Genomic DNA, 144,179 nt, shown 5'->3' on the forward strand with positions numbered 1-144,179 from the left:
GAATGCCCCTCACAGTCACACTGTGGAAGAATAAAACAACAGACATTTTCTATATGGAGAGTATCACTGTGAGATTATGGTTGAAAACCAACCTTTTCCAGATGAGGTGGGCGCCTGTTGCTTCATTTCTCTTTGGTTGACTTTCTGATGGGCTGATTTTTGAGTTACATTGTTATTGTAAGACAAGATCAGTTGTCAGCGGCCCACTGGAGAGTTCAGGGATCAAGTTTTGTAGGCTGTTTTTGAAAGATGAGGCCACAGCATCCATCTCAATGACCAAGCTGCTACTTAGGATTGCCAAATTAAAGATTTTTAGTGAAGCTGTTCTTTTATGAGATGCCTGGGTTTAGGATAAGGTAGACATAATAAGGTGTAGGGGAGAACAGGATTGGTTGTCACACCGGTTGGTTTGCACATTCATTATATCTCCCCACCAGAGGGCACTGTCTCTCAAATTGGGGGTATGGACATTTCCAGAATTAGGATCAGAGCTCACCTACATAGTCTTCTCTGGAGTAAGACAGCTGAACTTGAGGTGGGAGGACTTTTTGTGTTTTTCATGTCAAATTGTAAATATTCAGCTCCTCAGTATTTTTCTTCTAGGCTTTTAAACGATGGGTTTAAAACAAAACAAGTGTTACCCTTACAAAGTGTGAGGGGAAAGCTATTGTTCAGATTTGTATTAGTTGGCTAACTAATTGTTAGATGGCTGTTAGCCTTGATGCTAGCAAAAAATTCCAGTTGGGGTTGGTCGTCACAGTCTCTTTGGGGTTGGACGTCACATGTAACAACCAACCCCTATGTTGGCAAAATCATGCATGGTGAAATGAGTTGGAGTGTGCAGACCCTAAATTTGCCATCACTGTAACTCAGACAGTGACTGCATGTAGCCTAGTTGAGTAGGCCATTATTGTTAGGCCTGTTTCTTTAGTTCTTTATGTTGTTACGGCTTGAGCAAAGGACTAGGACCCAATTGCAGAGTACAGGGAAAAAGTATTTATTAAGCGAAAACCAAGGTTCAACAAAAAGCGCCTTGCGGGTAAAAACAACTGAGAAAAAGTACAAAACTAGGAGTAACACAAAATCACCCAAAAGGGGAAAAAGGTTCTATCAAAAACTCACAAACAAAAACTAGGAATCAATCCTCTGGAAACAACTCGAGATAAGTAAACAGAAAAGCATGGCTTGAATCTCCTCAGGAGCAAGGCTACAACGGGACATGGAGCATGCGGCTAGAGGAATAATCTGGCACTGGAGGAGTATTTGGTGGTGGCTTAAGAAGCCAGTGCTGATGAGCAGATCAGGGACAGGTGTGCCTGATGAGCCTCACTGCTGAGGAGACCGGCCCGTCCCTACCCATGCAACCTGCAGGCAGAGAGAGAGAGGGTTAGGGCAAATCACACAACAAATCAGGACCATAACATATGTTGTTATATAGGCTGGCCTAAAGATGTGTTTCCTGTTCATGCTCCTTGCTCATTTTATGTTAAAATGCATTAAGTTATGTAGGCACTTGTCAGTGCAATTAAACTTTCAAATTCAGTTCTGCCTTCTTGCCTTTTTTAAAAGATTTTTCCCATTGAAATACCATTGTGACAACCAGAGTCTGACAGAGTCTATTACAATTGAGATTATGCAAATTAGGCAATGGCATCATTTAGCAACTTGTAGCAACTTAGGACAGCCAATAGCTACTTTTCTCACTGAGGAGTTGGCAACACTGGAGGAAATGTGACTCTTAAAATACAGTATCTCACACCCCAAGAAGAGAGGGCAGGATAATCTTTAAAACCATTAAGAAGTTGGACCTTTGTTGCCTTTTGTTGGAAGGCAGGAATCAGGCCCCAGCTGTTACTGAGCGTTACATGTGACGGCTCCTCCTCATGACAAAACTTCAACACCAAAACGCCTTATTCCCTGTTAATATCCTGGTTTTAATGACCAGGTCCAACGTAATGACGTGTGGTTGACAGCTTAGACAGCAGCATCACATAATAGATATGCATCTCTGACAGTAACGGGCACTTTTCCTGCAATTATGTGTGGCGTGTTACAAGTCAGGAGCATTATTATTTCTTGATACATGCATGCTAATTAGCTCACTAATTACAATGAAACTAACTCCCCTGGTATCTAAATTTGGCCTGAATGCCAAGACATTTAACACTCAACAGTACTGAAGCACTTCTGCACTGGGAGTTTCAAAGTACAGCACCTAGCTCCACATAAAAAGAGAGCAGCACCTGAGGAGTCAACTTTCTGTTTCTGTTTCAGCTAACACTCTATTTTTCTGTCTCCTCAAAAAGAAGGAACCATTTCTTCTTCTTTTTTTTAAATCCCTGACAGTTTTCTGGTAATTCTGCTTCCAGCGAGCAGATTTGCTCATGGCATGCCGCAAGGAAGCTCAGAGATAAACGCCAAGTCCATGTTCCTGTAATTTGCGCCTATTAATGCACTCTGCTGCAGGAGTTCACTACAATTTGCTCCCCTTTCAATCAATGAACAAACCACACAGCTTCAGCCCAGGATCCAGCGCTGATGCACTGGCAACCCGGCAGCGGTGTTCAGGTTGGGTGCGGCTGAGGTGGTATGTAAATGTGGAGCTTCAAACAGATCAGTCTGTGGGGCAATCTGCTACTTCAAAGCTGCAGTTCAGGTAAGAATCTGAAGGCTTGGATGTCAACGCTCAGACGTGGCTTCTAATGCAGAATGAGCTTGAATGGTAGAAATAGCCCAAAGAAAGAGAAGAGTGAAGGTTCAAACTGTTCTTAAAGAGCCTGGAGCCATGAGGGGGGTGAATGAGAATTAAAGTCGATTGACTCTAACAATGAACCATCGATCGGCCAAGCTGCTTAACGCCAGGAGGACGGACTCCAGGGGAAAGTTTGATACTGAACTGAATGAAAGAGTTTCCTAAAGTAAGGTTTGATATTCAAAAGATATTAATATCACAAAGGACTCCACAAGCAGCCTAAATTTAACTGTTACTTGCACTAAATGTTCATGGACTTAATCCAAGCCAAGAAGCCAGAAACCTAGGTGTTTTATTTGATTCTGATTTTAATTTTAAACCACATGTTCGTTTTATCACCAAAACAGCCTTTTATCATTTAAAGAACATTTCTAGAGTGAGGCCGTTTCTCTCTCTGAGCAACACAGAGAGACTAATACACGCTTTGATAACCAACAGGCTGGACTAGTGAATCAGAAGAGCCGGCTTGCATCAAGAGAGAGCCGGCTCACAGTTTTTTCCTTTCGCTGCTTAGCTCTCTCAGAGCTCAGCCCCAGCTCTGCTCACAGCAGAACTTTGTTTTGATTGGTCAGCATGGCGGCCATGCGGCCAATCATATGTGAGGATATAGAATTCAGGTGATGGAGGGGAGGCTGTGTATCCTGGCTTCATCTGTTCCTTCAGAGAGAGTCTTCTTGAAGTCCGGGCAAATACTCACTGAGAGGAGAAATCAGATCAGCCCATCAGAGCTGAGGAATCTGATTTTTCTCAATGCCAACCTGAGGACATTAATAATGTTTGCTTGAGTTTGGTTCTGGTTTGGTTCTGGTTCAAGTCTGGTTCGGTTCGGTTCTGGTACGGTTCTGGTTTGGTTCTGGTATGGTTCGGTTCTGGTATGGTTCGGTTCCGTTTCGTTCTGGTTCAGTTCTGGTTTGGTTCTGGTTCAAGTTTGGTTCGGTTCTGGTTCGGTTCTGGTTCGGTTCCGGTTCGGTTCTTGTTCAGTTCAGGTACGGTTCTGGTTCGGTTCTGGTTTGTGTCTGGTTCGGTTCTGGTTCGGTTCGGTTCTGGTTCAGTTCTGGTTCGGTTCTGGTTCGGTTCTGGTTCGGTTCTGGTTTGGTTCTGGTTCTGGTTCTGTTTGCATGAGTTTGGTTCTGGTTCTGGTTGAGTTTGGTTCTGGTTCTGTATGCTTAAGTTTAGTTCTGGTTCTAAACCTAACCCTAATCCTAACCCTAAACCTAATCCTAACCCTAACCCTAATCACAACCCTAAACCTAATCACGACCCTAACCCTAACCCTAATCACAACCCTAACCCTAACCCAAACCCTAATCCTAACCCAAACCCTAATCCTAACCCTAAACCTAATCCTAACCCTAACCCTAATCCTAACCCTAAACCTAATCATGACCCTAACCCAAACCCTAACCCTAACCCTAATCACAACCCTAACCCTAATCACAACCCTAACCCTAACCCTAATCACAACCCTAACCCTAATCACAACCCTAACCCTAACCCAAACCCCAATCCTAACCCAAACCCTAATCCTAACCCTAATCCTAACCCTAACCCTAACCCTAATCACAACCCTAAACCTAACCCTAACCCTAATCCTAACCCAAACCCTAATCCTAACCCAAACCCTAATCCTAACCCTAATCCTAACCCTAATCCTAACCCCAATCACAACCCTAACCCTAACCCAAACCCTAATCCTAACCCTAATACTAACCCTAACCCTAATCACAACCCTAACCCTAATCCTAACCCTAATCCTAATCACAACCCTAACCCTAATCCTAATCCTAACCCCAATCACAACCCTAACCCTAACCCAAACCCTAATCCTAACCCAAACCCTAATCCTAACCCTAAACCTAATCCTAACCCTAACCCTAATCCTAACCCTAAACCTAATCATGACCCTAACCCAAACCCTAACCCTAACCCTAATCACAACCCTAACCCTAATCACAACCCTAACCCTAACCCTAATCACAACCCTAACCCTAATCACAACCCTAACCCTAACCCAAACCCCAATCCTAACCCAAACCCTAATCCTAACCCTAATCCTAACCCTAACCCTAACCCTAATCACAACCCTAAACCTAACCCTAACCCTAATCCTAACCCAAACCCTAATCCTAACCCAAACCCTAATCCTAACCCTAATCCTAACCCTAATCCTAACCCCAATCACAACCCTAACCCTAACCCAAACCCTAATCCTAACCCTAATACTAACCCTAACCCTAATCACAACCCTAACCCTAATCCTAACCCTAATCCTAATCACAACCCTAACCCTAATCCTAATCCTAACCCCAATCACAACCTTAATACTAACCCAAACCCCAATCCAAACCCAAACCCTAATCCTAACCCTAATCCTAATCACAACCCTAACCCTAATCACAACCCTAACCCTAACCCAAACCCCAATCCTAACCCAAACCCTAATCCTTACCCTAACCCTAATCACAACCCTAACCCTAATCACAACCCTAACCCTAACCCAAACCCTAATCCTAACCCAAACCCTAATCCTAACCCTAATACTAACCCTAACCCTAATCACAACCCTAACCCTAACCCAAACCCCAATCCTAACCCAAACCCCAATCCTAACCCTAACCCAAACCCTAATCCTAACCCAAAGCCTAATCCTAACCCTAATCCTAACCCCAATCACAACCCTAACCCTAATCCTAACCCTAATCCTAACCCTAACCCTAATCCTAACCCAAACCCTAATCCTAACCCAAACCCTAATCCTAACCCTAATCCTAACCCCAATCACAACCCTAACCCTTATCCTAACCCTAACCCTAACCCAAACCCCAATCCTAACCCAAACCCTAATCCTAACCCTAACCCTAATCCTAACCCAAACCCTAATCCTAACCCAAACCCTAATCCTAACCCTAATCCTAACCCTAATCACAACCCTAACCCTAACCCCAACCCTAATCGCAACCCTAACCCTAACCCTAATCCTAACCCTAACCCTAATCACAACCCTAACCCTAATCACAACCCTAACCCTAACCCTAATCCTAACCCCAACCCTAATCACAACCCTTACCCCAATCACAACCCTAACCCCAATCCTAACCCTAACCCTAATCACAACCCTTACCCCAATCACAACCCTAACCCTAATCCTAACCCTAACCCTAATCACAACCTTTACCCTAATCACAACCCTAACCCTAATCACAACCTTAACCCTAATCACAACCCTAACCCTAATCACAACCCTAACCCTAACCCTAATCCTAACCCTAACCCTAATCACAACCCTTACCCCAATCACAACCCTAACCCTAACCCTAATCCTAACCCTAACCCTAATCACAACCCTAACCCTAACCCTAATCACAACCCTAACCCTAATCACAACCCTAACCCTAACCCTAATCACAACCCTAACCCTAATCACAACCCTAACCCTAGGATCAGGGTGAGAATGATTTTGTAACAGAATAAATGCACACAATTGGGCAATTATAAGTCTTATCATAAAAACACTTTTAAATGAATTTGTCACAGTTATCACCTGCCACATCTGCTCAGCCTCTCAGCCCACTACATTTCCACTCCCCTTCGTTTACCTGAACCACACTCTCCTCATTAAGCCAACACAAATCACCTGTTTCTCATTACCTGCTGCCAGTATTTAAGTCCCAGTCTCAGCCCACTCAGTGCCAGATTGTTCTCACTGCAAATGCAAGACTCTCCAGCACTTATCCTCGGACTGATCTCCCGGTTTCGACCCTGCCTGTCCCCGACCTTCCTTCCTCGTTTCTGCCCTGGTAACTACCTCAGCCTTCTGTCCCCGACCAAGAGATTTGCCTGCTCCTCGTCTGTTTCCAGCCTGATCCTCCACACAGCGAAACCAGCATCTCAACAGACATTGTGTGACCGGGTTAGTAAAGACCTGCAAAGACTTGTTACCTGCTGTTTCCTCCGGGCTCCAGTGTGCTGCTTTTGGGTTCACCCTCACACCCGTAACAGAATTTTTATGAAGAATTTTAAAAAAGTGCTTTTAAAGTAGTAGTAATTATAAATCACTGAATGGTGGATTGCTATCTCTGTGTAGGAATGAGTCTTTTCACCAACTGAAGGTGTTCAAGCATCTCAGGGTCTTGTTCTTGTGTGAGGGTAGAATGCAGCGTGTGATCGACAGGTAGATTGGTGCTGTGGCAGCTGTAATGCGGGCGTTGTACCAGATCGCCGTGGTAAGGAGGGAGCTGAGCTGGAGGACAAAGCCTTTAATTTACCAGTCAATCCACGTTCCAACCCTCACCTGTGGACGTGAGCGATGGGTAATGACTGAGAGAATGAGGTCAGAACGGATACAAGCGGCGGAAATGAGTTTCCTCTGAAGGGTGGCTGGACTCAGCCTTAGAGACAGGGTCAGGAGCTCGGACATGAGGAGGGAACTTGATGTAAAGATGTTGCTTTGGCTAGAGTTGGTTGAGGGCATTTGATTAGGACTCCTCTCTTTTGAGATGTTCCAGGTATATCCAATTGGGAAGAGGATCCCCAGGAGGAGCTGGGTAACGTCTGGGTGAATCTGCTTAGACTGCTGCCACCGCGCCCTGACCCCGGATACATGGAAGAAAATTGAATGATAAATCAATAATAAAAATCATTTGCAGACTCCAGCCTCTCAATTATGAGGACAAAATGTTCTCTCGTGAAAATACTTTGAGTTTTGTAATTTTCAAAGACGTCAAAGGAGAAAGGACTGAAAGGATTTAATGATGTAGAACATTTTTAAAGATTTTTGTTTGCACTCTGAGAGCAGACGAGGGGAGAAAATTTAAAGTTTTATAACTTGGCTCGATCCAGTAATGTTGAAATATTTATTAGGAATAACCCCTTGAGATGTATCACCTTGTTTTCGAGGGGGTCCTACAAGACAAACATATAATACACACTAGTAACCAATGCACATTTAAAATGAAAAAAACAAAAACAAGTAAATGAGGTTCGACTGCATTACATTACAAAAAAAAAGAAAATAATGTACACATGTAGACATGTAGATAGAAAGATCACAGTGAGAAAAAATAGTATCTATATACATATCCATCAATTATCTTGACCGCTTATCCCGTTGGGGGTCACTGGGGCCCTATCCTTGGCTCTAGGCTCTAGGTTCCAGGCTCCAGGCTCTAGGCTCCAGGCCCTATCCTTGGCTCCAGGCTCCAGGCTCCAGGCTCTAGGCTTTAGGCTCTAGGCTCCAGGCCCTATCCTTGACAGGTCGCCAACCTGTCACAGTGCTAACACAGAGATACAGACAACCATTCACGCACACACTCACACCTACGGGCAATTTAGAGTCACCAATTAACCTGGTGAGCATTTGTTGGACTGTGGGAGGAAGCCGGAGTACCTGGAGAGAACCCACGCATGCAAACTACACCAAGAAAGGTACCTGCCCGGCCGAGGATTCGAACCAGGAACCTTCTTCTGTGAGGCAACGGCGCTACCCACTGCACCACCGTGCAGCCCTCTATATGCACACATATATGCACACATATATGCACACATATATGCACACATATATGCACACATATATGCACACAGATATGCACACAGATATGCACACAGATATGCACACAGATATGCACACAGATATGCACACAGATATGCACACAGATATGCACACAGGAGATCTTGTTCACAATAGTGCATACTGGAGAGTGGATCAACCACTCATGAAAACAGTCTATATTAAGTGGTCAATAGAAAGTGGTCTGGTCAACAGTCATAGTAGTAAGAGTGATATGATGTATGATTGAATCAATTGGTATCATGAAAGGGTTTAAGTATGTTATTATGGACAGGTGCAGCTTGTTCTGTAATAGGATGACAGGACATTTTTAAACAGAGGAAAGTATGATATGGACCGAATATTTGCAGGGAGGATGTTCCAATCTGAGGGAGCTTTGAATGAAGGCTTTCTGATTCTGAGCTGTGGACTTGGAGACAGCAGGAACAGAGAAAAAGAGCTGTGTTGTGTGTCTGAGTTGGTAATTTGAAGAGAATGGGATCATGAACTGTTTTAAATAACCAGGGTAATCAAAGTGTATGCATTTATAAATGAACTGTAACCAATGCTGTTGTCTTCTTGTTGGGAGAGAGGGTAAGTCGAGCTCACCGTACATCATACAGTGATGGGTTGTGAATGGACAGCCAAGTATGAATCTGCAGAGTCTGTTATAAATTACATTCAGAGGTAGAAGATTTGATATACAATGGCTGCATAGTCCATGATGGACCAGGTGGACCTATAATCAGTGTGTTTTTATTTATCTGGCTAACATTGCAGCCCACCTCTCAGCTAAGGATGAATACTTGTTAAATATTTTATTAGCAGCCAACAAGAAGGCTGTGACATGAAAATGGTTGCAACCCAATCCCCCAACAGAGACTGAGTGGATAGAAATTGTGTCTACTATTGAAAATATGGAGAGAATGACTCACCCACTAAACTTAAAGGTGACATATCACGCTTTTTTCATCAATATATATTGGTCTAAGAGGTCCCCAAAACATGTCTTTAAAGTTTATGCTCAAAAAAACACTTTGAAATCCGATTTTGGTCTGCCTGAAAAACCCTCTTCTTCAGTCCTCCTCAGAACAGTCTGTTTTCCCTCTGACCACGCCCCCTCAGGAAGTGGATGTGGTCTCGGCTCTCCAGCACGTTGATCTAATGTTTACATGTTGGCTGAATATACACGGCTGCTCAGAGATCACGTTACTTCAACCCTCTGAATCTGATCCAGAATCTGATCATGACGGAGAGGCGCCAGTAGCAGGACCTTTCTGAACCATTGGTCACAGATTTAGTGTTTCTTGTTGTTTTATTTGTCAGTATGTCGACGTGTGTCTTGGTACACAGCTACGAACATGTAGCTATGTAGCTATGCTAACTAGCGCTAGCACTTATCCATGACAAATAAAAATCATCCACTAGATCTTCAAATCTGCAGACGTGGGGAGTAAAACCGACCTCTACCAGAAAGGCAGCAGGACCTTTCTGAAGGATTGGTCACAGATTTAGTGTTTCTTGTTGTTTTATTTGTCAGTATGTCGACGTGTGTCTTGGTACACAGCTACAGCTATGAACATGTAGCTATGTAGCTATGCTAACTAGCGCTAGCACTTATCCATGACAAATAAAAATCATCCACTAGATCTTCAAATCTGCAGACGTGTGGAGTAAAACCGACCTTTGTGTTTATTAAGACAGCCTACAACTAGCATGCCTCCCTCCTAAGCTCCTTGTTAGCACACACATGTGCAGGGAATGAAAAACAGAGGAGGGGTTGAGTTGTGTTTTATACAGTCTATGGGCTGAACAAGCTCCGAGCTCTGACTCCGTTACAGACCGGATCTTGTTGTTACGTAACAAAAACACTGAAGTCTGAAACGGCTCGTTTCAGCACACATTTACAGAAAGGTGGAGAAATCAGAACAGGGGCAGAATGGATTCTTTTCATTCTCGGGGGGTTTGTAGACATGCCAGGGAAACATATTTCAGGTAGAGAACCATTAAAAAGTCCATTTTGCATGATGTGTCACCTTTAAGAACACAAAAATGTTTGCATTACTGGGAAAACGGACTGTGTATGTAGCATTGAAGGATTAATAAGCCATTACTTATGACTGTATTTCCACTATTTTATAACACATGGATGTATAGATGACCTGCTGTGTTGTCTACCTATGCCTGTTTACATAAATAAAGTATATATTAAAAAAAAATCAGTGTGTTTTTACTCCTCCTTTGAGACATGGTGTGAAATTTGTCATGTTTAAGTGGACTGAGTTCCCTCCATGAGACAGAAACCAGTCAGATGGCGCTAAAGCCAGCTGACTTTCCAGCAAGGCAGCAGTGCACAAAGATTCAACCAGCTGCTCCCTAGCTGCGGCTATTTCTCATTTGTTTTCTGCACATTTACACCTTTCAAACCTCAGCGCTCCTGTCTGCCTCTCATTGTTCACTTTTTCATTGGAGCTTGAAACCCTCTGTGGTGTTTTTTTTCTTCTTTTTTTTAAAAGCTGTACTGAACACGGCAACAGCTGCAGCAGCTATCAAAGCTCTGCTCTGAATTTAGACACACATCTGCTTAATAATCCAAGCTCTGCCTCTGAAGTATTACATGATGATGTTATATTTCATTTAATGTTAGATTATCATATTATGATTTAATATTATAGTCAATTATCAAGACAGACATGACATCTGATAGGACAAATTATCTATTAATGCAGATGTATGAATTTGTGTTATTAAAAATGCATTATGAATAAGACAAATTATTAAAAAATAGTCATTTAAATAAATTATGAAACCTTTTCTTCTTGCTTTAGGTCACATTTTATATTAAAGGTGACACATCATGCAAAATGGACTTTTTAATGGTTCTCTACATGAAATATGTTTCCCTGGCATGTCTGCAAAACCCCCGAGAATGAAAAGAATCCATTCTGCCCCTGTTCTGATTTCTCCACCTTTCTGTAAATGTGTGCTGAAATGAGCCGTTTCAGTTTTCAGTGTTTTTCATACGTCACAACGCCACCCGGTCTGTAACAGGAAGTCAGAGCTCGGAGCTTGTTCAGCCCATAGACTGTATAAAATACAACTCAACCCCTCCTCTGTTTTTCATTCCCTGCACACGTGTGTGCTAACAAGGAGCTTAGGAGGGAGGCATGCTAGTTGTAGGCTGGCTTAATAAACACAAAGGTCGGTTTTACTCCCCACGTCTGCAGATGTGAAGATCTAGTGGATGATTTTTATTTGTCATGGAAAAGTGCTAGCGCTAGTTAGCATAGCAACATAGCTACATGTCTTAGCTGTAGCTGTAGCTGTAGCTGTGTACCAAGACACACGTCGACATACTAACAAATAAAACAACAAGAAACACTAAATCTGTGACCAATCCTTCAGAAAGGTCCTGCTGCCTTTCTGGTAGAGGTCGGTTTTACTCCCCACGTCTGCAGATTTGAAGATCTAGTGGATGATTTTTATTTCTCATGGAAAAGTGCTAGCGCTAATTAGCATAGCCACATAGCTACATGTTTGTAGCTGTGTACCAAGACACACGTCGACATACTGATAAATAAAACAACAAGAAACACTAAATCTGTGACCAATGGTTCAGAAAGGTCCTGCTGCAGGCGCCTCTCCGTCAGGATCAGATTCTGGATCAGATTCAGAGGGTTGAAGTAACGCGGGTCTGTGAGCAGCCGTGTATATTCAGCCAACATGTAAACATTAGATCAACATGCCCGAGAGCCGAGGGGATATCCACTTCCTGAGGGGGCGTGGTCAGAGAGCTCATTCACATTTAAAGGCACAGACCATAGACTGTATAAAATATGGACGTAGTATCTGCAGCAGCCATATTGGAAATGCAGAACTCAACCAGGTAGAGTGTGACGTAGTGTGAGCCTCCTAGCCAATAGCTATGTGTTCCCGACCAGGAGTCACGTCAGTCACGTCAGTCATGTCCTTATTTGGGCAAAACTGGTAATCTTAATATCTTCTGAACCGTCGCGTTAAAAAAAAAATTCACCCCCCGTACAGTGTGTGCCGATAGAGAGATTAGCTTCATAGGGCCAAGCCGTTTTTTGAACCAGGCTGTAAACATGTTTATTAATGCTGCAAACATCGTCTTTTTCTCATTCATGTCCATGTGGTTTCCGGTGTTTATGCAGCCAGCCTCAAGCGGATTTTCGATGTATTGCCGTTTATAGCACTTCCGCATGGGCTTCATAGTTTGAGACCGGAGGTTGCCGCTTGGCACAGACACAGAAAACAGCCTGTTCTGAGCAGGGCTGAAAAAGAGGGATTTACAGGCAGACCAAAATCTGATTTCAAAGTGTTTTTTTGAGCATAAACTTTAAAGACATTTTTTGGGGACCTCCTAGACCAATATATATTGATGAAAAAGAGCATAATATGTCACCTTTAATGCAGATGTATTCATTGGTATTATTAAAAATGCATTATAAATAAGACAAATTAACGTAAAATAGTTTTTTAAATAAATAATAAAACGTTTTCTTCTTGCTTTAGGTCACATTTTGTTTTAATGTTACCTTATAAAAATGCTAGTTGCTGTATTATTGGTGGAAAATTGCATGAACGAATTTGCATCCCTGGAAGTGAAGTGAAATTATTTAATTTATTGAATTAGTTAATTAGTTGGCTTTAGTTAATTTTGAGGGTTTGAACGCGATCGCAATTAACAACCGACCTCACGTGCCCTGAGTTACATTTTGGATTATAATCCTGCAGAATACTCGGGATAACATCTGCACAAATCCTCTTAGCGTCCTCTAATTGAATTCAACCATTCAGTATAACGCGTAGCACCACCGAGGCTCAGACCATCTGCGACCTGCTGGCTCACCGTCACCATCACATCTGACTCTTTCTTTCTTTTTTTTTAATTTAAAAAAAAATAAAAAATGATTTTTGATGATAATAATCGTCGACTTGACATTTCAGAGACAGCAGCTGGGAGCGATCAGCGGGGATATCACTCCACCATTAGCCTGCTCATCCTGCTCTCATCCCTCCCCCTCCGTCCTCGACGTCACCGCATCAAATATGCTCAGCTCCGGCTGGAAACGCTCCACTCGCGCTCTGAGCGGCTGCCTGAGCGCATCCCTGATCCACATGAAGCGTGTCCCGGCGACGCACATGAAGCCGGACTGATAGTGAAGACAGCCGGGGACGGATCCTCCTTGACAGTCTGTGTTTTGTCTCCCTCTTTGATTTACGCATGTCTTCTTCAGAGGAAAGTGGACTTCTTTTTTTTAACTTTTTTTTTCTGGTTGTCAATTTGAACTGAAGTAAACCAAGGTAAGACCATTTAAGTGGCGTTAAAAGTTCCATTATTGTGCGACAGAGGATATTTTTCCATTCATCAAGAAAAGATGAGAAGGATGTAAATGAGTCTTTAAAGTTCCAATCCCCTCGTTGAGGTCTTAAAGCCGTTCCAGGTCTGTCAGTGTGTCGGTGCGCGTCTTGTTCTCCACCCTGCCCTCTGCATACCCATTTATCTCCGCTTTGTTGCCCCGGCCTCAGACCCCGGACACAGACACCTCTTTGTCCAGGAGCGCTCAGTCATGCATGGTTGTGCGTATAGTCTTGGCTTAGGAAGTTTGTATCCTGACCACAGGCGCGCAATCTGACGCACAAACTTTCAGCAGAAGAGAACAATCAGAAGCCACATTATTCTGTTGGCGCATGTGACGCGTAAAAACTGCTGTACGCACGGAATGTTGGCACAAGATGTTCATCCCTGTATTCTTCAGCGCTGCCAGTCTCAGATTTCTCAGAGGGGGGGGGGGGGTTAATCAGGACAATTTGTGGTTGAGTGAGCCCCCCTTGGTGCTGAGGGGGGAAACGGGCGTAGCTATTGTGTGTGTTGGTCACTGAGGAGAGTCTGGAGGCGTGATGGACAGGAGGGGGAGAGTTAAAGCGCTTATTGTCAGGTGCCTTTTTGTGAATGTGATGTGCAATAAGCTTCTAAACCTCTGACTGATTTGAGGCAGACTGTTGGAGGGGAACATTGGAGGCAACATGCTCAGTGCTCTCTTATGTTGCTGTGTCACCAAATCTGTCATTTCAAGACTCACAAACTTCAGTTTTACAGCAGCAATCAGACATTTCAGTGACAGCAGATAAGTAGATGGAGATAACAAATTACACCTAATGACAGCTAATCAAATACAAGTTTACAGGATCAGGGGCTCATTTATAAAAGAGTGCGTAAAATTCTGATTTATAAAACCACCTGGAGATATGTGCACATATTTCAGCCTCGTATTCTGTCCTTTTAACGCCCACATTCAACCATATACCGTCAATGCAAAGAGCTTTATGAATGAAATTGCATAGGAATGGTTGGTCAGGTCATGTTTTTAAATGAGAACTGGTTCTCAAACATTCTACCTGGTAAAATAAAGGTCTAATAATAAAAGAATGAGCCAGAAGGTCAAAGATTCTCACAGTGAATCATGGCAACAACAGAGAGGAGAAAATATAGTCTCTGACACACAAACCGTGGTCCTCGTGAATGAAGCAGAGGTCAGAGAGCACTTATTGTTTGTTTCTTACTGCAGGAGAGACACAATACAAATAAATATAAAAATATTAAGTGGCTGCACTCAGTGGCGGAGCCAGGGAAAATTGATTGGCCACCCCTTTGGGCCACCTTGAAATTCTTAAACATGATTAGCCATTTGCCATGTCAGAGGCATTACTTATATTGAAATCAGCTATTGTGTTGTTGTGTTTCAACAAGCTGCAGAGAAACTAGTTTCTTTGCATTTGAATATTATTTTTGTTGATGCTTTGACTTTGGACAATCATCCTCATTTTGAGTCCTTAAAGAGATTTAAATGTTGATACTCTGTACAGTTACATTTTTAATGTCAACGTTAGACATCTACAAAAATGTAATATTTTTTAAATTATTTTTATAAAATAAGTTAAAGTAGATGTGATTATTGGAAGTAACCCTCTTAGGTTTGGGGTAAGCTCTTAAGTTTGTTTTCCACACCTGGCCACCCCTTCAACAGTCAGTGCCCCAGTTTGGCCACCCAAGTCAAAACTGTCTGGCTCCGCCACTGCCTGCACGTCGCTGCAGCATTCATGTATCCGTCACCAGTACCAGAGCATCCATCATTCATCACAACGCACGGTCTCACTGCAGAGTTTCATGTCTACAGAACACACACTTTGTATTTCACATTACAGAGAGCTCACGTCCTTCAGAGATCTCCTCTCTCTGATATTAACTGACAGAAGTTTGATCTGTGAATATAAGTTTGAATGTGTTTCATCACGGGCAGCTTGGCCTGCGCTGAGACTGATTGAGATGTTATGTAGGATAGTAAGAGAGCCGGTCATGGCTTCACTCCCACACTTTTCTCATTAACACAGTGAACACGTGCAGGTGAGGAAGATGTGATGAGTGTGTGAGGCAGCCGGGGCCGTGTCTCTGTGCTCCGTGTGCTCCGTATGATGACACTCAGTGGGCCTGATCTACTAAGATCCCAAATAAGGAGCGCTAATTTGCGTGTGCAAATAATAATTTTGCATGTGTTATTTCTGGGCGTGTTGCGGGTGATCTACTAAGACTGCGTGCGCAAGTGATAACAAGTGCAAAAGTGGTGCGGACCGCCCTATTTTACGAGGATTTTGCGTGTGCTATCGGCTGTCACCATGGAGAGTTTGAGAGAACAGAGTGGCCTTAAGCGATAAATGAAGTTTGAAGACATGGAGTTGGAGGTTTTAGTGGAGGAGGGAAATAAACACATCGGTGAACTCCAGCAGAGACATCTCAGCGTTAGAAACGCGATTTGGGAGGCCATCTGTGAAAAGGTGAATGATGTGAGAATAAACAGAAGATCTGCCAATGAAATAAACACATCTACTCTTCTCCAAAACGCAATCAGTGTTTTGATGGAGTTTAGAGAGCGATTTGATGAGGCTAAGTCTGCCACTCTTGCTCTAGAAGAGTTATGCATCACTTGGATGAAGACAGTCGCCTCACTGTCCCAGGGAGCAACTTTCGGGTGAACGTTTTCAATGCCTGATATCACCATCCTGCAACTGTCCCAAAGATTCACCAGCTTAAATGGAACTGGGAACATGTTTGAGGCAATTCACCCCAACACACTGCTGCAAGCACGAGATGAGGAGTTACGCAGAGCTGCCTGGCGCAGCTCAGTGAGCGCTCATTCTCCAAATTAAAACTAACTAAAAACCCCTTGATGAGCACGATGGGACAGGAGAGACTGAGTGGACATGTCATGTTATTTATTGAGAATGACAGATCACAGAAAATGGACATACAGTGTGGACAAGTCCGCGGAGCTTAAGGCTCGTCCAAACAGTGGTGAGTAGGCTGAGTACTTCATGTTGTTTTTTTGATTGTATGTGAAGATGTGGGCCGCTGTGCCAATTTTAATACACTGTATATCTGTTGATACAGTGACCTACTGTGCTCTCATTATATGAAAAAGTTAAAGTGGGTGTCAGAATGATGCGGTCGCTATCCGTGGTGCTGAACTGCTTTGAAATTGTGTTATTTTATTATTATTATTTTGTTCTCTTGGTTTGATTGACTAAAACATGTAGTAATGCTTGTAAGCCCAGCTTTTGCGCTCATGTTGTGAAGCGATGGTATGATGAGCGTTACAGTGACCGCAGCCAAGTGTGCGTAACGCTGTGCCAGTTTGCACCTGCCTTTAAAACGTGCTAAATATAGACGCAAATACAGCGCGCGCTATCTGCTTCAGGGTTTGATAGATCACATTTGCATCTCCTTCTGATGATCTACATGTATTCTGCATATTCCATTATCTTGACCGCTTATTCCGTTTGGGGTCAAGGGGGGCTGGAGCCTATCCCAGCTGGCTGCGGGCTGAAGGCAGGGTACACCCTGGACAGGTCGCCAACCTATCACAGGGCTAACACAGAGAGACAGACAACCATTCATGCACACACTCACACCCAAGGGCAATTTAGAGTGATCAATCAACCTGAGCATGTTTTTGGATTGTGGGAGGAAGCCGGAGAACCCGGAGAGAACCCACGCATGCACGGGGAATACATGCAAACTCCACACAGAGAGGCACCCGCCCGGCCGGGGATTCGAACCAGGAACCTTCTAGCTGTGAGGCACCAGCACCACCGTGCAGCCCTATTCTGCATATTCATGAAGGCAAACAAGCTAAATGATTTGCGAGTGCTATTTTGCTCATTTGACAGATGCAATCCTCAGTGCACCTGGTTAGTACGTCAGCTTTACAAGTTTGCACGTGTTTTTCTACACGCAAACCTTTAGTAGATCGGGCCCTGAGTGACTCCGCACAGAAACATTGAAAACATGACTGTCACTTTGCTCCGTGGCTGGTTTACGTCTTCTGATGTTACCTTGGTTTCACCTCCAGACGAACACGTTTATACGGTCCGTGTGTTTCCTCCACACTTTGGAGAAATGTGACGGTGAGACAAAGCTGATTGAATATTTGATGAACTTTAAGACAAGCTTTTATCTTTTAATGACAGCTTGTTGGAAACGGCTCACCACAGACACACATATTCAAATATATGCAGATTTTAGTGATGATGGTGACATGGTTCTGTTAAAGCTGGGGTTGGCAGTCTCGGAAAACTAGCATGAATTTGAATGTAGCATTCTAACCCCTCCTGGTGACACGATATCAGGAGAAAAGTTATAACACATATATAATACTGTAACAGCTCTACTGTTTGTTAAACCTGTTCAGTGTAGATGCTCTTAATTCCTACAGTGTTGACAGTCAGTGAAGGCATCAGGAGAGGTGCGAGTGGGAGAGAGGAGAGACAAGAGGAGAAGTTCTTCATTCATTCAAACATTGATTGTTGTTTTGTTGGTTGGTGTGATCACGGCCGACAGTGACCGGTTATTAAAACTCAACGTGTTCACGAATCGGCTCGTCATCCCTACAGAGTCCGGACGGACGCTACAGCACATCTACATTTCTGTAGGACTTAGTAAATGTCATTCATTCTTCTGCTTGTCAGAGCCCCCGTGGCGAGAGCTTTTTAGACTCTGATCCGGACTACAGTCCTGAGCTAAGCACCTCATCGGGTCAGAGGGGACAGGCCCGAGGTCGAGTGAGAGGGGTAGTCAGTAGAGCCAGGGGAAGCAGAGGCAGGAGACGGGGACGGAGAGTGCACGCCGGGGAAATGTACGCTCTGCAGGAGGCAGAACAGCAGGACGGAATTTGAATGGTTTAAAATTTTGGCACCCAAAAAACGGTGATTTGATGATGGTTGGTGTTTTCCCAGGTTCACTCCGGCTGTAGATAGCAGCTTTTCTTCGCTCTTTTTTAAGAACACATCATGTATTGATTACCATCAGGACATAAAGATCATTTTAACCAGTATAACAAAAAGTGGATCTAAATCTGATTACCAACCCCAGCTTTAATATGTTGTTATTCAATTAAATTAAATAAGTGAAAGGCATTAAAATGTAACCTGACTTCAGTTCTCCCTCTCACCAACTGTGTCGCCAATTTCCCCCTGCCTCTGAAATGAGCGTGCGCATGGGTCAGAGTTTGCTTACCGAGGTATTGGCATTTCAGATGAGGGAATTTGGTCAGAGTGATTTAGCTTTCTGGACCAAACTGTTGTTTCTTCAGGAGAGAGCTCCAGCCTTTCAGCCAGACTCCAACCACAACATTTCAGTCAAAGACATCAGTAAGTGAAAAGGAGAATATTAAGGTCTTGTGAGGATGCAAATCCTGAGACTTCTTTCTTTCTTTCTTTCTTTCTTTCTTTCTTTCTTTCTTTCTTTCTTTCTTTCTTTCTTCTTGAGTGGATTTAATGCTCAGGGGGACAAGTGAGGGATTACTCCTGTTATTAGGTGTATCAAAGGGTCAGTTTAAAGGCTTTAAGGGATTAATCCAGTGATAGCTCTGGCTGAACTGGAAGAATTGTGTTTTGTTTTAACTCCTCGGCTCCTGGGTCGTGTTGGTTTCAAGCTCATATAGCTTCTCCAGCTGACTGATAACAGTGAGAGTGAAGTATGGTGTGATAACATCAAGGAGAGTGCGGCAGAATGGGGAGGTTGTATTTGACAGAGTTGGAACTCTGCTCAACCGTACTCATGCTTGCTCACGGTGAAGTTAACCTAATTATGACTCTAAATGAACCGAGTGTTTTGATTGGATGATTGGCTTTAGTGAAGATTTACCATGTGATGATTTAACTAGTTTAGATCACTGTCCAGTTACATAAAACGTCATCTGCAGTGTTTTGCAGAACGTTGACTTTCTAGACTATTAACGATCCTGTAAGAGACTTTCAGCATGTGGTGACTTTGGCGCCCCCCTGTGGACAGAGCAGCCTGTTTCATCTCTGTATTGTTTTTGTTTGGTGCATGTGTAAGTATTATTTTTACAGTCCAATGACTCACTTATTCAGTCGAGGCAGATGTGTGTCTAACATGAGTCTGGTCCTGCTGGAGGTTTCTGCCTGTTAAAAGGAAGTTTGTCCTTGCCACTGTAACTTGCTGAATACTGTGAGGTGCAATGCCCATGGTGGATTAAGTTGGGAGTCTTACCCTGTTCATAATTTGACATAGAGTGGTCTAGACCAGGGGTTCCCAAAGTGTGGGTTGGGACCCCCTGAGGGGTCGTGAGACACAAATGGGGGGGCCGTGAGATGTCTTCCAGAATGTTTGTTTTTTTAAAATTTATCTATAAATAGTACATTTTACCCATTATAGTAAAAATATCAACAAAAATAGCAGCTAACCTTGAAATAAAATCTTGAAAATTTAGCATGTGATGATTTTTCTGCCTTTCTTTGTTGCCAGATGTCTCCTAAGTTTAGGGTTAGTGAACAGTTAATTGTCTAAAGCATCAGTAGCAGTAGGTTAATTCATAACAGCACAGGAGACACAGACACATGCTCATATAGGTAGGGGGATTTTCTGCAGACCAGCTAAATGAAGCCACATGAAATCACTTTGAGGGACAGTGGGGGTCCCGAGTCTTTGGCACCTTTATTTTGGGGGTCATGGGCTGAAAAGTTTGGGAACCCCTGGTCTAGACTTCCTTTGTTTGTAAAAAGCGTCTTGAGATAACGTTTGTTGTGATTTCAATCAATCAATCAATCAATCAATCAATCAATCTTTATTTGTATAGCGCCAAATCACAACAAACGTTATCTCAAGACGCTTTTACAAACACAGGAGGTCTGGACCACTTTATGTTCTATTATTAACAGAGACCCAACTTCAAGACAGGGTAAGACTCAGTCTGACCCCACCTTAATCCACCATGACCATTGCACATCGCAGTATTTAGCTAGTTACAGTGGCGAGGAAAAACTTCCTTTTAACAGGCAGAAACCTCAGGCAGAACCAGACTCATGTTAGACAGCCATCATGCCTCGACCGAGTTGGGTCTGGAAAGACAGATAGAGGGGAGTAAGAGAGAGAAGTGATAGTGATGAGACGAGTAGTAGAAGCTGTTGCCGCTGGAGTCCAGATCGTACGCAGCAGGAGGACGTCTACGGCAGCTCAGAGGAATCTACGAGACAAGGGAGCTCAGGGACTCCAGAAAGGTCTATGGTTAGTAACTTTAATGAGACAGGCAGAGTTAAAGTAAGTGATGAGGGGGTTGGGGGGAAGGGGGTGAGCTAGGATACCAGTGTGTCAGTGTGCCAGTTCCCCCGGCAGTCTAGGCCTATAGCAGCTTGACAAAAGCTGGTCCAAGCCTGATCCAGCTCTAACTATAAGCTTTGTCAAAAAGGAAAGTTTTAAGCCTACTCTTAAAAGTGGCGAGGGTGTCTGCCTCCCGGACCCTGACTGGTAGATGATTCCAAAGGAGAGGGGCCTGATAACTGAAGGTTCTACCTCCCATACTACTTTTAGAGATTTTAGGTACAACTAGCAAGCCTGCATGTTGGGAGCGTAGAGTTCTAGAGGGGTAATAGGGCACTATGAGCTCTTTAAGATACGCAGGTGCCTGATTTTTAAGGGCTTTGTAGGTTAAAAGGAGGATTTTAAATTCTATTCTACATTTTGGCGCCATACAAACAAAGATTGATTGATTGATTGATTATTGAGAATCTCTGCTGTGGAAAACAAACAAAAAGACGTGCAGTGAGTGGAGATATTTCAAGCATTAATGAAGCAATAAAGAAATAATTATCTTCTCAATGATGGTCTCATTTGCAGCTGTAGCTCATAAAGGCATAACCATAAAATAAATGTTCTCACATGAGCGTTAACTTAATTAAGGAAAACTCTCCACTGAAAACAACCACATGGGATTCAAACAGTTCTCACACTGGGTCTGATTCCAGGATTTTATGACCCCCGACAAAATGAGCGAACACCACTCTGCCACCAAATCCTAAATTTGTGTTTTTAAACTACCTGCTGAGAGTGTTATTCCCCCCTCAGCATGAAAAAAAAGCCTCTGGGAGCACTGCAGCACTTTTACTGGATGCTAATGATTTCCATTAAGCCCCCAGAACCGCCACAGTGACCTGCACTTTGACAGAGAAACATGGACTCTGAGGACTGTGGGTGAGCAAAAACAACCTAACCGACTGCCTCGCTGGACAAAACAATCTCATTACAAGAACAGGATGAAAGAGGAGCTTCCATCATGCTGGTGTTGGAAGCAAAACACTGAGCTTATGAATGAAGAATAGGGACAGAGAGGAGAAAGAGGCAATCAAAGCTTTTACAGCAGAGGAGACTGAGATGAGGAGATCTCTGCTTTATGAGAGGATGGAGTCAGACTTTTATATATCTTTACATTCACAAAGTGGTTTTATTATCTTCTTTGTCTTACTCTACACATCTCAAAACACCAACATGACACTATACATATCCCTTAAAGGGATAGTTCTGCTATTTTAAAGTGAGGTAGCATAAGAGTCCAAAGAGGTTCCTTAGGTCTGACACCGTATACTATAGCAAGACAGTTCTTTTAACTAGACCTGAGTTTTTTCTTTGTTACCTTGACAAGTTTCGTCAACAAACTTCCTGCAGACTTCTTCAGAAGAGTCACGTGATGTTGCTGTGAGGTTGTCTGTCAGCTGATTTACAGAGGCTTGGTCGTCACACCATCACATGACTTTTCTGAAGAAGGCTGCAGGACGTTTGAAGCCGAAACACGTCAAGGTAACATAGAAAACCACGGGGCGCTGGTCAGGGGCGGAGCTAGACTCTCAGAGCAAAGGGGGCGGAGCATCCTCAAGGGGCCATTCTGATAGTCAAATTCTCAACCGTAAAACAGCTGATATATTTTCTCCCCGACTTATCAATAAAAAAACACAAATTCTCACTTATTGATCCACAAACCCTAATCATAACCCTAACCCTAATCATAACCCCAAACCTAACCCTAATCATAACCCTAACCCTAATCATAACCCCAACCCTAACCCTAATCATAACCCTAACCCTAATCATAACCCCAAACCTAACCCTAATCATAACCCTAACCCTAATCATAACCCCAACCCTAACCCTAATCATAACCCTAACCCTAATCATAACCCCAAACCTAACCCTAATCATAACCTTAACCCTAACCCACACCCTTATCATAACCCCAACCCCAATCATAACCTTAACCCTAATCATAACCCCAAACCTAACCCAAATCATAACCCTAACCCAAACCCTAACCTTTTATGAGTTTACAGAAGAAGAACAAGACTCAGCAGACCACTTCTGTGCTAAGTTACCTGATGGTGCAGGTGTCAATCAATCTTTATTTATACAGCGCCAAATCACAACAAACGTTATCTGAACACTCCTTCCAAACAGAGCAGGTCTAGACCGTACTCTATGTTCTATTATTAACAAAGACCCAACATCAAGACAGGATCAGATCCAGTCCCATCTTACAGACAGGACTCAGTCTGATCTCATCTTAAACCACCATGAGCAGAGCACTTTGCAGCATTTAGGAAGTCACAGTGGCAAGGACAAACTTCCTTTAACAGGCAGAAACCTCCAGCAGGACTAGACTCATGTTAGACACACATCTGCTGAGATCTTGTTAGGGTTGGACAGAGGGATAGAGGGAGATGAAGAGAGAGAGAGAGAGAGAGAGAGAGAGATAGTAATGAGACAGATAGTAGAAGTTGGAGCAGCTGGAGTCTGGCACGTCCACAGCAGCAGGCCGTCTACAGCAGAGATCCAGAGGAACCTACGAGACAAGGGAGCTCAGGGACTCAAGAAAGGTCTGTGGTTAGTAAATTGAATAGGACAGGAAGAGTTAAGGGCAGTGATGGGGCCAGAAACAGGCAGAAACCTCCAGCATGACCAAGCAGGATCTGCTGAGACAGAGCTGGGGATGGAAAGAGGGATAGAGGAGATGAAGAGAGCTCTCATAGCAGCTGGAGTCTGGAACATCCACAGCAGCAGGCCGTCTATTTCAGCGACTCAGAGAAACCTACGGGACAAGGGAGCTCAGGGACTCCAGAAAGGTCTATGGTTAGGTGTGTGAACTGTGAGCCCATAGAGGCAGAGAGCTCCTGCTGTCAGGAGTAGGACTTGGTAACAACAGTTCACTAGGACGTATCTTAATCAGATGACACAAGCGGCTCTGCAGTCTGCATCCCTCACTGTTTTACCCTTCTTTCTCAATTTCCAGTAGTTACTAAAACAGAAAAATCGAATAGAAGTGTGGCTTCAAAGAAAGTTTTCAGCTCTCATTGTTTTTTGTTGCTTAGTGACGCAACACACAGTGTGCACAATATGTTTACTTTATCAAAGTACTCAGCGTGCAGAAGGGGAAGACTGAGCTTCAATAACAAACTCTGCAGGCGTCACTGTTTTCGCCCAATTATGTTAGGCAGTGGTTGCTCACAATGATGTCATACCCAGGTGCAAAAATATCAAAATTCACAATACATCAGTGACTCGCACATCACAGACCCAATTAGCTGATCGGTGCAGAGTTTTGTGGACACAGGGGGTGAGCCGATGGTCATCCCCTGTGGGTAATACACTCACATTTGTCAAGCACCTCCTGTAACCCCTGTCAAAACAACCGGAATAGCCCTTTAAATTGTAAGATAGGTAGAAGAAAATGATCTTAAATTCCTGATGTACCTCAAGGGTAGCAAAAACCTGCAAAGAAACTCCAGCCTAAAGGCTGATTTATACTTCTGCGTCTCCCCTACGCAGCAGGGGCTGACGCGGACATGAGCCCCACATACTTGTGCGTCGGTGTGTCCGTGTCGCGCAGCAATTCTCCGCCGAAACGCCTGAGGGCAGTGTGGTCTCTCTGATAGCCGGCCGCCTGCTTCCGGTCCCACTACGATCTCTGTTTACTTTTCCACAGCGATTCAGAGCGTGTTATGTTAATCTACAGCTGATACATGTTGCTGTTTATCATACAGACATGATTACATGAAGAATAGAGAGGAGGAGATGAAATACACGGCGGATGTGCGGCCGATTTCCGGGATCCCGGAAGTGCTGTAAATGCGGGAAAGACAAAGCCGCCGAGCGGACCAATCACAGAGCTCTAGGTCCGCGTCTGCTCTACGGGGAGTTACATTTTGGAGGAGGTGCACGTCAGATACATGCGTAGGCCTCGGCGTATGTACGGGAGCTATGCGGACCCCCGGCGTAGGGTACGCCGTCGATTCAACGCAGAAGTATAAATCAGCCTTAAGTAGATTCTCTGCCTTAGACCCTTTAGAAACACAGGATAAGTCAAATCCTTTCAGTTACAGCCGGGTTAGAGACAGATGAAATGTGAAATCATTAAATTTCCTCTCTTTCCAGGTTCACAGCAAGGTCAGGGTTATTAGATTTGAACTGAAGATGGAGAATAATTTGTAAAATTGGTTAGAAACTCACAGAATATCATTTATGACATCCACAAAGCGTCTGATCCAGAATAATTTTTTTGGGACCGTCCACATCCTTGAGTGTGCACGCAAATCATATTTCATGGTGTCATTGGTCCTTCATTCGCCTGAAATGACTGATGCATGAGCGTCAACCGGAGGCAGCAAATCAGTTTGGACATTTTCACTGATGTGAAGCTCAGAACGTGCATCATTTCAGAAATAATTAGACCCACTCACCTCAGATTGTACAAACACCCAAAAGACCACCAGGACCATGAGGACACATCCACGTCTCTATAAATAAGTAATTGAATCTGCAGAGTTGGCTTCACATTAAAGGGCTCTCTGGATCCATGCAGCCCCAGTTCCTTCAATTAGCCACCCGTGTGCCCTGTTTCAGCCCTTTCATGTTTTATTCACACTGTTATTCCTCTCATTCAGATGGAAAAAGCAGCAGTAAGCCTATTGTGGTGTTTTACCAACTGTGAGGCTTATCACGGCGAGTGATGCTGAGATTTACTCCATAAGATGGCTTGGAGTAATTTCTGATACCGTGATTCATAAAAAAAGAGGCTGAGGAAATGTAGTTTAAAAATGTAAGGCGAAATCATCAGCTAACCCAAGATGGGCGATATGTTTCATATCATGAAGTTTTGCTATTACCCTCACTGACTCGAGAACAACCAACCGTGATTACACACAGATGTAATCAGGTGTAATTAGGCAGATTCAAACTCTCAACAGCTGCACTGATCCAACACAAATCTCCATCCTCTTTGCTAATTTCAGTGGTAGATTCCTTCACAGCTGTCTATTTGATGTTGACTGTGGGGGAATATCCACTTGATAACACTCGTGCACCTCAGGAGCAGCTGCTACACATAAACACGGCGCTCACGTCTCAGGGCTCATTTTGCTGTCCACCTGTTGACAGCAGTCATTTTTTCATTTCTCAGGATATGACGGCGTTTAATGGACCTGAAACTAATCGAGACAGAGACGGTGTTTACCAGGACTGCAGACAAACGATTAAGGGGAAGGGATGGGCCGTGTGAACAGTTCTTTTAGGGTTCCTGAATATCAATCAATCAATCAATCAATCTTTATTTATACAGCACCAAATCACAACGAATGTTATCTGAAGACTCTTTCCAAACAGAGCAGGTCTAGACCGTACTCTATGTTCTATTATGAACAAAGACCCAACATCAAGACAGGATAAGATCCAGTCCCATCTTACAGACAGGACTCAGTCTGATCTCATCTTAATCCACCATGAGCAGAGCACTTTGCAGCATTCAGCAAGTTACAGTGGCAAGGACAAACTTCCTTTAACAGGCAGAAACCTCCAGCAGGACCAGACTCATGTTAGACACACATCTGCTGAGACCGTGTTGGAGAGAGGGATAGAGGGAGATGAAGAGAGAGAGAGAGAGAAAGTAATGAGACAGATAGTAGAAGTTGTAGCAGCTGGAGTCTGGCACGTCCATAGCAGCAGGCCGTCTACAGCAGAGATCCAGAGGAACCTACGAGACAAGGGAGCTCAGGGACTCAAGAAAGGTCTGTGGTTGGTAAATTCAATGGGACAGGAAGAGTTAAGGGCAGTGATGGGGGCAGAAACAGGCAGAAACCTCCAGCAGGACCAAACTCATGTTAGACACACATCTGCTGAGACAGAGCTGGGGATGGAAAGAGGGATAGAGGAGATGAAGAGAGCTCTCATAGCAGCTGAAGTCTGGAACGTCCACAGCAGCAGGCCGTCTATTTCAGCGACTCAGAGAAACATACGGGACAAGGGAGCTCAGGGAGCAGAGTACTTTGCAGCATTTAGCAAGTTACAGTGGCAAGGACAAACTTCCTTTAACAGGCAGAAACCTCCAGCAGGACCAGACTCATGTTAGACACACATCTGCTCAGACCGTGTTGGGGTTGGAGAGAGGGATAGAGGAGATTAAGAGGGAGAGAGATGATAGTTGTGAGACAGATAGTAGTAGTTATAGCAGCTGGAGTCTTGCAGGTCCAGAAAGAAACCTACGAGACAAGGGAGCTCAGGGACTCCAGAAAGGTCTATTGGGCTTATTGGTGCCAGCTCAGTCTCAAAGTACAAAAAGTGTATCTAAATCTGACTTCCAACCCCAGATTTAAGTTAAATAGATGCTCACATATCAGACATAGATTAAAACATTGCTACAAGTTGCTAATTTATTAAAAGCCACAGTGGTAAAAAGGAAGAGCTGTCAGGGAGCCCAAAGAGCCAGCTGTCATTGCTGAGCTCTGGATCACTTTTGCCAATTTAGCCATCTGGGAGATTATCTAAGTGACACGTGCCACTCAAAAGCACAATGGTGTCATATTCTATCACTACAGCAGCAGCAGCAGGAAGACGAGAGCAGGAAGTTGTCACTGTGGCGGCTTAAGTACAGTGTGCCAAAATGGATTAAATTGAATGGGCTCAAAAAAGAGTGGCACGTTCATTTTGGACCTTAATCACATCAGCAGTAACGCTGATAGCCCTTGTTTTTTTTAGAAATTCAGAGCACAAAAGTGTTGATGACTCATCCTGTACTCAAGTGTCTAATCTGTAACCTGCAATTCATACAACCTGCATGTGCGCCACGGGTTTGTTCCATCCCACAGTGCTCGCCCTGCTACAGGAAGCGTGTTTGAATCGCAGTTCAGCGAGCACCTGGTCAAGTATAGAGATAACTACATACAAACAACAGGTTACAGAGCCTTTCTGTGGTTGAATTACTGCTCTTTGATAGTATTCTGTTACTTTTGTGCTTCTGTCAACGCTGAGTATGCTGCATAATAAAGTTTCGGGGTTTTTTTAGGTTTAGATGAGTTTAATATTAAAGCTGCTGTGAGGAACTTTTAGCTTGTATTGATTCTGGCGCCCCCTTGTGGACAAAGTGATACCTCTTATCTCTTGTCCTGTACATGCAAAATCAATCAATCATTCAATCAATCAATCAATCTTTATTTGTATAGCGCCAAATCACAACAAACGTTATCTCAAGACGCTTTCACAAACATAGGAGGTCTAGACCACTCTATGTCAAATTATGAACAGAGACCCAACTTCAAGACAGGGTAAGACTCAGTCTGACCCCACCTTAATCCATCATGAGCATTGCACATAGCAGTATTTAGCTAGTTACAGTGGCGAGGAAAAACTTCCTTTAACAGGCAGAAACCTCGAGCAGGACCAGACTCATGTTAGACAGCCATCATGCCTCGACCGAGTTGGGTCTGGAAAGACAGATAGAGGGGAGTAAGAGAGAGAAGTGATAGTGATGAGACGAGTAGTAGAAGCTGTTGCCGCTGGAGTCCAGCACGTCCGTATCAGCTGGAGTCCAGATCGTCCGCAGCAGGAGGACGTCTACGGCAGCTCAGAGGAATCTACGAGACAAGGGAGCTCAGGGACTCCAGAAAGGTCTATGGTTAGTAACTTTAATGGGACAGGCAGAGTTAAATTAAGTGATGAGGGGGTTGGGGGGAAGGGGGTGAGCTAGGATCCCAGTGTGTCAGTGTGCCAGTTCCCCCGGCAGTCTAGGCCTATAGCAGCATGACAAAAGCTGGTCCAAGCCTGATCCAGCTCTAACTATAAGCTTTATCAAAAAGGAAAGTTTTAAGTCTACTCTTAGACGATGATTCCAAAGGAGAGGGGCCTGATAACTGAAGGTTCTACCTCCCATACTACTTTTAGAGATTTTAGGTACAACTAGCAAGCCTGCATGTTGGGAATCACAGCCCTCTTCTTGTTTCAGCATTGTTCTTCTTCTTTATCTCTTTTACCTCCAGTCTCCTCTGAAAGAAAAACCACTTCCCTCTACTCTTCTCATCCCTCTCTACACCTACATGCAACGAGTATGAAAGCTCCCTCTCTGAGGCTGTTCAAAGCAGTCTTTTGGGAAATTTAGATGAGGACGTCTGAGGGAAAGCATGCACTCGAGCATCATGAAGTAAAGAAACGTACTGAACATCACAGACTCGCAGAAGTAGACAGAGCAAAGCTTCATCTCAATCAGCAGTCATTTCTGATCTTCATCTTCACAGTAGAAAAGATGAACTCATTTGAAAGCATCTTTTCACAACATACTTCAAATACTCTGATGACACTGCCATACTTGCCCTCCTTAATGACAATAACTCTGTTCTAAATTACCAGGATTCCATCTTTCACTTCACACTATGGTGCACGGACAATCACCTTCAGCTGAACATTTCAAAAACAAAAGAACTGGTCATTCACTCCTCCAGCACTCACAGCCCGGCTCACAACCCCATCCACATCAACAATCAAGCAGTCGAAATAGTGGGTCACTTCAAATATCTCGGACTCACCCTGGACAATAAACTCAACTTTGATCAACACACCATTGACATTCACAAACGCTGCCAACAGAGACTCTCTGCCATCCGCAAACTCAAAGCACTTTCTGTCGCCCCCCCACCTTCTACTGTTACTGTACCAAAGCATCATCCAACCCATTCTCCTCTACTGTTCCCCCTGCTACTACAACATGCTAACTGTCTCCAACAAAAACAAACTCATACGCACCACAAACACTGCCACCAAAATCATCCGCCTCCCCACACCCAACCTGTCTGACCTCAACAACAGAGCCATCATATGCAGAGCACGGACTATAACACTGGACCCCCAACACCCCCTCTACTCGGTCTTCACACTACTCCCCTCCGGTCGCAGATACAGATCCCCATACTGTAGCCCGGTTTGGCAGAAGCTTCGTCCCATCGGCCATAGCACTGCTAAACAGAAGGCCACTGTAATGTGTCCGGTGTGCATATATGTGTCCGGTGTGTTTATATGTGTCCGGTGTGCATATGTGTCCAGTGTGTTTATATGTGTCCGGTGTGCATATATGTGTTCGGTGTGTTTATATGTGTCCGGTGTGTATATATGTGTCCGGTGTGTATATATGTGTCCGGTGTGCATATATGTGTACGGTGTGTTTATATGTGTCCAGTGTGTTTATATGTGTCCAGTGTGTTAATATGTGTCCAGTGTGTTAATATGTGTACGGTGTGTTTATATGTGTCCAGTGTGTTTATATGTGTCCAGTGTGTTAATATGTGTCCAGTGTGTTTATATGTGTCCAGTGTGTTTATATGTGTCCAGTGTGTTCATATGTGTCCAGTGTGTTAATATGTGTCCAGTGTGTTCATATGTGTCCGGTGTGCATACATGTGTCCAGTGTGTTCATATGTGTTCGGTGTGTTTTATATGTGCCCAGTGTGCATATGTGTCTGGTGTGTATATTTGTGGGATGCGGGGCACCATTGCTGTGAGGCTGGATGTTTATGGTTATTGTGTTCATACATGTATTCCTGTACAGACGGTGGCAACAAATCTCCTTATTAAGAGAGAACCTGAACTTTCTGCTCTCAGATCTGTAACTTTCCCTTTGATTCAAAGCAGCGAGTGTTGTCTGACAGACTCCTGACTGACTTCTCCGCTCTTTTTGTTCAAACATTAATCAAGAATGTCACATTGTCTGGGATCATAATAGGCGCTTTAGCTTAATCGCTCAATTTACAGCATTAATTTGTCAATGTTCTGAAACATGCTGTAGATTTAAAGAGCTGAGACTGACTGATTTCCAAGAAGTGTGCTCCATGAATGTCATTACGGTGACTGATTGACACTCTGCACATAAATAGAAGCCATGAGGCTGCGTCATATAGCCTCAAATCTTTAAACAGTGCAGAAGTTTAATGAACTCATAACAATTTGTCTAATGAACATTTCAGCTACCGGTGTCACAGATCTACCTGTCGCCTGGTGTCTGTGGGTCTGTCAGAAACCATCACATGCAGCGCCTTATATGCAAACCATCAATAGGGAGAGGAGGGGTGGACGTTTTTGAGGTTTGCATATAAGGCTCAAGTAGACAACTTCTTGAAAAATGGTTAGAGATTAGAGGATCCTATTAAAACATATAGAATAAAAATTAAATTAAGGTTTAAATAAAAATAGGTGGTGGGGCACGCAAGGTTATTGAGGGTTTTGTAGGTGATGAGCAGGATCTTGAGGTGGATTCGGTGCTGCATGGATAGCCAGTGAAGGTTCTGAATGATGGGTGTGATGTGAGCTCTGTAGCTGGAGTGTGAGTACCCGGGCAGCTGAGTTCTGGATATATTGCAGTTTTTGGAGGTCAGTTGAAGGAAGGCTGTAGCGGATGCGGTTGCAGTAGTCCAGTCTGGAGGTCATGAAGGTGTGGATGAGTGTTTCGGCAGCAGAGGAGGGGAGAGTGGATCTGAGGTGGAAGAAGGATGTTTTGGTTATGTGGTTCAAAGGAGAGAGTGCTAAGGTTATGGACTACTGGGGAAGGTGTGACTGTGTGAGAAGTTCTGGGTGGAGGGGAAGAGGGATTTGGGGCTGATGAAAAGGGTTTCGGAAAGTTGCTGCTCATCTAGGTCAGTGAGGCAGTTCGTGAGGGGGTGGAAAGACTGGCAGGAGTGATGGTTTTTGTGGAGATTTAGAGCGTATGATGTGACCGAGTGGGAGCAGGTAGAGGATGAACAGAAGGGGACCAAGCACTGAGTCTTGGGGGACACCATGTTTTGCGGTGTGGTATGGGATTTGGAGGGTTTTAACAATAACCTTTAACCTTTTTGAATATGAATCATTAAATAACTTTTTTTTATGGATGCATTTGTTCATTTTTTTATTTTTAAGGACATGCAAAGTGACATCATTTTTTTTAGCTGTCCACAGCAGTGACCACTGAGCATGAAAGGGTTCTAAAATGTGTCAAACTTCTTGACAAATATTGATGAACAGACTACATTTGATCAGTTTGTAAGGTAGCATTAAAGCACTGTGTATATGTATAAAAACAGAGAGTGAAAGAGGAAATCAAAACACACATTGTTTCTTTAGTTCAGAAGCTCTCATGTATTTCCTCTATCACCGTACTTGGACATATCTGAGAGGTTGAAATACAATGGCTTGTGCATGAAGCATTTCTGGTTTCAGTCTCAGGATGAGGAGTTAAGCCAGTGTAAACATCTCCTCTCTGATGGTTGAATGGACTGAGAGGAAAATCATCATTCAGTAACACAGTGATCGATATCTGAATTCTGACATGCTAAATGTGTTTAGCGGAATCATACATCATCCTCTGATCATCCTCAGCAGATAGCATTTCAGAGCTGACAGCTCATATCTGTGTGTTATTTGATTCTTAATCATTTGGAGATTATAATTAAATGATTTGAGGCATTTTGTTCCACGATGTCTTGCAACAGAGAGGTTTTAAGAGAGGGTAGAGAAATGTCCTCTGCTCTATGTTGACAAATGTTTCAGGATCATAGGAACAGAATAATCTGGATCCATCAGATCAGAGAACTGTGTCTGAAAGTGAACTAGTAGTTAATATATTCATCTCAGTTCAATATGTTAATCTGAGATTATGTAATCTGAGTTTCTAATGTTAATTTGACCAAATAATGTTAGAGTTTATAATTTTAGAATGAGTTTATAATTTTAATCCGAGTTTATAATTTTAGACTTTGATAATATTTTTTACTGAGATTATGTAATTTGAGTTTATAATGCTAATCTGAGTTTATAATGTTAATTCAAGTTAAAAATGTTAGACTGAAATTAGAATGTTCATCTGAGATTATGTAATCTGAGTTTATAATGTTAATTTAACTTAGTAATGTTAGAGATTATAATTTTAGGCTGAGTTTATAATCTTAATCTGAGTTCATAATGTTAATTCAGGTTACATTTTTTAGACTGAGTTTATAATTTTAGACTGAGATTATAATGTTAATCTGAGATTATGTAATTTGAGTTTATAATGCCAATCTGAGATTCTAATGTTAATTCAAGTTAAAAATGTTAGACTGGGTTTATAATGTTAATCTGAGATTATGTAATCTGAGTTTCTAATGTTAATTTAACCTTATAATGCTAGAGTTTAATCTTTAATCTTAGTTAATCGTGTTAATTTGACCTAATAATGTTAGAGTTTATAATTTTAGACTGAGTTCATAATGTTAATCCGAGTTCAAAATGTTAAACTAAATTTATAATTTTAGACTGAGATTATAATGTTAATCTGAGATTATGTAATCTGAGTTTCTAATGTTAATTTGACCTAATAATGTTAGAGTTTATCATTGTAGACTGAGTTTATACTGTTAATCTGAGTTCATAATGTTAATCCGAGTTAAAAATATAAGACTGAGTTTATAATTTTAGAATGAGATTATAATGTTAATCTGAGATTATGTAATCTGAGTCTTCTAATTTTAATCTGAGTTAATAATGTTAATTTGACCTAATAATGTTAGAGTTTATAATTTTAGATGGAGTTCATAATGTTAATCCAAGTTAAAATTGTTCGACTGAGTTTATGGTTTTAGACTGAGATTATGATGTTAATCTGAGATTCTGTAATCTGAGTTTATAATCCTGATCTGGATTCATGATAATCTGACTAAATCTGGAATCTTTTGGGATTTCAAGGTTGTTTTTTTTGTCCCTCTTTCAAACATGAAGTAGAGAATTGTCGATGGACCTAAAGAGTATTTTCAAACCCCCTTCATACTTGTTTTGTCTTTAACTACTTACCACTCTTGAAATCGTGCACTAAACTGATTCACTGTGAAGTAATCTGAGTTTTCCTTTTTGTTTCAGATTTAAAATGAACGAAGGACCTGAAAACAACTCAACTCAACTATATGACAACTTGACGTTTTACAACTCCTCCGAGGAGCCCATCATTCACAGGAACAACATCACATATGTGGGATTTTACCTTCATCAGCCGTCCACAGCAGCCATCTTCATCGTGTCCTACCTGCTTATCTTCCTGGTGTGCATGGTGGGAAATGGCGTGGTGTGCTTCATTGTTCTGAGGAGCAAAAACATGCGGACTGTCACCAACTTGTTCATCCTCAACCTCGCTGTGAGCGACCTGCTGGTTGGGATTTTCTGCATGCCCACAACACTTCTTGACAACATAATCACAGGTGAGCAGAACCATGATGACAAACTGTCACTTTTGTTGTCTTGTGTCATAAAAAAGGGAATTATAAACAAAGCTGGTTGCATGGTGAGAGAGGGAGCTCTACCAGGTTACAGACACATTACTGTGAAATTTGGTCCTGCTGTACATGATGATCACATGTTCCATCTTAACCTTAAGAAGGTCACATTTTCCCTGTTGAACTCATAATCTCAGGACAGGATAGCTCTCAGGCTGAAACTCAATGTCCATAACTTTTGGATGACTTTCCCTGAAATGTGGTCGAGACATTTCTATCCAGAGGGATGAATCTTTAAGATGTCGGCTGTCCCCTGACTTTGCCTCAGGTGCAACCATCAGACTAATAATGAGTTTTATTAGAGGAGCATCGTGACATCCTTGGGATGTACTGGAGCAGGAGTTGACGTCTGCAAGGCAACTAACTACAGGGTTAACTCTGGGTGATCAGTACTACATACTGTAGGTGGTACACTTATTAATGAGTGGGGATCACAATGCTTGGAGTAGGTCATGTTTGGGATAAGAGACTGTCCTCTAGAATCTTTTTATAATAATAAAGAAATGGGGGAATTAAATATAAAAAATACATGTATGATAATAATATTAATAATTATAACAACAATAACAGTTGAATAAAAATAGAAGAAAATTGCAATGATAATACTACTACTACTACTACTACTACTACTACTACTACTACTACTAATAATAATAATAATAATAATAATAATAATAATAATAATAATAATATGAGATAATAGTGAAATGAAAATGTAAAAATAATAATAATAAAAATAAAAGTTAAAGAATAACTTTGAACAATAATGATAATAATAATAATAATAATAAAAATAATAAAAGTAGTGAAGTAATACAATTAAAATCATTTAAAAAATAATACTGATAATAACAGTGAAAAATAATAATAATAACAACAACATCAACAATAATAATAATAATAATAATAATAATAATAATAATAATAATAATAATATTAATACTACTACTACTACTACTAATAATAATAATAATAATAATATGAGATAATAGTGAAATAAAAATGTAAAAATAATAAGAATATAAGTGAAATAATAACATTTGACAATGACAATAATAATAGTAATATTAATAATAAAAGTAGTGAAATATTTTTTTATAATAATAAAGAAATGGGGGAATAAAATATAAAAAAATGCATGTATGATAATAATATTAATAATAATGACAACAATAACAGTTGAATAAAAATAGAAGAAAATTGCAATGATAATAATGATAATAATAATAATAATAATAATAATAATAATAATAATAATAATAATAATAATAATAATATAAGATAATAGTGAAATAAAAATGTATAAATCATAAGTATATAAGTGAAATAATAACATTGGACAATGACAATAATAATAGAAATAATAATGTAGTGAAATATTTTTTTTTAAATAACATAAAAATAGTAATAATAAAAATGAAAGTTAAAGAATAACTTTGAACAATAATGATAATAATAATAATAAAAGTAGTGAAATAATACAATTAAAATCATTAAAAAAATAATACTGATAATAACAATGAAAAAAAATAATAACAACAACATTAACAACAATAATAATAATAACAATAATAATAATAATAATAATAATAATAATAATAATAATAATAATAATAACAATAATAAACGAAATGAAAGTAATGAACCGATTGATATGTGCCAGCATTGAAGCAGTAAATTATTAATCAGCAACTAAAGAGATCAAAATAAAATTATAAAAGCACTGCAGGAAAATAAAGGGTTATAAGAAGATGACATCACATCAGATAAAATAAAAACAGATGATTAGATGAGGAGCAGTGAGATGAATGAAAACTAAGTAAAAGAGAGTAAACAGGGCATCAGAAGAGGATCTTAAACAAAGAAAGACTCATTTAAAATGAAATAAATTCATTAGGTTAAATTAAACTGCAGTTAGAATAAAAATCACATAAAAGCAAATCTGTCAAAGTGAGTTTTAAGAAGTGATTTAAAAGACGTGACTGATTCTGCACGCTTTATCTACTCAGGGAAAAAGCACATCCACCTTCAGCTTGGGCCTTGACTTTAGAATGACAGTTTCAGCGTCTTTAGTTCAGCTGATGATGAAATGAATAGTTATATTTTACCACTGTTGCCACCCTGAGGCTGAAATTATGTCTAAGTGAAACAAAACAAAAAGAGATGCGTGTGGTGAGGCTGTGTTCTTTACTTCTCCTCAGTTGAATCCTTCTGTTTTTTGGTGTGTAATGAAGCATTACAGCTTCTCAGGGCTGCTGGTTGTCTTAATCCTAAGATTAACATTCATTCCTAGCCCCCTCTCAGTGATATTATTATTCAATATCATTGAATTCACTGCAGGGCTGGCTTTTTGTGTCACTTTAACTAGGTGTAGACGGAGGCCATCCTTGACATTGTGTTTCTTTTTTCGTGAAGGCGGTTGTTTTCCCTGCATGCATGCATTAGAGCAGAGTATTCTGCAGACTGTGTCCACTGAGCTTGACAATCAGCTCCCGGCGACATAAATCTCTCACAAGCGATACTTCAGGCGAGTGACGGCGGCTCAGAGTTCAGGGTGTTGGGAGTAGCTGCAGAGCTCTCCAGAGGGAGGGCTTCATCGCCTTGCTTTGAAAGAAAAACAACAAAGAAAACTACAAATATAATATAATACAGGGGGAATGTTTTAACTGTGTTTGGTTTGTAAAGTAGAGACTTGATGTTGACCACAGCAATGCAGAGTGGATAGCCAAAGAAACTGACTGAGGATTATTTAAGTGGCCTTATTCACCTCCAGGTATATTTAAATAGTTAATTACACGCCAGTATTTTCTCCTCCACATGAGCAGCGAAACAGCATAATCAGTCACAATAGTCTGCATCAGGAGCATGTCAGGCCTTGACATAGAGTCAAAGGAGATCCAGCTGGCAGAGAGCTTTACATGAGTAAATCTCTGTGACAATGACGTAACCCTGAATTAAATCCGGAGACATCATGAACAGATTGTAGCCACCAGAAATAAACACGACTGAGAGCTTATTAGTTTAGCTGCAGATTATCACATTCAGAAGTTTTGGAGGATGACATCTTTCCTGAGCAGGTTCGGATAGCTGGGAGAAATATCAATCAATCAATCAATCAATCAATCAATCTTTATTTGTATAGCGCCAAATCACAACAAATGTTATCTCAAGATGCTTTTACAAACATAAGAGGTCTAGACCACTCTATGTCAAATTATGAACAGAGACCCAACTTCAAGACAGGGTAAGACTCAGTCTGACCCCACCTTAATCCACCATGAGCATTGCACATCTCAGTATTTAGCTAGTTACAGTGGTGAGGAAAAACTTCCTTTAACAGGCAGAAACCTCAGGCAGAACCAGACTCATGTTAGACAGCCATCATTGCCTCGACTGAGTTGGGTCAGCAGTTGTTTTCTTTTATTAATGCAAATAACAGTCTGGAAAAAAACGTATTATGTGTGAATTAAAAATAAAAGTTAAAAATGAAACAGCCAATCAAAGTGAAACTTACAGTGGCCCTGAAGGCCAATAGTAGTAAATATTTAAAAAGCGCAAAATAAATTTCACAAAAGAGAAATACATTTCAAACATCACAAAATACATTTTAGAGATCCCAAATACATTTCAGAGTAAAAAAAAAAAATTTCAGAAATCCCAAAATACATATCAGAGTCACAGAATACATTTCAGAGTCACAAAATACATTTCAGAGTAAAAAAATACATTTCAGAGTAAAAAAATACATTTCAGACATCACAAAATGTATTTCAGAGACCACAAAATACATTTTAGAGATCCCAACTAATTTCAAAGTAAAAAAAAATACATTTCAGAGATCACAAAAAACATTTCAGAGTAAAAAAATACATTTCAGAGACCACAAAATACATTTCAGAGTAAAAAAATATATTTCAGAGACCACAAAATACATTTCAAATATCACAAAATACATTTTAGAGATCCCAACTAATTTCAAAGTAAAAAAAAACACATTTCAGAGATCACAAAAAACATTTCAGAGTAAAAAAAATACATTTCAGAGACCACAAAATACATTTCAGAGTAAAAAAATATATTTCAGAGGCCACAAAATACATTTCAAATATCACAAAATACATTTTAGAGATCCCAACTAATTTCAAAGTAAAAAAAAATACATTTCAGAGATCACAAAAAACATTTCAGAGTAAAAAAATACATTTCAGAGACCACAAAATACATTTCAGAGTAAAAAAATATATTTCAGAGACCACAAAATACATTTCAAATATCACAAAATACATTTTAGAGATCCCAACTAATTTCAGAGTAAAAAAATAAATTTCAGAGATCACAAAATACATTTCAAAGTCACAAAATACATTTCAGAGTCACAAAATACATTTCAGAGATCAAGGGAGTATGTCCCTTGTTGAAGTATTGCACTATCATTTCTTGAAATTTATTTTGTGATCGCTAGAATATATTTTGTGATCTCTGAAATTTATTTTTATTCTCTGAAGTGTATTTTGCACTTTTGAAATATTTATTACTATTGGCCTTCAGGGCCACCGTAGAAACTTACAGTTAAGGATGGGCAATGGAGTTACTTTGAATATTTTCTCATTTCAAAAGTACAATTTGTCATCATTTTTACCAGTGCCTGGTTGTAATACAGTATTCCCGCCAGACTATGGCTTTAGAGCCCATCCATCCATCCATCCATCCTTCCATCCATTTTCTTCCGCTTATCCGGGGTCAGGTCACGGGGGCAGCAGTCCAAGCAAATTGACCCAGACATCCCTCTCCCCGGCGACACTTTCCAGCTCCTCCTGGGGAATCCCGAGGCGTTCCCAGACCAGGCGGGAGATATAATCCCTCCACCGCGTTCTGGGTCTACCCCGGGGCCTTCTCCCAGTTGGACGAACCCGGAACACCTCTAAAGTGTTAGCAGTGGAGGCGGAGCTTGTTACAGTGGCTTCACAGGCTCTGGCTGCACAATGGCGGCGCCCAGGAGAGGGATTTTTTGGCTTCAGAACTGTACAACGGGAAGAGGCGGTGCAACACTGTCCACTTTTATTTACAGTCTATGGTGACAACACAGAGTGTTTTATTCTGAAAATTAACCGGATGTTTTCATTTTGTTTTGGTGAAACCTGACTTCCTGTCCCGCTCCATCTGCTCTGTTGAGATTGATGCGTCGTGCTCTGGCATCTGTAACGGAGTGGATTCAGTGGAAGTTAACACATTGGGTAGAATAGAAACCTACCGTCTCTCTCCCGTGACGGATCTGGACTAGGATCTGGTGGAATTTGGCTGTAAGAAGCAGCTTCATTATGGGCTTCATGTTGTGCACCGGTCACATGATAGAAACATCTTTACTCCCTTCCAATTGCTGGCAGGGAATTTTCCTGACCTTTACCTTCTGTGTTTGCACATCAGCTCACCCCTCACTTGTTGCAGAAATGTTACCGGGGGTCTGGTATGAAAAGGTCAAAGTGACATTGCTTTGAATTTGATCTTATTAGTTTTTTGTTAGGGTCCACACATGCACTAAACTCCTATACAATGTTTAAGTATTTTCAGGAGTTTAGTGCATGTGTGGATCTGTTTTCCTTTGGATGTTTGGACCTTTGGGCAGTGCTGTGCAGCCCTAGCTAACACCACGCACCACATGAGGTCATTTTATCTTCTGACTCCAGTCTGTGTCGTGGACCTGCAGGTGAGCGTCTCTCTGCTTTGAGTCTGTGTAGCTCAGCTCAATCCTCGGTTTCACCTACGATTGAGCTGCGCAGGGTGAAGCTTTCCTGTTGGCTGATGGAGGATATTTATACAACCAGTTTCCCCAGGAGGAAGGAAAGGAGGTGCAGCACATCAGTATGGGGACTGCATCCTTGCAAGACCAAATTGGAGAAACTTTTTCTAAATTCCTGCCAATGCCCGTGAAACTGGTGTATGCTAGGAAGGTCCAAACTCCCTCTGGACGTATAACCACTCAGCACAGTCTCTATCTGCTTAACTTATACAGCACTTTATGAAGTTGTAAAATTTAAGGGGCCGATCTGTGTCGTACCTTCTTCAGACCTTCAGGGAACACTGATTATACACTCACCTATCACACTCCCTGTCTCTTTATAATCTGTTAACTCGATACCACACATCACCATGGGGATCTGGCCCCACACCCAGAGATGCCCCTGCAGCCAAACTGAGAATATCCGTCCTTGGCAGAGCACAAACTGTGATGTCTGGCTCATCACTCTCCTGCTGAGAGTACAGACTGACTGACATCCTCTGCTGTCACATCCCGGCATTAAAAGTACAAGATCGCTGCGGAACAAATGTTCCTTTCTCAAAACGGTTAAAAGGAGCCTGAGATGCAGCGATGGCTCCTGTGGATGTTCCCCACTGGGGATCTGTTCATCCTTACAGGACGCAGCTTCTGAGGATATTTGCAAATTTCTTGTTTGACACGGACGGCAGTGCAGACAAACTGTTCAGTTCCAAGATGATTTTGATACCAACAGACTGGAGAGGCTCTCGAGGAGTCTAGCACATACTAACGGTCTAATCACAGTTTTGCACGTGGGTCTCTCTTGCAGTACTCCCTTCTGACATGTCAAAATTAGGGCTGTCAAACACCTATGTCTTTCACCGCAATTTAGAAAACCGACTGATGTCAAAGTGTTTTTTTGAGCATAAACTTTAAAGACATGTTTTGGGGACCTCTTAGACCATATGTGTCAAACTCAAGGCCTTATGGCATTATCTTTGGCCCGCGAGATAATATCAAATTATTTATAGAGCTGGCCCGACGGTATTTTGCACGCACCACTAAAACTACAAGTCCCACAATGCACTGCAAGTCAATCGAGGGCCCGCACGCGAGAGCCGTTACCCGACTCCGCTCATCATCAGCCTTATGAAGCGAGTCACCTGCAGTCAACTTTCAGCTATCCCTCTCCCCCAAAAACGGCTAAACGAAAGGTGGACTTTGAAAACAGGGGGGTTCAAGATAGGTGGGAGGCAGAGTATATGCATGTGCGCAACAGAGGAACTTTTGGGATTAAGATCAATGCATGGCACAACGACAGGGAAAGATCTCTTTGAAGAGGTATCCAGATGTGTAAATGAAATGAGGCTGCCTTTGGATAAGCGTGTTGGGACTGACGACGGATGAGCGCCCGCGAAGTGCGGGCAAAAGAGTGGATTAGTGGGCAGGATCCGGGAGAAGATGCGGGAGGAAAACAGCGCAGGTGAGCTGACAGTTTATCACTGCATCATACATCAGGAATCGCTGTGTGGCAAAGCCTTGAAAATGGACCATGTGATGAGCACCGTAACATGAGCAGTTAACTTCATAAGAGCCAAAGGTTTAAATCAGCGCCAGTTCAAGTCTTTTCTGGAGGAGTTGGGTTCAGAATATGGTGACTTGCCCCATCACACAGAGGTGCGATGGCTAAGCCAAGAAAAAGTGCTGTAAAGGTGTTTCGAGTTGCGTGAGGAGATCTGTCAGTTTATGGAGAGCAAAGGGAAAGACACAACAGAGCTCCGTGGTACAAAGTTGCTGTGTGAAGTGGCGTTTCTGTGACATCACGAGCCATCTCAACACGCTCAACCTGCAGCTTCAGGGGCGGGGCCGTGTGATCACAGACGCTGCAGTGAGGGCTTTTAAAACCACACCGTGTGGGACACGCAGATGCTGCAAGAAAACTTGAGCCATTCTCCGTGCTGCCAAACTACCTGTGTGAACAACTGTTCTCTTTGATTAGGTTAAACAAAACATCTCACAGGAGTCGTCTTACTGATGAACACCTTCACTCAATCCTGAGGATTTCCTCAGCTCAGAGCCTGACCCCAAACATTGATAAACTTGCATCCAAGATGAGATGCTGAGTATCTTAGACTCACAGAGCAGCAGACTGAGCTTTAATGTTTCCTTTTTGCACTTTTTCTTGCTACCACAGGGCATTTTTGGTTTTCTTTGCAGAACTTTTTTTGCTAATGTTGTTGGCCTTTTGAAAAATATTTTCAAAAGAAATTAGTAAAGCTCGTTCATTAGATAAGCTGCAGATTGAGCAATAAGAAATGAATGCAACATATTTTTCATTTTTTAAATGTTTATATGCAATAACTTAAGCTTTGCTAGTTCAATGTTCAATATGTGCAATAAGTTAATTTCAATAAGTTTTGTAATAAACATTAAACCAGTCCGGCCCCTGACTTGCACCGATTTTTTTACTTTGGCCCTCTGTGTCTTTGAGTTTGACACCCCTGTCTTAGACCGATATATATTGATGAAAAAGAGCATGATATGTCACCTTTAAAAAACTGTAATACCTCAAAGAAGCAATTTGTGGTACAGTCAAAAGCACATCAGACACATTGAACAGAGATCCAGATAATAATAATAATAATAATGATAATAATGAAAATAGGGAAAGAGTGTGTGCTTGTGTGTATTCATGAGTGGACAGTTAATAAACAATCAGTCCCAGGCCTGTTGAGACTCCTTCTTGCAGTGTTTTAGTATTTATTCAGGCTTACATAACCGAATGAGCCCGGAGTCAAATGAGTAACAAAAAACAGAGAGGTCATTTTTGTTTACAAACAGAGGCAGCAGTAATTACTCTGCTTGGCAAAGCAGAGCGGAGTAGTGAGTCGCTGCATTGAGGAGTTAAGCACGTGTACCCCATGTAGAGTGGTTTGCCTAATGACACATATCCCACAGAGGATGAGGAACGCCCGTTTGATTGGGGATCAATGGGAAGTAGGGTGATAATGGGGGGGGATTACAAGCCAGGAGTGCAGCAGGAGAATGGGTTAAAATGACAGAGATGGGGTGTTGGAAGGTTTGGGTATGTCTTGTGAGCAGGGAAGCACCAGGGCCGTGATCTCTGTGAACCATGTCTTTATGGGCTCTCAGGATAATGGGCAACTCCCCCCAAAGTGTATGGAAGAGTCCTTGACCATATATGGGCAAGATAATTCAACCAAAGGTACATTACCCAGATAATGACAGTACTGTTGACAGAAAAGTGCCTCCATACAGGTGACCAAGGTCAACCTGTCTAGCACAGATCAATACTTACTTAACACAACCTTGCCTACATGGTCTGAGAAACAAAACAGCTGCAAGCATATTGCAGTTTGATCTGTTCCCCTGCCGCTTTCTCTACCATGTTTTGCAAACTGGTAGCGATTTGTTTCAACCCACAAGTCCTCTTTAGCTTTTAAAGTCAAAAACAACTCCAGTTAGCTTCCCCCAACAAAAGAGATTAATCTGTGGAAAGTATTGTCAGCTGGTGACGATTTTAAGACTTTAATAACTTAGTGTTTGACAACTTTTGTTCCTCTCAAGCAACACTCTCAAATGTGTTCATTTAAGCCTGATTTAAACTTCTGCGTTGAATCTGCTGGCGTAGTCCCATACCTATGCAGAGGCTTACATATGTAGTCTGATGTGTTATTTGTCAGAGGGGTTAGCATCATTCCAAACAAGGGTGAAAAATTCCCCCCATCCTCTGTTTACACTGACTGAGCGCCCATGAATACTATCTCCTCCGACGTATCCTCTCCTTTCTCATATGCAGTAATTGCTGTATGATCAACATGTTTCAGCTCCAACTCCCAACAGGAGACACCAGACTTTCCTCTGAACTTGAAACTGGTGAGATGACTGGTGTAGAAATCACACTGCCACCTAGCCTTTAGGCAGAGTGTTGTAGAGTAGTGCGGACACTCTAATTCACAAGTATGTAGTGCTCACACTGGGCACTACGGCGTAGCTATGCAGTAGGGATGCAGATTTTAAGTACTCTCCGTCATCAATCCTTGGAAATGTTAATAATCAATTATCAATTCATTATTAAAAAAGAGTAGATGTTTCATATAAAGGGGTACAAAGTGGTTAAAGCTGGGGTTGGCAGTCTCGGAAAACTAGCATGAATTTGAATGTAGCATTTCCTCATGACTCCGTCTAACCCCTCCCCTCCTCCCTCAGAGCTCCACCAAAACGACCCCCCAAGAGGAGAAGTTCTTCATTCATTCAAACATTGATTGTTGTTTTGTTTATTGGTGTGGTAACGGCCGACAGTGACCAGTTATTAAAGATCAAGGTGTTCACGAATCGGCTCGTCATCCCTACAGCGTCCGGACGGATGCTACAATAAATATACATTTTCTGTAGGACTTACTGAACGTCATTAATTATTCTGCTTGTTGGTGAGAGCTTTTTAGACTCTGATCCGGACTACAGTCCTGAGCAAAGCACCTCATCAGGTCAGAGGGGACAGGCCCGAGGTCGAGCGAGAGGGGCAGTAAATAGAGTCAGGACAAAGAGGCCTTGAACACAAAACAGTCAAATACTAACTACATATCACCGCAGCATACGGATGTGAGAAAAATTCGTACGACGTGTATTTATTTTTTAATAAATACACTTTTTAATTTTTAATTTTTAACCTATACTGCAGCCAGCCACCAGGGGGCAGTCATACTGCTGAAAGCCTCACCACCAGCCACCGGAACCTTTCCCTTGATGTCGACGTGTGTCTTGGTACACAGCTACGAACATGTAGCTATGTGGCTATGCTAACTAGCGCTAGCATTTATCCATGATAAATAAAAATCATCCACTAGATCTTCAAATCTGCAGACGTGGGGAGTAAAACCGACCTCTGCCAGAGAGGCAGCAGGACCTTTCTGAAGGATTGGTCACAGATTTAGTGTTTCTTGTTGTTTTATTTGTCAGTATGTCAACGTGTGTCTTGGTACACAGCTACAGCTACGACATGAAGCTATGTAGCTATGCTAACTAGCGCTAGCACTTTTCCATGGAAAATAAAAATCATCCACTAGATCTTCAAATCTGCAGACGTGGGGAGTAAAACCGACCTTTGTGTTTATTAAGACAGCCTACAACTAGCATGCCTCCCTCCTAAGCTCCTTGTTAGCACACACGTGTGCAGGGAATGAAAAACAGAGGAGGGGTTGAGTTGTATTTTATACAGTCTATGGGCTGAACAAGCTCCGAGCTCTGACTTCCGTGACAGACCGGATATTGTTGTGACGTAACAAAAACACTGAAGTCTGAAACGGCTCGTTTCAGCACACATTTACAGAAAGGTGGAGAAATCAGAACAGGGGCAGAATGGATTCTTTTCATTTTCTGGGGGTTTGTAGACATGCCAGGGAAACATGTTTCAGGTAGTGAATCATTAAAAGTCGATTTTGCATGATATGTCACCTTTAACACTCCTTCTATGCAGACGTCTAAACCAGCTCATTCTGAAAGACTACAACATTTGTTTTTGGTGATATCCTGAAAATGTAAAAAATAATAAAATCAGATAAACAAAAACACCTCAGCCTGGATGCTTGGTACAGAATAATGAATTCATGCACACGGCTTAGTGAGTTACTGTGTCAGTGAGGAGGGAAAATGGACTTGACTTTTAAAGCAGAGTGGCACACAAACCCCCTTGAACTATAACGAACCTTGTTTTTTATCAGACAGTGTTTTCTGCATTTGGCATTTCAGCTTTTTCTTTTTAATTAGCTGAAGCAGCTTTTTGTGGATGCTCAGCTTGTAGGTCAAACGTCTAAACTTAATTACAATGTGTTTTAATTAATTCAGTTCTTTTGACCTGACAGTAAATTAAAAAGCATTCAGATTCCTCTACATGACACTCAGCTGTGGATATTTCATCAACTCAAATCAACACAGCACGTGTCGGTCTGAGGTCCCAAAGGTGTCAGAGCCGTCAGAGCAGAAACTGTCCAACGGAAATCAAAGAGGCATTGATCTAAAGAGGAGCGTCAAACATTTTCTACAGCTCTGGGATTTAATGAAAGCACAGAGGGCTTTATTAGGAGAAGTTGAGTAAATATTTGATCTGATGTGATTCTGAATGTAAATAAAAGATGATTTCTGCTTTCTTTTATATACAGTAGAATCTTGTTCCTTTGTCATAAATGTAAACAAAGCAGACAGGAAATCAAACACAAAGCATGACTGTGAGTGATGAAACATGTCCAGCTGAATGGAAACCTTTTAAATTCAGATTGGATGAACTAACCTCTAGGTGTATGCAATGGAAATGGTCTTTGAGAACTTGTGCTCTCTCCAGTGCATCAAGCTTTTCCTCTGATTGAAAGTACTTCAGAATTTATATTTAAGTCGAAAAAGAACATGATGTGAAATTATTTTGAAAGAAGAGAAAGTAAAACTGACATCAGAGGGGGAACACAAAACACAAAGCACTTTGGCATGAAAGCATGTGGACGAATTTCTTTGATGACATTCAGCTCAGGATCATTCTGAGATTGATGCACTCACTGCAGGTGGCTTTGAACAAAAGCATCTGCAAAATTACTATGATGTAATTTAATGCAATACAACCAGCAATCTGGTCTCAACCCTCTTACCAGAAGGCTTTTAGAGGATGTGGTTAACTTCATAGAAAAGTCCTGATTGGGTTTAGATCACAGGGAAGAAATAAGACTTGTGTAGCCGCTAAGTTTCAAAGATAAAGTCTTTTTTTACGTAAGCAGCTAAAGACAGAGAAAATTAAATAAAAAATGCGTTCACATTAGTATGTTGTGAAAATTATCCAGAAAAGTATCTGTGCATAAATATGTTCTTCGTAGAGCAATGAGTACAAACCAAGCGGCAACCTCCAACCTTAAAATATGAAGCCCATGCAGGAGTGCAAAAAACTGTAGTTCATGAAGCGTCCACTAGAGGCTGGCTGCAAGAACACAGGAAACCACATACACACCCATTCAATGAAGATGATCTTTACAGCAGAAATAAACATGTTCACAGCCTGGTCTGAATAGCTTATTTCTCTATCAGCACACACTGATTTTTTTAAAATAAATATAATTTTGTATTTCTGAAGATATTAAAATTACAAGTTTTTCCCAAATAAGGGCATGGCTTACTTGATGGACAGGCGGGTACCCTGTAGCTGTTAGCAAAAAGGCTAAAGTCCCGCCTCTTTACCTCACACTAGCCCAGCCGTAGTTAGGTTGAGTTCAGCATTTCCCAGTCCCTCCAGGATTTTGCGGGATTTCTTTGTGATTGTTGCTTTTTGAAAAAATTGCGGTGAAAGTTGCGATTATTTATTTTTGCTTTTGTCCCCCAATAACATCTCAGGGGCAAGTAAATATGCTAAATTACAGTTGCTTTTAGAAAACATTCTTGATGTGGCCACTGACTGTATTTTGATTCTCTTGATTCACAGAAAAATGCCATGAAAGGACTGTATTGCACATTTACGACGGTCCCTGAATGCACCTCGCAGCGACTGATGCACAGTCAGTTCACGGCACTCTGAAATGAATCTGCATCTTTGATGACAAGGAGTTGATCAAAACTTACTGAACGTGTCTGATGTTTCACCAAACTGGATTAAATCAAGCTGTAGACGCAGAGCTTTTTACGGTAACCACGGAAACAACGTCAAACATCAAATATTAAACAGACGTCCCCCGGTTGTGTCTTTGTCACTAACGCACACCGGGGGTAAAAATTCTCAATGAAGATGAGACAGATGCATGGAGGTGAGGAGAGCTGGTTCATAAAGCACACCTGCTGCAGGTAGAGACCAAGCTAACACTGAGCCCCTCAATCTATAAATAACAACGTTGTCATGGTCACTTGTCCTGCCTGCTGTCCTCTCTTTTCACCCGTTCTCTGTGCGTGTTTTGTTGTTGAAAAGTGCCGATCAAGGGAGGACTTATGTTTATGTTCCTATGTTTATGTTTTGAGGTAATTGGTCAAATTTGCGGGAAAGTTGCGGTGATTGTAAAAAATTGCAAGGCCGCGAAAAAAATCGCGCTGATTGGTTGAATTTGCGTTGATAGTTGCGATCGCGAAATCGCAACTTCCTGGAGGGACTGATTTCCAATATGGCACCCGCCGATGATTGGCTTCAAAACAGATGGATGACGTCACAGATACTACCTCCATTTTTTTATATAGTCTACAGTACAAACAAGCATACTAGGATACAATGGCGAACAAGTGTAAAAACTGATAACTTTGTTTGGAGAAGCTTTCATCAACTTGATAAGGTCAACAGCATAAACACAACTCAGCAGTCCACTATTGTTGTTGTTATCCTCCAACTCAGTAATGACTGTTTGGGTGCAAACGAGGGCGTGTCACCATTTTCAGAGGATCCACATCCCCCTCGCTTAAACAGCGATGGACGGGGTTGCAATCTGAAAAAGCTCCACTCTGGAACCCTTTTTTCAAAAGTTTAGCCATGACCACTTTCTTCAAAAGAAGTAATAATTTGCATGCAGTAAACAATATTTGGCGTGCCTACGTGGAATGCCAAAGCCTGAGGCAGGGAGAGCACACGTCCCCTCTCTTGAATGTGCATACATGAAAAGCCAAGGCAGGGAGAGCAACAGCAAAGACCTCAAGGAGTAAAGAACAGAGCGAGCATCAGTGGCAATACACATGACTAGGAGTGAGCCCGACTAAGGATTTGCTTAGTCGAATCTGATTCATCAGATTTTGCCCATAGTCGACGAATAGTGGAATGTTTGTTGTTTTTCCTTATTGACCCAAAGTCTGCATGATGGTGACCGCATGACAATATTACACATAACCCTTTACAATTAAGAGACTTGCAGCTTAAAGTAAAAGGGACAACAGAATATTATAAGCATAAAACTTAGATTTTTTAAATCTGTATTGCAAAAACAACGAGGTGATGAAGGAGAGAAAACTCAAATAAGGCCACCATCTGTTAAACATGGAACAACGCTCCACTATAGAGAAAGGAATCAGGAGATATTTAAACAGTGTTCACACAGCAGAGAGCAGCACTGCAGAGGGTAGTCTGTCCAACTTAAGACTAAACATTTGTATAATGTTCAAAATCAAACCTGAACCTGCTAAAGGGTTTTTAAATCTCTTAACAGAACCTTTTAAAACAGTCTTTCATCGCGTCTTTGTCCGCTTGAGTCTTTTCAAATTGTACGTGAGGAAAACCATCGTGTGTACGGGCAGAAGTGCGCGCCTTGCTTTGTTGACTGTAAATCCTGTCTTTGAGAATATCCTCTCTGATGATGTGGAGGTGGATGGGATGCTGTGGATTGTTTTTGAGGCTTCAGACAGCTTTGGGTATCCCTCCTGGTTCTTTTGGCCCCGTACAGTTTTTGTGTGGTCCGGTAATCCTTGATCTCACAGCCCTCTTCATGAAGCTGCTCCTCATCTTCATCACTAGTTTTTAGGATCATCTGAAGTTTTACTTCCTGACATTTTGAGCTGCCATGAACGTAGAAAGATTTAAAGGCCAGCTGAGGTACGTCTGCTCCACAGGTCCCCGCTAAATGGGAGAGTCCACCTTTAATTACCAGGGGAGATTTAATTACCACTTTAAGGAGATTTAACACTTCAAGAGCTGTTCTCAGAATTACATTAAATAAGTTTATATTTATATCAAAGTAGGCTAAATGAGACACTATTTTTTTTTTACGGGAAACAGGAAAATAGTGTAAAATTAGACATTGAGCACCCCCATGGTTTGAATGGAATGATCCACGTTTCATATGCAAATATTCGACTATGAGATTGGCAGTCGACTAAGTCTCGTTAGAACGAATCGTCCAATATTCTACTATTTGGGGTCACCCCTACACACGACACTGATAAAATCAGACACAGCAGAAAAGGAGAAGCTGGAGTGGAGGTGGGTTGTAAAGCAGTTTTCAGAGAGAGCAGTAAATGAAGGCAGGCAGAGCAGATGTAATGTAGGGGCTGGCGTTAAGATCAGCTGTGGGCCAAGCTTGACATTGTGGCCTGGCTGAACTGACGCTATGCTCAATTTTTCAGTTCCACTGCTTCCATGTAAACAGGGGCCAAAACTCTTATCACCAGTGAATGATGTTAATGGATATCGTTAAATCTTCTTGGTCCAACTACGAAGAAGCAACGCAGGCTTTCTCTCCAGGGTACATTTTTTCAAGAGTATTTGGGAGCTTTTTGCCTTTATTTGGGACAGCTTTAGAGAGACAGGAAATATGGGGAGGGAGAGGAGGGAGGACATGCACCAAATTGATCCTACAACCAGTGCGACGAGGACTGTACATGGGGAGACTGCTCTACCAACTGAGCTAAACCAACGCTGCCAGTTGAGGCTACCTATGATTGATATTTCATTTGCATACAATGACAGTTAACCTTCACCTTTTCAACATTCAGAGCTTTGTTAGGTAATGATTTACTGCAGTGGGTTGCTCAGTATTCTGTTAGTCTTCACGTATATCAGTGTACATGTTATAGCATGTCCTAGTGGAGATGCAGAGTGTGGAGAGAGAGAGAGAAAGAGCCCCTTAGGTCGCCAGTTGAATGGCATTCATCAAATAGAGGAGTGCTCTGATTTTTCTGAGAGCTGATGATTTGTACAAACTGAGCGTGAGGAGCGAGGGAGATAAAGAAGCAGAGGAACATGCAGAAAATATAAATAAATGGATGAACGGTGCTCTTTGGCTGCCAGAGGCACAACAGTCAGGGTAGCATATCTTCAAACTGACTCGAGTGGGAGTTACAGAGAAAGTGATGCCTTGAAGGAAACATTAAGTTAAGCCAGGCTGCAGTTTGAGAGAAAGATTCATGAAGGGCTGAAAGAGCGGAAGGTGAAACGCTTTTCAGTGTCACAGAAGTGAAACTGGACTGCACAAAGCACTTTATCCATCTGAAACAATGCAGGGCTCATCGCCAGTCCAGCAGTATCTCAACCAGGAAGCCCTGAGATGACAGCCTCATGATGTGGGTTGGACTCTCAGACATCCAATGACATTTGGCGGGGGCATGAATGACAGCGATGCTTACTGTAGGGATGTATACAGGGCACTCGTCACAGGGGACAAGTGCTGGTTCAAATAAAGTTGAAAAGACTTGATTGCCTTTGCAGGGACTTCACAGAGGACACGAATGTCAAACATCCCTCTGCCTCTGTGAATTTATGTCCTGGATGGAAACTCAGGAGGAGTGATCAGTTACACGGACAATCCTGTGCTTCTTTCTGCCTCTTTCTTTGAATTTACACGCCTCTTGTTCGGCCTCTGTTGAGATTCTCCGCTCTGCCATTGTCTCTCAAAGAACGCTTTCATCTAATGCTCCATTGGGGTGTTAGTATCACATAATTCTCTAATTGACCATGATTGGAGACTTTGCAAAGAGAAAAAAAAAAACCTCTTATTGGCCCATTGCAGTTTGGGATCTACATGAAAGAAGCATTACAAGGAGGAGATTACTGCAGAAGTGTCACCCAAAATTCATCCATTTATCTACTCTGCATTTGCTTTCTAAGAAGATGTTGCTGGAAATGTGACTGCAGAATACACTGCATAAATTCTGCAGCATAATAAATAACACCCAGGATGAGTCAGTTGCACAAAATGCAGGATCAGATAGAGTCTCAGGTATTGGCTGTTATCAGAACACAGCCAACAGACCATGTTACCTGAATTTCCCTTCTGGGATTAATAAAGTACATTCTATTCTCTTCTCTATGTTTATAGCAATCAAAAATCAGGACTCACTCGTTATTAACTACATCATTTATCCAAATGATTCAAGTTTTCAGAACCGAGCACAGAGCAGGACCGCCTGACAGCTGGAGTCATGTGACCAAGGTTTTCCAGTGGTAATTAAAGAATCAAGGATTCTCCTCCTCCTCCTCTCCTCGTCCATGTTGTCTTTCTGGTCCTCTGAAAACCTCTGACCTGTTGACTCCGGGCCTGGCTCCGCTCATCATGACGGTTTGTTGTTGTAGTTAAGTGAAATAAGATCTGGTGATTCTCTAACTGACCATGATTGGAGGCTTTGCAAAGAGAGAAAAAAAAACCTTTTATTGGCCCATTGCAGTTTGGGATCTACATGAAAGAAGCATTACAAGGAGGAGATTACTGCAGAAGTGTCACCCAAAATTCATCCAATTATCTACTCTGCATTTGCTTTCTAAGAAGATGTTGCTGGAAATGTGACTGCAGAATACACTGCATAAATTCTGCAGCATAATAAATAACACCCAGGATGAGTCAGTTGCACAAAATGCAGGATCAGATAGAGTCTCAGGTATTGGCTGTTATCAAAACACAGCCAACAGACCATGTTACCTGAATTTCCCTTCTGGGATTAATAAAGTACATTCTATTCTCTTCTCTATGTTTATAGCAATCAAAAATCAGGACTCACTCGTTATTAACTACATCATTTAACCAAATGATTCAAGTTTTTGAGCATGTAGGTCTTGAGTTATGAGAGGAACAAAATCAGCTTGGTGTGCAGCCCCCAAAGCCCTTTAAACTGCCTCATAGAAAGACTTTCAATGTGATGGGGTTATTCACACAAAAATCCACATTTTAATCAGAAATTGATGAAACGATGAACACTGGAAGAATTCAAAGCATCAAAACAAACTGCACCTCCTAATAAGCTGATGGCCGCTCAGCTTCCCCCTCCTTGCCTTGGTGCCTTGCTGCTCTGTTGAGATTGATGCGTTGTGCCACGGCATCCGGCAAAAATAGAAGTCTTGTGTCTCTGATCCGGAGGGCTCCGACCTGCTGGATCAGAGACGCAGCCACAACGCAACGGAGTGGATCCAGTGGAAGTTAACAAGGCGTATGAAAGGAAAAAGCTTAGGTACACAGAGTTGGCAGCAGAAAGTTGGAAGGTTAGGGTTTGTGCAGTAGAAGTAGGATGTAGAGGGTTTGTAGCACGATCAACTCTCTCACTACTTGGGGAACTGGGAGTGGGTTGACAGAATTTGCGAAAGACAGAAAAGGAAATGTCAGAGGAAGCCGTTAAAACTAGTCAGTGAATCTGGATGAGGAGGAATAATATCAGCTGGGGACCAAAACAGAATAAGGAAATGTTCAGTAGGTGTAAGGTAGAGCACACAGCCTAGACCGGCACCTCATCTTGGCTCTGCCTCCCCTGTATTCCAATATCTAGCTGCAAACTCTTCTTGTTGTGTGTTGGGAGGTGGGGGCTGCTAGAGTAGGTAGTATCGGTGTTGTCACTACCTGGAGCTTCATTGTACATAGCCTGGGTTTATGAACGTGTCAGTACCGTATGGGTTGAGTTATTAAATTGGGATGTTCTGCTCATGGATATGATGGACAGTGGGAGCTGGCTCTGGGACGCCAGAGTTACCTGTTTAGCCTCTCTGAGGTGTCGTGGGACAAACTAAAGGAAACATCAGTGAAGGGAGGAGCCCACTTGATAACCCCATTGAGGTGCTAGCTCTCGCTGCCCATCTCTCCTTTCTATCTCAGGCTTTGGGGGACATCAGGAGCCATGGGGTAGGGTACTAAACTATCAGTAGAGGGCGTAGTGGGATGGGTTTCTTCACTGAGCGCTCATCCTTTCTTTCATCACAAGCATCTTGTCTTTATCTCAGACTTATCTATTCTCTGCCAAAGAAGAGCATCAGGGAAACACTGATTGTCTTTCTGTGGTTCTGTCCATTTATATCACTGAATGTGTTTGTTTTGAGATGGGAAGAGTGTTGCAGATCATTTGGAGAGTAGGTAGTTTCGGTGTTGTCACTACCTGGAGCTTCATTGTGCAGAGCCTGGGTTTGTGAACGTGTCAGTACTGTATGGGTTGGGTTATTAAATTGGGGTGTTCTGCTGGTGGATATGATGGACAGTGGAAGCTGGCTCTGGGACTCCAGAGTTACCTGTTTAGCCTCTCTGAGGTGTCGTGGGCCAAACTAAAGGAAACATCAGTGAAGGGAGGAGCCCACTTGATAACCCCAGTGATGTGCCGGCTCCCGCTGCCCATCTGTCCTTTCTATCTCAGGCTTTGGGGGACATCAGGAGCCATGGGGTAGGGTACTAAACTATCAGTAGAGGGTGTAGTGGGATGGGTTTCTTCACTGAGCGCTCCTCCTTTCTTTCAGCTCAAGCATCTCGTCTTTATCTCAGACTTATCTATTCTCTGCCAAAGAAGAGCATCAGGGAAACACTGATTGTCTTTCTGTGGTTCTGTCCATTTTTATCACTGAATGTTTTTGTTTTTGAGATGGGAAGAGATAATTTGTTGCAGATCATTTGGAAGCTAGTTAAAACCCTGAGGGGAGTCATTTTGAGAAGTTTATAACATGCACTTTTGTTGCCTTTGCAATGCTTTTTGAACATTAACAAATGAAAACAAAACATTGGTGTAGTTCTTTGACCGACAAGAGAAGCGAGTAAAGTTTGTCTGATAATTGGAATAATCTACTTTGTGGTAGACCCTGTTTGAACGTAGTAATCGTCGCAGCAGAAGAAACCCTTTTCATTTTCCTGACAGAGAAGCAAACAGCTGATTCCCTTTAGAGTCATTCTGGCGACCGTAATCTCATCTATCTTCTAGCTGGATTCAGTGCGAGTCAACTATCTGCAGCTGTTTTGTTCCTGAATCAAAGAGACGAGGGATCATTATGTGAGTTGTGATACCAGACAAGCTGTTGGTAGGCAGCTCATGATCCATCAGAGCCTTAGGTCAAAGTAATTACCATTTCCCACCTACGCTGGAGATGACATTTGAGCAGCGGAGTCAGGCTCTGCTGTAAGTGCAGGTTCCAGTTTTGACTAGAAGCTGTTTTCAATTCCAGCATTTCAATTCAGGCAAGAGGTACAGAAATTAATGATTTAAAAATGGAAGAGAATTAATGAGTTTATAGTGTTTATTAATTAAATGGGACAAAGACTCGTTTGTAACCCTCAACGTATAAAAAGAGGAAAAAGCCACATAAAGCCTTTTGTTTTATGAGCTTCGATTTTGAAGCCTCTAGTTTGGAATTGGTCTTGGTTTTTTTTTTGGTTTTTTTTAAAGGAGTAATTGACCATATTTGGACTAAGGGTGTGCCATGATTTTGAATGCAAATGAACAGTTAATGCAAATATTATCTCATTTTGAAAATATTTTTCATCGGTGCCTGGTTGCAATAAGGGATGGGCATTTCAAGCCAAAATACTATTTGATACTGATTGGCATCTATTTGATGATTATTTGAATAATCACCCCTCCCCCTGCACTGTCAGCGTCTGTCTCAAAATTTACATTGGTGTTTGTGTGATGCAACGTGGCGTGTGTGTTTACATTTTACAGCCATGCTCAGTCTCTGGAAATACGTGTGTAGTAGTGTGAGACTCAGAAATGGAGAAAATTGATGTGACTGTTGCGAATGTATTCTTCTTCTGTTGTTTAATGTGGTTAGCAAACAGCTTTAAAGGGGACATATCACGCTTTTTTCATCAATATATATTGGTCTAAGAGGTCCCCAAAACATGTCTTTAATGTTTATGCTCAAAAAAACACTTTGAAATCAGATTTTGGTCTGCCTGAAAAGCCCTATTCTTCAGTCCTCCTCAGAACAGTCTGTTTTCTCTCTGACCACGCCCCCTCAGGAAGTGGATGTGGCCTCGGCTCTCCAGCACGTTGATCTAATGTTTACATGTTGGCTGAATATACACGGCTGCTCACAGACCCACGTTACTTCAACCCTCTGAATCTGATCCAGAATCTGATCCTGACAGAGAGGCGCCTGCAGCAGGACCTTTCTGAACGATTGGTCACAGATTTAGTGTTTCTTGTTGTTTTATTTATCAGTATGTCGACGTGTGTCTTGGTACACAGCTACAGCTACAGCTACATGTCGCTATGTAGCTATGCTAACTAGCGTTAGCACTTTTCCATGATAAATAAAAATCATCCACTAGATCTTCAAATCTGCAGACGTGGGGAGTAAAACCGACCTTTGTGTTTATTAAGACAGCCTACAACTAGCATGCCTCCCTCCTAAGCTCCTTGTTAGCACACGTGTGCAGGTAATGAAAAACAGAGGAGGGGTTGAGTTGTATTTTATACAGTCTATGGGCTGAACAAGCTCCGAGCTCTGACTCCGTTACAGACCGGATATTGTTACGTAACAAAAACACTGAAGTCTGAAACGGCTGGTTTCACACACATTTACAGAAAAGGTGGAGAAATCAGAACAGGGGCAGAATGGATTTTTTTCATTCTCGGGGGGTTTGTAGACATGCCAGGGACACATATTTCAGGTAGAGAACCATTAAAAAGTCTATTTTGCATGATATGTCACCTTTAATGTCTGAAACTGCTCTGAGGGGGTAGGTGTCAGAACAGATGATTGACATCTTGCTTTAGAAACACCCTTTTTTGACTGTTTTCATTGCAAATGATCACATTGTAAGATAAGTCTAAATGTTTGACACTCTGTTGTGTTTCCTCATTCTCAGTCTGTAATCTGGATCAACCTGGCTCTTGAGTTTACAGTATTTCATGGTTTGTAAAGAAAAGGAAAACTGAAACCATAAACTCTTAGAAAATTTTAACTTATGAATCAGCTGAGCATTTTTATATCTGCTACTGCACAATATGACCCTACAATAATAGTAATAATAATAATAATTGATAGGATTTGGTAGTCAAAGTCGCTTTACAGAAAAATAAATAAATAAAGCAAATAAATAAAACAGATCAAGGACAGAGGTGGGGAGGGAGTAGAGGTCATGTGTTGATGCTTCTTTGAACAGGAAGGTCTTGAGGTGTTTTTTAAATGATTGAGGTGAGTCAGAGTTGCAGATGTTTGGAGGGAGAGAGTTCCTGAGAGAGTTGGGGCAGCGATGCCAAGGCTCTGTCCCCCCAAGGTGCGGCGCTTGGACTTGGTGATAGGGGGACAGGAAGATTGGCATCTGATGATCTGAGGCGGCGAGATGGGGAGTGGCGTTTGAGGAGGTCGGTCAGGTATGAGGGGGCGAGGTCATTGAGGTTCTTTGTAGGTGATGAGGAGGATTTTGAAGTGGATTCGGTACTGTATGGGGAGCCCGTGGAGGTGCTGAAGGATGGGTGTGATGTGGGCTCTGGAATGGGAGTGGGTGAGTAACCAGGCAGCTGAGTTCTGGATGTATTGGAGTTACAATATACTGTAAGCAGCCAGTGCAGTCGCCCCCACTGGCTAACAGAATAAGAAATACTCTACCTCAGAGGGGAATCAGGGCTTTGAAGTATAAGAGTAGAACCATGAAGAAAGGTATGAATTATGAATGGAAATAAGAAATATGTGAAAATATGATTGACATTTACAAGTTTCTAGCACAACATATGTAAAGAAATAGGTTCAGGGTAAGAAGTACAAGCAATAAGCACACCGTGATGAAGAGAAATGTGATCATTAATAATTCTCAGCTTCACTTTGAAACTAAGAAGCCATGCCCTCTTCTGGTCTGTTTCTCACTCCAGCCTCTACAAAGTGTCTGATGAAGTGCTGACTGGGCTGTATCCCCTGCTTTGCTGGTCAAGTCACAAGAGTGGAGCAGCTTAATGCCAACACTCTTCATTTAGATTACATAATTACTAAAGCAGGACTGTAAAATTACGCTGAAGAAATGCCCACTCATGCTTTGAAATGACTCCAATCTCTTTGGAATGATTCCTCTACATTTAAGCCTCTTGGCCATCTGTAATCTGATTGGACGTGCTCTGAAAAGGCAGCAGTGACCTGGGTTGAAGTCTAAATAAGTGGAATTTAAATTTAGAACGGGGAGGAGCGTGGGTGCAACCAAAGAGGTGCTGCCATAAGCTTCTGAGTCATTACTCCCTGGAGGTGACCTCTCCACCAATCCAAAAGGGCTTACGCTTCTCTCGTGGTGAATAAACATGTTTTTATCAAACAAAGAAAGAAAAACTACAAACATGTTGCTAATCTATCTATCCCTGTTGAATGTAACATTTGATCTTGGAGTCAAGAGTTTAGAACAAACATCTGTTATTCTCCTGAGAGAGTGTTGACATGCACACTATAATCTTGGTTACAGGCAGGTTTCTGTGGTGTCTTGGTTTTGTATCCTGAAGGTAAACATCACGTTTCTCTTTTCTTCTTTTCTATTAATTTGAAATGACACCTGGAGTACTTTGGTAGAAACAAGGCTAATATGTTAAAGGTGACATATCATGCAAAATTGACTTTTTAATGGTTCTCTACCTGAAATATGTTTCCCTGGCATGTCTACAAACCCCCCGAGAATGAAAATAATCCATTCTGCCCCTGTTCTGATTTCTCCACCTTTCTATAAATGTGTGTGAAACGAGCCGTTTCAGACTTCCGTGTTTTTGTTACGTCACAACAATATCCGGTCTGTAACGGAGTCAGAGCTCGGAGCTGGTTCAGCCCATAGACTGTATAAAATACAACTCAACCCCTCCTCTGTGTTCCATTACCTGCACACGTGTGCTAACAAGGAGCTTAGGAGGGAGGCATGCTAGTTGTAGGCTGTCTTAATAAACACAAAGGTCGGTTTTACTCCCCACGACTGCAGATTTGAAGATCTAGTGGATGATTTTTATTTTCCATGGAAAAGTGCTAGCGCTAGTTAGCATAGCTACACAGCTACATGTCGTAGCTGTAGCTGTAGCTGTAGCTGTAGCTGTAGCTGTAGCTGTAGCTGTAGCTGTAGCTGTAGCTGTGTACCAAGACACACGTCTACATACTAACAAATAAAACAACAAGAAACACAGAATCTGTGACCAATCCTTCAGAAAGGTCCTGCTGCCTTTCTTGCAGAGGTCGGTTTTCCTCCCCACGTCTGCAGATTTGAAGATCTAGTGGATGATTTTTATTTGTCATGGATAAGTGCTAGCGCTAGTTAGCATAGCCACATAGCTACATGTTCGTAGCTGTGTACCAAGACACACGTCGACATACTGATAAATAAAACAACAAGAAACACTAAATCTGTGACCAATCCTTCAGAAAGGTCCTGCTACAGGCGCCTCTCCGTCAGGATCAGATTCTGGATCAGATTCAGAGGGTTGAAGTAACGCGGGTCTGTGAGCAGCCGTGTATATTCAGCCAACATGTAAACATTAGATCAACGTGCTGGAGAGCCGAGGCCACATCCACTTCCTGAGGGGGCGTGGTCAGAGAGAAAACAGACTGTTCTGAGGAGGGCTGAAGAAGAGGGTTTTTCAGGCAGACCAAAATCTGATTTCAAAGTGTTTTTTTGAGCATAAACTTTAAAGACATGTTTTGGGGACCTCTTAGACCAATATATGTTGATGAAAGAAGCGTGATATGTCACCTTTAAGACAGAATTTATTGATCCTGATGGAAGATAGAGTACAAAAATAAGAGCTCGTTCGGTTTGGCCCCGTACAGTTTTTGTGTGGTCCGGTAATCCTTGATCTCACAGCCCTCTTCATGAAGCTGCTCCTCATCTTCATCACTATTTTTTAGGATCAACTGAAGTTTTACTTCCTGACATTTTGAGCTGCCATGAACGTAGAAAGATTTAAAGACCAGCTGAGGTACGTCTGCTCCACAGGTCCCGCTAAATGGGAGAGTCCACCTTTAATTACCAGGGGAGATTTAATTACCACCTTAAGGAGATTTAACACTTCAAGAGCTGTTCTCAGAATTACATTAAATAAGATTATATTTATATCAAAATACGCTAAATGAGACACTATTTTTACATGAAACAGGAAAATAATGTAAAATTAGACATTGAGCACCCCCATGGTTTGAATGGAATGATCCACGTTTCATATGCAAATATTCGACTATGGGATTGGCAGTCGACTAAGGCTCGTTAGAACGAATCGTCCAATATTCGACTATTTGGGGTCACCCCTAATATCTAGATTTTCTAAATGAAGATATTGCAAAACCGCTCCGCGCTACGAGATGCTATCTGTCAGCTGTGCTTGTTTACATCTGGGTAGTAGAGCATTGTAGCCTTATTGCGGTAGATATTAAATTGAAAAACAATATGAATGATACAATTAACCAATTAGTGATGCTGATGCGGACTGGCGAATGTTATGATGTTTAATGGTTTAGTCGATACATGCACATCCACAGTGCCTATGTTATATGAGAATGGTTCATTTGGTTAAATATTCAAAAAGAGATAAACCAGTACAGGAGGGTGGTCTAACAGCTCACACTTTCTATGTTAAATGTGTTTAAGTGTTCAGACTAATCAGAAACAGATTTGATGAAATTGCCAGACTCACTTTATAAAAACTTTGAAAGTCTCCCTCAGAGACCACAGAAACGTTTAAAACTTTCACAGACTGAGTAGTCGAGCTTGTGGACCAAATCCAATTCAGTCAATCACTGGAGAGCCTTTTTAAGACTCCTTCATTTTTTCTCTAAACCAAGTATGTCTCCCTCGCTGCAGCATCTTAGTCTTCTGATTTATTTCCTCACTTGCTCATTCATGTAACAACCACCACTCTCACTCCAGGAGAGCTTTAAACCCTCTGACAACCTTTATTTAAGAAATGTATAAGACTTAATCACACGTTACAGAAGCCGGAGGCTGCACTGTTGCAGTGTGTGTTTATTTTAAGTCACCCACTATGAGAAACCTCCTCTGTCAGTACCTCTACCCACAGCCCTGACTAAGTACTTCAAAGAAAGCGGTTTTGGCCCATCAGGACATCTACATGTCATATTGAGTCGAATCCCCTCAGCTGTTTACTTTGACACGTCTCTGAGTGTGAGTCAGTTTGATGCAGTGAGTCTAAATTCACACATGAGCTGCTGTTCCGTCTTGGCTTGTTGTCCTGGTTGTAAATCCGCTGAATGCATCTCTCCTGTCAACAGGATGGCCTTTTGGAAGCCTGGTCTGCAAAATGAGTGGCATGGTTCAGGGGATCTCTGTGTCAGCATCCGTCTTCACGCTGGTGGCTATTGCTGTTGACAGGTACAGTGTCTGGCTTTAACTCTACACGTCCTTCATCCACAGCACCTTTCACACTTGAATAATGCCTCCGAAAAGTGCAACAGAAAACACACAAAAACAGAATCCTTGGAGTTTGTGATCCTTTACAAATGCTGCACAATCCTTTTCAATTTGGTTGAAATTGGAGATTCAGGGATTTCCTTCTCCCCTGACCCTTCACCTTTATTAAACAGCCTGCTGCTGAGAATGGAAGATAGAGCTGAAAAACCAAAGGAGAGACGCTATGACCTAAAATCAATGAAGTCCAAACAAATTCATACTGACTTTTATTTCTGCTCTTTAAGCCGGCAATCATTCTGTTAGCTCTCTTTATTTGCAGTGGTGTTACTCTCTTACTCACTGGATAACAAGCTAACGTTGCTTAAAGGCAGATACATTATTAAAAAGAAGCCTCACACAAACCAAGTATTTCTATCTGTGGCTTAAAACTCTGAAGACCTCCTCATGAGGGAAAACTGAAAGAAGAAGAAGAAGAAGAAACGTACTTAAACGTACGTGTTGGTTTTTTTTTGTCATGCTACACGCACACTTTTTTGGTATATGCATACAATCATGCACACGCACATGCAGTGGACATGTACTTTGGGAGAGATGTCAGAGTGAGGATACTGCCATCAACCAGCGCACCCCGAGCAGTTAGGGGTTCGGTGGCTTGCTCAAGGGCACCAGCAGTGCCCAGGCAAGTGAACCAGCACCTCTCCAGCCACCAGTCCACTTGCCAAACTTCGTCCATACTGGGACTCGAACCGGCGACCCTTCGGTTCCCAAGCCAAGTCCCTATGGACTGAGCTACTGCCGCCCACTTGATCTTGTTTTCTCATACCACGTCTCAAAACTCCTCCAGTTGGGACTTCCACGTGCTCTCTCATCCAACAACACCCACCGGTTGCATTTTAAGAATGCAGCACGGAGCAGGACCGTCACACAGCTGGAGTTGTCACAGTCTGCTCACCTCCTCCCCTCTGTCAGTAATTTTCCACTCTCCTTGCCTCTGCTCCACTCTGCTGGCCAGCCACGCCCCCTCATCAGGCAACCTGGTTCACCTGCACACTCACCTGCTCCTCATCTGCAATCAAGCCGGTATATAAGCAGCAGCCACTCTCCACTCCTTGCCAGATTGTTCTTTGACCTCATGCAAGACTTTCCAGCGTTCTTCTCCGGACTGATCTCCTGTTGCCGACCCTGCCTGCCTGTGACCATCCCTCCTCACCGCTTCCCAGGAAAACACCTACGCCTTCTGTCCCTGACTACGAGTTCTGCCTTCGCCCTTCCGGGGTTCTGCCTGTCCGTCCTTGTGGCCGTTTGGCGTCCTCTCCTCCTGCGGAGTACGAGTGAGTCTGTTCTTCAACTCCCTCCGGGATCTGTCTGTCACCGGTGCTCAATTCGTTAGGCTGTCATCGAGCCCCGAGAGACTCGATTCCCTACCTGTGTTCGAGGTAGAGAGACTATTCACCTGTTGCCCGTGTCTATTGATGAACTGTTCAATAAAGGTCATTACCAACTGATCTCTTGGCTTCCGATACTGCTTGTGGGTCCTAACTCAACCTGTTACAGGAGTCATGTGACCCAGGTTTTCCAACTGTAATAACTGCATTAATGAATATCCATGGCGTTAGATTTATGTCAAAACATGCAAGCTCGTAAAAACATATACAAGAGCAGATGATATTTCACACAAACAGATATGCCCTCAGGTTAAGAGTCTGGGTGTCATCCTCGACCTTGCCGTTCTGCCCGCCTCCTGCAGAGCGTAAATTTCCCCCGGCGTGCACTCTGAGTCTCCGTCTCCGAAAGCAGACAATAGATAGACTTCTATTACACTTTATCTACACGGCTGTGTCTCCTTTGCGCCGTGACAAACTTCCTACTATTAGATTTAACAGCCCTATATTTCTTTGCTTATGAACACAGATTTTACCAGCCTAATTATAATTCCTCTTTGCAAATTCAGTGTAGGTTTGGTGGAAGTATTATCTTCCTACACTTGATTAGCAGAGAAATCCAGACTGCCTTTCTCACTGACAATGACAGTGTGAGTAATGGGCAGCTCATTTCTTGAAGATACGGCTTATATATATATATATATATCTATATTTCTATATATATATATATATATATATATATATATATATATATATATATATATATATATATAGCACTGAAGTGAAATGTTTATTATTCTGCCATTTCAGATAAATGAGAGTTTTTGGTACACTCTAGAACCGATCTTTATTCCATTGTTTAATAATATATAATATCTCCAGGTGTGCGCTCTGTTATTTCATCATATTTTAAACACAGTGCTAAAAAATACAGAGTTCTGGGTAAATACTCTTCATTTTTTACCACATTGAAGTTTAACACTTTTACTATCACTTCACAAAAAAAGGAAACAATGGGCTGTGATGTTTAATGTCCAATCATGGCAAATCAGCATTATATGAAAAGTGAATCTAAAACTTTATCCTCACAATCTACATTAATACACACCCTTCTTATTTTGTTTGCAAGCCTTCTATTTTCATTGCTGTAAAATGAGTGTGTATGTGTGTGTGTGTGGGGTGCTGGATTTGAGTCACAGTGAACAGACACACAATGAACATCAGACGACTCATGTAACTATTACACGTGCAAGTGCATCGTGTCAGTAGTCAGTAAGTCAACCGCACTTCCAGACGCACGTACACCCACCATGTGGCTTTGCTTTTTCAGTTCACTCCAGGTGATTCTCTAAAGAAAGCACGTTTGTTTTGCTGTAATTAGGAGGTCTGTGGTATGATGGTATCACTTTAGCCTTGCATGTGGGGGACAGGGAATCAATACCATTGACTGTATAGTAAAGCGGCGTGTCCACTGCTGCCCGTTTTTTGCGCCGGGAGCGCCGATGACCTCAATTTCAGAGCGCTTGTAGAAGTCCCGCCCCTTCTTGATTCTGATTGGTCGATAATCAAGAACGGACAATGATGAGCACAGCGGTGTTCCAAAAGTTGACGCTGAGGGCGCTGAGTGCTGAAAACACTGGATAGAAAACCGGCACTGCAAGGGCCAAAAACACTGGCAGTGGACACGCCCCCCTTAAAAAAAAATTTTTTTTTAAAGTTATATTTTTGGCCTTTTTGCCTTTATTATATAGGACAGGTGGAGAGAGACAGGAAATGTGGGGAGTAGAGAGTGGGGGAAGACATGCAGGAAATGGTCGACCGGCCGGGAATCGAACCGGCGACCCCTGCGACGAGGACTGTAGCCTCTATATGTGGGGCGCTTATCCGTTGCGTCACTCATCTGTTTCTGAAGTGCTGTTTTGAAGCATATCGTAAAGGTTGTGCCATATTAGAAATGCTGAACTCAACCTAACCTCTGTCGAGCTAGTGTGAGGTAAAGAGGTGGGCCTTTAGCCTTTTCGCTAACAGCTACAGGGTGCCTGCCTGTCAATCAAGTCAGGTATGCCCTTATTTGGGCAAAACGTAAGTTTAATATAAAAAAAGAAAGAAAAAAAACAAGTTATGAAAAAATAACTTTTTGAACAAGGCTGTAAAGATCTCCTTTTTTGAATGGGTGTGTATGTGGTTTCTGCTGTTTCTGCACCCAGCCTCTAGTGGACGCTTAAAGAACTGCAGTTTTTAACACTTCTGCATGGGCTTCATATTTTAAGAGCGGAGGTTGCCGCTTGATCAAAATTGGCCAATAGATAATCTGGATTTGACTCTGCGCTGGCGCTTCTGAATAGGATGTTGTTGTGACCCACGGCTGAGAGAATTGTGTTTCTGTCAGGGTTTCCACTGGTGCATGGAGGGTCTGTGCAGATTGTCCAACCTGGTAAAACCCATACTAATAAACCTGATGGCTGGGGTGAGGTCAGGAGCAAGCGGGATGGACCCCTGTCTCCCAAATGCAAGCCTTAAAATGATGCCACCATACCACAGACTTCATACATGTACCCAAAGAGAAATGTGCTTCATACAGAGAAACAGAACCTGAAGTCACATGAGCGTAGGTGACTCTGGAAGTCCGGCTGCATGCACTACTAACACGATGCTGACACAGATACACTCAAGGGACATAAATGTAATGGGCACTCAAGTTTGTGCATTGTTTGTGTTGGCTGTGATGCAAATCCAGCGCCTTAATGTGTGGTTGTGTGTGAGTTCCTGTGTGTGCAGAGTTTATTTTTGTTTGCTTCTGTAAATAGACAAGATATTAAAATCACATCCTACCAACGAAAACACATCAGCATGCTTGTACAGCTTTGTCACCTCTGTTCGTACACTTGCCCTCTTTTAAACAAGTGCCCTCTTGATGAAGCTTAATAGCCTAATTGCTATTCATCGAGATGACAACAGTTGAATGTTAATCCTGCTGAAGCACTGGAGGAGGCTGCAGAGGCTCAGTGGGTAAGGTACAGTATATGGCAGACAGTGAACAGACTCCTGCAGATAAAGCTATGAGGAGAAAAAAAGGACAGATCTGTTAACTGAACGTTGCCCCACAACCAGACACCAGATGAGCAGGGATGTCGCTCCGTCGCTATCTGAATCGCTGGAGGCTGTCTGCGCCTCCGGAAAGGAGAGATGGAGTTTAAAATGCTGCGACACCCAATAGTCAAAGTCACCTCACATATCTATCAGACATGATGAGAATTAGATTTGTACAGAGAGGAGATAAATAGCTCTCTCGTCTGCCATTTGGGCTGCCAAAACTAAGACAGGCCAAATGTCTCTGCTGTCTTTGCTGCCTTATCCATCCACACGTCACCTTACTCCTGACAAACCTGTAAGGTGACATCATCAGTCATGATTAAACTGGGGTTCTTATCAGGCCACTGTAGAGGAACAGAAGATTCATAAGTGTGTTTTAAGGTCCCATATAATGGTATTTTCAGCTGTTCACAGGATCTGCAGCCTCTCAGTTTCTAGCCTCATTATTCATGCAGTGATCTGAGAGGGCGGTGCAGCTATGATAATGAGGCACCACACTGATTGGCTACCTTAAAATTGTGTAAAGGCTGATTTATACTTCTGCGTTGAATCAACGGCGTACCCTACGTAGCTCCCGTACCTACGCCTAGGCCTACGCACGTAGCTGACGTGCACCTCCTCCAAAATGTAACCCCCCGTAGAGCCGACGCGGACCTCAAGCTCTGTGATTGGTCCGCTCGGCGGCTTTGCATTTCCCACATTTACAACACTTCCGGGATCCCGGACATCGGCCGCACATCGGCAGTGTATTTAATCTCCTCCTCTCTATTCTTCATGTAATCATGTCTGTATGATAAACAGCGACATGTATCAGCTGTAGATTAACAGAACACGCTCTGAAACTCTGTGGAAAAGTAAACAGAGATCGTAGCGGGACCGGAAGCAGGCGACCGGCTATCAGAGAGACCGCACTGCCCTCTAGTGTTTCGGCAGAGAATTGCTGCGCGACACGGACACACCGACGCACAAGTATGTGGGGCTCAAGTCCGCGTCAGCCCCTGCTGCGTAGGGGAGACGCAGAAGTATAAATCAGCCATAAGGGTGCAAAAAAAAGGGAGTGGAAAAGTGTGTAGAAAACTCCGCCTACCGACCAATCAAAAGGCTTGATCCTGAAGCCCTGTGAGCCGATCATGAGGGGAGGAGGAAGAAAGACCAGTAGGATACTTTCCTGATCTCTATGATTCTTTCATGTCAACATTTTTTAAATAAAATCCAAAGCTGGTAGTCTCAAGGTAGTTTCCACAAAATTATTCAACCTTAATTTACTTTATTGATTGTGTGAGTGTGTATGAAGGAGAGTAAAGCAGGATAATCTGAGATCAACTGTTTATCACGATGTCCCTCATGCTCTGCTGATGAAGGTCTGAACTATTGATGTGCTATTCCGGCTGTCAAATGTGTATGACAATGTTAAACACATTCATTATCTCATCATATTACTCACTGCTGACACACTGCTGACTCCTTCCAACATCACTGGCTCCTGTCACAGTAAGTTCTGCTGCTCTGTATTCGTCTATGTATTGATTATGCTTCAGGTAATGAGGCAGGGATGACCCTGCTTTGGTTTTGATGATCAGTAATTGGGAACTAATTTGAAATCATTTGTTATTTGTTATGTTAATGGTTTGGTGGCCAGCAAGGGCAGACGATCTCAGGGACATTCAGCTGAAGAATCTAAAAAACAAACAAACAAACACAGGACAAAGTCCAGAACAAATGTAACAGCAGAAACTCTACATCAATATTAAAGCTGTTCTTTTAGCGCCCCCCTCAGGCCTGAAGGACTTATGTCGTGAAATCTGTATTGCATTTTTTTTTCTTTGCAGTTATTTTCTGGATTTGTTCATTTTTGACTTTGTATATTCACTTTTTATCCATTTTTGGAGTAGAGCTGGGCGATCGCTTGATATTGATAATTATCATGATACATATAGAATCCTAATTTCATTTAAATTTAAAGGCAGACTTTTTGTCCTGGGTGAAAGTTGAAGACGGTTTGTTTGCTTGTATCTGGATTTAGTTTTCTGATGAACTTCATGAATCCATCATATTTGAACATTAAATGTGTTAGAAATGCACAGCAGAAGTTCTCCATGTGCTCTTCCTTTACCCACATCCTGAAAGTATATTTAAAGGTGACATATCACGCTTTTTTCATCAATATATATTGGTTTAAGAGGTCCCCAAAACATGTCTTTAAAGTTTATGCTCAAAAAAACACTTTGAAATCAGATTTTGGTCTGCCTGAAAAACCCTCTTCTTCAGCCCTCCTCAGAACGGTCTGTTTTCTCTCTGACCACGCCCCCTCAGGAAGTGGATGTGGCCTCGGCTCTCCAGCACGTTGATCTAATGTTTACATGTTGGCTGAATATACACGGCTGCTCAGAGATCACGTTACTTCAACCCTCTGAATCTGATCCAGAATCTGATCCTGACGGAGAGGCGCCTGCAGCAGGACCTTTCTGAACCATTGGTCACAGATTTAGTGTTTCTTGTTGTTTTATCTGTTAGTATGTAGATGTGTGTCTTGGTTCACAGCTACAGCTACAAACATGTAGCTACGTAGCTATGCTAACTAGCGCTAGCACTTTTCCATGATAAATAAAAATCATCCACTAGATCTTCAAATCTGCAGGCGTGGGGAGTAAAACCGACCTTTGTGTTTATTAAGACAGCCTACAACTAGCATGCCTCCCTCCTAAGCTCCTTGTTAGCACACACGTGTGCAGGGAATGAAAAACAGAGGAGGGGTTGAGTTGTATTTTAAACAGTCTATGGGCTGAACAAGCTCCGAGCTCTGACTCTGAGCACTGAAGTCTGAAACGGCTGGTTTCAGCACACATTTACAGAAAGGTGGAGAAATCAGAACAGGGGCAGAATGGATTCTTTTCATTCTCAGGGGGTTTGTAGACATGCCAGGGAAACATATTTCAGGTAGAGAACCATTAAAAAGTCCATTTTGCATGATATGTCACCTTTAAAAATCAGCACATAAGTTCATGATAAGTTTTGATCTTCATGGATCAGCTGACAGTGGTGACCCCGTCTTCTGTTTAAAATGGACTGTGTATCTCTCTCTGCAAGGACACAATGTCAAAGCCGGTTATATCTTGACAGCAGTGTTGCTATAGATAAGGCTTTAATCACAGACTCTGGTGAACTAACTGTTATTGTATCTCTGAGCAGAAAGAAGTTCAGTTATTTTGATGTCACTTTGTTTACTGTTGTAAAAGAAATAGACGAAAACAGTGGAGAAGAGACAGGAGAGAATTAAAGACAAAAACTGCTACTATAAAGTTGAAATCTATGAAATTGAAGATAGTAAACACGGTACAGGATACAGCTGTGTTTAAGGGCTCACTTTAGGACTTCAAATATTTGATTTTCCTATTACAAATCTATCTGATTAAAGATTCTGAGTTGGGGTATGTCCCGATCTCAACTATCGGATCGGAGCCGATCTGGACGTTTTTTAATTGACCAGTGATTAGCATTTGAGGCGATCATCTTATCCCATCATTTACATCTGCTGTAACTGAATACAATTTGCAGCGGAGTGTAATTGAGCGTTCTGAGTTCACTTAACTGTGTATACATGAGAAAATCATAAATGGGACATTGATAAAGAACTCAAGCCATGATTTAAATGTTATTGTAGAACTCACGTGTGCAGAGACAGACACATTACAGAAAAAACATCTGCTCTACGCACCCTACAGTAACTCTGCAGGGTCATACTGTTCAAAAAGGCAAAAATGTAAACCAAACACAACTATACAGTAGTGGTGCAACGGATCATCGTTGATCCGTGATCCGTACGGATGCCTCTCCACGGTTCGGCACGGACGTGGTCCGCGGATCGGTTGATGAAAAAAAAAGGTTGCGCGTCAACTCACTCGTCAAGCGCAGTGGTAGTCATGGCAAGTGAAGGAGCAGAGGAACATTATAACCCTCCTGCATCTTGGAAGTCACATGTATGGGAGCATTTTGGTTTCCCTGTGAAATACAGTGAATGCTGAATGTGCTTGAGCCACGTTATGAAATTCCGTCACGCACCCACTAGACCAGAGGCCGTCAATACGTGGCCCGCGGTCCGCATCCGGCCGCCTATTTGTGGCCCCCGAACTGTTATCCCTTCACTCTGTGTTTTGGTCGGGTCACCTCGTGTTTACCAGGACTTGTCTCCATGTCAACGATACGCAGACAGGCTGTTACTGGGTCACTTAGAGTCCACTGCTGCTAGTGCAATTTTTAACTTTCACTTTCGTTTATGGAGCAGTTCGCATGTTGGCACTTTACCAGCTGTAGGACCCTAGAATAAAACGGTGTGTTCACAGTTTGCTGCTCAAAGAAAAGTGGATGGTGAAAATCAGCAAATGAAAGAAGAATGGAGTGAAACTTTTGAAGTTCCTCTTCTCCTTCACTTGCCATGCCATGAAATGCAGTGAATGAGGCAGGACTGGGCCCACAGATGCTTTGCACATGCAGTAAATTTTGAGTTGAATGTTGTTTTTATTTAATGGGCAAAAGTGTTTTACAAAATAAATAGAGGGACAAAGTTGTATTTGTCTTGTCTTCTTTCTTTTTTTTTTTTTTTGTTGATCCGAAAAATTATCCGATCTGTGACTCAAATCCGTGATACGATCCGAACCGTGAGTTTTTTGATCCGTTGCACCCCTACTATACAGTCTGTTACATTAGCATCCTTGTGGCTAGCGGCAGCTGCCGTTCTCTATACCGACATGTCACTCCGTAGCTAGCGGCGTGCAAACCGGTCATGTTTTGATCTCGCTGTCACTCCTAATATTTACATTCTCCGTCTCTCAGCCAGATGCTGCCGGTGTGAATCACGCACTGCCTCGTGAGAGTTGTGTTCAGAGCAGACTCAGATTTAAGCATGCTTTAATGAAGCACACCAGTTTCTGGGTCTCATACAGCAGAGCTTGTAAAACAGATTATGCAGTCCCTCCAGGATTTCATGGGATTTTTTTGTGATTGTTGCGGCCCAAAAAGCCGGAATTTGTGACAGCTTTTTGAAAAAGTTGCGGTGAAAGTTGCAATTATTTTTTTTTGCTTTTGTCCCCCAATAACATCTCAGGGGCAAGTAAATATGCTAAATTACAGTTGTTTTTAGAAAACATTCTTGATGTGGCCACTGTGACTGTATTTTGATTCTCTTGATTCACAGAAAAATGCCATGAAAGGGCTGTATTGCACATTTACGACGGTCCCTGAATGCACCTCGCAGCGACTGATGCACAGTCAGTTCACGGCACTCTGAAATTAATCTGCATCTTTGATGACAAGGAGTTGATCAAAACTTACTAAATGTGTCTGATGTTTCACCAAACTGGATTAAATCAAGCTGTAGATGCAGAGCTTTTTACGGTAACCACGGCAACAACGTCAAACATCAAATATTAAACAGACGTCCCCCGGTTGTGTCTTTGTCACTAACACACACCGGGGGTAAAAATCATCAATGAAGATGAGACAGATGCATGGAGGTGAGGAGAGCTGGTTCATAAAGCACACCTGCTGCAGGTAGAGACCAAGCGAACACTGAGCCCCTCAATCTATAAATAACAACGTTGTCATGGTCACTTGTCCTGCCTGCTGTCCTCTCTTTTCACCCGTTCTCTGTGCGTGTTTTGTTGTTGAAAAGTGCCGATCAAGTGAGGACTTATGTTTATGTTCCAAGGAAGTGAAATTGATGACAAAACCGATGACGTGCAGGGGCTGAGATTGAGGTAATTGGTCAAATTTGCGGGACAGTTGCGGTGATTGTAAAAAATTGCAGGGCCGCAAAAAAATCGCGCTGATTGGTTGAATTTGCGTTGATAGTTGCGATCGCGAAATCGCAACTTCCTGGAGGGACTGATTATGAGTTTTACAACAATGCTAGCTGGATTAAGTGAAATGGAATAAACACAAGACCTACTTTAGTTATTTTTGAATTACTTATTTTGTTAAAGGCAAAAAACAGTGTTCAGCTCAACTCTCTTATTTCTTGTGCAACTATTATCCAGGCAAACACAAGAATCGGATCAGGACTTGCTATCGGCAAATAATCAATATTAAAAACTTGTATCAGGGTCCAAAAAAGCTGATTGGGACATGCCTATTTCTTGTAACAATTTCTAATTATTTGAAAATGTCTAAAAGGACCCCGTTTGATTCTCCGACCAGTTTCAGCATGTTGCTTCACAGTGTTCTCGACCCCTTCCCCTGAGGGAACACATGAATATTGCAAGCGCCTCTTTAAGTGTATTCCATATTTCATCAAATAAAGATAACAAGGATGGCAAAAACAAATTACAAATATATAAAAGCAGCTCGTACACAAGCGAGAATAACAATAGAAGCCAAGGTAAAAGTAAGATCCATTCAATGGCCATACAGTAAGCAGAATACAAAGAAAGGTACTTTATTGATCCCCAGGGGGGAAATTCAATTTTTTCACTCATGCTATTTTGGACATGCTACACATACAGTTTTTTTGGTATATACATACAAATGCACACACATGCAGTGAACATGCTTAGGGAGAGATGTCAGAGTGAGGATACTGCTGTCAACCAGCGCACCCCGATCAGTTGGGGGTTCGGTGCCTTGCTCAAGGGCAGCTCAACAGTGCCCAGGCAGGTGAACCAGCACCTCTCCAGCCACCAGTCCACTTGCCAAACTTCGTCCATGCTGGGACTCGAACCGGCAACCCTTCGGTTCCCAAGCCAAGTCCCTATGGACTGAGCTACTGCCGCCCCCAGAAGAAATACATAATTGAGTGAAAACATGAAAATAAAAAAAGATGAAGTCATAAAATGTGCACCAAGTGAAGAGAAAGCAAAGGGCTGAGGGTGGTGAGGCCATCAGGGATGATCAGGTCGTTTGTCTAGCAGAGTTAAGGATGCTGTGAGGAAGAAGAGCTTGAAGTGATTACTTTTCTATCTGCTGGCTCTGTAACCCCCCCCTGAAGGGAACACTTTATATTCAGAGCATAAGAAGTACATTTCTTTGTTTGCTGCGTTTTTCATTAACCGCTTAGTCCACATAGTGTTGAGATAGTGTTCCTTGAGAGGCATCTCTGGAGGGAGCATGAGAGACACACAGAAGAACGATCGTGGGGGCTGAAATGCTGTTGACCACCACCGTCTGTAGCCTCCACTCTAATCCACTTGTAATTTGATTTTGGGGAGCTGGTGGGTGCATTTCAGCGGTTCAATTGTTGCGATTTAAAGTGCAAATCAATATCCAAAGCGAATCCTCTCTGGTGTTCTAAAAGGACACACAATCATTTGCAGAATCAAATAGCACTCTGATAACTTGTTTCAACCCCATTCAGAGCTTCCTGATAATCTCATATGTCCCAGAGTGATCTATAAACATCTCTCAAAGGTGGCATGGCGTGTTTTTGTGCCAAGACAAAATTCTGTGCACAGTTTGACTCACTCATTATATATCATTACCAAACAGAGCGGATACAATCGGGGGGCAGCTGGGATAGTTATCCTGCTGTTGTTTCAGAGCACAATGAAACCAAAGTAAAGCTAAAAAAAACAAAACAGGAATTACAATGAATGAGGTGTTAAAAGGATTGGATCATCAGTAGTGTGCATGTGGTGTATGAACTTTGAGTGGTGAAGTGTGCACTAATACAAAAGTCAAATGAAAGAGTGCATGCTGGTGTGGCATGGGAAGAGCGAGGCAACAAGAAGGTGGCTTTTTATCAGGAAGGGGACATCAAATGGGGGCGACAGTAGCTCAGTCCATAGGGACTTGGCTTGGGAACCAAAGGGTCGCTGGTTCAAGTTTGGCAAGTGGACTGGTGGCTGGAGAGGTGCTGGTTCACCTGCCTGGGCACTGCCAAGGTGCCCTTGAGCAAGGCACCGAACCCCCAACTGCTTGGGGTGCACTGGTTGACGGCAGTATCCTCACTTTTTAAAAAAAAAAAAACCTGTATGTGTAGCATGTCCAAATAGCATGAGTGAAAAAATTGAATTTCCCCCCTGGGGATCAATAAAGTACCTTTCTTTCCAAATCTTAAAGACGATTTAGCCAATCAGCACTCTCGGCATCTCTATATGACAACTAGTATGTCCACTGGAACATAAACAAAAGGTGCATTTCGACCAAGAGTTCCGGGGTCTTTTAGCCCCCAGAACTACTTTACTCTGAACTAAAAGGTTCCTGTGTCCCCATTGTTGTCTGCGTTTCGACCGCTGGCTGAAGTCCCGGGTAGATTGTGCAAATCAGGCCAGTGATGAATGGAGGAAAAAAAAGTAAATGCACTACACCACCAGACCAGTAGAGGGCAGTAGGACAAAGACGAATGCCATTCATCACAGGTGACAACACAGAAGACAAGGGACCGGCAGGTATCACAACAGTTAGCCTGTTAGCATGGAAGAGACTCAGCTGGTGCTGTTTTAGATGGTGCTATATTTCATCACAGATGGATTCACTGAATCAACACATGAGAGGAGATAAGCGCGAGTAGCAAAGACGTTTCAACACGGCTTTAAAATCCTTTTGAACTCAAAAAGGCGTGGCAGAGATCGGCTGGTGTTTTGGTTTAAACCGCGACCCTGTTAACCGCCGACTTTCAGCCAGATGCATCCCTCATAAACGTCTTTAGACGATCATTAAATACTTATCTGATGAGGATATTAAATCTTAAAACTCCCTCTGTGTTTCAACAGCTGTGTAAACTCCACAAACGCTGACACGTTCAGCTGAAGGTCTCCAGTTTACAGGGTCACTTTTAAAACCGGAACACCGGGAGAGACGCATTTGCTATGGGCTGAGAGAAGACTACTGTTACAAGCTGCTAAATCAAGAGAATCACAGCTTCTACACACAGTACACACATGTAAAAAAGATAGAACAAATAAAAACTAATGAAAGAAAGAGAAATCAAGTGAATCACAGATGTGTGTGATGTTATTGTGGACGGAGGGAGGAATAAAAACACTGTGGTTAATCTACCAATCAGACATGTTCAGCATTGAAGGCCCTGCCCCTCAAAAGCCCCGGGGCTTTTTGAAAAGTACTACCCGCCTAGCAGGGGCTTTTTAGGAGGGAGATTATCTACCCCTCAACTATATTTAGACCCTAGTTCCACCGGTCGAAATGCACGTAGTTCAGGGGTAGAATCCCTAGTTCCGGGGTAAAGTTCCTCCAGTCGAAAAACGCCTAGAATGAAATTCAACTCCTATGTGCACTGTGTACAAACACAATCAAAGGAAAAGACCTGCAAACCATTTTATAAATTATAACCAAGCGAGCCGGATATAGCCCTGGTGGTGAGGCTTTCAGCAATGTGTATGCCCCCTGGTGGCTGGCTGCAGTATAGGTCAAAAAATCTCTGTCTGCAGTCAAACTTTAAAAAATAAATACACGTCGTATGAATGTTTCTCACATCCGTATGCTGTGGTGATATGTAGTTAGTATTTGAGTGTTTTGTGTCCAAGGCCTCTTTTTCCTGAAAAGTTTCTTTTTCGTTAGTTATTAGAGTTTAAAAAACGGGGTTTTACTTCCTGTTTGCTTTGATTCACAGCCGCCGTAGAGGGAAACTTCAAAGGACACAGCGTCTTGTGACCTTACACTGTAGGGTAGAGCTTGTTACAGTGGCTTCACAGGCTCTGGCTGCACAATGGCTGCGCCCAGGAGGAGGATTTTTTGGCTTCAGAACCATACAACAGGAAGAGGCGGAGCAACGCTGTCCATTTTTATTTACAGTCTATGATTATAACACAGCAGGGGTCCACAGATATGTGAGGGCTCTATCGGTGCCATCTATGGCTTTAACACTATCATGCTACACAACAGAAAAAAAATCCTCTGCTGTCACTGAACGTCGTGTGTGAAATAGACTCTTCATGCAGATTTAATGTCTGCATGCATTTCCCTCATCCAGTCTTTCTTCTCATCCCTCTGCAGATTCAGATGCATCGTCTACCCATTCAAGCAGAAGCTGACCATCTCTACAGCTACCCTGATAATAGTCATTATCTGGGTCCTGGCTATTTCCATCATGTGTCCTTCTGGGGTGATGCTGCAAGTGACGAAGGAGCGAACCATCCGAGTGTTGCTGGGCTATGACAACAAAACCACTCCTTTCTACTGGTGCAGAGAGAACTGGCCAAACCAGGAGATGAGAAAGATTTACACCACTGTTCTGTTTGCCAACATCTACCTTGCTCCCCTTTCCCTCATTGTGATCATGTACGCCCGGATCGGCATCACTCTTTTCAAGACAGCTGTTCCAACAGGCGGGAAACCGGGCCATGACAACCGCCACTCCGTGTCCAAAAAGAAGCAGAGGGTGATTAAAATGCTTCTGATAGTTGCTCTGCTGTTCATCCTTTCCTGGCTGCCTCTGTGGACTCTCATGATGCTGAGCGACTACGCCAGGCTGACCGAGCAGCAGTACAGAATAATCAATATTTACATTTACCCGTTTGCCCACTGGCTGGCTTTCTTCAACAGCAGCGTCAATCCCATCATCTATGGTTTCTTCAATGAGAATTTCCGCAGAGGGTTTCAAGCCGTGTTCAAGTTCAGCCTGTGCACGGCGGAAGGCCAGCGGAGGAAAACCTACTCGCACAGGCTGCAGGGGAACTCTGTGCTCCCAGCTAATAATGCACAGACCTCTCTGGAACCCATTTCTCTCAACAGCCTGGATAAGAACACTTCCAGGCGACTCAATCATGTCACTGAACAGGACTTGGTCATGGAGGACTTGGAGAAGGGCTCTTGCAGCAGTGGGGGTGTTACTGCGGTGTCCATTTGAGAAGGCAGAGACATTCTTCTAGGTGATAAGCAAATGTGTTCTCATTTCAAGAAAATTGCTCTCCTCATTCGAGCTTAAATCCTTTACTGAGCAAAACAAATAAAATACGATCAGGCTCGCATCAAAAGGTTTCTATGGCATTTTACACTGTGAAATGAAACTGCTACAAAAAACAAAACAAGTAAAGGAGTAATTTATCCTTTATTCAGCAAGCTACCTCACAGTATTTGCTTGTGACACAAGTAAATGCCACCTTGCTATTTAACTTTGCAATTTGAAAACACAGTGCTTTGTCTTGCATACGTTGCTTATCACCTTTAAGACAAACAATGTATTTTGCACATATTGGGCCATTTTAAAAACGAGAGCAGGTTATTCTGTTAGTTAGTTCAAGAGGAACACACCTCAGATCAGCTGATATAGCACCGCTAAAGGGTCCCTGTCCTGCTCAGTGACATACCTTTTTAAAAATCTGTATGTATAAATGTATAAAGAGGCATCAAAGCACCCTGTACTTTATAGTTTGCAGAGCAGATTTCAAACGTGAATTCATTAAATGTCCTTGTTGTGTTGGTACAAAATGATGGACTGAAAAAATAACTTGCTTTCATTGTGAGTCACTGCTATTGGGAACTCCAGGTACCAGAGCAACTCTCAAACGTGGAATAGGAAAGTCATATCATGTAATTAGTGAGGCAGTGTGTTTCATAAAAGTTTGCTCGTGTACGAAATAGAAAAAGTGAGAGAACTTCCTGTCGTGTTCCTGTGATCAGGGTCATACAGCACAGTGGTTTTTGCACCTGCTACTAAATTCTACACAGAAGAGAAATCAACCAAGGCTTCTCCTTTGTTAGATTGTCCTCACAGCAGCCTGTGTGATAGTACTCTGACAAACAAAGGCATGTTATTACTAGTTTTTGCATTTAATTCATTATTCTTTGGGACCTTTTTGAACCGCATTAAAAAGAAAATAGCTCAGTCTCTATTGGACCTCAGGCCTTCAAAGTGATGGCTGTACAGTCTGTAATGATATTTCTAATGAAACTTCTTCAGAGATCATTTCATTCACGAACATATCTGCCCCTCCAGTTTAAGCTTCTAAGACGCTCTGTAGCCACCGTCTGGCGGGAATACTGTATTACAACCAGGCTACGGTAAAAAGGATGAAAAATGTTACTTTTAAAATGAGAAAATATTCAAAGCAACTCTTTGAAGTTATACAAAGTGAACGAACATTCGAAAATCATTTCCCCACCTCTAGACTGTATAAAACATGGACGTAGCTTAAGTGGTGACGCTCATTGGTTTTTGAAGAGGCAGTTTAAAGCCCAAAGATGGTGGTGCCCAAACTTTCAGTTAGCCTGGGACACAGCAAAGAGGTGGAAATCAAGTCGCAACCTTTAAAATGAAGCCAAGAACTAAAAACTGCAGTACCTCAAGTGTCCACTTGAGGCTGACCCCAAAAGCCCAGGAAACCCCATTAAAGGTGACATATCACGCTTTTTTCATCAACATATATTGGTCTAAGAGGTCCCCAAAACATGTCTTTAAAGTTTATGCTCAAAAAAACACTTTGAAATCAGATTTTGGTCTGCCTGAAGAACCCTCTTCTTCAGCCCTCCTCAGAACAGTCTGTTTTCTCTCTGACCACGCCCCCTCAGGAAGTGGATGTGCCCTCGGCTCTCCAGCACGATGATCTAATGTTTACATGTTGGCTGAATATACACGGCTGCTCACAGATCGCGTTACTTCAACCCTCTGAATCTGATCCAGAATCTGATCCTGACGGAGAGGCGCCTGCAGCAGGACCTTTCTGAAGGATTGGTCACAGATTTAGTGTTTCTTGTTTTATTTATCAGTATGTCGACGTGTCTTGGTACACAGCTACAGCTACGAACATATAGCTATGTGGCTATGCTAACTAGCGCTAGAACTTATCCATGATAAATAAAAATCATCCACTAGATCTTCAAATCTGCAGACGTGGGGAGTAAAACCGACCTCTACCAGAAAGGCAGCAGGACCTTTCTGAAGGATTGGTCACAGATTTAGTGTTTCTTGTTGTTGTATTTGTCAGTATGTAGACGTGTGTCTTGGTACACAGCTACAGCTACGATATGTAGCTATGCTAACTAGCGCTAGCACTTATCCATGGTAAATAAAAATCATCCACTAGATCTTCAAATCTGCAGACGTGGGGAGTAAAACTGACCTTTGTGTTTATTAAGACAGCCTACAACTAGCATGCCTCCCTCCTAAGCTCCTTGTTAGCACACATTTGTGCAGGTAATGAAAAACGGAGGGGGGATTCAGTATTATTTTATACAGTCTATGGGCTGAACAAGCTCCGAGCTCTGACTCCGTGACAGACCGGATATTGTTGTTATGTAACAAAAACACAGAAGTCTGAAACGGCTCGTTTCAGCACACATTTACAGAAAGGTGGAGAAATCAGAACAGGGGCAGAATGGATTTTTTTCATTCACGGGGGGTTTGTAGACATGCCAGGGACACATATTTCAGGTAGAGAACCATTAAAAAGTCAATTTTGCAAGATATGTCACCTTCAACACTCATGTTAGTAAGTGTTAATTTCTAAGCAGCTAATTTCTACTTTTTTTACACACTTTATAAGGGTTAATTTTTTTAACAACTCATTCATTTGAAACCCTTATGACTGCATGTTTCTGAAGGCCACTTCTTTGCCTCTTGTTACATTGACCGGTATGGTGTCTGCCATCATTCACCTTACGTCATTACATTCCGTCCATGTTATATACGTTCTATGGTATAAATAAAGACATGGGCTATTCACACCATAATATGTAATTATGATGAATTGTGCTGTAAAAATGGGCATTTTGTTATGGACGTTAGAGCTTTTAGAGCGAGCCTCAAGTGGAAGAATGCAGTTTTTTTGCACTTTGGCATTGGCTGCATTTTTCAACATTAAAAAAATGTATACACAAAAGGGTCAATTTTAAATGTCTATTGCATGTTTCCAATGTGTCGACTCAAAAGAAAGCGTTATCACTTATGGAGCCCATTTACAAAAAGGAAAGCAAACAGTAACATGTGGCTAAGTTAAATACATCAATGGTGGAAAATAATAGTTGTGACCACTTCTAGGTCCTGATTTATCCCGCTGTGGCACTGGAAGGGGAAATTATAGTACTAAATCACAGATGCTGTTCTGATTGGCTCCGACTGCATTTCCTATCATCAAGAAACAGCCAGCATTTATCTAAAAAAAAAACAACAACATGTAACCCTATTTCAGTTTCTGCAAAATACAGACATTTTGTAAGAGTTTGGGAGCATTCTGGAGAAATCAAGCACATGATTGAAAACCAGTGGCTAACTGTGGACGATGTGGTAAACCTGTTCACCATTTAGTCTTTCTTGCTTCTTGGGATTTGACAGATCGCTTACACCCATAGGAAAATAAATTTAGGAAGAGATCTCAAATGTGTTTCATTTATGTCTCCTAGACAACAATGAGATCTGTTTGAAAGCAAAATGAGACTACAGCTTATGTCTCCTGTTTCTCATTCTTGCCTTCAGAAAAAAGTTGCAAAAAGTCTCAGCTTAGTCTCCCTTTCAGTTCAAAAGGAGATCTGGTCAAAATCTGAAATGATTCTCAGGTATTTCTCAAGTGTTGTGACTCCTTTTGAGCTCAGGTGGAGAAATCAGGGAGCTCTCTCAATCTAACCTCATCCCTTTGTTTTTGTCAGACTCAGTTTTTGAGTCTCAAGTTGAGCTCAGATGGAGCAAAGAAAGAGCCTGAGCTCATCTTTTCATGAACATTTATAGTGCCCTGCAAAATTAAGATTTCAATGTAATTGTCCACAAACTTACAATTCTCATTAAAACATTTGAACCACTTGCAAGATCAGCTATTTAGATGTCAAAGGATCTCTTCTTTGACTTCACACTATGGTCATTCCTTTACAAGTCTGTTTGGAACAAAACAACTTCACAAAGATTTAGTGGATTTGAGAGACATTGCTAAAGATAGAGATTTCATACCAGGTGTGACAGACCATTTATTTAAAATATGGGCCGCAAAAGGGCTGACCAGATTTAGCCAGATTATTACAGTTAAAGGGGTGGATTCTTTAGGGCGCTGGTGGCCTAGCGGTCTAAGCGCCCCACATACAGAGGCTACAGTCCTCATCGCAGGGGTCGCCGGCTCGATTCCCGGCCGGTTGACCATTTCCTGCATGTCCTCCCCCGCTCACTACTCCCCACATTTCCTGTCTCTCTTCAGCTGTCCTGTCAAATAAAGGCCAAACATATATTTTAAAAAAAGAGAAGAAAATTAATGAGATCTCTCATTTAAGTCTCAAATAAGACTCATGTCATGGTCTCAACTATTTCTCCTAGTGAATTTTAGGAGACACTAAAGAGAAACCAATGAGAACAATTTGAAACTTGAATGAGGCTGAAGTGAAAATCTCAATTTTGTCTCCAGAGACTTAGAAGAGAAAGCCTTGCGCAGTAAAATTTTCCTCTGGGAAATAACAGAGATCATGTGTTTAAAAGCAAGAACCATTATTTATAATCAGTTGAAACATGTTACCCAGGGGTTGATTCTTTTGTTTGATAAAAGACGTCACTTAAACCGTCAAAGTCTAACCAGTAACCATTAAAAAGGGGGAATATTCATTGAGAAAACAAAAGCTTCGTAGCTGACTTATTGATGTTTCACATTTCTTAAACATCAGATTGGAAAAAAAACTTTCAGGTGCAGGTAAAAGAAGGAGTGTACCGCGGTGTTTGAATATATAAAATAAAACGTAGATCCAGCCGTGTTTTCTGAAATCTGCTCTGCCAACTTGTACAGAAAAGGTTTAAATGATGCCGAGTTTAATATGAATTCATTCATGAATATCTCATGAGCCTGTTCAGAATGTGCCATGTCGACTCAATTCAGATAACTTTTGCTGTCGTCTTATTTTTTTTTCTCTTCATGAACAGTCTTGTGGAGTTCACCTTTTCAGAAAATGGGGAAAAAGAAGGCCTGCAATGGCCGCTGAACATGTATTGTCGTCTTTCTGTAACCGAGTCTAAAGCTGACGTTACCAGTGATAATGTGAATCTGTCTTTGTGAAGTGATTACTAAGAACATGCTAGCTGGGTAGTGTGCAAAGGTACTTTACATACCTTGTTTCTATGTTGATGATATCTGTTTGAGTTTTTAAAGAGACCATTTTTATCTTTGAATAGAAAAGATGTAAAACTATACAAAAAGAAGAATTAACTTGAACAATACATTTATAAAAAAAAAAAATAACACAAGAGTGACTATCACAACAATCTATATCACAGGAAGCAAGATGCAGCAATATTGGAGGTTATTCTCACAGTACAATAGTGCTCCAGTGATCCAATAATGCAGCATCTAGCAACTTTTCTGTATTTCCCTTAAGGGTGAAACTGTTTCATTGGGAAAACTTTTGTTTGTAAGTGCAACCACAGCATAGATTTGTCGCTCTGAGTTGAACACAGACACCCAGAAAGAGCAGAACAAATAAAAAGTGGCATTTAACAAACATTGAAACGATAAGAAGGAACAAAGCATGAAGTGTTTGGGGTAAATCGAGGTTTTAAAGCTATGAAATGATGAGAGGTGACAGGATGTTGCTTTTAATAGAATTCTGTTACATAAAGAGGAAACTGTCTCAGGGATGCAAAGATGCAAGGCAGTCACAAGTGTCATAGGTTCAGCTGGAGTAGGGATGTTCTGAAGCAACTTAGTTTTCACAGATTAACCCTCCTGTTATCATCATTCCTGGGTCAATTTGACCCGGGGTATATTCAATCATCCAAAAGTGTCAGAACCACAAAAAATACCAATCAGATTTTTTAAAATCTAATTTTTAACTCCATTACTAACCATTTAAATCAACATTTAGTCCAATTGTGTTCTTTAATTCTCACAGATCATGGTTCAATGAGGATAACTCACTCGTTTTTTAATTAAAATTCATATTAAAACTTTTTTTTAATGTACATTGGAAAGACCTAAATATAAATACAATAGATTTACATGACATAGATTTTTGTTTATTTTATTTTACAACTAGATTTTTTTTTTTCTTTTTATGAAGTGATGTTGATAAATTAACACAACACCTCTTCTGTCACATGCCGCCCAGATTTTTATGCTGCATTAAGCTGCTTTGGAAGGCATATATTGCCTAAAATAGACTTTAAAAGGGTCAATTTGACCCGCAACATAACAGGAGGGTTAACCAACTAGTACAAAGGAAAGAGAAGATGCATAATCAATCAAACACGGCTAAACACAGGATCACAGAATCTGCATGTGAACACTGTCAATTCGGTTTGCTGAGTGTGGCTTACATTAGAAGAGTTAGCACCACCAGCCTTTGGTCCACTCTGCAGGTTAACATCCACATGTCTGTGCTTGATACACACTGTAGGTTGTGGTGAGATGACCAGACACAGTCTACATACGACTATCTCCATCAAATACTGCTCATGGCGCGTCATGGTACTAGATCCCATCTATCATCTGTGCTTGTTTACATCTGGATATTACAGTATTTTAGCATTATGACAGAAGCCACTCAACCCGAGCTACAGCTCCAACTAGTATGACCAGCAAATATGAATCATTTGTTTAACCAAGTAGTAAGTCCGGTGCATCATGCTACTAGATCATGGCGCGTCATGCTACTAGATCCCATCTATCATCTGTGCTTGTTTACATCTGGATATTACAGCATTTTAGCATTATGACAGAAGCCACTCAACCCGAGCTACAGCTCCAACTAGTATGACCAGCAAATATGAATCATTTGTTTAACCAAGTAGTATGTCTGGTGGGTGTGACTGCGTTTAATCATAAGGTCGACTAAACTCTTCATTTGTTATCGGACCATTAACTAGCCTGTCATCAGTTGTTAGCACGGCCATCAGAGTGAGTCAAAGAAGGTCAGATGAGGAGATGTAACCACCTCTCTTGGCTGATACAGAGAGTGAAGAAATGGTTTCTAGACGTATATAATTTTCTTAAAGCCGTATACAACTGACACAGGACCAATCCACTGCGATCTGGCTCCGTGGTCTCTCTTGCCCGTCAACACCCACTGGTTGTGTTTCTCAGAACGCAGCGTGGAGCAGGACCGCCGGACAGCTGAAGTCATGTGACCGAGGTTTTCCCGTGGTAATTACTGAATCAAGGATTCTCCTCATCCATGTTGTCTTTCTGGTCCTCAGAAAACCTCTGACCTTTTGACTCCAGGCCTGGTTCCACTCATCATGACTGTTTGTTGTTGTAGTGAAGTGAAATACGATCTGGTGATAACACAGAGTGTTTTATTCTGAAAGTTAACCGGAGATGGACCAGACACGGGTCTGGTGAACCTTTGCTGTTGTTCTTTATGGTTGTGATATGACTCCTACTGTTGCTGTATGGCCTGACCCAAAACTTAGCAGTAGATCGGCCCATTGCCCTTCCCAAAGTCTGCCGCTGAGTGTTAAAGAGACACTTTTGGATAAAACTGCTGCTCTGTAAAAATGTGTAATATCATGGCGTGTCATGCTACTAAATCCCATCTATCATCTGTGCTTGTTTACATCTGGATATTACAGCATTTTAGCATTATGACAGAAGCCACTCAACCCAAGCTACAGCTCCAACTAGTATGACCAGCAAATATGAATCATTTGTTTAACCAAGTAGTAAGTCCGGTGAGTGTGACTGCGTTTGATCATAAGGTCGACTAAACTCTTCATTTGTTATCGGACCATTAACTAGCCTGTCATCAGTTGTTAGCACGGCCATCAGAGTGAGTCAAAGAAGGTCAGATGAGGAGATGTAACCACCTCTCTTGGCTGATACAGAGAGTGAAGAAATGGTGAAGTCATGTGACCGAGGTTTTCCCGTGGTAATTACTGAATCAAGGATTCTCCTCATCCATGTTGTCTTTCTGGTCCTCAGAAAACCTCTGACCTTTTGACTCCAGGCCTGGTTCCACTCATCATGACTGTTTGTTGTTGTAGTGAAGTGAAATACGATCTGGTGATAACACAGAGTGTTTTATTCTGAAAGTTAACCGGAGATGGACCAGACACGGGTCTGGTGAAATTTTGCTGTTGTTCTTTATGGTTGTGATATGACTCCTACTGTTGCTGTATGGCCTGACCCAAAACTTAGCAGTAGATCGGCCCATTGCCCTTCCCAAAGTCTGCCGCTGAGTGTTAAAGAGACACTTTTGGATAAAACTGCTGCTCTGTAAAAATGTGTAATATCATGGCGTGTCATGCTACTAAATCCCATCTATCATCTGTGCTTGTTTACATCTGGATATTACAGCATTTTAGCATTATGACAGAAGCCACTCAACCCAAGCTACAGCTCCAACTAGTATGACCAGCAAATATGAATCATTTGTTTAACCAAGTAGTAAGTCCGGTGAGTGTGACTGCGTTTGATCATAAGGTCGACTAAACTCTTCATTTGTTATCGGACCATTAACTAGCCTGTCATCAGTTGTTAGCACGGCCATCAGAGTGAGTCAAAGAAGGTCAGATGAGGAGATGTAACCACCTCTCTTGGCTGATACAGAGAGTGAAGAAATGGTGAAGTCATGTGACCGAGGTTTTCCCGTGGTAATTACTGAATCAAGGATTCTCCTCATCCATGTTGTCTTTCTGGTCCTCAGAAAACCTCTGACCTTTTGACTCCAGGCCTGGTTCCACTCATCATGACTGTTTGTTGTTGTTGTTGTAGTGAAGTGAAATACGATCTGGTGATAACACAGAGTGTTTTATTCTGAAAATTCTGATATGACTCCTACTGTTGCTGTATGGTCTGACCCAAAACTTAGCAGTAGATCGGCCAATTGCCCCTCCCAAAGTCTGCCGCTGAGTGTTAAAGAGACACTTTTGGATAAAACTGCTGTTGTGTAAAAATGTGTAATATCTGTTAACTCTAAATTCAGTGGTTTGTGACAGTAAAAAAAGCAAAAACTTAACTAGAATTGACTATCTGCTATCTTTACAAGATAATTTACAGGTAAAAAGTGATTTTTTTGCTGCTCTAAAACAAAGTTGGCCGCCATATTATATTTTATTTTGTGTTGGTAACTGTTTTGAAGCAAATGGCACAGTTTAAATTATTCAGGCTAATTAACAAAGGCATTGGGTAGCATCCTTCCCAACACCTGATCGTGGATTTGAGGCTGTATTGGAGGTATTTTGGATAGAGATATCAGGAATGTTCAGGATTGTATTTCAGTCAGACAACTCACGTTTACTTAATAAGTTTATTGCAGCATACAGTATTGTGTTTGGCGTGTGGGCTCCGAATTTCATTACTCCTCGTAGATTATTTAAATGCAGACATTAGGAGCAATGAGATAGGACTAACCCCCTCGGAGCCCGCAGGTGGAAGCCGGGGAGGAGGTGGGGACAAACTTCACACAGCACTGAGCAGAACAGCAGGAGCACTGCAAGCAGAGGCAGAGACAGGGAGGCTTGCCGTTTAAATAGACCGCCGAATGAGGATGTTGAGATCAGCTGATGGAGAGGTGGTGACGTGTCAGTATGATGAGCGCGGCTCGAGTTGTCTGCCTGAACTAGCTTGCAGGCAGCGCTCCATTTATCATTGTCACAGTTGCATAATCAGGAAGCTGAAGTTGTTTAGTCAAGAAAAGTCATGGGAGACGGGATGTCACTTTGTTTGCAACATAGCTCTTGTCGTGAGACATGAACCCCGGTTTCTTGGGTGGAAATTCAGGGTTTTAGTTGATGCTAACTTTTGATGCATCTTTCTCGCTCTTTTTACGATGTCACCTAACCTCCTCAAACACTCTGTCCTCACTATGTTCACCATGTCATGCCTTAACAATGTTGATATGGGTCATTACCACGTTACCAACAAATGATAACCAGACGATTGGGAGTTGGGGCATGCAAGCAACCAATTTCATGGGCTGATAACCTGCAGGAGTAAAAGCTCAGACACCTTCAACTATTCGTCGTTTTCATCTAAGCTATAATCGTTTTGTGCTTTAGCTGCTGTGTAACTATTCGCTTTGTCTCCATGACCTCATGAACCAGTGCCAAATCTCATAAGAGTCCTAAAAGACGTGTTTGAAATCACTTGTGAACATAGTCATGCACTTCAAATGGAGAGACAGATTAATTGAAGCTGAGACCAAAAGGGATAGTTCATTTTTTTCTAAGTGGAGTTGTCTGAGATACCTGCCAATAGCATTGCAACACATATCCATATAGAAGGTCGATTACACCGAGAACAGTGCTTTGGTTGAAGTTTGTTATAATGAACTGAATTACTTGGTAGATCTGGTCCCGTCTGCAGCAGTTGATAGCCTAGCTCCTGTTCCAGTTCAATCATCAATCTTTATTTATATGGCGCCAAATCACAACAAACGTTATCTGAAGACTCTTCCCAAACAGAGCAGGTCTAGACCGTACTCTATTGTTCTATTATTAACAAAGACCCAACATCAAGACAGGATCAGATCCAGTCCCATCTTACAGACAGGACTCAGTCTGATCTCATCTTAATCCACCATGAGCAGAGCACTTTGCAGCATTTAGCAAGTTACAGTGGCAAGGACAAACTTCCTTTAACAGGCAGAAACCTCCAGCAGGACCAGACTCATGTTAGACACACATCAAATTGGGGTCTCAGCAAAGAGAGAGAGAGAGAAAACGCAATGAGAGAGATGATAGGGGTGAGAGGGATAGTAGTAGTTGTAGCAGCAGGTCTACGGCAGAGATCCAGAGGAACCCAAGAGACAAGGGAGCTCAGGGACTCCAGAAAGGTCTATGGTTAGTAACTTTAATGGGACAGGGAGAATCAAAGTGATAGGCAGAGAGGGAAAGACAGGATCCGAGTGTGTCAGTTCCCCCGGCAGTCTAAGCCTATAGCAGCATAACTAAGAGCTGGTCCAAGCCTAAGCCAGCTCTAACTATATAAGCGATGGTTCCGCAACCGTAGCTAAAAGCTATCTTTGGGTATCCTTTTCCAAATACAACACAAGAACTCTTTTTTACCCCAGTTGTACTAACCACAGCAAATAAGCAAATCAGCCCCCTGTAGTTGTTCCATCCATCTAGTATCTATACCGCTGAGAGGAGGGGTACACCATGGACATGTCGTCAGTCCATCACAGTCCCTCCTGCAGTTTTTATTGCAAAGGATTTGATGTGTGTGTTTTGACATGAACTGTTGCTTTCCCTTGCTGAGGCCTGGACCTCCTCACATGTCAGGTCTATGTTCTATTATTAACAAAGACCCAACATCAAGACAGGATAAGATCCAGTCCCGTCTTACAGACAGGACTCAGTCTGATCTCATCTTAATCCACCATGAGCAGAGCACTTTGCAGCATTTAGCAAGTTACAGTGGCAAGGACAAACTTCCTTTAACAGGCAGAAACCTCCAGCAGGACCAGACTCATGTTAGACACACATCTGCTGAGACCGTGTTGGAGAGAGGGATAGAGGGAGATGAAGAGAGAGAGAGAGGGGTGAGATGGATAGTAGTAGTCTTCTGTGGCTAATAGTATACACTTACTATTGACAAGTATTTTATACAACACCACTTCAAAAGAACCAAACTATCACTTTAGTTGAAACCTAAGAACTGAAATGAGGGTAAATCCATTGTCTTGTGTCTTTGATATCTACTTGAAAAGTTTCATCAGTTTGTTTTGCTTTCATTTTCCCTATCTAATAAGCAGATGCACACTTTAAGTTGTATTTTGGCTGTGCTTGATTTTGAAAACATCTTTGGCTCTTAATTCTTCAGTGATCTTCTTATTTTATCTTTCAATCATTTATTCTTTAGCTCAGCAGCTTGGAGATGACTTCAAGAGAAAGCAGTATTTACACATTGCATTCAGATTTTAAACTGACTCTATTATCTTCCAGGAAAATATATAAATGAGAACAACCGGGAAGTAAATTCAGCATAATTTCATCCTGCCCTCTATCAACATGGTGACGATGGAGGACAGGAGGGCACTGCACAGAGCTTTTAGCCATCTCTCTCCCAAGCTTCTATCCTTCCATCAAAAAACAGACGTACAAACTTGTTATGCTGAGTTCGTGCAGAGCATAGACTGTATAAAATATGGACGTAGTATCCGTGACGTCACCCATCTGTTCCTAAGAGCTGTTTTGAAGCAAATCGACGGCAGCAGCCATATTGGTAATGCGGAACTCAACTAGGCAGAGTGTGACGTAGTGTGAGTCTCTTAGCCAATGGCTGTGTGTTCCCGACCGGGAGTCACGTCAGTCATGTCCTTATTTGGGCAAAACTCATAATCTTAATATCTTCTGAACAGTCACGTTAGAGAAAAATTCACCCCCCGTACAGTGTGTGCCATTAGAGAGATTAGCTTCGTAGGGCCAAGCTGTTTTTGAACCAGGCTGTAAACATGTTTATTAATGCTGCAAAGATCGTCTTTTTCCCATTCATATCTATGTGGTTTCCGGTGTTTCTGCAGCCAGCCTCAAGCGGCTTTTCGATGTATTGCAGTTTATATCACTTCCGCATTGGCTTCATCGTTTGAGATTGGAGTTTGCCGCTTGGTGCAGAGTCAGAGTCTGCGCTGGTAAAAATAGACTCAGGGTGCAAAAACACTGGAGCAAGAAAAAGAGCAATGAGTCAGACACTCAGGACCCAGACCCTGTGGACACACGCAGTCATTCGTATTGACTTAAACAGCAACAGATTGTCTGTAGCAGCTGTGATGGCGCCAGATCACGACAAAGCCAGATGCCGTGTACATTGGCAGTTAATCTGTTTGTGTGAGGCACGAAGTCATGAGTAAATAAGGGCCAATTCAACTGAATGGTGAGTGAGTACTTCAGATTTGAATGATTTTAATTCTGTGAGTTGTTGAGAATGGCTCTGCTCAGAGATCACAGCCAGTGAAGCAGACAGAAGGGAAAGAATGAGGTTCCGCCTGAATAGAGACCAACACTTAACATAAGCGCACACTCTGCATTTCTCCACAAGTTGTCCACTTGTTTTTCTCAGCCATCCAGATCATTAAAAGTCAAAAACAACTTGACTAAGTGGTTGTAGCTAACAATTTTTCCCACTTAACCAAAAAGCTGCATCACTTGAGTATATAATTTGGCTGACTGGGGTGTTCAACTGGTTGGACCAAGACCAAGCTGCTCTGAATGCCTATAGAAATGTACAGAACAATCCCCGTTTATACAAACGACCTCCGACACGGCCCCAAACCATGTTGAATACACCGTGTCCCAATTTGAGGGCTGCATCCTGCAAAGGGCACACTTTTAGACCAATTGAGTGACAGCTCTGCTTCATAATTTTCATGGCCAACAAAGGAAGCATTGGACGCTTCCTTTGTTGGCCCAAGATACCATGAAATTCATTGGGCGCCAATTAAAACAAGGTGATGGTCTGGTAATACACTTTTAAATTCAAGTTATTTGTTTCAATTTAATCAAACAGCTGGTGATATAGACATCAGAAGAACCGGGGAACTTCAAATTATTTTAAAAACAATAGGTTTGTTTGTGACATTAGCTTTGTTAGCTAGTGCTCAGGTTCAGGTTCAGGTTACTTTATTTGTACCTGAAGGGAAGCTTGTTCTTGTTTTGCAGCCAATGAGATGTTAGTTCAAGACAAGACAGATGTCAGACAGAAACAAACTACTTCATGTGCTAAACATACTAAAATATCCTGAAACTAATACAACATGATAAAATGATAAATGTGCTAAAGGTTCCATTTAAATGGCATATCAGAAAATAATCAACCAATAAAAACTGAATCTGGTGAAGCTCTTGAGACTGCAGGGCATCAGGATTGGCGCTTGGGTAAAGGTCAAGCTGCAACTTCCAGTCAAGAGAATTGAAGCCAATGCGGAAGTGTTAAAAACTGTAGTTCATCGAGTGTCCACTTGGGGCTGGCTCCAGAAGTACCGGAAACCACATACACACCCATTCAAAGAAGCTGATCTTTACAGCAGAAATAAACATGTTTACAGCCTGGTTCAAAAAACGAGTGTAGTCTGGATAGCTCTTATCTCGATCGGCACACTCTGAACAGGGGGTGAATTTTTTTATAACATGGGAAATTTTGAGGCAATTTAGAGGCACAGCTGACTTGATTGACAGGCGGGAACACTGTAGCTGTTAGCTAGGAGGCTCAAACCCCACCTCTCTTATGTGTTGTGTTCAACATTTCCAAAATGGCTCCAGCCGATGATTGGCTTCAAAACAGCGTTTCAGAAACAGATGGGTGATGTCACGCATACTACGTCCATTTATTATACAGTCTGCAGTAAAGGCGGGAACAGCTAGTGACATAAACAGGAAATCCTCCGTGGATCAGACTGTCTATTTTTAGTTCTGCCCACACAACCGAGTACTTATCAGATGGTGTCATTCGAAGGAGGCTCCCCTCTGAACCGAGACACAGTTTTCTAATTCAGTCTGCTTTGCAATTTTTTTTTTTGCATCCAGCACAGAGACCCTGACCTGCCTGATTAAAAGAGTGTGAGAGGTGCTAACACATGCAGGATGTGTGGCCATCGTGTTGACCCTGGTTTAACCTGTTTTCAAAGAGCCGGCTCACACCTCATTGAACACTGCACCCCTTTCAAAGTGCGAGCTATTATAGACATACACTCTGACATCTTCTTGTGATGTTCTGGTTGAGTGACCATCTGGAAGGCTTGTTCATTTGCTGTGCATATAATTAGAAGCAACTTCTATAGGGCCCTGTACACGCTGAGTGCATCTGAGTGTTGTTTCGTACTCTACAATTACGGGCCATTCATCATGGTTAGAGTTTGAAAGCATTCAATTGAATTACTCCTAAAGCAGAATTATGTAGGAATTCCTAGAGCATAATTTGGCTCAGCTTTGGGAAATTGGCAGTTAAGCAGTGTTTTACAAACTCAGAAACCTGGGCAGAAGTGGGACAAGGATGCAGAAATCTAATCCTGTTTAAGATCAGGAAACAGCACAAACACACACACAGAGGATCTGACAGTTTGTCAGACTTTTTGCTTAAAACCAAGTGTGGCTTTCATTTCTAAATGGCATACATAAACCTTGAAAATTACCAGAGTTTTGGCACTGATTTACATTTGAGCAATCATTTAATTCCTTTTATACTCAACACATTTTAATACCTAATTCTAGGAAGTAAAGATAAAACACAAAATCACAAAATGTTCTTGGCATAATTTGAAGTTCACCCTCCATGTTTTTTGTATTTTTGTTTGATTTGAGTCACTACCTGCAATCTTTTCCTCCTGCCAAAGCAGTCAGGGGTATCAGCAGTCGTTTAACACACACCACACGACTCCTTCGTTGCATTCTTGTTCCTTTTGAGACATTTGGCACTGACACAATGTTAAAGCTAGGGTTGGTAGTCTTGGAAAACTAGCATGAATTTGAATGTAGCTTTTCCTCATGACTCCGTCTAACCCCTCCCCTCCTCCCTCGAAGCTCCTCCAAAACGACGCCCCCCCGCTCACATGCACGAGCGCCGCTGATTCTCGACCATATGATGGTGACTGATTCAAAACCGGTCCTCACCAAAACATTATCATAGTGAAAGTTAAAAACACAAACAAACATGGCTGCTGTTAGCACTCACAACTATCATGCTAGCATTATCCAGTTGTACTGGTGACACGATATCAGGAGAAAAGTTATAACACATATATAATACTGTAACAGCTCTACTGTTTGTTAAACGTGTTCAGTGTAGATGTTCTTAATTCCTACAGTGTTGACAGTCAGTGAAGGCATCAGGAGAGGTGTAGAGTGTGTGAGTGGGAGAGAGGAGAGGAGAAGTTTTTCATTCATTCAAACATTGATTGTTGTTTTGTTGGTTGGCGTGATCACGGCCGACAGTGACCGGTTATTAAAGCTCAACGTGTTCACGAATCGGCCCGTCATCACTACAGCGTCCGGACGGACGCTACAATACATATATATTTTCTGTAGGACTTACTGAACGTCATTAATTATTCTGCTTGTTGGTGAGAGCTTTTTAGACTCTGATCCGGACTACAGTCCTGAGCAAAGCACCTCATCAGGTCAGAGGGGACAGGCCCGAGGACGAGCGAGAGGGGCAGTGAGTAGAGTCAGGGGAAGTAGAGGCAGGAGACGGGGACTTGGAGGAGTGCACGCCGGGGAAATGTACGCGCAGGAGGAGGGCAGAACGGCTGGACGGGATTTGATTGGTTTAAAATTTGGGGAGCCAAAACACGGTGATTGGTTGGTGTTTTCCCAGGTTTACTCCGGCTGTAGATAACAGCTTTTTTTCACTCTTTTTTAGGAACACATCATGTAATGATTGCCATCAGGACATAAAGATCATTTTAACCAGTATGACAAAAAGTGTATCTAAATCTGATTACCAACCCCAGCTTTAAGTGTAAACTCCAGTATTGAATGTAATAAATTTGTACTATTTGGTGCCTGTTGTGAAAAGAAAAAAACTCTTATCATTATGATTTGTTAAATATGGATTAATAACTGTGAATTATTTTGTTTGGGGGCTCTAAAAACTCTTTGTACCTTTGTAAAGCCTGCATGTGAATATTTTGTGTATTAGCATGTTTGTTCGTTGTGTCTGCACCTACATGTTCTTGAATATTGTTAAAGATTTGAAATATTTCTTTGTAAGGACACAGAAGCTGATTGTAGTTTTATAAAGTAATGGAGACAGCAGGTTTTTATATACAGCTCGGAAGTAATGGTGTCCTATTTATTTGTGAAGGGCTATTCGTCACATTATCTATTACCTCTGTGATTGTCTGCACAAAATATTGCTGCAAGGTTCAGAGAAGAGGTTCCGAGTTTAGACAAAGGCTTGTGGTATTATGACTATTTTTCTTTGTACATAATGTGATGTATTTTAATAGAGAAAAGAAATGGGAACTCAATTATAAGAAGATTAAGAATGATGAAAACTGCTGTGCCTGTGGGAAAAAGCTAACTCCCATAATGAATATAACTTCAAACAGATTAATTCTCAAATCTCTGACAGCACAAAGAGTCAACCTAGAGACATTAATCAACATGGACTGCTACGTTGAGCACACACACATATTCTGCCTTTGTTGGGATTCATACAGAGGAACGGGCATACTTTGAACACAGCAGGGGGTGCAATGTTGGGAGCGTGTTGTCTAGGTGTAAGATATGAAAAGGCGGTACAGGTTTATGAGCTTAAAGGCTTCACAGCAAGCTGGAATCTTAATCAACAGACAGGATTTTATAACTCTGTTAAGTACCCCTGGCAGACAGTTTGATCTCCTGTTGTACTGATTGTGAGGTTTATATATTTCAGCGTGGGTCAACAACCTTGTGTGTTGTTTTGCTTTGGCGCTGTGCAATGTAACACACACACACTCAATGGTGAACAAGCTCACTTCAAATAAAGGATAGACCTTGATCTGTTCAGTCAGTTTTCTGCTTAGTCTGTCTTTGTCTGACAGCTGCTGCTGCTACGACCTGGACTTCCTATGACTTTAATGCTTTTTTGGTACCAACGCCTTCTCATTCAATGGTTTTTATTTATTTTCAACACTGTAGATGAATACTGAAGACATCAAAACTATGAAACATCACACATGGAATTATTGAATTCACAAAAAATGTGTTAAACAAACCAGAATATGTTTTATATTCTAGCTTCTGTAAAGTAGCCCCCTGTTTCCTTCATGACAGCTTTGCACACTCTTGGTATTCTCTCAGTCTGCTTCATGAAGTGGTCTCCTGGAATGGTTTTGAATTAACATGAGCCTTGTCAAGAGTTAATTTGCCTTCTTAATGTGTTTAAGACCATCAGTTGTGTTGGTCAGCAGTAGGGTAGTAGGTTAGTACCATACACTCTATAATTAATGGACGTAGTACCCGTGACATCATCCATCTGCTTCTGAAGCGATGTTTTGAAGTTAATCGTCAGCCGTCAGCGGGTGCCATATTGGAAATGCTGAACACAACCTAACTTTGTCCAAGCTAGTGTGAGTTAGTCATGTCCAAGCGTGCCGGACACGGCCCTGGTGGTGAGGCTTTCAGCAGTGTGACTGCCCCCTGGTGGCTGGCTGCAGTATAGGTAAAAAAATCCGTCACCCCCATTCATTTGAATGGGGGAGCAGTCAAACTTTAAAAAATAAATACACGTCGTACGAATGTTTCTCACATCCGTATGCTGTGGTGATATGTAGTTAGTATTTGAGTGTTTTGTGTTCAAGGCCTCTTTTTTCTGAAAAGTTTCTTTTTCGTTAGTTATTAGAGTTTAAAAAAAGGGGTTTTACTTCCTGTTTCCTTTGATTCACAGCCGCCGTAGAGTGAAACTTCAAAGGGCACACAGCGTCTTGTGACATCACGCTGTAGGGCGGAGCTTATTACAGTGGCTTCACAGGCTCTGGCTGCACAATGGCGGCGCCCAGGAGCGGGATTTTTTGGCTTCAGAACCGTACAACGGGAAGAGGCGGAGCAACGCTGTCCATTTTTATTTACAGTCTATGGTCATGTCCTTATTTGGGCAAAACTTGTAAGTTTAGTATCTTTGAAAATACAGAGTTATAAAAAAAATTCACCCCCTGTACAGTGTGTCGATAGAGAAATTAGCTATTCAGACCTAAACTGTTTTTTGAACCAGGATGTAAACATGTTTAATTCTGCTGTAAAGATCGTCTACTTTGAATGGGTGTGTATGTGGTTTTCAGTGTTTCTGCAGCCGGCCTCAAGTGGACGCTCAATGAACTGCAGTTTTCAGCATTTCTGAAAAGGCTTCATATTTGAAGACCAGACGTTTCCGCTTGGTCAGTACACAATGGATGGCCCTCAATGTTATGGCAAAACCATATTATTGCATAGTTTTAATGTCTTCAGTATTAATCTACAATGTTGAAAATAATTAAAAGAAATAAAAAATATGGAATGAGAAGGTGTGTCCAAACTTTTGACTGGTACTATGTCAACAAGAATTTTCAAATAATCACTTTCAGTTTTTATTAACAGCAAACACATTTATTCAATGGTTTGTTTAGTTTTTTTGTGAAATGTCACAAAAGCTGTCTTCGCAAAACTTAAAATAAGCATGAAGCGAACAAATCTGAGATACAACACTGGAGGCAATCCACAGAGAGGAGGTGTTATACTATAATGCAAAGCAGAGCGCTTCTTTTCCACTGCCTGTTGTTTATGTACCAGGACAGTTTAAAGCGGATAACTGCGGCCAGTAACCAAAGAAAAGGGAAGTCTATTTTAAACCTCATCTATTTTTACAGTGATATTTTTGTTGTTTACTTTCAGAAGCACCTGTATGAGTTGAATACAAATTAAGTGAGAGCAAGTTTTGATTGTTTTAGTGCTGGAACAGATCGTGCAATTACCGTAAAATTGGGAGTATGAGTCTCTTTTTGAATACCTTGTTTATTGGCTGAAAAGTGGACTGGATCCTAAACACCAGTGCCACCAATATGTCAGTGGAAAGTACAGAGAGGTATTTTTTGTGTAAGAGTTTGATGCACCACTTTAATAGTCTTATAATATTGTGGTAGCTAGCAGGATTACAGTTCAACATAGCTAAAACAGATGGTAGCAGAAAGAGCTACACAGCTGCACATAACTGCAAGTAGCCAATCCCAATGCCAATCCCAATTGTTTTAGCGCTTGAACAGATCGTGCAATTACCGTAAAATTGGGAGTATGAGTCTTTTTTCAAATACCTTGTTTGATGGCTGAAAAGTGGACTGGATCCTAAACACCAGTGCCACCAATATGCCAGTGGAAAGTACAGAGAGGTATTTTTTGTGTAAGAGTTTGATGCACCGCTTTAATAGTCCCATAAGGATGTGGTAGCTAGCAGGATTACAGTTCAACATAGCTAAAACAGATGGTAGCAGAAAGAGCTACACAGCTGCACATAACTGCAAGTAGCCAATCCCAATTGTTTTAGCGCTTGAACAGATCGTGCAATTACCGTAAAATTGGGAGTATGAGTCTCTCTTTGAATACCTTGTTTATTGGCTGAAAAGCGGACTGGATCCTAAACACCAGTGCCACCAATATGTCAGTGGAAAGTACAGAGAGGTATTTTTTGTGTAAGAGTTTGATGCACCGCTTTAATAGTCTCATAAGGTTGTGGTAGCTAGCAGGATTACAGTTCAACATAGCTAAAACAGATGGTAGCAGAAAGAGCTACACAGCTGCACATAACTGCAAGTTGCCAATCTCGATGGTGGACAGTTTAAACTTTTTGGAACAACCCTTTAAGAAAACCTCCCAAAAAACTAATGTGACTATATTCCAGAGTTTACGGTAATTTAGAGATCACCTGATTGATGATGCAAGTTTTAAAGAGACACTACCAATAAGTAACAGGTATTTTATAATAATAAGTCAGAGCAGATATACCTTGTATAACAGAAGGCTGAATTTAAATGTAGTATACAAAACAAGCAGCCAATTTATTTATTTATTATTGTTCATTTAACATTTGAAAGAGCTCATCCTGGAAAGGTTTGACAATGTAAGTAAATGAATCACGTTGGTTATTTAAAACCAGAGCAACATAAAATGGTTCACATGAATCATTCAAGACGAATCTGGTTACACAACCTCTGGCAGAAGACTACTCTGTAAATCACACATTTGTGTTTATGACTATGAAATTTCCGACTCCTGATAACTCAATAATCTCCAACAGTTGTACAAACACTGATGATTTGTAGAATGAGCTGTCGTTGTGTTCATAGATGGATATGAATGTTGTTGCTGTTATTGTAAAGATGATATGGATAGATGAAAGTAATTTATCCCTCAATGATGTTCTTTGAAACAGAGTGTATTTTTATTCTGCACACTTCTCTGTGATATCATTTAATTTAAAGATCTTTAAATCTGACTTTTTTTGTTTTCACCTTTGAGAGCCTGTCTTTTTAAAATCTCCCACCTGGAAAGAACAGGGCTGTGTCTGAAATCACCACTATTCAAAGTCTTATTTCTTCCCACAGTGTATTATTGTGTGGTCCTGTTTTCACCTGAAGCATTTACTCTTTGTACAGAACTGATGTTCCGCACAGAGCTTCAACCTCAGTCAAGTAAACATTTCAGTCGTATACATTAGCCAATTAACACTAAACAGCCTGCGTTTTAATGAAGGCAGAGTGTGATTTCTGTATTTTCTGCTTCTTCTACCTAGCTGAGAAGCTGGACGTATGCCTTCTGTTATCTGTATAAGTATGTGCTCTGTGACCACATCCAGACCTCTCTTAAAGCTGCTGTGAGGAACTTTTGTTTTGTATCGATTCTGGCGCCCCTTGTGCACAAAGTGATACCTCTTATCTCTTGTCCTAAACATGCAAAAGTAGTGTTTTCAACAAAAACCTCATCCTGTAGTCTTTTAACAATCAACTTTACCAGGCAATGTGATTAGTTTCCAAGAAAATAGTCGAATAAAGGCTGTTCCTGAAGCGAGATGTCCATCATCTGGTCTGAAACCTACCCCCTCAGGGTGGTTTCAGGCATTAAAAATGACAACAGAGAAGGTGTCAGTGTTGCTGCTAATGGACTTGTTTGCTATTGAAGGTCATAAAGAGGCATCAGTATCATTTTCAGTCTGTTTCTCAGCCAGTTCAAAACTCCTCACAGGGCCTTTAAGCATCGTCTTGAACCTCTAACAGCTGTGAAGTGTTGTAAGAAAGAAAAGGTTGCTGTTGCTTGTGTAAGAAACGTACAGAAATGGCCATCGCTGTTGGCAATGATATAACAGTATTATGGAGACTGTTTCCATGAATGCTCATGGGAGTCCGTGTTTTAAGACAAGAAGAGGTACATGCATACAGTCTCCTTTATTCTCCTTTCAGCTGCTTTACATGCTGAACTTACAGCAGGGGTTCACATCTGCTTTCTGTGTGAGTGGTTTTGTTTCATCAGTGATACTCTTATGTGACTCCATGTCCATTATCTCAAGAACCATGATGCAGAAACCTCAGAAGGGCCTGAAAGGTTTCAAACAGTCCTTTTTTTTTTGTCTTTGGAGACAAATTGGGCTGATCTACTAAGGGTTTGCATGTATAAAAACATATGCAAACTTGATAGCACGCGCAAAGCTGATGTACTAACCGGGTGCACCGAGGATTGCGTCTTTCAAATGAGCAAAATAGCACTCAAAAATCATGAGAGAGCACAGTAGGTCACTGTATCAACAGCTATAAAGTTTAGTGAAATTGGCACAGCGGCCCACATCTTCACATACAAACAAAAAATCAACATGAAGTTCTCGGCCTACTCACCACTGTTTGGACGAGCCTTAAGCTCCGCTGACTTGTCCACGATGCACTATATGTCCATTTTCTTTGATCTGTCATTCTCAATAAATAACATGACATGTCCACTCAGTCTCTCCTGTCCCATCGTGCTCATCAAGGGGTTTTTAGTTAGTTTTAACTTGGAGAATGAGCGCTCACTGAGCTGCGCCAGGCAGCTCTGCGTAACTCCTCATCTCGTGCTTGCAGCAGTGTGTTGGGGTGAATTGCCTCAAACATGTTCCCAGTTCCATTTAAGCTGGTGAATCTTTGGGACGGTTGCTGGATGATGATATCAGGCATTAAAAACGTTCACCCGAAAGTTGCTCTCTGGGACAGTGAGGCGACTATCTTCATCCAAGTGATGCCTAACTTTTCTAGAGCAAGAGTGTCGGACTAAGCCTCATCAAATCGCTCTCTAAACTCCATCAAAACACTGACTGCGTTTTGGAGTAGAGTAGATGTGTTTATTTCATTGGCAGATCTTCTCTTTATTCTCACATCATTCACCTTTTCACAGATGGCCTCCCAAATCGCGTTTCTAACGCTGAGATGTCTCTGCTGGAGTTCACCGATGTGTTTATTTCCCTCCTCCACAAAGATCTCCAACTCCATGTCTTCAAACTTCATTAATTGCTTAAGACCACTCTGCTCTCTCAAACTCTCCATGGTGACAGCCGATAGCACACGCAAAATCCTCGTAAAATAGGGCGGTCCGCACCCCTTTTGCACGCGTTATCATTTGCGCACGCAGTCTTAGTAGATCACCCGCAATACGCCCAGAAATAACACGTGCAAAATTATTATTTGCACACGCAAATTAGTGCTTGTTATTTTGGATCTTAGTAGATCAGGCCCATTATGTGCAGGAGTGGTTGTGTCTAGAATTTTCATGAGTTCTAGCATCAAGGTTTCGACCTCCAGGTATCAAAGGACAAGCTGCACCCCTGTTGAAAACCCAATGTCTCCCTCATTCATCTCCCAAGGCTAGCCTCTCACTCTGCAGTCCAGACCCTTATCCCACCTTCAGACATTAGGTAACACATTTCTCACATTAGAGGAATAAAGGAATAAAAAGGTTCCATACGTATGATCACTCACTGTATGTTTTCCTCGCAATAACATGTCCAGAGGTCGGGTTTCACTGGGAGAAAAATGCAGATGTTTTATGCTTTGAACAATTGTTCAGCTCATTTCTGTCTTGCTTTTGTATCAAGAGAAAATAAAACGTGCCCAAAATGTGAGAGGGGGCTCTTTGTGTTCTTGTGAGCAGCAAAATGTCAAAATGTTCATCAGCAAAGATATTGATCTTCAATCTAAATAAAGTGCTAAAAATCTGTCTGTTGCACAGTGATTGATTAAATCAGCATGAAGAAGAACAATGGAAGTGTGACACATGGTTTGGTTAGCAGTATTCAGTTTGATATATCAGCAATGAGCCTTTAATGGCTGCTGGGAACTATGGATAAATCTTTGATCACAGTTCAGTTCTTTGAACTCATGACGCCCTCAGGGAGCTCTGAGATCAGAAGACATCGATATTCAGCCCCCCATGCTTCTTATAAGTCCATTTAAAGCCACCGTCTCAGGGCGCCACTGGCATAGCGGTTTAAGCGTGTGCCCCATATGCAGAGGCGTTGCAGCGGCCGCTGGTTTGACTCCCATATCTCCCCCACTCTCTCTACTGCCCACATTTCCTGCCTCAGTAAATACTAAAATGCCCCAAGAATATCACTTTAAAGCCACTATCTGTGTAGTGAAGAGAAGTTGTGACAAAAACTGGAAGTGACTAGTTGGTACTGAGAACACAAATGGAATGGTGAACGTAAAGATTCATTTTTTGGATGAGCATTTAGAAGGCATTAATCTAGATCCATTAAGTTTGTAGACTATCCACCCATAGGAAAATACTGTGCGTCTAATCTTTAGAAATAAAAGTGATGCATTTCATTAGGAAGTGAAATGTGTGGCAGAAAGAGTGTTTGGCTCTACCAGCCACCTCGCCTTTGTGCATGCCTCGGCTGCCCCAGCACCCGTCGAGGTCGTCCATCTCTCAATGGGGCGCATATGAAGGCATGTTGTCCATTCCATTTACAGTCAGTGAGGACTGTCCTTTTAAGGGCGGAAGGAGAGAGCATGATTGGTTGCAGCTTCTTGAAAGAAGGGAATACGAGCTGAATAGGGCAGCTGCTTTTACAGAGGTCAATGGATGCAAAACACGGCTGGTTCAAAACCAAAATCACTCTGAAAGGCATGTCATCTGAACTGAATGCTGCGGTGACTCATGCTCTGATTCGTTTCCTAGCTCTCTGTGTGGTTTTTTTTGTTGCTACTTTTTTCAATTTGTATCCGCGGGGCACTCAAAAACTCTGAGTGGCTGTTTTTTCTTTTGACAGATAAATTCATGATGCCAGAAATGGAGGGTCATAAACTGCCGCTTTAATAGACTAATAAAAAAAATGGAGGGTGCAGTTTTGCTTAGCAGCAGTGGAATTCCAATGTTGGTTTCCTCTAGCCGCTTCCTGACTACCTAGATTGTTTTAATACTTAGGCATTAATCTAAAAGGTACAGATTGTAACACTTTCATTGTTCCTCATGGCTTGTGTCATATCAAACAGACTTCATAAACCTTGTTATGCAACAATATGAAAATCCAGATATAAAGAACATGCAAGAGGAGAGAGGTCACTGTGTGGAAGAGTTTTAAAGGTACAGTGCGTGGTAATGGGAATATCAAATGATATCTAGCTTCTTGCTTAACCTCTTGAGCTTGAACTCCTTGTCCCTTGAGCAAGACATCGAACCTGACTGCTGAGGGCGTTCCTCCATGTGCAGCCCACTCACTCTGGGATCTTAGTATCAATGCATGTAATACAGTCCTGTTTGAACATGTGTTATATTTTTCAGTCCATGTGTGTGTAAACGTGTTCAACAGCAAAGTGAGAACATTTTAATTTAAGATAAGTTATTACTTTATGATCCCCGTGGGGAAATTCTGTTGTTGCAGCAACCCAGACATAATTACAATCAAGAATATGTTTAAATAAGCAATATAAATGAACGACATCTTGTATTTCTATTTATTTATTTATTTACTTATTTATTTATTTCTGTACCACATATCACTTGATTGTATTGTATTGTATTGTATTTTACATTTTATTTTCCTATCTTGAGCTGGGGCGTGAGGGAGTGGGGTGGTGGGAGGGCAGTTGTGTGTGTGTGTGTGTGTGTGTGTGTGTGTGTGTGTGTGTGTGTGTGTGTGTGTGTGTGTGTGTGTGTGTGTGTGTGTGTGTGTGTGTTTAAAAACAGAAAAAGACTGTTAATTATTATACTGTATTGGTTACATTGGAATAATTTTGCAAAAAAAAAAGGAATATAAAATAGTTACAATTAAAAATAGATAAATAGAATATTACAGATTTAACCCTCCTGTTACCCTCAAATTTACTAACATCTTTTATCCTTGGGGTCAATTTGACCCCAGCAATTTAAACCTCCAGAAACAGATTGTTACCCAGGTTAACGTGTTAGGTACTTCATGTATTTTGTTGCCTACTTAAATAGCCCTTTAAATAAAATATTTTTCAGCATAAACACAATTTAAAGCATTCAGAAGGACTTCATTTTTAAAACAGAACATCAAACTGCTGCGAGTTTGTCATGCTTTCTTCAACCCTGCTTTGTTTCTATGTTATCAAAACGTATGACTCATCATTGAATGTCTTTGGAAACATGGTGGCTGGAAAAATTATATCTCAATCTCAATGGTTATAGTGACCTCAATATCATCTACAACAAATGTGTAAAATGTTGATATTTCTTATCTTATATACAGCTAAAACATCCTGGGGTCAAGTTGACCCCAAGGAACACTGATGCGTAATTTTTTTTTTTACAGGAAATTGGAACATAAACATTTTAATTCTATGTTTTCCCAGTTGTCCCCATTAAATAAGGAAAAGTCATGAAATATGAAGCCAAAAAAATTATTTTAGTCATTAATTTAGAGACTTTAAACATTGAATGGGGTCAAATTGACCCCAAGGATAACAGGAGGGTTAAGATATATACATATGTTACAAATGCTTTAAATAAACAGAATAAAAAACAATAATAATTAAAGCCTCAAGCGGCGATGAACAGGCCCTCGCACATCCGCAGCCGCCGCCTACGCGAGCCACCGCCACAAGTAAACCGCTGTCTGATATTTGACACCACATGATGCGAAAGCAAGATCTGAGAGTATATGCAGCCTTAGGTGGTGCAAATGTTCCAAGTTTTTGGCAGATTGCCAAGAAAACCTCCAAACTTGACAGTGTGCCACGCCCACAATTTTTGTCTGAACAGAATTCCTTTAACAATAATTTAATCGTCAATATGTCGGCTATAGAATGTGCCTTGTTTGGACTGAATTGGAGAAAAACTCTAGGAGGAGCTCTCAAAAGTATGCACCCTTATTTGGGCGTCATTCTTCACATTCAAAGCTGTATGTACGTTTGATGCCCCGCCTCAACGCCTGCCACGCCCACAATTTTAGTCTGAACGGAAATCTTCGAACAGTTTTTAATCGTCAAGGTGTCTACTATAGGTTGCCCTTGGTTTGGACTGAATCGGAGAAGTGGCTTCGGAGAAGATAACGAAAGTATGCACCCTTATTTTGACGCCATTTTTCATGTTCAAAGCTAGGTAGCGCTCTTCCTGTTGAGTTTGGGATATGGGTGCATGAGGCTTTTTTGTGCGTCCTGATGCCATGAATATGGGTATCAATTTTCAAGCATGTAGCTCAAAATAACCTCTATGGGGAGGGGTTTTTGAAAACTGTAGGGGGCGCTAGTGAGCACATTTTTTCGACTTTTTTTGCAAAACCCATAAAATGTCGCAACTTTCCCCAGGACTGATGAGTGTGTTGGATGAGGTGAGATTACGTGCATTTTAAAGTCACAAAAATCCATTTTCCGACGTTTTTTTTGGATGCCCCGCCCCAAAGTCTGCCACGCCCACAATTGAACGTAATTTGTTCTGCTAATTTTTTCCCGTCAATGGGTTTACTATAGGTTGACCTTGGTTTGGACTGAATCGGAGAAAAGCTATAGGAGATGATAGCGAAAATATGCACCATTATTTGGACGTTTTTGGACACTTTTTGGAGCCATTTTTAATTTTCAAACTAGGTGGCGCTCTTCCTGTTCTGTTTCGGATATGGGTGTGAGAGGCTTTTTTGTGCGTCCTGATGCCATTAATATGCGTAAAAAATTTCAAGCATGTGGCTCAAAATAACCCCAATACGGAGGGGTTTTTGAAAATTTTAGGGGGCGCTAGCGAGCACATTTTTGGATTGTTTTTTGCAAGACCCATAAATTAGTAATTTTTTCACCGGGCCTGATGAGTGTGCAAAAATATCTGCGCTTTCATTCACATTCAGGGGTCCAAAAATGCGTTTGAAGTCGCGCGACAAAGAATAAAAATAGATCCTTAGAAATACAATAGGGCCTTCGCCGCCCGCGGTGCTCGGGCCCTAATAATTCCCACTGGGATTGATAACATGTCTTTCTACAGGTTAATGAAACCAAAGTTATTTCTTAACTGAAGGTCATTCTTCCTTTAGACAAAATAAAAAGCTCTGTGGATGAAAAATGAGCAGCTTTCTAGTTTCACTGATCACAACTTCCTAAAAGGCAGAGACAGCCTCAACATGTTCTTGGATGAAATAACACTAGAAGGCTGTGTTGATCATATAAATACTACATCTCCCTCTGTAAACCCTGATCTGGATTTAAATAGTACTTCACAAAAAAATGAGTTTACAACTGTGACATTTTTCTTTTTTGAATTTGCATCAAAATATCTCACATAGATAACACGGACTAGAAAATGACATGACATCATTTACACTACCCACAAGCTGATGAGCAGCTGGTCTTATCATGTAACACCACACACTCTATCCGACGGCCCTCAGTGATGGCTGCTGTGTGGCTGCTCTATTTGGTGTTGTGTGTTGTCAGTGATCTATTGGATTAGTGATAAATCAGCTTGGCTAAACCATCACGTCATTAACAATATGATATTTACAAGGCAACATCTGGAAGCTTTTATTGTTAACTAAACAAACTAGCGTTGTTTGGCTGGACCATAGACTGTATAAATAATGAACGTAGTATCCGTGACGTCACCCATGTATTTCTGAAGCAATGTTTTGAAGCCGATCGTCAGCGGGAGCCATATTGGAAATGTTGAACTCGACCTAACTTTGTCTGAGCAAGTGTGACTTAAAGAGGCGGGCTTTGGGCCTCCTCGCCAGCAGCCACAGTGTTCCCACCTGTCAATCAAGTCACCTGTGCCTCTCACTGGAAGGCTCGTAATCTCAATATCTTTGAAATTGCTGTGTTATGAAAAAATTCATCCCCTGTACAGTGCATGCCGATCGAGATGAGAGCTATCCAAACTACACTCGTTTTTTTGCACCAGGCTGTAAACATGTTTATTTCTGATGTAAAGATCGTCTTCTTTGAATGGGTGCGTATGTGGTTTCAGGTGCTTGCAGAGCCTGCCTCAAGTGGACACTCGATGAACTGCAGTTTTTAACACTTCAGCATTGGCTTCAATTCTCACGGCCGGAAGTTGCCGCTTGGGCTGGACTGCGTGACTATCACTTACTTTAAAGGTGACATATCATGCAAAATCGACTTTTTAATGGTTCTCTACCTGAAATATGTGTCCCTGGCATGTCTACAAACCCCCCGAAAATGAAAAGAATCCATTCTGCCCCTGTTCTGATTTCTCCACCTTTCTGTACATGTGTGCTGAAACCAGCCGTTTCAGTTTTCAGTGTGTTTCATACGTCACAACAACATCCGGTCTGTAACAGAAGTCAGAGCTCGGAGCTTGTTCAGCCGATAGACTGTATAAAATACAGCTCAACCCCTCCTCTGTTTTTCATTCCCTGCACACATGTGTGCTAACAAGGAGCTTAGGAGGGAGGCATGCTAGTTGAGGGCTGTCTTAATAAACACAAGGGTCGGTTTTACTCCCCACGTTTGCAGATTTGAAGATCTAGTGGATGATTTTTATTTTCCATGGAAAAGTGCTAGCGCTAGTTAGCATAGCCACATAGCTACATGTTCGTAGCTGTGTACCAAGACACACGTCGACATACTGATAAATAAAACAACAAGAAACACTAAATCTGTGACCAATGGTTCAGAAAGGTCCTGCTGCAGGCGCCTCTCCGTCAGGATCAGATTCTGGATCAGATTCAGAGGGTTGAAGTAACGCGGGTCTGTGAGCAGCCGTGTATATTCAGCCAACATGTAAACATTAGATCAACGTGCTGGAGAGCCGAGGCCACATCCACTTCCTGAGGGGGCGTGGTCAGAGGGAAAACGGACTGTTCTGAGGAGGACTGAAGAAGAGGGTTTTTCAGGCAGACCAAAATCTGATTTCAAAGTGTTTTTTTGAGCATAAACTTTAAAGACATGTTTTGGGGACCTCTTAGACCAATATATATTGATGAAAAAAGCGTGATATGTCCCCTTTAAATCTTCCTGTCCCATTAAAGTTACTAACTCTAGACCTTTCTGGAGTCTGAGTGCTCCCTTGTCTCGTAGGTTCCTCTTAATCGCTGCCATAGACTCCAGCTGCTACAACTACAACTATCCATCTCACCACTATCATCTCTCTCTCTCTCTCTGTTTAATTCTACTCTATCCCTCTCTCCAGCCCCAAATCGGTCTCAGCAGATGTGTGTCTAACATGAGTCTGGTCCTGCTGGAGGTTTCTGCCTGCCAAAGGAGTCCTGTCTGTGAGATGGGACTGGATCTTATCCTGTCTTGATGTTGGGTCTTCGTTAATAATAGAACATAGAGTACGGTCTAGACCTGCTCTGTTTGGAAAGAGTCTTCAGATAACATTTGTTGTGATTTTGTGCTTTATAAATGAAGATTGATTGATTGATTACATGTCAGTTTAATCAGACACAGCCTGCAAACAACTTTTTCTCCATTTTAAAGAACAAAATACTGACAAACGGCACCACACTAAGAGATACCACCTGTCTCCTGTGCTTGTTTACATCCAGGTAGTAGAGCCTTATAATATAATGACTAGAGGGGGGTGGCTGTGTTGCAGCCTAGACATAACATGACCGATATTTTGTCCAAGCAACACTAAAAATGATGGCTTCCTCTTTATTTTTGCACTATGTTCTACTCACACCAATTGCATTTGAGTGTTTTCAATGCTCAGTCTCTTCAGTGCAAAAAAAAATGCTTCAAAATTCCATCAAAATAAAGAAAATATGAAGCAAAACTGAGCATTTAGAACAGACTTAATGGTCACTACTGAGGGAAGAGGAAGCAACTTTCATAAGAATCTGTTCTGCTGTGGAGTGAACCACCTAAAAGAATTTGCCACATTTCATTAGGAAGTGAAATGTGTGGCAGAAAGAGTGTTTGGCTCTACCGGCCACCTCGCCTTTGTGCATGCCTCGGCTGCACCAGCACCCATCGAGGCCGCCTTATGGCTTCACATCTCTCAATGGACTTTATATGTTTGAAGAAATCAAATCCTACAAATGGAAAAATGCTTTTGTGAGTAAATGGTATTTCAAACCAAAAAGAAATATCAACACGCCAATTAAAAATACTTCCGCCAACACATCTCACTGATATACATCTCTCAATCTAATGTTGAAAACTTCCAACTGGCCTGACCTTGAACATGGAGCTGCAGTCTACTTGTCTATACACTCAAGGTTGAGCGTGATATTGTGACAAGTTCATAGAAATTATCTTGTGTGCTCTGCTTCTTGCTAAATGCATGCTGAAATAGAGCAGCTTCATGACCCTGAACATGAAAAGTAGATATGTGGTAAAAAAAAAAAAAAAAAGGGGATGAATACATGAATAACAAAAGTAGGAGCTTACAGTCGAAAAACAGATTGTAGTCTGGTGTGATCTGGTTCAAACGACCAACAGTTCATCCCCAGAGGCACGCTGACAAACCGCACAGGATGACCCAGAGCTGGTTTCACTCCCTTTACATTTCTTTGATATATGTGTGACTGTTGATCTGAATTTCAGCAGTGGTCAATTAGCAGAGCAGCTGACAGCTTCTCTGCAGATTTCTATGCTTGGTACGCATTAAGCAAAAGCAAAGCAGCCTACGTCTAATTACCAGTTCCTTAGGCTTTAATTGTAGCGTCTGTGCATTCGAATTGAGGTTTTCGATTTGCCCAACAACAGCACAGCCCTATTTCAGATCTGCTCACACCATGTTACCACAGCCAATTAGTAACAAGCAAAAACAGCTGAGATTAATGCCTGCATAAAAAAAAAAAAAAAAAACTGTCAAGCCTCCTTTGTAAGTCAGACATTTTTCAGTGCTGGATGCACAAAAACCAGAGAGCTGCGGAGGAGAGAGAGAGAGCTGCTGCTAGAACTCAGCCAGTTCCCTTTGGGAGGAGAGCTCGAGGAGCTGCAGAGGAAGCAGCTAACCATGCTGGATGTTCAGATGTCACTCAGCCGTGCCTGCAGATGCAGGACTTGGATACAACAACAGATCAGATTGTGCACAGCTACGGCCTGAGAGAGATCACTGTCTTCCTCTATTTAGAAACATTTCTCATTCGATCAAAAAGAAGAAGAAGAAGAAGAAGAGCTGTCGTGGAATATGGGAGAAGTGAGTTCATTAAAGCTTAAGGGTTATTATGGAAATGAAGGCAAACTTTTTATTTCTTTTGAAGAATCGCTGAACTAATCGGAAGAACATCACTAAAAACCTGTTTCTAAAAGTAGTATGGGAGGTAGAGCCTTCAGTTATCAGGCCCCTCTCCTTTGGAATCATCTACCAGTCAGGATCCGGGAGGCAGACACCCTCTCTACTTTTAAGAGTAGGCTTCAAACTTTCCTTTTTGATAAAGCTTATAGTTAGAGCTGGATCAGGCTTGGATCAGCTCTTAAGTTATGCTGCCATAGGCTTAGACTGCCGGGGAACCGACACACTGGGATCCTATCTCTCTCCTCTGTCTGCCTGTCACTTACTTTAACTCTTCCTGTCCCATTAAAGTTACTAACCATAGACCTTTCTGGAGTCCTTGAGCTCCCTTGTCTCGTAGGTTCCCCTGAATGGCTGCCATAGACGTCCTCCTGCTGTGGACGTTCCAGACTCCAGCTGATATGGACGTGCCAGCGGCAACAGCTACTACTACTCGTCTCATCACTATCACCCCCCTTATTCTCCTCTATCCCTCTTTCCAGACCCAACTTGGTTGAGGCATATGTGTGTCTAACATGAGCCTGATTCTGCTGGAGATTTCTGCCTGTTAAAGGAAGTTTTTCCTTGCTGCTGTAACTAGCTAAATACTGCAAGGTGCAATGCTCATAGTGGATTAAGGTAGGGTACCTTGTCTTGGTGTTGGGTCTCTGTTCATAATTTGACAGACCTAGACCTCCTATGTTTGTAAAAGCGTCAGGAGATAACGTTTGATGTGATTTGGCGCTATACAAATAAAGATTGATTGATTGACCGTGTCTGTAGGAAACGATCCCACCTGGGAGACTTGGGCTGTGGTCAGACTGTCCTTTTTTGGTTAGTGTTTAATCAGTCAGTCAATTATTCAAACTGTGCTAAAACTGCAGTCCCTCAAGTGTCCACTTGAGGCTGGCTCCGAAAGTACAGGAAACCACATACACACCCATTCAAAAAGACGATCTTTACTGCAGAAATAAACATGTTTACATCCTGGTGCAAAAAAACGAGTGTAGTCTGGATAGCTCATTTCTCAAATCGGCACACACGGTACAGGGGGTGAACTTTTTCATAACACGGCCATTTCAAAGATATTGAGATTACAAGTCTTCCAATGAGAGGCACAGCTGACTTGATTGACAGGCGGGAACACTGTAGCTGTTGGCTGGGAGGCTCAAAGCCCGCCTCTTTACGTCATAATCACTCAACAGCAGCAATATGGCTCCCACCGACGATTGGCCTCAAAACAGCGCTTCAGAAACAGATGGGTGACGTCACGGTTACTACGTCCATATTCTCTACAGTCTATGTGTTTACCACCTGGAATGCACAGACTTGATTGGCTGGGTGGTATCACATAGGAAGGCTTTATTTGCATGCAATTGGTCTGTGCGTTTCTTTATCTGCTAAACCACTACTGTAAAGACTACAAAAAGCTGCACCGGTTAAAATAGGAGTGCACATATGGGACGGCTTCTGGGTCTGGGCTCGGACCATGGTCAGCCGGTTGGTGACCTATTCCATAGATAAACCATAAAATAGAATAAGACTGAAAGAAAAAACAAAACAACAGCTGGAACAGTTGTGTTGAGCACGCATCAAGCCAAACAGAGCAGGTTGAATGGAAGTCAGACGTGAGAACGGCATGAAGCATCCAGTCAATATCAAAACACAACACAGTGCACACTGGACAAAGCTTCAGAAACGATTCCAGTAGAGCAGAGCGTGTGTCCTTGTACAAAGTCAAACCATGCACAGACGCTTGATGTGGAATCCAAAAGGGTAAAAGCTGTCCCGTCCGTGGGGCACGGAGGTGAAAATCTTAGAGACGCCGACTTTATCAGAGTTTGCCACATTTGACAACACACTGCGAATGCACAGTGGATAGATGTGCTATTTGTAGTCTGCCTGTGCTAGATTGTAGTGTTTACCCAACAGGCCCATGACATCTGTAGCACACTGTAGGTGCAGTCTGATTCTGCAGGCACTGTGGTTTTTCCTTTTACTACCGTCTTCTGAATTCACTCAACAGCTTGACAATTTTCCACTGAGGGAAAGTGGTGAGGAAAAAAGACTGAGCCCTGTCTGTAAGATGGGACTGGATCTTATCCTGTCTTGATGTTGGGTGTTTGTTAATAATAGAACATAGAGTACGGTCTAGACCTGCTCTGTTTGGAAAAGAGTCTTCAGATAACGTTTGTTGTGATTTGGCGCTTTATAAATAAAGATTGATTGATTGATTAGTCATGAAAAAACAAAATGCATCAGCGTCAGGGGTCTCTCGAGCCTCATGCTTTGTGTTTCCACATTTCCTCATTTTCATATTCACTGAGAAAAGAAGCTCTAAATCATTTAATTGTTTTTCTATTGAATCTTGTGGTGATGTCTCTTTCTTACAATTGTATCAGGTAACTTATACCGTTAAATTCTGGGAAATAAGTCACACAGATATAAGACGCATTCTGTTTCAGGGTCTCCCAGACAAAAGGGTTCAAACTGTGTGTGTGCTCTACAAATTCAACTGTGTTCAGAGAAGTTCACAATGTCCTGTTTCAGCGCAACTGTGTTCTTCTTTATAGCACCATCTGTTTTCACCATGGAGTGAGCTACTGGTGTGTTAAATGAGCACAGACTACGGACCCATGACTGTTTTGCCCAGAATCTCACCCCTGACCTCCCCTGTGTACTTATTGCTGTACTTGGAAGTCTGATCAATCATTCAAGCCACCTCTTATCAATTATTTATTGTACCGTGACCTGCTCTGTCCAAACACAGTGTCTCACAGTGTGCTGCTTGGCTACTCTGGATTAAATAGAGAAATGAATCATGGACTACCTACAAGATTTTACATGCAACACTTAGCTTAGCATTTAGACATCACTTAAAGGTGACATATCATGCAAAATCGACTTTTTAATGGTTCTCTACCTGAAATATGTTTCCCTGGTATGTCTACAAACCCCCAGAGAATGAAAAGAATCCATTCTGCCCCTGTTCTGATTTCTCCACCTTTCTGTAAATGTGTGCTGAAACGAGCCGTTTCAGACTTCAGTGTTTTTGTTATGTCACAACAATATCCGGTCTGTCACGGAGTCAGAGCTCGGAGCTTGTTCAGCCCATAGACTGTATAAAATACATCTCAACCCCTCCTCCGTTTTTCATTCCCTGCACAAATGTGTGCTAACAAGGAGCTTAGGAGGGAGGCATGCTAGTTGTAGGCTGTCTTAATAAACACAAAGGTCGGTTTTACTCCCCACGTCTGCAGATTTGAAGATCTAGTGGATGATTTTTAGTTTTCATGGAAAAGTGCTAGCGCTAGTTAGCATAGCCACATAGCTACATGTCGTAGCTGTAGCTGTAGCTGTGTACCAAGACAAACATCGACATGCTGACAAATAAAACAACAAGTAACAGAATCTGTGACCAATCCTTCAGAAAGATCCTGCTGCCTTTCTGGCAGAGGTCGGTTTTACTCCCCACGTCTGCAGATTTGAAGATCTAGTGGATGATTTTTATTTATCATGGATAAGTGCTAGCGCTAGTTAGTATAGCCACGTAGCTACATGTCGTAGCTGCAGCTGTGTACCAAGACACACGTCGACATACTGACAAATAAAACAACAAGAAACATTAAATCTGTGACCAATGGTTCAGAAAGGTCCTGCTACAGGTGCCTCTCCGTCAGGAACAGATTCTGGATCAGATTCAGAGGGTTGAAGTAACGCTATCTGTGAGCAGCCGTGTATATTCAGCCAACATGTAAACATTAGATCAACGTGCCGGAGAGCCGAGGCCACACCCACTTCCTGAGGGGGCGTGGTCAGAGAGAAAACAGAGTGTTCTGAGTTGGGACTTTGCTTCCTATTTGTTTAAAGGGGGTATCCGGCAAATAATTAATTTGATCATCTTGCAGAGTTTAATTTTCAAAAGTTTGTTTCTAATGAAGACTTTACATTCTTCACAAATGAATAATCCTCAGGCTGACATGCTGTTAGGTTTGTACACAGTACATCAGATAAAAGCCCCATAGATGATAAACTGACCAATTGAAATGAAATGATTTTAAAAACATCACCAGTACCTCATCCAACAGCTTCTGGGTGTCGAGGAGTGACCCTTGGATAACTTCCACAGCAGGATGTTCAGATCAGGTCGTCAGAACTTGAGTCAGGTCTCCCACACAGTCATAGCCTCTGAAAAAATAAGTAGATACCATCACAACGAGTAAACCACATCCTTCGCACTGACAGCTATCTAAAAATAACCATGGGTTGGCGACCTGTCCAGGGTGTACCCTGCCTTCTGCCTGAAGCCAGCTGGGATAGGCTCCAGCCCCCCTGTGACCCCTAACGGGATAAGCGGTCAAGATAATGGATGGATGGATGGAATCACAGAAAATGCTTGAAATGTACATCCCTACTCCATATAGTTGGGACTTTGCTTCCTATTTGTTTAAAGGGGGTATCCGGCAAATAATTAATTTGATCATCTTGCAGAGTTTACTTTTCAAAAGTTTGTTTCTAATGAAGACTTTACATTCTTCACAAATGAATAATCCTCAGGCTGACATGCTGTTAGGTTTGTACACAGTACATCAGATAAAAGCCCCATAGATGATAAACTGACCAATTGAATTGAAATTATTTTGAAAACATCACCAGTACCTCATCCAACAGCTTCTGGGTGTCGAGGAGTGACCCTTGGATAACTTCCACAGCAGGATGTTGAGATCAGGTCGTCAGAACTTGAGTCAGGTCTCCCACACAGTCATAGCCTCTGAAAAAATAAGTAGATACCATTACAAGAGTACACCACATCCTTCGCACTGACAGCTATCTAAAAATGACCAAGTGACAAATAAGGGGAGATTACACCGAGCTGTGAGAGAACTAACAAGCAGTCAGACTGACACTCTGGTCCCGAGGCTGATGTCAGCGAGGTCACATCTTACAGGTTGTCTATAAGTTATGATTGTCGACATGTAGGGATCACACTCAGTGATGTGTTTCTAGGACATCTCAAGGTTCATAATAAAGTCACATGTTTGTCTAGAAATGGATTTCGACAAGAAACATTCTGTCGATGTCAGAAGTCAGAACAGAGCAAGAGTTCAGGGAAAGGTTAAAGAGGAATTATTCACTGCAGATTCAGCCTTTGCAAATTCATATTTAGAGACGTGATGATCAGAGTTTGTGAAGTTAAAGGGAAAGTACCCAATGGGATGAGAGTGAGTCATGTTTCCTAGGACATTCAGAAGTCATTCCTCACTTGTTGAGAATGTTATCATCTTATCTAAACAGAGCTGGAGTTTAAGAGCTTGAGGCTGATGCTTTAACACTATTAACTCACTTTCTTTAAGTTTGAACATGCTTGTTTGACCACAGCATCACGTATATTTCACAAACTATAATTAATCTGCACAAGTGCAAAGAATTATACTGAAAAAAACACCTTACAAGTACAAGTTAACAGGAACAATCTGTTAAGAACAGCTTTCAGCAGTTAGCAGTCTGATAGCAGAAGGGATGAAAGAATTGGCATATCTCTTTGTCCTCCTTGGAGGGGCGAGATAGCACAGCTCCGAAGGGCATTAAGGGGACAGATCTTCCTGCTGTGCTCCAATAATTTAGAGCAGACTTCAACAATGGAGTCCAGACTGTTCTTGTGTTTTAGAGTGACCATAAAACCATCAGATCAAAGAAAACAGTTTAAGACTTTCAATAAAAAGCATCATAAAAACTCTCTTTTAAATCAAAGACTAAGACCTTTTTATTTGCCTCTGCCTTCCTATCTTAGCTTATTGTAACTCACTTTAAATGCAAATCTTAATTTTATTTGTAACATATTTCTAATTTTCCTTTCCTTTTCTATGTTTTATTATATGAGTCATTTTAATTGTGCTCTTTAAGCTTGTCTGAATGTTTCCAATGCTTTTAATGTTTGAATGTAAAGCACATTGAGTTGCCCTCGTGTATGAAATGCACTATACAAATAAACTAGCCGTGCCTAGCCGTGCCTAGCCGTGCCTAGCCGTGCCTAGCCGTGCCTAGCCGTGCCTAGCCGTGCCTAGCCGTGCCTAGCCGTGCCTAGCCGTGCCTAGCCGTGCCTAGCCGTGCCTAGCCGTGCCTAGCCGTGCCTAGCCGTGCCTAGCCGTGCCTAGCCGTGCCTAGCCGTGCCTAGCCGTGCCTAGCCGTGCTTTTAGACTCATTTGACACAGGATGGAAGTGGATTAAAATAGTAAAAATGGATTCATCTTTCACCTCTAAAGTGAAATTAAACACTCAAACTAACAAGATGTATCCTCAAACTGTTATTTATATTTACTTATTAATCTGGGTTTTAAGTTTGGAAAGTTTATTTTAGCACAGAAACTGTTTAGCTAGCTTTGACGTCTGTTAGCTAACTTCTGTCATCTGCGTCACATTAGCTCAAACAATAAACCTCTCTCGTGTTTACCACGAAATAAACTCATCCCACCTCTACCCAACATTCAGACATATTTATGAAGTTTTAGTTTCTAAAATTAGCAAATAATGATTAAATACTCACAAATGTCACAGGTTAATGCCATACAGGTTGCTTTGTCTATCAGACATGCGCAGTAGAACGTCCCCATAGTTTAGAAAAGACGTTGGAAACAGACGTTTGGTTTTCACTTTTTCTGTAGGTGTGTTTAAATTCTTCCCCAGCGCACGCCGGTACGTGTGGAGTTAGTCCCACTTTACTCCATTCCTATATCTTCCATTCCACATTGTACCAGCTTTAGCTATGGAATACTAACAGAGGACTTTGTTGGCAGTAGAAGCTCTGATAATATATCCGCAGCTGCTCCCAGGAGGTAACACCGCCCCTGAGGGAGGTAATGAAAAACTCATCTTATAGTATTAATTTAAACAGACTTGGAGTTGCAATAGTTAATTTACAAAATAAGGGATTTAAATATAAATCTAACAACAACAACATATGGCTACAATGATACTAGAAATAAAATAAAAATATAGAAAATAAATACTTTTTTTTTTAAATAATGTTTTGATTAAGATTTTCAGAAAGTTTTACAGAGAATAAAGAATAAAGTCAGACAGAATAACAAACAAAAAAACAAAAAAAAGCAAAAACAAATTAAAGCCGCAAGCGGCGATGTGCGGGCCCTCGTTCAAGCACCGCCTGATGTGCGCGAGTCCCAGATGTGCACTACCGCCTGATTTAAGGCACCGCCTGATGTGCTGCAGGTGTTGCTGTGCTGCCTAGGCTGAAACTGTGAGCTTACCTGTGCAGTTATCAGCATAGCGTACATTGCAGTACCGCCTGTCACCAGTAGGTGCTGCTGTGTCTTTAATTATGTTCTGAAGGATTGTTCATCACAGATCATTATAGAAAGAGTTGGGATCACAAGCATGTTAAAAACAAGTTCTGAGAGTAATTACTCATTGTGTCCATTAGGTGGCGCTATTCATATGACAAACATGTGTATGTATATGAGTTCAGGCTGGGTCCATGATGAAACATGTCAAATTTGGAAGAGATTGGAGATTGTATGTAAATGTCAGTACAACGCATTTCCTGTGGGTGGCGCTATGGCTGTAGAAGATATATGAGTCCATAGGTGTGTTGAGGGATGGACCCTGATCATGTGTATGTAAGATCAAACAGATTGAACACTGTATGAAGGAGCTATCAGTACTTCCTGTTTCATGGCGAGACATCAGAGTTTGAGGCGTGGCCACGCCCACATCCATTGACTTAGGAAGATTCCCTTGACAAATGTTCATCTGCAGTGTGACAACGACATTGTGAGCAAAGCAGGAGTTGATTGGATAAAAACTGTAGGACATGTGATTTTCTGCTGCCAGTAGGGGGCGCTATATGATATTGGTGAATATTTGCCTATAGAGGCGTTCAGGCTGGGGCACTGAACATGCATGACCGGTCTGAGCCTGATCCATTATTGCATATGAGAGATATAACTGTTTAGAGTTTTTCAAAATGTCCTCAAAATGTAGCGAGGTGCCACGCCCACACCGATTGACTTAGAGAAATTCTGTCCGTTATCTTTTGATCGTCAATCTGTCTACTCCAAAATGTGCGTGGTTGGGAGTTGATCGGAGCAAAATTGTAGGAGGAGTTTAAACAAATACGTAATCTTGCGAATCGGGTAAAATCAAAATGGCCGACTTCCTGTTGGGATTTCACCACGACGTCAAGAGGCTTTTTTGTAGGTCGTGGCATGATACCTCTGCAAAAAAAATTTCATGCATGTACGTTGAACCGTCTTAAGGGGCTGGCTCTTTGAAACATAGGGGGCGCTATTGAGCCATTTTTGGGAATTTTTTCACGGGACCACCAAAATGTCGAAATTTTCGCCAGGCCTGGTCCATGTGCAACGTTTGGGGACTTTTGCACCGCGTTAAGGCAACCAAATTGGGGATTCAAAAGTCGGGAGAAACAATAATAATAATAATTAAAGCCGCAAGCGGCGATGTGCGGGCCCTCGTTCAAGCACCGCCTGATGTGCGCGAGTCCCAGATGTGCACTACCGCCTGATTTAGGGCACCGCCTGATGTGCTGCAGGTGTTGCTGTGCTGCCTAGGCTGAAACTGTGAGCTTACCTGTGCAGTTATCAGCATAGTGCACATTGCAGTACCACCTGTCACCAGTAGGTGCTGCTGTGTCTTGAATTATGTTCTGAAGGATTGTTCATCACAGATCATTATAGAAAGAGTTGGGATCACAAGCATGTTAAAAACATGTTCTGAGAGTAAATACTCATTGTGTCCATTAGGTGGCGCTATTCAAATGAGAAACTTGTGTATATAGATGAGTTCAGGCTGGGCCCATGATGAAACATGTCAAATTTGGAAGAGATCGGAGATTGTATGTAAATGTCAGTACAACGCATTTCCTGTGGGTGGCGCTATGGCTGTAGTAGACAAACGAGTCCATAGGTATGTTGAGGGATGGACCCTGATCATGTGTATGTAACTTCAAACAAATTGAACACTGTATGAAGGAGCTATAAGTATTTCCTGTTTAATGGCGAGACATCAGAGTTTGAGGCATGGCCACGCCCACATCCATTGACTTAGGAAGAGTCCTTTGACAAATGTTCATCTGCAGTGTGACAACGACATTGTGAGCGAAGCAGGAGTTGATTGGACAAAAACTGTAGGACATGTGATTTTCTGCTGCCAGTAGGGGGCGCTATATGATATTGGTGAATATTTGCCTATAGAGGCGTTCAGGCTGGGGCACTTATCATGCATGACCGGCCTGAGCCTGATCCATTATTGCATATGAGAGATATTACTGTTTAGAGATTTTCAAAATGTCCTCCAAATGTAGCGAGGTGCCACGCCCACACCGATTGACTTAGAGAAATTCTGTCTGATAACTTTTGATCGTCAATGTGTCTACTTCAAAATGTGCGTGGTTGGGAGTTGATCGGAGCAAAATTGTAGGAGCTATTTACATAAATACATACTTTAGCGGTTGAAAAAATGTACTCCAAGTTTAGCGAAGTGCCACGCCCACAAAAATTGACGTAGAGAAATTCTGTCTGATATCGTTTGATCGTTAATCTGTCCACTCCAAAATGTGCGTGGTTGGGAGTTCGTGGGAGCAAAATTATAGGAGGAGTTCGAACAAATACATATACAAAATAAAGGGGTCAAAAACAGAAAAATCAAAATGGCCGACTTCCTGTTGGGATTTCACCACGACGTTAAGAGGATTTTTTTTAGGTCTTAGCATGACACCTTACCAAAAAAAATTTGATGCATGTATGTTGAACCGTATTATGGGGCTAGCCTTTTCAAATTTCCAACTTCAAGGGGGCGCCGTTGAGCCATTTTGGGGAATTTTTTTTCGGGACCCCAAAAATGTCGAAATTTTCGCCAGACCTGGTGCATTTGCAACGGTTGGGGACTTTTGCACCGCGTTAAGGCAACCAAATTGGGGATTCAAAAGTCGGGAGAAAGAAAGAAAGAAACAAATAATAAGAATAATCCTTAGGGTTACAAGAGGGCCTTCGCCGACCTTGTCGGTGCTCGGGCCCTAATAATCCCTCGGGTTACAAGAGGGCCTTCGCCGACCTTGTCGGTGCTCGGGCCCTAATTAAAGCCGCAAGCGGCGATGTGCGGGCCCTCGTTCAAGCACCGCCTGATGTGCGCGAGTCCCAGATGTGCACTACCGCCTGATTTAAGGCACCACCTGATGTGCTGCAGGTGTTGCTGTGCTGCCTAGGCTGAAACTGTCAGCATACTCGTGCAGTTATCAGCATAGTGTACATTGCAGTACCACCTGTCACCAGTAGGTGCTGCTGTGTCTTTAATTATGAAGGATTGTTCATCACAGATCATTATAGAAAGAGTTGTGATCACAAGCATGTTAAAAACATGTTCTGAGAGTAAATACTCATTGTGTCCATTAGGTGGCGCTATTCATATGACAAACATGTGTATATAGATGAGTTCAGGCTGGGCCCATGATGAAACATGTGAAATTTGGAAGAGATCGGAGATTGTATGTAAATGTCAGTACCATGTATTTCCTGAGGGTGGCGCTATGGCTGTAGTAGATAAATGAGTCCATAGGTGTGTTGAGGGATGGACCCTGATCATGTGTATGTAAGATCAAACAGATTGAACACTGTATGAAGGAGCTATCAGTATTTCCTTTTTCATGGCGAGACATCAGAGTTTGAGGCGTGGCCACGCCCACACCGATTGACTTAGAGAAATTCTGTCTGATGACTTTTGATCGTCAATGTGTCTACTTCAAAATGTGCGTGGTTGGGAGTTGATCGGAGCAAAATTGTAGGAGCTATTTACATAAATACATACTTTAGAGGTTGAAAAAATGTACTCCAAGTTTAGCGCGGTGCCACGCCCACAAAAATTTAGTTAGAGAAATTCTGTCTGATAACTTTTGATTGTCAATCTGTCCACTCCAAAATGTGCGTGGTTGGGAGTTGGTGGGAGCAAAATTGTAGGAGGAGTTCGAACAAATACATACCCAAAATAAAGGGGTCAAAAACAGAAAAATCAAAATGGCCGACTTCCTGTTGGGATTTCACCACGACGTTAAGAGGATTTTTTGTAGGTCTTGGCATGACACCTTACCAAAACAAATTTGATGCATGTATGTTGAACCGTATTATGGGGCTAGCCTTTTCAAATTTCCAACTTCAAGGGGGCGCCGTTGAGCCATTTTGGGGAATTTTTTTTCGGGACCCCAAAAATGTCGAAATTTTCGCCAGACTTGGTGCATGTGCAACGGTTGGGGACTTTTGCACCGCGTTAAGGCAAGCACATTGGGGTTTGAAAAGTCGGGAGAAAGAAAGAAAGAAACAAATAATAATAATAATTAAAGCCGCAAGCGGCGATGTGCGGGCCCTCGTTCAAGCACCGCCTGATGTGCGCGAGTCCCAGATGTGCACCACCGCCTGATTTAAGCCACAGCCTGATGTGCTGCAGGTGTTGCTGTGCTGCCTAGGCTGAAACTGTGAGCTTACCTGTGCAGTTATCAGCATAGTGTACATTGCAGTACCACCTGTCACCAGTAGGTGCTGCTGTGTCTTTAATTATGTTCTGAAGGATTGTTCATCACAGATCATTATAGAAAGAGTTGGGATCACAAGCATGTTAAAAACATGTTCTGAGAGTAAATACTCATTGTGTCCAATAGGTGGCGCTATTCATATGACAAACATGTGTATATAGATGAGTTCAGGCTGGGTCCATGATGAAACATGTCAAATTTGGAAGAGATCGGAGATTGTATGTAAATGTCAGTACCATGTATTTTCTGTGGGTGGCGCTATGGCTGTAGTAGATAAATGAGTCCATAGGTGTGTTGAGGGATGGACCCTGATCATGTGTATGTAACTTCAAACAGATTGAACACTGTATGAAGGACTATAAGTACTTCCTGTTTCATGGCGAGACATCAGAGTTTGAGGCGTGGCCACGCCCACATCCATTGACTTAGGAAGAGTCCTTTAACAAATGTTCATCTCCAGTGTGACAACTACATTGGGTGCGAAGCAGGAGTTGATTGGACATAAACTGTAGGACATGGTATTTTCTGCTGCCAGTAGGGGGCGCTATATGATATTGGTGAATATTTGCCTATAGAGGCGTTCAGGCTGTGGCACTTATCATGCATGACCGGTCTGGGCCTGATCCATTATTGCATATGAGAGATATAACTGTTTAGAGATTTTCAAAATGTCCTCCAGATGTAGCGAGGTGCCACGCCCACACCGATTGACTTAGAGAAATTCTGTCTGATGACTTTTGATCGTCAATGTGTCTGCTTCAAAATGTGCGTGGTTGGGAGTTGATCGGAGCAAAATTGTAGGAGCTATTTACATAAATACATACTTTAGCGGTTGAAAAAATGTACTCCAAGTTTAGCGAAGTGCCACGCCCACAAAAATTGACGTAGAGAAATTCTGTCTGATATCGTTTGATCGTTAATCTGTCCACTCCAAAATGTGTGTGGTTGGGAGTTGGTGGGAGCAAAATTGTAGGAGGAGTTCGAACAAATACATACCCAAAATAATGGGGTCAAAAACAGAAAAATCAAAATGGCCGACTTCCTGTTGGGATTTCACCACGACGTTAAGAGGATTTTTTGTAGGTCTTGGCATGACACCTATCCAAAAAAAATTTGATGCATGCATGTTGAACCGTATTATGGGGCTAGCCTTTTCAAATTTCCAACTTCAAGGGGGCGCTGTTGAGCCATTTTGGGGAATTTTTTTTCTGGACCACCAAAATGTCGAAATTTTCGCCAGGCCTGGTGCATGTGCAACGGTTGGGGACTTTTGCACCGCGTTAAGGCAACCAAATTGGGGATTCAAAAGTCGGGAGAAAGAAAGAAAGAAACAAATAATAAGAATAATCCTTAGGGTTACAAGAGGGCCTTCGCCGACCTTGTCGGTGCTCGGGCCCTAATAATCCCTCGGGTTACAAGAGGGCCTTCGCCGACCTTGTCGGTGCTCGGGCCCTAATTAAAGCCGCAAGCGGCGATGTGCGGGCCCTCGTTCAAGCACCGCCTGATGTGCGCGAGTCCCAGATGTGCACTACCGCCTGATTTAAGGCACCACCTGATGTGCTGCAGGTGTTGCTGTGCTGCCTAGGCTGAAACTGTCAGCATACTCGTGCAGTTATCAGCATAGTGTACATTGCAGTACCACCTGTCACCAGTAGGTGCTGCTGTGTCTTTAATTATGAAGGATTGTTCATCACAGATCATTATAGAAAGAGTTGTGATCACAAGCATGTTAAAAACATGTTCTGAGAGTAAATACTCATTGTGTCCATTAGGTGGCGCTATTCATATGACAAACATGTGTATATAGATGAGTTCAGGCTGGGCCCATGATGAAACATGTGAAATTTGGAAGAGATCGGAGATTGTATGTAAATGTCAGTACCATGTATTTCCTGAGGGTGGCGCTATGGCTGTAGTAGATAAATGAGTCCATAGGTGTGTTGAGGGATGGACCCTGATCATGTGTATGTAAGATCAAACAGATTGAACACTGTATGAAGGAGCTATCAGTATTTCCTGTTTCATGGCGAGACATCAGAGTTTGAGGCGTGGCCACGCCCACACCGATTGACTTAGAGAAATTCTGTCTGATGACTTTTGATCGTCAATGTGTCTACTTCAAAATGTGCGTGGTTGGGAGTTGATCGGAGCAAAATTGTAGGAGCTATTTACATAAATACATACTTTAGAGGTTGAAAAAATTTACTCCAAGTTTAGCGAGGTGCCACGCCCACAAAAATTGACTTAGAGAAATTCTGTCTGATAACTTTTGATTGTCAATCTGTCCACTCCAAAATGTGCGTGGTTGGGAGTTGATCGGAGCAAAATTGTAGGAGGGGTTTAAACAAATACATACCCAAAATAAAGGGGTCAAAAACAGAAAAATCAAAATGGCCGACTTCCTGTTGGGATTTCACCACGACGTTAAGAGGATTTTTTGTAGGTCTTGGCATGACACCTTACCAAAACAAATTTGATGCATGTATGTTGAACCGTATTATGGGGCTAGCCTTTTCAAATTTCCAACTTCAAGGGGGCGCCGTTGAGCCATTTTGGGGATTTTTTTTTCGGGACCCCAAAAATGTCGAAATTTTCGCCAGACTTGGTGCATGTGCAACGGTTGGGGACTTTTGCACCGCGTTAAGGCAAGCACATTGGGGTTTGAAAAGTCGGGAGAAAGAAAGAAAGAAAGAAATAATAATAATTAAAGCCGCAAGCGGCGATGTGCGGGCCCTCGTTCAAGCACCGCCTGATGTGCGCGAGTCCCAGATGTGCACCACCGCCTGATTTAAGCCACAGCCTGATGTGCTGCAGGTGTTGCTGTGCTGCCTAGGCTGAAACTGTGAGCTTACCTGTGCAGTTATCAGCATAGTGTACATTGCAGTACCACCTGTCACCAGTAGGTGCTGCTGTGTCTTTAATTATGTTCTGAAGGATTGTTCATCACAGATCATTATAGAAAGAGTTGGGATCACAAGCATGTTAAAAACATGTTCTGAGAGTAAATACTCATTGTGTCCAATAGGTGGCGCTATTCATATGACAAACATGTGTATATAGATGAGTTCAGGCTGGGTCCATGATGAAACATGTCAAATTTGGAAGAGATCGGAGATTGTATGTAAATGTCAGTACCATGTATTTTCTGTGGGTGGCGCTATGGCTGTAGTAGATAAATGAGTCCATAGGTGTGTTGAGGGATGGACCCTGATCATGTGTATGTAACTTCAAACAGATTGAACACTGTATGAAGGAGCTATAAGTACTTCCTGTTTCATGGCGAGACATCAGAGTTTGAGGCGTGGCCACGCCCACATCCATTGACTTAGGAAGAGTCCTTTGACAAATGTTCATCTCCAGTGTGACAACTACATTGGGTGCGAAGCAGGAGTTGATTGGACATAAACTGTAGGACATGGTATTTTCTGCTGCCAGTAGGGGGCGCTATATGATATTGGTGAATATTTGCCTATAGAGGCGTTCAGGCTGTGGCACTTATCATGCATGACCGGTCTGGGCCTGATCCATTATTGCATATGAGAGATATAACTGTTTAGAGATTTTCAAAATGTCCTCCAGATGTAGCGAGGTGCCACGCCCACACCGATTGACTTAGAGAAATTCTGTCTGATGACTTTTGATCGTCAATGTGTCTGCTTCAAAATGTGCGTGGTTGGGAGTTGATCGGAGCAAAATTGTAGGAGCTATTTACATAAATACATACTTTAGCGGTTGAAAAAATGTACTCCAAGTTTAGCGAAGTGCCACGCCCACAAAAATTGACGTAGAGAAATTCTGTCTGATATCGTTTGATCGTTAATCTGTCCACTCCAAAATGTGCGTGGTTGGGAGTTGGTGGGAGCAAAATTGTAGGAGGAGTTCGAACAAATACATACCCAAAATAATGGGGTCAAAAACAGAAAAATCAAAATGGCCGACTTCCTGTTGGGATTTCACCACGACGTTAAGAGGATTTTTTGTAGGTCTTGGCATGACACCTATCCAAAAAAAATTTGATGCATGCATGTTGAACCGTATTATGGGGCTAGCCTTTTCAAATTTCCAACTTCAAGGGGGCGCTGTTGAGCCATTTTGGGGAATTTTTTTTCTGGACCACCAAAATGTCGAAATTTTCGCCAGGCCTGGTGCATGTGCAACGGTTGGGGACTTTTGCACCGCGTTAAGGCAAGCAAATTGGGGATTCAAACGGCGTAACAAAGAAACAAACAAACAAACAAATAATAATAATAATCCCTCGGGTTACAAGAGGGCCTTCGCCGACCTTGTCGGTGCTCGGGCCCTAATTAAAGCCGCAAGCGGCGATGTGCGGGCCCTCGTTCAAGCACCGCCTGATGTGCACAACCGCCTGATTTAAGGCACCGCCTGATGTGCTGCAGGTGTTGCTGTGCTGCCTAGGCTGAAACTGTGAGCTTACCTGTGCAGTTATCAGCATAGTGTACATTGCAGTACCGCCTGTCACCAGTAGGTGCTGCTGTGTCTTTAATTATGTTCTGAAGGATTGTTCATCACAGATCATTATAGAAAGAGTTGGGATCACAAGCATGTTAAAAACATGTTCTGAGAGTAAATACTGCTTGTGTCCATTAGGTGGCGCTATTCATATGACAAACATGTGTATGTATATGAGTTCAGGCTGGGCCCATGATGAAACATGTCAAATTTGGAAGAGATCGGAGATTGTATGTAAATGTCAGTACCATGTATTTCCTGTGGGTGGCGCTATGGCTGTAGTAGATAAATGAGTCCATAGGTGTGTTGAGGGATGGACCCTGATCATGTGTATGTAAGATCAAACAAATTGAACACTGTATGAAGGAGCTATAAGTACTTCCTGTTTCATGGCGAGACATCAGAGTTTGAGGCGTGGCCACGCCCACACCGATTGACTTAGAGAAATTCTGTCTGATGACTTTTGATCGTCAATGTGTCTACTTCAAAATGTGCGTGGTTGGGAGTTGATCGGAGCAAAATTGTAGGAGTTATTTACATAAATACATACTTTAGCGGTTGAAAAAATGTACTCCAAGTTTAGCGAAGTGCCACGCCCACAAAAATTGAGTTAGAGAAATTCTGTCTGATAACTTTTGATCGTCAATCTGTCGACTCAGAAATGTGCGTGGTTGGGAGTTGATCGGAGCAAAATTGTAGGAGGAGTTCAAACAAATACATACCCAAAATAATGGGGTAAAAAACAGAAAAATCAAAATGGCCGACTTCCTGTTGGGATTTCACCACGACGTTAAGAGGATTTTTTGTAGGTCTTGGCATGACACCTTACCAAAAAAATTTTCATGCATGTATGTTGAACCGTATTATGGGGCTAGCCTTTTCAAATTTCCAACTTCAAGGGGGCGCCAGTGAGCCATTTTGGGGATTTTTTTTTCGGGACACCAAAAATGTCGAAATTTTCGCCAGGCCTGGTCCATGTGCAACGGTTGGGGACTTTTGCACCGCGTTATGGCAAGCACATTGGGCATTGAAACGGCGGAAGAAAGAAACAAAGAATAATAATAATAATAATAATAATCACTCGGGTTTCAAGAGGGCCTTCGCCGACATTGTCGGTGCTCGGGCCCTAATTAAAGCCGCAAGCGGCGATGTGCGGGCCCTCGTTCAAGCACCGCCTGATGTGCGCGACTCCCAGATGTGCACTACCGCCTGATTTAAGGCACCGCCTGATGTGCTGCAGGTTTTGCTGTGCTGCCTAGGCTGAAACTGTGAGCTTACCTGTGCAGTTATCAGCATAGTGTACATTGCAGTACCGCCTGTCACCAGTAGGTGCTGCTGTGTCTTTAATTATGTTCTGAAGGATTGTTCATCACAGATCATTATAGAAAGAGTTGGGATCACAAGCATGTTAAAAAGAAGTTCTGAGAGTAATTACTCATTGTGTCCATTAGGTGGCGCTATTCATATGACAAACATGTGTATGTATATGAGTTCAGGCTGGTCCCGTGATGAAACATGTCAAATTTGGAAGAGATTGGAGATTGTATGTAAATGTCAGTACAACGCATTTCCTGTGGGTGGCGCTATGGCTGTAGAAGATATATGAGTCCATAGGTGTGTTGAGGGATGGACCCTGATCATGTGTATGTAACTTCAAACAGATTGAACACTGTATGAAGGAGCTATAAGTACTTCCTGTTTCATGGCGAGACATCAGAGTTTGAGGCGTGGCCACGCCCACATCCATTGACTTAGGAGGTACCCTCTGACAAATGTTCATCTCCAGTGTGACAACGCCATTGTGTGCGAAGCAGGAGTTGATTGGACAAAAACTGTAGGACATGTGATTTTCTGCTGCCAGTAGGGGGCGCTATATGATATTGGTGAATATTTGCCTATAGAGGCGTTCAGGCTGGGGCACTTATCATGCATGACCGGCCTGAGCCTGATCCATTATTGCATATGAGAGATATAACTGTTTAGAGATTTTCAAAATGTCCTCCAGATGTAGCGAGGTGCCACGCCCACACCGATTGACTTAGAGAAATTCTGTCTGATGACTTTTGATCGTTAATGTGTCTGCTTCAAAATGTGTGTGGTTGGGAGTTGATCGGAGCAAAATTGTAGGAGGAGCATACATAAATACATACTTTAGCGGTTGAAAAAATGTACTCCAAGTTTAGCGAGGTGCCACGCCCACAAAAATTGACTTAGAGAAATTCTGTCTGATAACTTTTGATCGTCAATCTGTCTACTCCAAAATGTGCGTGGTTGGGAGTTGATCGGAGCAAAATTGTAGGAGGAGCATACATAAATACATACACAAAATAATGGGGTCAAAAACAGAAAAATCAAAATGGCCGACTTCCTGTTGGGATTTCACCACGACGTTAAGAGGATTTTTTGTAGATCTTGGCATGACACCTTACCAAAAAAAATTTCATGCATGTATGTTGAACCGTATTATGGGGCTAGCCTTTTCAAATTTCCAACTTCAAGGGGGCGCCGTTGAGCCATTTTGGGGAATTTTTTTTCTGGACCACCAAAATGTCGAAATTTTCGCCAGGCCTGGTGCATGTGCAACGGTTGGGGACTTTTGCACCGCGTTAAGGCAAGCACATTGGGCATTGAAACGGCGTAACAAAGAAAGAAAGAAATAATAATAATAATAATAATCCCTCGGGTTACAAGAGGGCCTTCGCCGACCTTGTCGGTGCTCGGGCCCTAATAATCCTTCGGGTTTCAAGAGGGCCTTCGCCGACAATTGTCGGTGCTCGGGCCCTAAAAAACAAAACAGGGCTTACATTATGCTGTATGGCATCACTAGCACAATATTTCTTAAGACAAATCTTTGAAGAGAGGTAAGCGGTGAGCAGTAAAATCAGACACTGTCAGGGAACTCTGAAAATAAATACTTTAAAATAAATAGCACAATGGTAAAATTGTTATTGATTAAAATTAATTAAAATATAATGAAGTCTTAACATTTATAAAACCAGTGCATTTAATCAGAAATCAGAAGTACTTTATTTACCCAGGGGGGAAATCCAGTCATTACAGTTGCTCCTATACACAATAAGTAAGAATATCAAACAATATTATTAGAATAAAGTAATTAATAAGATATAAATACAAATACAATCACAATTATGATAATAAAAGTAAGTACATGAGGACAAAATAAGCTCTGTAGAAAATACATGGTTGAAGTCCCCGGAGAAGAGGGCACTCTGGTGGTCTGTCTGAAGTCTGGTTATGGCAGCGTTGAGAACGTTGGGCGAAATTATGCAATTTATATACTTTTAACCTCTACACACACAGAAATAATTTCTGTAAGAAAGGCAAATATTTCAAATTTGATCTTATATTTTCCAAAACTGTCACAAGTTTGCATAATCTGTGTCTAAAAAGTCATATTCTGCATATTGTGCAGCTTGTAATCCACCAAGCTTTGCTTCATAATCACTGTGTAGCACTACTATACCAGCCAACATCAAAACCAGACACCCTGGTGGCCACAACAAATGCAGCCTTAATCCCATTAAATTTACTGTCACAACATTTCCAACCATGCTACTCCTAATACTTGGTTAAAGAATGTATGTTGAATATGTTGAAGTTTCCTTTTCATGAGCAAATATGATTTATGAATGGCCACCAAATGAAACAGAGTATTTGAGTTGTGCATTGTATTGTGTGGACATTTGTATGCATGGTCATATTTCAGGTATTGTATGAAATCCATGTTATTATTAACAGTCTCCTTTGAAAATACAATATAACAAATAAAGTGCTGTGTAAAAGAGGATTGGCTTTGACTGGTGTTTGGTTCAAACATGCAATGCGTCACTGAGTTTTTACTACATAAACAGAAATTCTCCTCCTCTATAACACACTGAGACACACTGCGGTAACACAGCTTACACAGCTGGGTTAATATCACAGATAAAAGGGAAGCTATATGCTGCAGGGGATAGTGTGTATGTGCGTGTGTGTGTGTGTGAGAGAGAGAGAGAGAGAGAGAGAGAGAGAAAGAGAGAGAGAGAGAGAGAGAGAGTGGGATGACAGTGAGGCAGAATTAATAAACTGGGTGGATAAGCAGCAGCAGCAGCAGCTCTAGTGTTGTGGAGTCAGAGCAGTCAGGAAGGAAGAATTCACATAACAGCTGACAGTCTAGTGTAGACTGAGTCATTCAGTCCAAGGCTGTTTGCATTCACACCGTCAGTGTGCTAGCTTAATAAGAAACAGATTACATTTATACACATTTTAATAAATCTATCTATAAAAATGTATTTATGAATTGCCATACATCACAAATACAGTTCTGCCATGGCACAGGTCTACTGTCTTCTTATATAAAGGATATTCTAGAGTGCACTGGTGTTTGTGCAAATCAGGATCCCGACAGGGTGAGGGAGTCAGATTGGCAACGTCTTTATCCTCTTTTGAAAACGATTTTTTATCGATGTGCTTTTACAGGAGATGTCACCTGAGCATGTTTTAATCCTGATATTTGTTTTACTATTTTTTAGGCATTTTCACTGGCAGCAGTTTATAATTTTTATAATTAGGGCCCGAGCACCGCTGGTGGCGAAGGCCCTATTGTAACCCTAAGGATTGTTCTTTCTTCCGCCACTTAAAACGCATTTTTGGACCCCTGAACGTGAAACCAAGGGCAACCTATGTCAGTAGCGCCCCCTAGAGGTAAAAATAACATGCTACGCATAGTTTTTTTGAGCTACATGCATGAAAAGTCCTACATATATTCATGGCATCAGAAAAAAGCCTCTTGCACTCATATTTGAAACTCATCAGGAAGAGCGCCACCTAGCTTTGAACATGAAAAATGGGGCCAAAATGGGTCCGTGCAAGGGTGCATACTTTTGCTAATTTATCCTAGAGCTTTTCTCCGATTCAGTCCAAACTAGGCACATTCTATTGTAAACCCATTGAGGATTAATACAAAGTAAAGGCATTCCGTTCAGACGAAAGATGTGGGCGTGGCAGACTTTGGGGCGGGACATTAAAAAAAAACGTCGGAAAATTGATTTTTGTGACTTTAAAATGCACGTAATCTCACCTCATCCAACACACTCGTCAGTCCTGGGGAAAATTGCGACATTTTATGGTTTTGCAAAAAAAGTCGAAAAAATGTGCTCGCTAGCGCCCCCTACAGTTTTCAAAAACCCCTCCCCATAGGGGTTATTTTGAGCTACATGCTTGAAAAATTTTACCCATATTCATGGCATCAGGACGCACAAAAAAGCCTCTTGCACCCATATCCCAAACTCAACAGGAAGAGCGCCACCTAGCTTTGAACATGAAAAACGGGGCCAAAATAAGGGTGCATACTTTCGCTATTAACCACTAGAGCTTTTCTCCGATTCAGTCCAAACCAAGGGCAACCTATAGTAGACACCTTGACGAGAAAAAATTATCAGAACAAATTTTGATCAGACAAAAATATGGGCGTGGCATGCGTTGAGGCAGGGCATCAAATGCACATACAGCTTTGAATGTGAAGAATGACGCCCAAATAAGGGTGCATACTTTTGGGAGCTCCTCCTAGAGTTTTTCTCCGATTCAGTCCAAACAAGGCACATTCTGTAGCAGACATATTGACGATTAAACTATTGTTAAAGGAATTCTGTTCAGACTAAAATTGTGGGCGTGGCACACTGTCAAGTTTTGAGGTTTTCTTGGCAATCTGCCAAAACTTGGAACATTTGCACCACATAAGCCAGTATATACTCTCAGATCTTGCTTTCGCATCATGTGATGGCAAATATCAGGCGGCGGTTTACTTGTGGCGGCGGCTCGCGTAGGCGGCAGCCGCGGGTGTGCGAGGGCCTGTTCATCGCCGCTTGCGGCTTTAATTTGCATTTATTCTTGTCAATCTTTTGCGTTGTATTCTCTTTTTGCATTGTTAGAATGCCTACACTCTGGCGACTTGTAGGTTGGTACATTGGAACATTTTCATTTATAAGGCTATTCTTGGTCTGCTGCCAAACTCACTTTGTTCCCAGGACTTTTTAATGCTTTCTTGGGAAAAGGGCTTTTAGGTATTTTGCACCCTCAGCCTGGAATTTATTGCAGAATGGCTTGAAACTCAAGGAGCTGGTGTCTCTTAATGTTTTTAAATCTAAAATGAAACACCTTTTTATCAACCTCTTTGTGGGATGAATTAATGTGAATGGACATTTCTGATTAGGAATATTTCTGACCTCTTTGACATGGAAAATATAACAAAAACCATAAACCTACCATGCATCAGTGTTTTTAGCTATAGAAAAATAACAATATAATAATAATGACTCTTATGCGGATGCTCTAGTTTGCTTTTGTAGCTAAAGAAGTTCAGTCTGTTTCATAGCCAGCTAATAACTCATCACAGGAGCTTTAATCTCTGCATGAAAAGGAGCATGGACTTAGAACAAAGAAACGTGTGACTGGTCTGTGGGCTTCAATGAACAAAAAATGAAACATTTAACAATTTAACATCAAATAAACATTTATGTGTGGGTGACGATTTCCTTCAGGATGAATGGGCTCTCTCCCACACTGATGTAGACTGTCATGTTCACAGCCAGAAGGACCTGTCAGTCTGTTCATCCAGCTGACAAAAGGACAAACAGTCATCAGTCAATTCCCAAATGTTCAACACATAAAACCACCTTTGTTCTGTGACGAGTTTGCAGAGAGGAAAAAAAAAGAATTCCCTTGCATGTCTTCAGCGCCGAGCAATCTCTCTGGCTCGCTCTGTCCTCATTTAGCCAAGCTCACACAATCGACGACTCTGTCATGCAAATTGACAAGTTCACACGGGCTGAGCCCAGCTGGCAGTCTGCCATGGGGACCCACTGCTGCTGAGGCTGCAAGTGCACACGCTGCAAACCACTCATCTTTTTCCCAGACTGGACGAAATACAGCTTCCACAGCAGGCAATAAAACTACCTGTTACTGCTGCGTGTTTGTGTTTGTAAGGCTGCAGCACCTTTTGGAAGAGTAGCAGGGCCAGGGAGGAGAAAAAAATAGGAGAGAATTACACACAAAATGATAAAAACAAGGGGAATAAAGCGCTGATTGCTAAGTGGTGATGTCACACTAATGCATAAAACTCTTTCCGGCCGGGTCAAAATGCTCTTTCACTCATGAGCAAACACTTACTCTCCTCTGCTCTGTGTCAATTTAACTGTGGGTAAAAAGCCGACACATTATCAGAACACATCGTGAGCTATGAGAAATGTAGCATTTCATCTCTGTCATAGAACGCTGTCTTAGTCCCTGAGCTCCCTTGTCTTGTAGGTTCCTCTGGATCTCTGCTGTGGACGTGCCTGACTCAAGCTGCTACAACTACTACTATCCATCTCACCATTATCATCTATCTCTCTCTCTCCATCTCCTTCTATCCCTCTCTCCAACATGGTCTCAGTAGGTGTGTGTCTAACATGAGTCTGGTCCTGCTGGAGGTTTCTGCCTGTTAAAGGAAGTTTGTCCTTGCCACTGTAACTTGCTAAATGCTGCAAAGTGCTCTGCTCATGGTGGATTAAGATGAGATCAGACTGACACACCGGGATCCTGTCTTTCCCTCTCTCTCCTCACTCTGCCTGTCATTTCTTTAACTCTCCCTGTCCCATTAAAGTTACTAACCATAGACCTTTCTAAAGTCCCTGAGCTCCCTTGTCTCGAAGGTTCCTCTGGATCTCTGCTGCTGTGGACGTGCTAGACTCTAGCTGCTACAACCACTACTATCCGTCTCACCACTATCATCTCTCTCTCTTCATCTCCCTCTATCCCTCTCTCCAACACGGTCTCAGCAGATGTGTGTCTAACATGAGTCTGGTCCTGCTGGAGGTTTCTGCCTGTTAAAGGAAGTTTGTCCTTGCCACTGTAACTTGCTAAATGCTGCAAAGTGCTCTGCTCATGGTGGATTAAGATGAGATCAGACTGAGTCCTGTCTGTAAGATGGGACTCAGTCTGATCTCATCTTGATGTTGGGTCTTTGTTAATAATAGAACATAGAGTTGATCTAGACCTGCTCTGTTTGTAAAGAGTCTTAAGATAGTGTTTGCTGTGATTTGGCGCTGTATAAATAAAGATTGATTGACTGATTGTAGCTCAGACCTTAAAACAAATGAGAAGAAATTTAGCCCACTAATGGTGTGGACCTTCTGGTGAGCAAAAACCCAACGCAACTTCCTGGAGGGACTCATTAGTGAGGCAACCTGTGACCCAGGTCTAGATCTGATTCCAATCAAACAGAATAATTTAATAAACTGGATCTGTAAGTCCAGCTGCATTCTCTGATCAATCTCATGACACATTATAATTCCCATAATTAAGCAATCATGAACATCACTGATGTGATCTGCAGCCGTAATGAGAAGAAGGAACCCTGGAGCACAGAGATCATCTGGACCTCTCTAACATGTCGATCTGACAGCAAATGAGAACAGGAGACTTGAAAGTGTCTGCTGTTGACACTTGGTGATGTCAAAATGTCAGGTAACATTGAGTCAAATTTCAGCGCAGGCTTGTGGCTCTTCTATCTTACGCAACACTCTTGCAGCTCTGCCAGAGAAGGCAGCCAAGTGCAAAGTAGTTTATAGTGTGTCAGCTCAGAGGATCAGCCCTCATCAGTCATGCTCTGAGGCTGCTGGCTCAGTGTCAGGAGCCTGCCTCCAGAAAACACAATAATAGAAAGTCATAGGTTGGTTGTTGCTTTCTTAAACCCTTCTCCTCACGAACAGACTGAAGAAGGAAAGGACAGAAAGAGGGGGAAAAAGCAGCTCATGCACATTTAATTCATCCTTTAGTCCAGTCAGCCTGCCAGACTAATGAACTTTGATGTGGCTGCAATCAGAGTGGACATGCTTTCAGACCCTTTGTCCCCGCCGCTCTCTCGTCCTCCGTCCTTCCCTGAGTTTTCATGCTGCTCGGTGACTCTGGCAGGAGTAGTCAGCAAATGCAGCAGCAGTGTGTCATCCTCCGCTCCCCCTGCTGCTGTGTTTACGGTGCCTCTGTCGCGTCTCATTCCTCAGGAGAGCTCAGAGGCTTACGTGCGCTGGTCTCCAGTCGTAGTACCTCGGCTTTTTCAGGGATTTTATCCTCATCTGTGGAGACGTCTTTGAAGGGATGCTCACGTCTCCTTAGAGTCTCTAAAAAAATATGCACAGCAGACTGAGCAGAATGAAAAGCATGGCTGAAACTCTCTTCTTTATTTGGATTATTTTCTCATATTTATGAGTAGAGCTAATGAAAACTGATTTGAAAGAATGACATCATAGTTGGATATATCCTGGATTCCTCCCAAAGGATGATTTTATTGTATTTTATCTTAAATGTCCCCGTTGTGGGACGAATAAAGGATATCTTATCTATTATGTTGGACTTTAGTAATATCTTTTTATAGGCGTACAATATGAGCAATTCACTGAGTGGTCAAAGTATATTAACGCTGTAGGCTTTCAGCTTTTTCTTTGTTGCTGTCAGAGTTTTAATAACCAGACTCAGGATCCTGCTGTGAAGACAACTCAAAAAAAAAAAATGACTGCAGAGGAAGAACAAAGTGAAACATTTCCACAGTTTATGTTTACTTGTTTGGCTTTTTTCTCAAATGCAGCTGAAAGATTAATGAGGAGCAGAAAGATCAGACATGTGCTGTTTAGAAAGATAAAGAAACATCAGAGAAATGTAAAGCGGAGAAATGCACAAAGATGAGAAACACAAAGAGGTTTTATCAAAGAGGGGGACAAACAGTGTGTAAGGGATGATGGGTGGTTATGTATAATAGAACCCTGATGGAGGAAGATAGGCTTCTAGGTTTTGATACCCGGCTCTTGACTAAATAAAATCGTCTCTGAATTAAATGTTTGTATCATTTTGTTTATAAGTTCATTTAAAAATGATATATGGTATGTACAAATAATGGGTGTAACGGTATTGTAAATATCGCGGTATTTCGGTATCAAAATTCTCACAATAATACCGTGATGTGTGACGGTATCAAACAGGAACTCGGAGTACTCCCGCTAATGTAGTTTTTTTTCTGGCACCATTGAGTGGGCCGGTCTGAGAAGCAAACACCATCTCCCATGATCCCCTGCGCAGTGCAGGAAGAGATGACGGAAAACACAGAGGGGGAGCAGAGCGGAAAACTTTAACTAGTGGAACCTCCTGCAAAGTTGAAATCAGAAGTATAAACACATTTTGGTTTGCTGGAAACAAAAACGATAGAGGAGAAAACATGACGGACATGCAAAAAAAAAAAAACAGTTTGCAGACACTGCCAGACCGCGATCGTCTAAAAGTAATATGAGAACACACCTGATGAATCATCACCCTGCAGCCGTTTTCACTGGGGGACAATGAGGGATTTAAAAGAGATTTTTTTTTTTACTTGCTTGTTACTTGAAACACTGGATGTGCCTGCACTGCTCATTGCACTTGAAAAGACCTGTTGGTATTAGCTCTGTCAACGAATAGTCTAAATTCGAATATAAAAAAAAACGGAGATTCGATTATGAAAATTAATATTCGACTGTGGAAAAAAAACACATCAGCGGCTGCTTTGCGAGTGGGCGACCTGCATGACGGGTCAGGGACAGGTCACAGGAGTCACACATGCACAGTGTGAAGCAGACGGCAGAGAGAAATCTTTCCGTCCCCGGATCCTCAGTGCGCTCTGAACGCGTCTTTTCCTCCGTTGGGAACATATTGAATTAAAAACAGATCTGGCCTCTTCACATGTGGACTGTCTTCTTCACATGTGGACTGTCTTCTTCACATGTGTACTGTCTTCTTCACATGTGGACTGTCTTGTGTTTTTGGCAAATAACCTGTCAGGCCTAAGAACCTATATTGACAGTGGACTAAAAGAGCCCAACAATCAGTGACACTGGGATAAAATGCAGTTTTTCCTCTTTTTTTTATACAAGCGCCAAGAATGTAAGTGGACTACTTTTTCGTTTTTAACTTCAATTAATGTGAATAATATTTGCTTCAATTACTGAATTATATTAGGGACAAGAGTCGGGACCTTTAATTGCTCGCACAAGTCTTGTTCGGCACTCACTCAGCACATTACGCACAGAGAGGGAAGGGGGGCGAGCGAGAGGTCTCCAGTCTTAAAAGTGTTACGGTATAGACCATTAGGTCATTTACTTGTTTTGTAGAGTGTAGGTATGTTTTAGGCATGTTAAATCTTAAATAAAAATACCTATACAAGTCGTTATGTCTCCTTGTATTAGTTTGTCCACCTGTTATTGACATAATGCGCAAATATGGATATTCAAATGGTTCGAACCTATGGTTTTTTTAGAGCGAATATTCGAACGTCATTTTGGAGCAATTTTGACAGCCCTATTTGGTAGTAATAAATGTGATTAGAACATTTGAGCATTATGTTTGTGTTCAATTACAGTAAGTGTGTTTATCCTTATCATTCCTGGCACTTCATTTTCCACACTATGACATTTTTTCAAAGTCATCTTTTTTTTTTTTACAATACCGCAATAATACCGTACCGTGGCCTTAATACCGTGACGATACCGTCATATTTTAAGACCGGAGGTTGCTTCTTGGTTTTGACCTGCCGGGGACTACAGATGAAAATTAATATGCACTGTCCCTTTAAATAAATACATAAATAAATAGATAAATAAAGCTCTGCACTTTCAAATTCCTCCTCTCCATTTAAAGACTGAACTCTGGGATTATTCAGCTTTTATTAGTTTAAATTGCAATGTTGAATTTTTAAAGGTGACATATCACGCTTGTTTCATCAATATATATTGGTCTAAGAGGTCCCCAAAACATGTCTTTGAAGTTTATGCTCAAAAAAACACTTTGAAATCAGATTTTGGTCTGCTTGAAAAACCCTCTTCTTCAGCCCTCCTCAGAACAGTCTGTTTTCTCTCTGACCACGCCCCCTCAGGAAGTGGATGTGCCTCGGCTCTCCAGCACGTTGATCTAATGTTTACATGTTGGCTGAATATACACGGCTGCTCAGAGATCGCGTTACTTCAACCCTCTGAATCTGATCCAGAATCTGATCCTGACGGAGAGGCGCCTGCAGCAGGACCTTTCTGAACCATTGGTCACAGATTTAGTGTTTCTTGTTGTTTTATTTATCAGTATGTCAACGTGTGTCTTGGTACACAGCTACAGCTACGAACATGTAGCTATGTGGCTATGCTAACTAGCGCTAGCACTTTTCCATGATAAATAAAAATCATCCACTAGATCTTCAAATCTGCAAACGTGGGGAGTAAAACCGACCTCTGCCAGAAAGGCAGCAGGACCTTTCTGAAGGATTGGTCACAGATTCTGTGTTTCTTGTTGTTTTATTTGTCAGTATGTCGACGTGTGTCTTGGTTCACAGCTACAGCTACGAACATGTAGCTATGTAGCTATGCTAACTAGCGCTAGCACTTTTCCATGACAAATCAAAATCATCCACTAGATCTTCAAATCTGCAGACGTGGGGAGTCAAACCGACCTTTGTGTTTATTAAGACAGCCTACAACTAGCATGCCTCCCTCCTAAGCTCCTTGTAAGCACACATGTGTGCAGGGAATGAAAAACAGAGGAGGGGTTGAGTTGTATTTTATACAGTCTATGGGCTGAACAAGCTCCGAGCTCTGACTCCGTGACAGACCGGATATTGTTGTTACGTAACAAAAACACTGAAGTCTGAAACGGCTCGTTTCACACACATTTACAGAAAGGTGGAGAAATCAGAACAGGGGCAGAATGGATTCTTTTCATTCTCGGGGGGTCTGTAGACAGGGACACATATTTCAGGTAGAGAACCATTAAAAAGTCGATTTTGCATGATATGTCACCTTTAATGCAAAAACAAAAAAAATTATGCAAAAGCCTCATCAGATGCAGAAATGATGTAAATAAGCCTGAAGCAGAAAATCATAGTATTTCATAATATCTTTTATTGCTATGTGCTCCCCATTACAACAAACAGCATCAGTAGTGTACACTTCAATCTACACAAATACATAGAAAAGCAAATAGAGCAGAGAGTGACTGACAGTCATGACAATCAATATACGTCAATGCACAGGGGTATCGATACAGTACATGGAGGATCCTATGCAGTAATATCTGTCTGAGGCTCAGGGATTGTCAATGTAACATCTACATCTAACCTAGTTATCATTACAAGCTCTGCGTAACATTAGCAGCAATGTTGTAAAGGCAGCGAGTAGAAAAACTGGGGAGGAAAATGTCGAATGGTTAGACGATACTGACGACTACAAACAGCATCAAAAAGAACGGTTCTAGTCTATCTCTGTTTCATCGGTTAAAATAAAGCATCTGCCTGGTCAGCACGTCTCGCCGTGATGCAGCAGCTCCGTTAACGACTTCTACGAAACAGCTGTGAAAGGACAGCTTTCTGACAAACATCTCCAAAACGAGCATGTATATTTACATCTAACTGTTTGCAAAAAACAATGTCATGTCTACTCTAACACGTTTCTCAAAAAGAAGAAATCCACCTAAAGTTTGAAGTATCACGTGGATAAAAAAAAGGTCGTCATAGGTGGGGTCAGTTTCTGAATGGTTAATCTGCTGCAGCTTATTGACCAGCTGGCACTGTGCATCCTGTAAAAACAAAGCAGAACCCTTTAACGTTCAATAAATACTTATGTACTCAATGCTATATACATGTTCTATACATTGGCACACAGGAGTGAGTGTGAATAGTTGCGAGCTATTTCTTACTGAAAACACAGAAACTGTGTCTTTGCTATTGCAGTCAGATGCATGGTGGTTGTGAGGAAATCCTTTTTTTTTTTAAAGAAAAATAAATACCTTTAACCCCCTGAACCTTCTTCCACCATAAAAAAAAAAGCCATTTAGGAAATACTTTGGAAACCAAGTTGTTCCATGTACAGTAACACTCTTCAAAATCAACAACAAGGCTTTGTTCCTTCAGCGTGATGAGTTTAAAGCTTCAATAAGTGACGTTTTGGATTTTAAAATGGATTCAAATGACTTTGTGTTAAGAATAATCTGAGTCCAGTGAGCGCCAACTTCCAATTGTGCAGCACAATGTAGCTAATAGCACCTTAGTTTGGCTCTCCATCCACAGAAACAAAAAGTGAGCTTATGATAAGTAGCACCAAACAGCCGAGAGTAGAATAAATAAGTAGCTGGTGAAGTAAGTTGAATATCAAGCACCTGAAAAGACAGAAATTTCACTCTGAATTTGGTGAAAAACAAAAACAAAAAGCTTGTTAAAATTTTCTCTGTAACGACATGAACGTGATTCAGTGGGAAGCTGCTTTTGCTGTTGGCTATCTGTCGCACTCTCCGGATGAATAAGTACCACAGAGTTGTGGTGCTGTTGGGAGTCTTTCTGCCCTCTAGTGGTCAAAATATGCTTACTGCAGCGTTAAATGATTGCTTATTTGTTAGCATTTACACCAAACTGAATTCAAAAGGGAGTGAGATAAAGAGTACAAAAAGCAATGTACACGTTAGTTGCATGGTAAAATGTTCATTAATTTAAAGCTCCTGTGAGGAACTTTCTGTCCGTGTTGACATTGGCGCCCCCTGTTGACTAAGCAATACCTCTTATATCTTTGCTTGTGTCACGTTGGTCGTGTTTTTTGACAACAATTTAAAAATTGTAATAAAGGAGTTCTCCTCAATAGTCTGTTTTGTTTTTGTGTGTTGTCACGAGGAGGCATCACTCCAAAAACTCCTCACTGGGGCTTTAAATTGAACGAGAGCCAACAGTACGTGCAATGCAGAATTGCAACATCTTGTTTAATGTATTCCCTACATATTCCCTTCTTTGACCTAATAACATGAACCTCAATAAGCAAAACTTGTCCCAAGAAGAAATATTCAACGAGTCATAAATTCAAAGCTTGATCCGTAAGGCAACTGGACTGGTAGAAATTGTTGAAGAAGTTTCACCTCTCCTCAGAAAGGCTTCTTCAGTTCTGACCAGACTGGGGAAGAGCTTGAAGATATAAGCCTCTAAAGGCTGATTTATACTTCTGCGTTGAATCAACGGCGTACCCTACGCCGGGGGTCCGCGTAGCTCCCGTACCTACGCCGAGGCCTACACACGTAGCTGACGTGCACCTCCTCCAAAATGTAACTCCCCGTAGAGCCGACGCGGACCGCAAGCCCTGTGATTGGTCCGCTCGGCGGCTTTGTCTTTCCCGCATTTACAACACTTCCGGGATCCCGGACATCGGTCGCACATCGGCCGTGTATTTCATCTCCTCCTCTCTATTCTTCATGTAATCATGTCTGTATGATAAACAGCAACATGTATCAGCTGTAGATTAACATAACACGCTCTGAATCTCTGTGGAAAAGGAAACAGAGATTGTAGCGGGGCTGGAAGCAGGCGACCGGCTATCAGAGAGACCGCACTGCCCTCTAGTGTTTCGGCGGCGAATTGCTGCGCAACACAGACACACCGACGCACAAGTATGTGGGGCTCATGTCCGCGTCAGCTCCTGCTGCGTAGGGGAGACGCAGAAGTATAAATCAGCCTTAACAGTCGTGAGTGTGTCCAGGAGTCACAAAGGGTCCTAAGTAGGGTCGTTAGTCTAGTTCTCCTATCACCTGACAGTCGTTCAGTACCTCCTGGCAGTCATTAGCCTAGTTCCTGACAAGCCAGGATGTACTGAACGACTGTCAGGCGATAGGAGAACAACTTATATTTTCTAGCTCTTCCCCAGTCTGGTCAGAACTGAGGAAGCCTTTTGGAGGAGAGGTGAAACGTCTTCAAGAATTTCTACCAGTCCAGTTTTCAGTCTTAGTTGAAACTAAGAGGGGAATGGGCTGAGTGTGCTAAGTAGCTGTCTGTCCAAAAGTCAGAGCGTAGGCTTGTTGACATGTTGGGTGCAGAGTTATTGTTGTTTCATCATTATGTTTATTTTTTATCATCTTTTGTGTCATTTGAATGTTTGAGATGAAGTAAGCCATCAATTGAGATGAAACTCTTATGTCTGTGTGTTCAACATGGACTGTTTACAGCATACCTTTGTTTTATATCATTGATCTGAAGGGACTCATTTCTTTGGAAGAGGATAAGGGCCACTGGAATAAATGCAAAAAATTAAGGTGCACAATTCTTTTTTTTTAAGTAATATTTTTGGGCTTTTTATACCTTTAATTGATAGGATAGCTGAAGAGAGACAGGAAATGTGGGGAGTAGAGAGCGGGGGAAGACATGCAGGAATTGGTCGCGGCTGGGAGTTGAACTGGCGACCTCTGCAATGAGGACTGGAGCCTGTAGCCTCTGTACGTGGGGCGCTTAGACCGCTAGGCCACCAGTGCCCCTATTTTTTTAAATTCTGAGATTAAAATCAGACTCTGACTTTTTTCTCCCTAAATGCAAGAAAAACAACAACTCAGAACTCTGAGAAAAAAGTCATGAATCTAAGAAAAGTCATAAATCTGACTTTTTTTCCTCAGAATTCTGACTTTTATCTCAGAATAAATAAGAAAAGTATTGCACTTTGTTTTTTATTTTTCCTATGGCACTTATCCTCTTCTGTCCATTTCCTTGTTGTTTAGATGGACATTGAAATTCTGGTCTAAAGGTAAGAAAACACTCAGAAAACAGGTAAAAATGAACTTATTCAACATTGGATGCTTAAAGATAGCAGAGCTAGCACCCCCAGGACTTGTTTCCATTTTCTACATTTAATTACAGCCAAACCATGCCACGCTACGAGATGCTGTCTGTCAATCTGTGCTTGTTTATATCCATAGCAGCATGGCAGCAGCTAATAACCACTGATTATGTCCACAGACTTCAGCTGCTGAAGCGGTAAATGATTACATGTCAATCAGAATTATGTAAAGGGGGTTTGAAAGACAGCTTCTGAAAGTAATACTGATATGTTCATGTACAGTATTTACAGGAACAATTATAAATACCCATTTCCATAGAAACTGTAGAGCCCCTGTTCAGAGGCATAGCTGGATATAAAAGCAGTGTCTATAGAACTGAAACCATTTCCCTCATGGTTTGGTTTCCTCTGGTCTCTTTTCCCAATGTGACCACGAGAAGTCCAGGGTTTGTTTTGGTGTGTTCAAAGCTCACAGAGTACCGGACCTGTTGTGATGTGTCAGGTTCGAGCTTCAGAGGAACTTTTCTGGCAAGAAAAAGGCTTTTTTTTTTTTTTTTTTAAACGTTCAAGTCTTTTTTTTTTTCAGCTTGTGTTTGATGTTTTCACGGTCTGCTCAGGTTTTCACAAATTGGATTAGCCGTAATGACTGCACCTGTTGACATTTTCTCTCTCGCTGACTGCTGAGAGTTTCCTGGAGGACCTGCTGCAACGCTCTGCAGACACCAGGGGCCTGATTCATTAAATGACAAGACCAGAGAAAAGACCGATCAGAGGGGAATAGCAAACACAAACCTGCACCTGTTAACCTCGGGTGACACAGAGGGTGGCCTCAGAGGAAGCTTCAGCACGGCGTGGGTCCTCTTTTTTGGTCTATTTACTGAGAAGCTTTAAGTCAGGAGTCAGTGGAGCTGAATATAAACCTCTTTAGGCTCATCAATCCCTCATTAACCTGCCTCTCTATTCAGTATTAACTACTGCAGCTGTGTTTCATTAGGCCTTTCGCTTCACACAGACCACGTGCTCCTGCCACTTTAATTATCAAATCCTCTCAACACAAGGGAAGGCAGAGAATCAACATGGTTGTGTATTTCTGAATAGTGTGGGAGTTTTCTGTAAGATGTCAAAGTGAAAGCTGTTACCAGGGGAAGAAGGTGGGGGGAATTCTTAAAGTGAACCAGCACTTTTCTTTCTTTCTTACTCTCTGTTTCTCTTTCTCTGTCTGTGGTTGTTTTTGGTGCGAGAAAACTCAGGGTGAAGCTGGATTATCTACTCTACATTAAGAGTCCCGAGGGGAAGGTCGTCACTTTCATCTTTCCACTTCAGAATAAGCTGTCGGCCGCCGACTATCTGTCAAGCTGCTCGGCCTTTGACTCTCAGTGGGATCTGCCAGTGGGGACGGTTCCATAGCGGGCAGCTTCCTGCCAGAGAGACCCGAGCTTCGAGGAACCCGCCTTGGTGCAGCGGTAATCTTCACTGAGGTCTTCTTTAGCGGGGTGGGGGTGGTGACGTGCCTTGGAGTGTTGCCTTTGCTTGAGCTTGGTTTGCCACTGCGCGTCAGGTTCGCCGTTAATGTCTCCAGCAGCTGGGAGGCTGAACCGAAGCGGACGTGCTCCTCCGTCTCAGCCGCCTCGGAGAACATGGAGAGCACTCCAGTGCGCCTGGTGCAAGAGTCGCAGCACAGTTTGTTGTAGCCTGGGATGGAGCAGTATCGAGCTAGGACCTCCATCTGGCAGAAGATGGACTTGTCTCCACTGCACGGCTCATCTGAAAGTGAAAGAGCACAGTGTTAGCTGAATGTAGAGCTTCAAGTGGAGAGAGGTATGGTGGCCCTGAAGGACAAAACAAATGTACAAAAGATGAAACACTTTTACAATGTTACAATGTTACAATGTTACAATGTTACAATGTCATTTAGCAGACACTTTTATCCAAAGCGACGTACATACAAGAACAAGAACAACACAAGCAAAGATCTAGACAAGAGGAAACAAGATCAGTAAGAGTAACAAAGTGCTTCAAGTCCATTTGGGTGCAGGTACTGCCAAGCAGTGTAAAGGCAATGCACAAAAGTAAGTAAGGATTTTTTTTCTTCTTCAAAATAAGGAACATCTACAATGAAGCAACCAAACAATTTAAGACCTTCCATTATCATCATCAACAATTAACATCACCACAATAATGACCAAAGTACCAAGTGCTGGGTCACTCCAGACCTGAACACAGATTCCCAGAGTAGAGCAGGACAGCTTTTACAAAGTTGAAGAAAAATGTACATTTTGGAAAACACATTTACATTTAAGAAAACAAAATTACAAAATAAAAACACTTTTACCAAGGCCAGAACAAGTTTACATTTAAGATTTTTTTTTACAAAATGATAAAACACTTTTAAAAGCGGTTGGACAATTTTACAAACGTTGGAACACTTTTACCATTTCTGAGAGAAATTTACATTTATTTTTAACAGAAAGGGAATGTACCAAATACAGGAAGGGATCCGGGAGTGATCGAGTGAGGGGTCATTTCGTTTGTTTGGATGGAGAGAAACCAAACGGAGCAACGTTTGTTACTGGTACTCGGTTTGGTACTGGTACTCGGTTTTGTACTGGTACTCTGTTTGGTACTGGTACTCGGTTTGGTACTGGTACTCCATTTGGTACTGGTACTCCGTTTGGTACTGGTACTCCATTTGGTGCTGGTACTCTGTTTGGTACTGGTACTCGGTTTGGTATTGGTACTCCATCTGGTACTGGTACTACGTTTGGTACTGATACTCCATTTGGTACCTGTACTCTGTTTGGTACTGGTACTCCGTTTGGTACTGGTACTCGGTTTGGTATTGGTACTCTATTTGGTACTGGTACTTAGTTTGGTACTGGTACTTAGTTTGGTACTGGTACTCCATTTGGTACTGGTACTCCGTTTGGTACTGGTACTCCATTTGGTACTGGTACACCATTTGGTACTGGTACTCTGTTTGGTACTGGTACTTAGTTTGGTACTGGTACTCTGCTTGGTACTGGTAATCTGTTTGGTACTGGTACTCCATTTGGTACTGGTACTCCATTTGGTACTGGTACTCCATTTGGTACCGGATCACTTCCTGTATTTTGTACATTCCATTTCCGTTAAATTAAGTCAAAGTTGTTT

General features: G+C 42.0%; 2 protein-coding genes and 1 long non-coding RNA gene across 8 annotated transcripts in view; 1 reads left to right on the forward strand and 2 right to left on the reverse strand.

Annotated features, from left to right (window-relative positions):
• Positions 1–7,534: 7,534 nt before the first annotated feature.
• On the reverse strand, positions 7,535–115,059 carry LOC117819116. Of its 5 annotated transcripts, XR_004632454.1 has the most exons (6): positions 114,928–115,059; positions 113,043–113,154; positions 112,460–112,571; positions 33,965–34,060; positions 7,849–8,025; positions 7,535–7,654 (listed from the first exon to the last, which is right to left on the reverse strand). It is a non-coding gene; the product is annotated as an uncharacterized LOC117819116 (long non-coding RNA). The 5 variants fall into 5 exon arrangements; XR_004632456.1 differs by having other exon boundaries at positions 7,535–8,025; positions 34,007–34,060; XR_004632453.1 differs by having other exon boundaries at positions 7,535–8,025.
• npffr2a (neuropeptide FF receptor 2a) lies at positions 17,674–76,876 on the forward strand. The gene is made up of 4 exons (XM_034692344.1): positions 17,674–17,783; positions 33,844–34,178; positions 60,887–60,986; positions 75,443–76,876. Exons 2-4 carry the CDS (start codon positions 33,851–33,853, stop codon positions 76,293–76,295), a joined length of 1,281 nt encoding a protein of 426 aa, XP_034548235.1. The 5' UTR covers positions 17,674–17,783; positions 33,844–33,850; the 3' UTR covers positions 76,296–76,876.
• Positions 115,060–141,015: 25,956 nt separating the features above from the next.
• adamts3 (ADAM metallopeptidase with thrombospondin type 1 motif, 3) overlaps positions 141,016–144,179 on the reverse strand; it is a 299,298-nt gene continuing 296,134 nt past the window's right edge. The window contains exon 23 of one of the 2 annotated variants that reach the window (XM_034692333.1): positions 141,016–142,793. In XM_034692333.1, coding sequence (XP_034548224.1) covers positions 142,336–142,793 — 458 coding nt within the window. In that variant the 3' untranslated portion in view covers positions 141,016–142,335. The remainder of the gene's footprint in view (positions 142,794–144,179) is intronic. The other variant, XM_034692334.1, reaches the window with a different exon arrangement.

Source organism: Notolabrus celidotus, chromosome 9 (assembly GCF_009762535.1).
Source record: "Notolabrus celidotus isolate fNotCel1 chromosome 9, fNotCel1.pri, whole genome shotgun sequence".
NCBI lineage: Eukaryota > Metazoa > Chordata > Actinopteri > Labriformes > Labridae > Notolabrus > Notolabrus celidotus.

Excerpts from the sequence above, each read along its gene's own strand:
- npffr2a (XM_034692344.1), top strand. The coding sequence starts at position 33,851 with ATGAACGAAGGACCTGAAAACAACTCAACTCAACTATATGACAACTTG. Across the intron at positions 34,179-60,886 it reads TCTTGACAACATAATCACAG|GATGGCCTTTTGGAAGCCTG; the intron begins GTGAGCAGAACC and ends TCCTGTCAACAG. Across the intron at positions 60,987-75,442 it reads GTGGCTATTGCTGTTGACAG|ATTCAGATGCATCGTCTACC; the intron begins GTACAGTGTCTG and ends ATCCCTCTGCAG.